Source organism: Eptesicus fuscus, chromosome 2 (genome assembly GCF_027574615.1).
Source record: "Eptesicus fuscus isolate TK198812 chromosome 2, DD_ASM_mEF_20220401, whole genome shotgun sequence".
Lineage (NCBI taxonomy): Eukaryota > Metazoa > Chordata > Mammalia > Chiroptera > Vespertilionidae > Eptesicus > Eptesicus fuscus.
In genome coordinates this window covers 83,794,072-83,896,360 of record NC_072474.1, presented here as the reverse complement: position 1 = coordinate 83,896,360, position 102,289 = coordinate 83,794,072, and the positions used below count along the sequence as shown (strand labels likewise).

Sequence of the window (102,289 nt, the reverse complement as noted above, 5' to 3'; positions counted from 1 at the left end):
CTGAAGGTGTTTTTACTCTTAATGTGGTATACAGGGAGATATTAAAATAAGTTTAATCAATTTGTCAGTCTGTTTTTATTAATGTTTTTATGTCATGTTTTTTGTTTTTACATCATGTTTTTATTTTATATCATGTCTGTTTATTAATTTGTATATTATTTTCATATAAATTTTACTAATTTTCTTTAATCTCTGACACTTCTATTATTGAGAAAGGGTGAATAGCAATATTAAAATATTTCTTCTGATTAATTTACTTTTTTTTTATTTTTTAAAATATTTTTTATTGAGGTATTATATGTGTACATATCTTACCATTACCCCCCCACCCCACACCCACACATGCCCTCCCCCCCCCAGAGTTTTGCGTCCATTGTTTATGCTTATATGCATGCATACAAGTCCTTCGTTTGATTTCATAACTCCCCCACCTCTCCCTAACTTTCCCCCTGTAATTTGAAAGTCTGTTTGATGCTTTACTGTCTCTGTATCTATCTTTTTGTTCATCACTTTATAATGATCTTTACTATCCCTAAATGAGTGAGATCATGTGGTATTTTTCTTTCATTGACTGGCTTATTTCACTTAGCATAATGTTCTCCAATTCCATCCAGGTTGCTGCAAATGATGAGAATTCCTTCTTTTTTATGGCAGCATAGTATTCCATTGTGTAGATGTACCACAGTTTTCCGATCCAGTCATCTGCTGACAGGCACCTAGGCTGTTTCCAAATCTTAGCTATTGTAAATTGTGCTGCTATGAACATAGTGGTGCATATATCCTTTCTGATTGGTGTTTCTAGTTTCTTCGGATATATTCCCAGGAGTGGGATTACTGGGTCAAATGGGAGTTCCATTTTCAGTTTTTTGAGGAAACTCCATACTGTTCTCCACAGTGGCTGCACCAGTCTGCATTCCCACCAGCAGTGCACGAGGGTTCCTTTTTCTCCGCATCCTCGCCAACACTTGTCGTTTGTTGATTTGTTGATGATAGCCATTCTGACAGGTGTGAGATGATACCTCATTGTTGTTTTGATTTGCATCTCTCGGATAATAAGTGACTTTGAACATGTTTTCATGTGTCTCTTGGCCTTCCTTCTGTCTTCTTTTGAAAATATTCTGTTTAGGTCTGTTGCCCATTTTTTTTATTGGATCATTTATCTTCCTCTTATTAAGTTGAATAAGCTGCCTGTAGATGTTGGAGATTAAACCTTTATCAGTGATAGCATTTGCAAATATGTTTTCCCATGCAGTGGGCTTTCTTGTTGTTTTGTTGATGGTTTCTTTTGCTGTAAAAAAGCTTTTTATTTTGATGTAGTCCCATTTGTTAATTTTCTCTTTAGCTTCCATTGCCCTAGGGGCAGTGTCAGTGAAGAAGTTCTTTTGGCATATGTCTGAGATTTTGTTGCCTGTGGATTCCTCTAGTATTTTTATGGTTTCCCGTCTTATGTTTAAGTCCTGTATCCATTTTGAGTTTATTTTTGTGTATGGTGTAAGTTGGTGATCTAGTTTCATTTTTTTGCATGTGTCTGTCCAGTTTTCCCAACACCATTTATTGAAGAGACTGTCTTGACTCCATTGTATGTTCATGCCTCCTTTGTCAAATATTAATTGAGCATAGTGGTTTGGGTCGATATCTGGGGTCTCTATTCTGTTCCATTGATCAATATGTCTGTTCTTGTGCCAGTACCAGGCTGTTTTGAGAACAGTGGCTTTGTAATACAGCTTGAAATCTGGTATTGAGATCCCACCTACTTTATTCTTCTTTCTCAGGATTGCTGTGGCTATTCGGGGTCTTTTTTTATTCCAGATGAATTTTTGGAGAGTTCTTTCTAGGTCTGTGAAATATGCTGTTGGTATTTTGATGGGAAGTGCATTGAATCTGTAGATTGCTTTGGGTAGTATGGACATTTTAATGATGTTGATTCTACCAATCCATGAACATGGTATGTTCTTCCATCTGTTTACGTCTTTCTCTATCTCTTTTTTCAGTGTCCTGTAGTTTTCTGCGTATAGGTCTTTTACCTCCTTAGTTAAGTTTATTCCTAGGTATCTTAATTTTTTTGGTGCGATAGTAAATGGGATTGCTTTTTTAGTCTCTCTTTCTGTAAGTTCATTATTGGTGTATAGAAAAGCCATAGATTTCTTGGCGTTAATTTTGTATCCCGCTACATTGCCGAATTCATTTATTAAGTCTATTAGTTTTTTGATGGAATCTTTTGGGTTTTTTATGTACAATATCATGTCATCTGCAAATAAGGACAGCTTCACTTCTTCTTTTCCAATTTGGATGCCTCTTATTTCTTCTTCTTGCCTAATTGCGATAGCTAATACTTCCAGTACTATGTCAAACAGGAGTGGTGAGAGTGGGCATCCCTGTCTTGTTCCTGTTCTTAGGGGAAATGGTTTTAGTTTTTGCCCATTGAGTATGATGTTTGCTGTGGGTTTATCATATATAGCTTTTATTATGTTGAGGTATGATCCTTCTATTCCCACCTTGTTGAGAGTTTTTATCAAGAAAGGGTGTTGGATTTTGTCAAATGCTTTTTCTGCATCTATTGATATGACTATGTGATTTTTATCTCTCAGTTTGTTTATGTGATGTATCACGTTTATTGATTTGCGGATATTGTACCATCCTTGCATTCCTGGGATAAATCCTACTTGGTCATGGTGTATGATCTTTCTGATGTACTGCTGGAGCCGATTTGCTAGAATTTTGTTGAGGATTTTGGCATCTATGTTCATGAGGGATATTGGCCTGTAATTCTCTTTCATTGAGTTGTCTTTTTCTGGTTTTGGTATTAGGGTGATGCTGGCTTCATAGAAGGAGCCTGGGAGTGTTCCTTCCTCTTGAATTTTTTGGAATAGTCTGAGGAGGATAGGTTTTAGTTCTTCCTTGAAAGTTTGGTAAAACTCTCCTGTGAAGCCATCTGGCCCCAGGCTTTTGTTTGCCGGAAGCTTTTTGATGACTGCTTCAATTTCTTCCATAGTTACTGGCATGTTGAGCTGCTTAGATTCTTCCTGATTGAGTTTTGGAAGGTTGTATTTTTCTAGGAATATGTCGATTTCCTCTAGGTTGTCCAGTTTGTTGGAATAGAGTTGTTCGTAGTATTTTGTAACAATCCTTTGTATTTCATCGGGGTCTGTTGTTATTTCACCTCTTTCATTTCTGATTTTGTTTATTTGGGTCCTCTCTCTTTGCTTCTTGGTGAGCCTGGCTAGAGGTTCATCAATCTTGTTTATCCTTTCAAAGAACCAGCTCTTGGTTTTGTTGATCTTTTGTATTGTTTCTTTGGTCTCTATGTCGTTTATCTCCGCTCTGATCTTTATTATTTCTTTCCTTCTGCTTACACTGGGCTTATCTTGTTGCTCTCTCTCTAACTCTTTGAGTTGTTGGGTTAGGTAATTTATTACCATTGTTTCTTGTTTTTTGCAGTAGGCTTGTAGAGCTAGGAACTTCCCTCTCAGGACTGCTTTCGCTGTGTCCCATAGATTTTGGATTGTTGTGTTTTCATTGTCATTTGTTGCCATGATGTTTTTTATTTCTTCCTTGATGTCTTTGGTAACCCAGTCATGGTTTAATAGCATGCTGTTTAGTCTCCAAGTGTTTGATTTCTTTGGGTTGTTTTTATTGTAGTTGATTTCCAGTTTTATGCCACTGTGATCTGAAAAGATACTTGATATGATTTCTGTCTTCTTGAATTTGGAGAGACTTTGCCTATGTCCTAACATATGGTCTATCTTTGAAAATGACCCATGTGCACTTGAGAAGAATGTATATTCTGTGGCTTTGGGGTGAAATGTTCTGAAGATGTCGATGAATTCCATCTGTTCTAGTGAGTCATTTAGGATTGATGTTTCTTTGCTGATTTTTTGTTTAGAGGATTTGTCCAATGGTGATAGTGGGGTATTGAAGTCTCCTACTATGATTGTATTGCTGTCAATCTCTCCTTTGATATCTTCCAGGAGTTTTTTAATGTATCTTGGTGCTCCTGTATTGGGTGCATATATGTTTACCAGAGTTATTTCTTCTTGTTGGATTTCTCCCTTTAGTATTATGAAGTGGCCTTCATTATCTCTTGTTATGTCCTTCACTTTGAGATCTAATTTGTCAGATATAAGTATTGCTACCCCAGCTTTTTTTTCATTTCCATTCGCCTGGAAAACCTTTTTCCATCCCTTTACTCTCAGTCTGTGTGCATCCTTTTTTTTGAGGTGGGTTTCCTGTAGACAGCAGATATCTGGGTTTTGTTTTCTTATCCAGTCTGTTACCCTGTGTCTTTTGATTGGGGCATTCAATCCATTTACATTTAAAGTTATTATTGATAGGTACTTATTTGACGCCATTTTTATTCTATACCCCTGTGTTCCTTCTTTGCTTCCTATTTCTTTCTCTTTTTTTTTTTTTTTTTTTTTTTTTTTTTTTTTTTTTTACAGCAGACCCTTTAGCATTTCTTTCATTGCTGGTTTGGTGGTGATAAACTCCCTTAGTCCTTTTTTGTCTGTGAAGCTCCTGATTTCACCTTCAATTTTGATTGATAGCCTTGCTGGGTACAGTATTCTTGGATTTAGACCCTTCCTTTGCATGACTTGGTATATTTCATTCCATTCCCTTCTGGCCTGATGAGTTTCTGTTGAGAAATCAGTTGCTAGTCTGATGGGGGTTCCTTTGTATGTAACTGTCTGTCTCTCTCTGGCCGCTTGTAAGATTCTTACTTTGTCGTTGGTGTTTGCCAACTTAACTATAATGTGCCTTGGCGTCGGTCTTTTGGGGTTCATTTTGCTTGGAACTCTGTGAGCTTCTTGGATTTGTGTGGGTTTTTTCTTCCCTATATCAGGGAAGTTTTCTGTTATTATTTCTTCAAACAGGTTTTCTATTCCTTTCTCAGTTTCCTTTCCTTCTGGCACCCCTATTATCCTGATGTTGTTTTGTTTTGTGTTGTCCCGAAGTTCCCTTAGGCTCTCCTCAATCTTTCTAATTTTTGTTTCTAGAAGCTGTTGTAATTGGGTATTTTTTTCCATCTTGTCTTCTAGCTCACTTATGCGGTCCTCTGCTTCGTCTAGTCTACTCTTGATGCTTTCTATTGAGTTCTTTACAGCAGCGATGTCATTTTTCATTTCTTCTTGGTTCTTCTTCATTTCTTCTTGGTTCTTACTCATATTGTCGAATTTGTCTTCCATCCTTTTCAGCCACTTTATGACCATTTCTCTGAATTCTTTCTCTGATAGGTTGTTTGCCTCTAAATCGTTTACTTCCTTTTCTGGTGATGCCTGCTTCTCTTTCCGGGGGCTATTTCTTTGTCTCCTCATGGTCTCTCTTCTCCGGATGTCTGGTTATATAGATTTCTCTCTCTTATTTCAGGCGAAATCTGACCTTTCCGTGGTGCAGTGAAGAGTTTCTTTGAATCCGAATGTTTGCGCTGATAGGGGACCGGTGGTCTGGTGATCGCAGCAGTTCAGTGTTTGCAGTTGTCGCAGAAAGTCAGGTTTCCAATAAAATCCTCCTTTCCTTGCAAGATGGCGAGGCGCCCGGGGAGCCCGCAGCTCCGGGAGGGGACCCAGCCCCTGTGGGTGCTGCGCGGTCAGAGGAACACTGCCCAGCACTCCCCCGCCTTCTCCTGGAGTTTAGCTGTCCCTTGGCTTGCCCACATACACTCCCTCTGCGAGCCTCTGCTGCTCCTACACTCCGCCCCAGGAACAGACTCCAAACCCGACTCTATTCCGTCGCCATTTTTCTGATTAATTTACTTTCAATATGCACAAATCCGTGCACCAGGCCACTAGTTTACTATAAAACACTTAAAAGTATAATAAGAAAAATAAAATCATTTATAATAGCATAAAAATATTTAGTATTTAGGACTAAATCTAACAAAACATGCTGTGGACTAAATTGTGTCCCTCCCTGAGATTCATATATGGAATTCCCCCCATGTGACTGTATTAGAAAGAGCCTTTAAGGAGGTGACTAAGGTTAAATGGGGTCATAGAGTAGAGCCCTGATCCAATAGAAGAGATGCCCTTAGGAGAAGAGACACCAGAATCTCTGACATTTGAGGAGATAGCAAGGAAGCAGCCATCTGCACGCCAGGAAGAGAGTTCCTACCAGAGCCTAGGATGCTGGCACCATAGTCTCAGAATTCCAGCCTCCGAAATGGAGAAAATAAATTCCTGGTTTTTAAGCCACCCAGTCCGTGGTATTTTGTTATGGAAGCCTGAGCTGACTAAAAAAGATGTATAAGATCTTCATGGAGAAAATTATAAAACTATTGAAAGATATTAAAGAAGGCCAAATTTAGAGAGTCAGTACAAATTTCCAGTTTTTAGTCCAGCACCTAAGCTTGGAGTCACCTCTCTATCCTAACAAGTAAAAAGCTAAACTGAAAATCAACTCTTCTTAGATCTGTAAGAGAAGTGAGGTCACAAGGCAAACTACTGCCACAACTGGAGAGACTGACAGGAGAATACAGAGAAAACTTAATGGAGCAGAAACACACAAGCTGAAACACCCACAGGAACCAGTGTTGAGGAAGGTAAAACTGACTAATTGCTGGAGGCTGTGTGTGGATAAGTGTGAAAAATAAAAAATCCAGGGTACCCAGTCATTGGGAGCCCCCCCCCCCCCACCACACACACACATACACACCCCTTTCTTTAGTTTTACCTTCTGTAGTTCTACCAGGTCTCACAGTGAATATCAAAATAAAAAAAACAACTATGCTTCTGGCAGGGGGAGGGGAGAGAAAACATTTTGAAATATACCAGAGCATTCTAGTTTTAACAAATTCTGCCCTCAGAAGAAACTCTTCCAGAGCCTAACTGGGAGAAAGGAAATACCCAACTCCAGCTGTCTCAGGACTTATACATGGGGGATGGGAAATACCCAACTTCAGCCCACTCGAGTTAGCCCTAAAAGAGGAAAAGGAACTGAAAAGCACAGGTGACATTCAGTCCAGAGGTACAGGCTCACTGAAAGGCAGACCTATTTACAGGACTGTAGAACACTGCCCTTCTCGCCACAATTTACATTGTATTACTGTATTACTAAAGGCCTATTTACAGCAGTTCATTTTACCCAGCATCATGTCCGACGACCAAGAAAGAATTCCAAGACATACTTAAAGGCAAAACAACACCGTTTGAAGAGCAAGTGTGGCTCTTATTTAGTAACGAAAAGGTAGTGGCTGACTTTCATCAGCTATAGTTTTCTAAACCTTAAAGATCTATGATATTGTTTGCTAGAAGGGATAGGCAAACAGGAACACAGAACAAACTATTAAACATAATAATTTAGAGAATAACTGTAGATGAAAAAGTGCTGGGAAAGTAGAAATGGCTATGTCAGTAAAGTTTAACATGCAGTATCAGAGTGGTGTCGGAGAAGGTTACTAATTCTCCTGTCTGCTTTGGGATCCTCTACATCTATGCTTCTCAAACCTTAGTGTATATATGAAATAATCAGGGATTTTGTTTTTTGGGGTTTTTTTGAAATGCAAATTCTGACTCAGCAGGTTTTGGTGTGGTCCAAGATACTACATTTCTAACAAGATCCCAACTAATAGCAATGCTGCCATCTATGCTGAGTGGCCAGATTATTATGATCTCTGAACGCATAATAATCTGGCCACTCAGTATATATATATTAGAGGCCCAGTGCATGAATTCATGCATGGGTGGGGTCTGGCCAGCCTGGCCAGGGGGAGGGGACATAGGCGGTTGGCCAGCCTGCTTGCTGGTCAAACTCCTGGTCGAGGGGACAATTTGCATATTAGCCTTTTATTATATAGGATATACACTAAGTGGCCAGATTATTATGTGTTCAGAGATCATAATAATCTGGCCACTCAGTGTATATGTCTATAGCCCATAGTTTGAAATACAAAGCTTTATAATGTAGAGTTATATCACTCATACCCCCAAACAAATCAGGATTGTTTGTTTTTTAATCCCTTAGGACAGTGGTCGGCAAACTCATTAGTCAACAGAGCCAAATATCAACAGTGCAACGATTGAAATTTCTTTTGAGAGCCGAAAACCGACTTCTGCGCATGGGCCACGAAGTTTCAATCACACTGTACGTGCGGGCCCGCACGTGGTATTTTGTGGAAGAGCCACACTCAAGGGGCCAAAGAGCTGCATGTGGCTCGCGAGCTGTGGTTTGCCGACCACTGCCTTAGGACATTGTGACATTAGTGCTTGTGGTTTAAAAAGTTGTCAGGTTGTTAAATTTGGTGGCACTGTGATATAATGCTCACTTACCTAAACTCCTGAGTGAGTATAGTACTAAGTGCATTTAGGAGTGATTCATAGTTTCAAGAGGATGGGGAAGCTTTCAAAAGGTAGTGGGGAAGGTGAGAATTGGGAGAGAAATATATTAAAAAGGTGGGGAAAGCAGGTGCTAAGAAGCAATGGAGAATATAGCAAGACGAAGTAACGTCAATCTGGAGCAATACAAGCAAATTGCTTGCCCAACAATCTTGAGAAAGCAGCTTCCCCGAGATCAAGCCATACTCTCTCCTCAAGCCATTTCAATCACCTATGCAAGATGATGGGTCTTTCTAGAACTTAAATATTTTGCCTCGTTGGCTAGAGGAGAGGGTACTAAAAGTAGAGATTAGGAAATTGAAAGGATGCACTCTAATATGAATTTTATACTTGCCTCCATTTAATTTTAAACAGCCTTTCCTGATCTTTAATTTATAGTACATTTCCCTGTAATCCTATATAATAAAAGCCTAATATGCAAATTGACCAAACAGTGGAACAACCAGTCGCTATGAAGCACACTGACCACCAGGGGACAGACGCCCAACGCAAGAGCTGCCCCCTAGTGGTCAATGCACTGCCACAGGGGGAGCGCCGCTCAGCCAGAAGCCAGGCTCACGGCTGGCGAGTGCAGTGACGGTGGCGGAAGCCTCTCCTGCCTACGCTGCAGGCAGGCAGTAAGAAGCAAGGGGTCCCGGGCTGCAAGAGCCCTGGACTGGGAGAGGGATGTCTGACTTCTGCAGGAGGACATCCCCGAGAGGTCCAGGACTGCGAGAGGGCGCAGGCCAGGCTGAGGGATGCCCCCACCCAGTGCATAAATCTCAAGTTCTCTCATAAGAGCCTGTTCTTTTTCTTCATGGCACTTACCATGATTCTTGCCTCTCCTGCTTCTGATTAGGATCAAGACCATTCTGTTTACCAGGATCTAGCCAGCACAGATACGTACTTAATGAATATTAAACTTAAAAAGTAAAAAGTGAACAGATATAACCTGAGTTGTTAATTAATGGGAGAAGAAAACTGTCACTCATATTTCATTGCAATTCCCTTCCATGTCTAGAACATGAACATACTCTTAAACATAACTTCCACTAGGACAGAGGTCACTGCCTGCTTTGCTCACTGCTTAAGCCCAGTACCTTGCTTTTAAGATGTTAAAGGACTAATACTCCAGGTGCTGAATGGAGGGATTGTTATAAGGAAATTACCCATAAGCTAAAGGAAAATTGTGCTCTGCTCCCAGTTTTAACACTATACACATACTAGAGGCCTGGTGCACAAAATTCGTGCACGGGGGTGTGTGTCCCTTAGCCCAGCCTACACCCTCTCCAATCTGGGACCCCTTGAGGGATGTCCAACTGCCCATTTAGGCTTGATCCCTACTGCCCATTTAGGCCTACTGGGATCAGGCCTAAATGGGCAGTTGGACATCCCTCTCACAATCTGGGACTGCTGGCTCCCTACTGCTCGCCTGCCTGCCTTCCTGATTTCCCCTAACCACTTCTGCCTGCCAGACTGATCACCCCCTAACCACTTCCCTGACAGCCTGATTGATGCCTAACTGCTCCCCTGCCAGCCTGGCCACCCCTAACTGCCCTTCCCTGCCGGCCCAATTGCTCCTAACTGCCCTCCCCTGCCAGCCTGGTCACCCCCAACTGCTCTCCCCTGCAGGCCTGGGTCCGCCCCAACTGCCCTTCCCTACAGGTCCGGTCGCCCCCAACTTCCCTCCTCTACCAGCCTGGTCACCCTTAACTGCCCTCCCCTGCAGGCTTGATCGCCCCCAACAGCCCTACCTTGCAGGCCTGGTTCCTCCCAACTGCCCTCCCCTGCTGGCCATCTTGTGGCGGCCATCTTGTGTCCACATGGGGGCATCCATCTTTGACCACATGGGGGCAGCCATCTTATGTGTTGGAGTGATGGTCAATTTGCATATTACTCTTTTATTAGATAGGATAGAGGCCTAGTGCACAGGTGGGGGCCGGCTGGTTTGCCCTGAAGGGTGCCCCTGATCAGGGGCGTGGGGCAGCCTGGGCGAGGGGCCTGTGGTGGTTTGCAGGCCAGCCACGCCCCCAGCGACCCAAGCGGAGGCCCTGGTATCTGGGATTTATTTATTTATCTTCTATAATTGAAACTTTGTAGCTTTGAGCAGAGGCCAGAGACGGCCAGTGTGGGCGGGAAACTTGGCTTCCTCCATCGCTGGGGGCAACCCAAGCCTCCTGCTTGCTCCAGCTCCATGGCTGGCCGCCATCTTGGTTGGGTTAATTTGCATACTTGCTCCTGATTGGCTGGTGGGCGTGGCTTGTGGGCATGACAGAGGTGCAGTCAATTTGCATGTTTCTTTTTATTAGTGTAGATAGCAAGTCTTGCACATTTAAACAGTATAAATTCTTTTTTTGAAGTATTTATTTTTTTATTGTTTAAAGTAATACATATAGTAGTACATATATCTCCTTTTTTTTCCCCCATTGACCTTCCCCCAGCCTCCTCTACCCCCTGTCGCATGCCCTCATCCCACCCCCGCAGTGTCTTGTGTCCATTGGTTGTGCTTATATGAATGCATACAAGTCCTTTGGTTGATCTCTTTCCCCCTCCTCCCCAACACTCCCCAGCCTTCCCGCTGTAATTTGACAGTCTGTTTGGTGCTTTACTTCCTCTGTATCTATCTTTTTGTTCATCAGGTTATAATGTTCTTTATTAATAAATTCAACAAATTCTTGATTAATTAAATTCATGGAACAATGTCTTCTGCAGACCTCAGATATGCTATGTGTAGTAGCAGCCACTCTATTATAGATTAGAAGATTAATATATTGTTTTGTCAATGGTTTTATAAAGTTCATTTTACTACTCAAGAGAAGTATCAAGTTATTATTTTCAACTAGCTAATGAACTAACAAATTAGTTTTAAAGGCATGTGCCCATTAGTACTTTAGGATTAAGTTGAAAATAGAAGATATTACCTTGTTTAGGAAGGAAAAATGAACTAAAAAATCTTATTGTATTAAAATATGTATGCCCTGGTGAGCATTCTTAAGTGAGAGGGATTAGATTGGTTTCCTTTTGTCCAATATGAGGCAAAAGGTAGGAGGATTATGCTGAGGAATCAAAGAAAAATGTAGATCATAGAGTTATAAGTGTGTGTTAATAGCAAATATGTAAAAAAAAAACATGTAAACAGTAGGTGCAATTATTTAAAATTTTAGGGGTTTGGGTTTAATTTCTTTAATGGTTATCTATATGTTACTATGAATCATTAGAGGTTTACATTTAACTTTCATTGCATAGTAGATTAAATATATGATGAAAAAAAAAATTTGTCCAAACTTTTACACAAATTTACTGGGTAACTTTAAATATGTGATTTAATATTTTGGAGTCTTGAGGAGCACAATCATGATTCTTTTTTTTTTTTTTTGGTAGGTGATTTAAATAAGATGTGCAGAAAGGTTTGAGGGTTATTTGGAATAAATTTTATATTGTTCTATTAGAATGTAACATATCATGCATCTCTATACTTTAAAAAAGAGCTTTTTATCTTTGGATGTTTTTTCTGGTCCAATAACTCTTATTCATTTACTCTCTTGGCTTTGCCAAGCTGTAACTAAGCCAATAACGATTCTCTGCGACTACTCTGAGCTCAGCATTGACCAGTCAATATTATAGCACTTAGAGAAAGAGAGCTTCCTAAAAGGATTTCTGAGTAGTGGAATACAACATTTAACCCAAAAGACCACATGTTTTCATAAGAAAGTTTGTAGGCCCTAAAATTTGAGGGGGGGGAAAAAACCTTGAACTAGGTTTGTATTAAAATTTACTTATTATAACTTTACGTGGGATTTACAAAACTACCTTATCTATAGCTATTAATGTACTACTTCTAACTGGTACTCATAAAAATTCATTTCCATATTTGTTTATTCAAGAAGTGTAACCTGCTGTAGGACTGATCAAACCATAAAATGTGTCATCACAGTGAACAATTCTCTAAATGGAAGAAAGAGTAGAGACATTTAATGAGAGTGTAATAGATCGAATGCTTAGACTTTTACTAATGAAGCCCGAAGTGATGTGCTTCATCCTAAGAATTGTGATTGCTATGTTGATTGTCAGGGTCCCTTGTCTTTTAAATACTTTCCTGCCTCTTAGCCTTTTCTTTGGACCATAGTTTCTTTTTTTTCTGTCTGAAAAATTACATGGTTCATCAGTGGGTATAAAATTTATCAAAATACTCCGGAAAGTAATTGAACTATTGTCCATTCTATATCACAGTAGATTTATTCTGGATCCTGGACTCTCCATCACAGTCTCTGAGCTCTCTAGGATTAGGCAGCTGACTGTACTAGCTGGACCCATTAGACTCTCTGCCTCTGCCAGAAATCTGAATCGAGCAGAGTGGCACTGGGTGGGATGAAGACACTGGACTTAAATTATTCTGATGGTCATACCATGAGCCACTGTCCATAAATTTATTCTATAAAGATCTCCAGACTCATTCTCTCATGTGACTGGTGGTTGATGCTGGCTGGGAGTTTCAGGACCTCTCCACAAGGGACCCTCGGGTCATCTCTCTGTGAAGTCTACTTTGGGCTTTGTCACAACATGGTATCTAGGTTCCGTTGAGAAGTGTTGAGAGAGAGAAACAAGAGAAAGCTGTATTCTTGTGATGATTTGCCTACTAGTCACATTGCTTCCCTTCTGCATACTCTATTTGTCAGAGAAGTGACCAGCCCCAGGCCTAGACTCAAACTGAGCAACCGTAGACCCCATTCTCAATGGTAGAGTTTCAGTCACTTTGTAAGAAGAGCATGGATGGGATAATATTGGTGCACCTATCTTTAGAAAATTCCATCTGCCACATCTTTCAATGGCTCCTTGTTGCTCTTAGAAAAACTCCTTATCATGGCCCATACGGCCCTGTGTAGCCTGGATATCATCACCTACCTCTCTGAACTCACCTCCTACCTCTCACCTTCATTTGCTGTACTCCAGTAACACTTGCCTTTTTAAAAAATATATATATTTTTTTTATTGATTTGAGAGAGGAAGAGGGAGAGAGAGATCGAAACATCAATGATGAGAGAGAATCATTGATTGGTTGCCTCCTGCATGCCCCCTCCTGGGGACCAAGCCCGCAACCCCAGCATGTGCCCTTGACAGGACTGAACCCGGGACCCTTCAGTCCGCAGGCCAATGCTCTATCCACTGAGCCAAACCAGCTAGGGCACACTTGCCTTTTTTTTATCCTAGGAACCTGCTAAATTAAATTCATTTTTTTTCCATGAAATACTCTGACCCCAGGTCTTTATAAGTCTGCTTTCTTGTTATTCAAATCTTAGCTCAGGTGCCACTCCTCAGAGAAGCCTCTCCTGACCACCCAATCTAAAGCAGCTTTCCTCCTCCCATCCTTCTTTCTCACAGTACCCCATCTCATTTCTTCACATCACCTAGCATAATCTCAAGTTATTCTCTTTTCTTTTTACTCATTTATTTTATATCTCCCACCCACACTCCCCACTAGAAGGTAAGCTCTTTGAGAGCAGGCATCTTGCCCCTGAATCACTTCTTTATTTCCAGAGCCTAGAAAAAATGAGGCCTCATAATTGAATCTGTTCTACTTTGATCTGATGTGATCCTATCAAGAAAACTCAAAACTAAGTAAGGTCTTAACAAGTTTATGTAACAATAAATTTTTTTCTTAAAGCTATTTCATTTACTCTGTATTATTTGATTATTCATCATTCAATCATTTATTTGTTCATCAAATATTTATTGATGCCCTGTGGGATTACAGAGACCAGCTCAGAAAGCTCCTAGTGTATTTGGGGAAATGAATAAGTAAAGAGACCCAACCAAAGTGCTTACGGTCATTCTTTAGGGAGAATAGTAGATTGGGGGACAAGCACAGGGAAAATATTAGAAGTTAAATGAGGACTTTCACTTAGTAACCTTTTTTTATGTAAATCTTTATTCACTTAGTAATCATGATAACTGTATTATTTGAATTCCTCTACAAGCATATACTTGTTGATAATTTTGCAGTATGGTAGAATGTAAATGTTAATAAAGTTAATGTCTTGGAAATTATTAACATAATTTTTCTCTTTTGCTTTTCCTAGCACACATGTTTCCTAACGGGCCCAAGACACCAACCAGTTTCAGAGGGAGAATAAGGGGTTTGATACAGAAAGAGAACACTGATTGTTTACTGGGTTGCCAGGCACTGTTCTAAGATATTTACTTGTAATGCAGAGAGAGATAGGATTAGTATTCAGCTTCTGACCTTCAAAATAAGATTGCAGCCAAACAATACTCTCAAAATCCAGGTTATTGAGTTGAGAGAAGATTTTCCAAATTCTTTCATTCACTTTCACCGCCCCCATCCATTAGAAACCAAGCCTGGCCCGACTGGCACGGCTCAGTGGTTGAGCATCGACCTATGAACCAGGAGGTCACAGTCTGATTCCCCATCAGGCCACATGCCTGGGTTGTGGGCTCGATGCCCAGTGTGGGACGTGTAGCCGATCAATGATTCTCTCTCATTATTGATGTTTCTATCTCTCCCTCTCCCTTCCTCTCTGAAATCAATAAAAGTATATTTTTTTAAAAAGAAAAAGAAACCAAGCCTAGATGAGAGTTCTCTCCTGGGGTAGAGAAGACACGCCGTAGAGGGGGGTCTAACTACACTACGGTATAAGGAAGGTGTGTTACCACGGAAGCAGGGAAGGAAGCCATTCTTCTTCAGCTCCAGGATTGTCGGAGGAGAGAGCAAAAAAGGAGCAGAGCAGATATGCTCTGACTGTGTATCAGGTGAGTGGGGGAGACAGAAGAGGGTTCTTCTCCTGACTCCCCTGAGAAGAAGCCTCATTGCAGGCTGCCTCCTATCAACCCTAGAGGGACCAGCATGCCTAGGTGATGGAAGGTCTCGAGGTTTAACTTTAGAGTCACCTGTATTTACCACATGGGGCCCCTGTGACTGATAATGTGTGAGAATCTGGCTGTGGATCCACAGTGCTGGCGAGGTGGGTGAGGGATTACAAGTTGGGGCAGGATGAAATGGAAATCACAGCCAGAAGTCAAAGGAATATGTAATACTGAAGGAGGGCAGGGGAGGCAGAGTGAGTCAGAGAGGGCCATTAGAGAGAAAGAGAGAGAGAGAGAGAGAGATTCATGTATCACACCAGCCACAGGCTTCAGCGGCAATGCCAGCAACACACAGAGCAACCAAGTGGACAAGGGTAGAAGAAGTTCCCGAAGACCGCAGTCTTCCCATTGGTCACACGGTCAGCAACCCCACACCTTCCCATAGGCATACACGCAATTAGCACCTTGAAGCGGAAGGGGTAAGAAATCTGACAGACGGAGCTTTTGTTTTCTTAGAAAACTAACATCACCTAAAGGGGCTGCTTAAATTATTGGATCGGATTAAATTTAAACAAGGAAGGATTTAAATAATCATTCTTCCTCCTTACCAGTAGGTGGGCACTGAGGAAGAAGGCTGGATGAGTTAACAAAGGGACTACGATTTCTCCATACTTCTGAGATGTGGTGTGAGTTAAATTCAGGATCCTGATAAATAAATGTAAAAATCAATTACAATACAGAGCATTAAGTGCCATGAAAAGAAGCCTAGGGTGCTATGGGAGCTCTACACGGCCAAAGTAATTGCTGTATTGGATCGGACCCACGGAGCATCCAGCCCAGCCTCTGGCCTTCCAGTGAAACCTGCGTACATTTGCAGAGGGGTGGCGTGAGGGAGCACGTTTGATTTTGACTTTTCATTTTGTCAACCGGAAAATTAAGGGTACTCATTGAAATATCACCAGTTTCTCATAATATCCCATGACATGTTTGGCATCCATTGATTTGTGCAACTCTCCTTGAACATTTTTATACATCTGCACCATCTTTTGGAGGGTTGACGTCTCTGTGGAGGATATTCCCAAAAGTTCTGTTTGCTATCATCCGATTTGGGTGAGTTAGGAAGAGTGAGATGAGGCAGATCCTGCCTGTTTATCAAAATCTTCCTCTTCACATGGTCCCCTCCCCCGCTTTCAGGGGCAAAAAGGCCAAGGTGTATTTATGTTCCAGGATTAGATGGTATGGTTGGTTTAGAATGGCTCAAAACAAATTTTATTTCCTTACATCCAGTTCTTCTCCTTGCCCTGGATGATAGCTCAGGCAGAACCCATGCCTTTCGGGGTCTCTCTGAAGTAGAATAAGGCCTTGGCCAGTAATTAAAATGTCTAGTTCACTGTCATCACCAAAACTTTAAATGTGGCTTCATGGTCCATGCTCTCAACCTCCCCTAGCTCGGGCCTGCTGCACGCAGAGAGGAAACGAGAAGTGGTCACCGCTTTCCTCTTTCCCGGTTCGCAACTGCAATTCCTCCTCCACCCAAGTTACCAATGGAGGGAGCGGAGGGGAGGGCACAGGAAAGTTCTTGCTTCAAGGGCATTGCAGTGAACCAGCTTCTGCTCTCCAGCCCTGCTAGATGCTGAAACCTGACTCTTCTTTGTTGTGGGTGCTGTGGGGACCCTCCGCCCTCCCTTCCCTGAGGGTCTATCACCAGCAACTCACTTGCCAAGAGTAAATGAGTTTCTATTTCCAGGGATCTCTTACCACTTCCTCCACCCTGCACCTGGCACCGTGTCCAGCTTCTCTCCAGAAGATCCCATCTTCCCGGGAGGCCTTCCTAAATAGGCCCCGTTTCTGTTAGGTGTTAGTTGCAGACCACAGAAAACCCTGAACTGGGCTGTAGGAGGCTTTCAAGTTGTTTAGAAGGGCTAGAAGAACAGGCTCTAGGCAACGCTGTTAAAAACAGCTCCCACGCCCAGGGTCTCCGCTCCTTTGTGGTCAGCAGGAAGCTCTTGATGCTGCCTACCTCTGCCACTCCCCACCCCGGCCGCTCTCTCTCCTTCAACCAGTTCCTACCGCAAGTCTCCTGTGAGGGCCAACGAGAGCGGAACTTCAGCTCAAGGGAACACATGAGTTCAGCTTAGCTCTCCAGCTTCACATACAGGAAAGCACACCGGAGCCTGGAGACCCAACCCACAGAATCTGGTACAGGAACCATAACCTTCCCTCACATGAAGTTCATACCTGGTTGTGCAAAAGAGGCAACAAACTCTGAGAGGGCATTAACTCAGGAATTTCTCCTTCACTCAAAGGGAACATATTAAGTGGTCTTTTCATGATGTTACATGAAGAGAGAAGCTCTCCAAATATGCCTGGATCAATTTAAAATTTTACACTTGTGGAACTCTAATTTGGTCCGGAAATAAATCTTACCTGATTCAAGCCTTCTTTGCCAGTGACTGCTCTAGAGGTGAGCACAGAACCCAGTTCTGGCCACTAAAGGGAACTCTACTAATGAATTCTGGGAGACATTTTTCTCCCGGATGAAAAGGAAGCCTATGAAGCACAACCATTTTTTTTTTTTTTCTTGTCACGAAATTCCTGTCTCCTGCCCTCACTTCTTGTTTTGGGTGCTACTACATACATGTTTCTTAGAGTTGTGACAGCCATTCTGCCATCATGGAGCAAAAGGCCCATGTGGCTCAGTTGGTTAGGCATTGTCCCAGGCAGGCACTGAGGGGTTGCTGGTTAGATTCCTGGGTTGTGGACTCAATCCCAGGTAGGGGCCATGCAGGAGGCAGCTGATCAATGTTTCGCTCTCTCTCCTTCTCCCTTCCTCTCTCTCTAAAAATTTTTTTAAAAAATAAAAAGTCTTTTAAACAATTTATTTTTTTAAAAGTTCTAAGATAAAAGCCTCTCACTGAGGAGAGTGTGAAAGGATGAAAAGTGGTCAGATCCTTGGTGGTGCCATTGAACTGCAAACCAAACGAGGGCCTGCTAATACCAGCTGTTTTGTCAAGTGAGACCACAAAATGCTTTTATTACTTAACCAATTGTTACTCAGGCATTCTGATACTGACAGATACTCAGCCTGAGTCCCTAGAACCTGTTGAGATAGAGACAGAGAGAGAGATTGAGAGATTGGGCCTATGGAAAAGATTTGGATCAAGCCCAAGTCAACAGTGCGTATTTCCCTGTTTCTGCAGTTAGGACTTTCTGAGCAAATTTTATTGGAATCTGGGTTAAAGAACAAGCCTTGGAAGTTAAATTATGACTCTGACTGCATAGACAGTGAGAGAACTGTGGAGAGGTTTACCTCCTTGGATTGTGTTTACATTTCAAAATCGGGGCCAAACCTGGAACCAAGGTGACATCCCAGGAGCTACAAACCAGGACAGGCGTCTCTTGTCCTCCAGCTTACATTCCAAAAGGTAGGAACTCGGGACCTGTCCCTCCTCTTCCCTGAGAAAGTGAGTGTACCCTCATTTCTCTCACTTTCTCAGGAGGAGAAGGGAAAGAGCTGTCCTTTTCATATATAAACTCTCAGATTCTTTTTTAAAATACATTTTTATTGATTTCAGAGAGGGAGATAGAGATAGAAACATGAATGATGAGAGTGAATCATTGATCAGCTTGCTCCTGCATGCCCCACACTGTGGATCGAGCCTGCAACTTAGGTATGTGGCCTGACCAAGAATCTAACCGTGACCTCCTGGTTCATAGGTCGATGCTCAACTACTGAACCATGCCAGCCAGACAGCTCTCAGAGTCTTCATTTGCAGGAAGGGGGCTGGGGGTCAGGAGGCTTCCTCCCTGCAGGACAGAATCCGGTGCACATAGGGTGACATCTGATTAGCGTATTATCCTGGGGTGTTGAAAGGCAACTGATAGTTATTGATGTAGATAATAACTTTGATCTCTGCTCCAGTACCTCATATTTGCATTTAGGATACCATACATAAAAAAGGATATTAAAATGTAGCCAGGACCAAACCAGAGAGGGTCGGACCTGCATTACCACCATTTGTCCACCATCCAGAACTGAAATATCATTGCTGTTATGTACACATAAGGAACTGTTTGACATAGAAATTGGGACTCAAAAGAACTGTTGGCCCAGAAAGAAACTCACTATAGACTGATTCATTTGCCTCTCAGCATAACCATTATTGCTTGTCTCATTTTCGGTTCTTATAAGTATATTTCTAGTATCACATGAGCTCACTCATCTAGGGGAAATGATGAACAACATAGACTGATGAACAAGAACAGCATTGATCAGACTGTCAGACCTCAGAGGGAAGGTAGGGGAGGGTGGGGATAAGGGAGATAGATCAACCAAAGGACTGTGTGCTTGCATATGAGCCTAACCAGTGATAACGGACAACAGGGGGGTGGGGGCATGCGTGGGGAGGGGTTTGGGATGGGAATGGGGGGATGAGGACAAATATGTGATACCTTAATCAATAAAGAAATTTAAAAAAATGTAGCCAAAGAAAGAGGCTGGTGTATGCTTCTTCACCAGAGAATATTCAACTCTGTTGCTAAAATGGCTAATGTGATACTAGACTGTGTTGATACACATTGAGTGGGCTGTGAAGATATATCAAGGGAAATTATATATCTTAGTACTTAGCCCTAATCTGACGCAACCACTTCTGGGTGTAAATTTCAAAAAGAAAACTGAGAAACTGGAGTGTTCTACTCCAGAGGAGGAAACCAGGTAAGTGATGGGCTTGGAGACCATGTCATTTGAGCAAAGGTTGAAGGATCTGGGCATCATCACATGTATGAGGGAACAGATTAACTTTTTTTGGGTTAATCCTTACCTGAAGATATTTTTCAATTGATTTTTAGAGAGAGTGGAAGGGAGGGGGAGAGACACACAGAGAAAAACATCAATGTGAGAGAGACACATAGATTGGTTGCCTCCCCCACACCCCCCGACCTGGGTCAGGGATTGAGCAACTAAGGTGAGTGCCCTTTACCGTAATCAAACCCGGGACTCTTCAGTCCATGGGCATATGCTCTATCCACTGAGCCAAACCAGCTAGGGCAAGATTCACTTTCTTTTAATTGCTCAGAACAAATTGCTCACACTCATGGAGAGGCAGATTTTAGCTTAATATAAAGAAGAATTTGTCTAACAAAGATTTCAACAATGCAATGAGCTGCTTTGAAAAGTGGTAAGTTCTCTCATCATTGGAAATAGCAGGTGGCAGCTAAGATGGCCATCTGTTGGAGAGGTTGCACAGGAAATCTGTGTTTTATGTAAAAAGTTGGTCTAATTGACTTTTTAGGAGCCTGGCTACTCTATGTCTCCACAAAATTTAATTGATCACCATCTGAATATTCTTTTTATTGGCTATTGTCCTACAGAATCCCTTCTTTGGCAGTCTGCCAAATTCCAAATTGTCTTAACTTCCTGAGCAGAAGTGAAGGTTGTATCACTTGTTTTGTAACTTCTGGTAAATTATTTAATCCCATCTGTAAAATGGGATACCAGTACTTCACAGGCTTATCATGGTGATTCACTGAAACAGTGCCTGTAAACCAGGTGATTAACTTGAAACAGAACCTAACAAGCATTCAATACACAATGGCTATTATTACTTTACTAGAGTCCCGGTGCACGACATTCGTGCACTGGGAGTGGGTCCCTCAGCCCGGCCTGCGCCCTCTCGAAGTCTGGGACCCCTCGGGGGATGTCTGCCTGCCAGCAGGGAGCAGGCCTACGCCATCAGGCGGACATCCCCCGAGGGGTCCTTAGCACTGCCATGGAGGCGGGAGAGGATCCCGCCACCACTGCCGCTGCGCTCGCCAGCTGTGCAAGAGTAAGCCTTCCTTCTCCTGGCCACTGGCACCAGCTTCTCTCTGGCACCTGGGACCCAGGCTTCCCTTGCAGTCCTATCTTTGTCCAGAAGGTCATCCAGAAGGATGTCTGGTCTAATTAGCATATTACACTTTTATTATTATAGACTAGAGGCCTGGTGCATGAAATTCGTGCATGGGGGGGAGGGGTCCCTCAGCCTGGCCTGCGACCTCTCATAGTCTGGAAGCCCTCAGGGATGTCCGACTGCTGCGGAGGTGGGAGAGGCTCCCGCCACTGCTGCTGTGCTTGCCAGCCATGAGCCTGGCTTCTGGCTGAGCGGTGCTCCCCCTGTGGGAGTGCACTGACCACCAGGGGCCAGCTCCTGCGTTGAGCACTTGCCTCCTGGTGGTCAGTACACGTCATAGCAACCAGTTGTTCCGCTGTTGGGCCAAAACCAGCTCTCCAACATCCCCTGAGGGGTCCTGGATTATGGGAGGGTACAGGCCAGGCCTAGGGACCCCACCAGTGTACAATCAGGGCCAGGGAGGGATGTGGGAGGTTGGCCAGCCAGGGAGAGACTGTGGGAGGGCTCCAGGGCTCAGTCCTGATCGGCCGGACCCCAGCAGCAAGCTAACCTACTGGTTGGAGCATATGCTCCCTGGTGGTCAGTGCACATCACAGCGACTGGTCTACTGGTCAACTGTCTGCCCCATGGTGGTCAGTGCACGTCATAGTGAGCGGTTGAGTGGCCTTAGCATATCATTAGCACATTACGCTTTGATTGGTTGAACAGCCAACTGGACGACCAGACACTTAGCATATTAGGCTTTTATTATATAGGATATTACTGCTTATTAGTCTTTTCATTCACACAGAGCTCCTGCTCTTTACTCTTACTGACTCCAAAAGGTGATTAAAAGGTGTAATTTCTTGCACTACCACTATGAAATGAAAATTTCTGATGTCTCTAACTAAAGAAATTCACAATTGGGGATGTCAAGGAAAGATATATAAAATAAATTGCTACATCATCAAGATGGCTTAGCATTGTGCTTTTAAAGGGGACCCTTTCTTGAGAATTATTTTCCAGTGTCTCTGCTGCTAAAGAATAGCTTCTCATAACATCTGATCATTTACACAGCTTGAGTGCCTTTTGTAGCCAAGTCACTACGGAGGCTACACTGCAAGGCTCCAGACAGACTGGAACTATCATAACCATTATCCTTATCTGCCAGTAACAATCAGGTTGCTAGCCAAAGCATACACCTGTGGCAATAGGGAAATTGAGTCCCTGGTGCTTAAATAAAAGGATGTAAATTAGCTGGCAGTAATATTGACACTTTATTTATTTTTATTTTATTTTTTCATTTTTTATTGATTTTACAGAGAGGAAGGAAGAGGGATAGAGAGTTAGAAACATCGATGAGAGAGAAATATCGATCAGCTGCCTCCTGCACACCTCCTACTGGGGATGTGCCCGCAACCAAGGTACATGCCCTTGACCGGAACCTTTCAGTCCACAGGCCGACGCTCTATCCACTGAGCCAAACCAGTTAGGGCAATATTGACATTTTAGCCCTGTCTCTGGTTTCCTCGCTAAAGGCAGGCAACCTTGCATTCTAGACTTGGTGTCAGAAGGCCTAGTTCATTCAGTTCAGTTCAGTTGAATTCAACTTGATTCAATTCACACTTTTTGATCTTTTATGAAGCTCCAGACAGAGGAAAACGGACTAGGCACACATTAAAGCAATACATGAATGTTTACAAAATTATTCACAACCTGTAGAGCAGTTACATGATAGGTAAAGAGTAAGCACGTTTTGGGAAAGTAGTAAACAAAAAGGAATTGAGTTCCTCTCTGATCATTTCAGAAGAGAAATAGAATTCTAGGATTTGGCCCTGTGTTTTCTTTATGTGAGCAGGTTCTCTATTTAAATTTAATTTCATTCACAAATGTTTAATGTGGTAGATGCTAAAGAAACATAGATGAGTAAGATATTCTCTAGCTAAAGTAATTCACAATTGGGGATGTCCAGGAGAGATTATATAAACACTTACGTTTTGATGAGATGAAGTCTTGAATACAGAGGTCCTGAATGACATCGTTTGTTTAAAGGTCCTTTTGTTAGGAAGTTGATGAGGAAAAAAAAAATACTGGCTGGGGCCACTGTCTGTGTGTGCAGTGTTTGTCTGTCCTCCCCATGTCTGGGTGAATGTTCTTGGAGATCTCTGGTTTCCTCCCACATCCCAAAGACGTGCAAGTGGGCTAATTGGGGTGTCCACATTGTCCCTGTCTGAGTGTGGTGTGGGTGTGAGTGCACCCTGCATGGAAGGGCGTCCTGTCAGAGTGGGTTTCCACCGTGTGACTTGAGCTGCAGGGATAGGCTCTGGCCACCTGCCACCCTGAAGTGGAATAAGTGGGTTGAAAAATAATTACCTTATTCATTTTATTAATCTTTCTGAAACATGTATATGTATAGATCACAGTTATTTCAGTATTTAATATTAGAAGACTTTTCTTTAAAAGTTTGGTGATTTTTTTGTGACCAGAAATATGTAGTAGGATCTTACCTCGTTTATATCGAGTAGCCTATGGTGAATTGGCTTTGTTATACATCCTTTGCTTAAAGCCGAGGTCGGCAAACTGTGGCTCGCCAGCCACTTGCGGCTCTTGGGCCCCTTGAGTGTGGCTCTTCCACAAAATACCACGGTCTGGGCGAGTCTATTTTGAAGAAGTGGCGTTAGAAGAAGTTTAAGTTTAAAAATTTGGGCTCTCAAAAGAAATTTCCATCGCTGTACTGTTGATATTTGGCTCTGTAGACTAATGAGTTTGCCGACCACTGGCTTAAAGTCACAAGGTTAAGTGAGGACTTGCTGTATAAGGCTCCACACCAGGGGTGGGGAACCTCCTGCCCGCAGGCTGTATAATGCCGGCAAAATCATTTGGTCTGGCCTTGCCAAGGCATTAGGGGCGAGGTAATTACATGCTTAACCAAATAGACAGGCTAACTTTTAAGTTAGTAACTTTGTATGGCCCCCAAAAGATGTTATCAATATCCAAACGGCCCTTCGCTGCGTTCACAGGGGACATGGGTAGGAGGCTGTGGGGAAAAGCTGCAAAGACAATGTGACTTTTTTTTTTTTTAATATCTTTTTATTGATTTCAGAGAGGAAGGGAGAGGGAAAGATAGAAACATCAATGAGAGAATCATTGACCGGCTGCCTCCTGCACGCTCCCCACTGGTGACCGGCTGCCTCCTGCACGCTCCCCACTGGGGATCCAGCCCCCAATCTGGGCATGTGCCCTTGACCGGAATCGAACTCGGGACCCTTAGGTCCGCAGGCCGAACCTCCAAGCTCTGAGAGCCAAGCCGGCTAAAGGCTACAATGTGGCTTTTACACGGCGTTTTCCCGGTGAGGATGCGTCCACCTGGTCGGTGAAGGTTAATTCTCCGCAGGAACCGGGCTGGGCAGCGTTTCACCGCGCGCCCAGACGTGAGCGCACCTGGCCTATAGAGGCCGCCACCGCCGCCCTCCGCGGGGGCCCGGGGTTTGCCGGCCGCCAGGGGGCGCTGTGGCCTCTCGCCGCCCCGGCCCAGTCGCTTCCGGGCACCGGGGCCCGCAGCCGCCATCGCCGCCATCGCCGCCGGCGCGTCCCCGCCGCGCGCCTCTCGGTCCGCCGCTCCCGTTACCGGGGCAACGGCGCGCCTCCTCCTGCGGGCCGGGAGCGCCTCTCCGCGCCATTTTCAAACTGTCCTGGCGCCCGAGCCCGTGTTGGGGCGGAAGGGGCCAACGAGGAAGGCAGGCTCGAGGGCGATGCGACCGCAGACGGAGGGAGCGGCGGCCGGAGCTCGGGTGAGGGCCCCGCGGGGGCTGCCGGACCCGGCGGGGTCGGCGCCGTCGCCTCCCGGGCGTCCCCGTGGCCTGGCCGGGCCGTCCGGGCCGGGCGCTGCCGGGAGGGAGGCCGCGCGGCGCGGGAGGAAGTGGGCCCGGGCGGGGCGGGGTGCGGGGAGGCCCCGCAGGCTTGGCTTCCGACACCCCTGCCCTTCCTCCCGGGCCGGCCGCTGCCCGCGGGTGGGCGGGTGTGAAAGTTAAATGCCCGCTTCGCTTCACAGTCGTACGTGCTCTTGGTGAACAGAAGCGCCCAGAGCGCGGGCGGGAGCCGGCCTCCCTCGGCCCCGCACCTTTGGAGACCCCTCTGCCTCCCGCCTCCGCGGCCTTAAGCCGGAGGGCCGAGGCGACGTCCCTGAGGTGCTGTCGGGTTTGGGTCCGCCCTGGTGCCGGCTCAGCCTGCGCGGGCACCTGCCGGCCTCCCGTTCTGGGCTGTTTTGCTGGACGCGTTCGGCCTGGACACGAGGTTGGAGGATGGAGTGGGGCGGGGGCTGGAGACGGAAGCCCACGGGTGAGGCAAGTCTCATACGTGCTTGTTTGATTTTGTCCTTGGGAAGATTTTGATCTTCTTCATCAGCTTTGTTGATTTTTTAAAAATTCACATTTATTTTCTCTCTCCCTCCCTCCTTTCCTCTCTCGCTTTCTCCCTCTCTTTTTCCCTCCCTCCTTCCCCCTTTCCCTCCCTCCTTCCCTCTCTTTCTCCCTTTTTTTCCCTCCCTCCCTCCTTCTCTCCTTCCCTCTCTCCCTTCCTCATCCCCCCTCTCTCCCTCCTTCCCCTCCCTCCCTCACCCCCCTCTCCCTTCCTCCCTTCCTCCTTCCCTCTCTCACCTTCCCTCCCCCCTCCCCCTTCCTCCCTTCCTTTCCCCGGTAAGGAAGTATTATTTCTAGGTAACCAGAGTTGGTACCAGACAAAGAGGGAATGTGTGCGGTGAAGCCCGCTAGTTCTTGGTTGGACAGGTGTATTTCTGATGTCACCCTGCATCCGTCAGGTCCCTTCTTGTGGAAGGAACTTAGGAAGTCCAGAGGGACACCACTCCGGGAGAGGGGGAGAGGAAGATCTGTAGGATGGAGTCATCACGGAGAGGTCCCTGTGACTGGGAAGTTGGGGTGCCATGGGACGGCAGCCAGTGCTGGGCCAGGACTCCGGGGACCTCACTGCCCACCCGCTTTGGGACCTGTGGTTTGGGAACGTTCCTGTTCCTCCGGGGCACAGCCTGGGCTCATCCCGGAGTAGAGAGGGCCTCTTTGGCCTCCTCTGCCTGATCTCACCGTTTGTGAGTGTGAAGAACAGTAGCGCTGTAAAGCAGTTTTTATTTGGCTTAGAGTAATAGGGCTGTATTTTCCTGGCAAAGGTTAGAAAAGGGCAAAGTTTCTAAAGAAGTGATCTTTTGATAACTACATTTTAGGGCAGACTGATAGAGAATAGGCTCATAAATATTTTTAAAAGACAAGGATAAAAGCGTGTATAGAGACATGCGTGTGTTTTTTAATCATTGAAGTAAAGTTTACATGGTGAAACGCACAGATCTGAAGAGTACTTAATTGAAAAGCTTTGATAAATGTGTACACTTGTGTAACCACTACCCCAATCAATATATTTTCATCACCCCAGAAAGTTCCCTCTTAACCCTTCCAGTCAGTCTCCACCCACCCACATGGCCCCAGGCAACTGCTGTTCTAATTTCTGTCCACATAAGTTTAATTTTACCTGTTTTTGAACTTTATGTAAATGGAATTATATGATATAATATACGTGGGTGGCTTCTATTGCTCAAATAATGTTATTCAAATTCATCTGTGTGGTTGATATGTATCTGTAGCTCCTTCTCTTTTATTTTTGAGTAGTACTACATTGTATAAATATATCACAGTTTATCCTGCTGTTGAAGAATATATAGTTTGTTTCCATTTTGGGGCTATTATGAATGAAGCTGCTATGAATATTCTTGTAGAGTCTCTTTGTAAGTTGCTTATTTTCATTTCCTCAAGTAAATTCCTAGGAATAAGATTACAGAGTTATAGAGTAGAAGTATGTTTAACTTTATAAGAAATTGCCAGATATTTTCCACAGTGATTTTATACTCTAGTGTAAAGATTCTAGTTGCTCCAAATCCTTGACAACCTTTTAATTTAGCCATTCTAGTATGGGTGAAATTGTACCTCATTGTGGTTTTAATTTGTACCAGGTGTACCGGTTAATAATGGGGATTTTGTAATCAAAGAAAACAATCATTTCAAGAGAAACATCAAAAGTGCTTTATTCAAAGTAATGTCCACCGCTAGCTACAATCTTTCAGGTAATCTGTGGATACCGTCCCAATAGACCTTTCCTTGTTTTGAGGCAAACCATTCAGAGACCCAATTTTCCACTTTGTACGTTTTGAAGTGCTGCTCAGAAAGTGCATGTGCCATCGATCAGAACAAGTGGTAATCTGAAGGAGCAAGGTCTGGTGAATACAGCGGGTGGGTTAATACTTCACAGGCAAGATAGTTTAATGTGTTTTTAACTGGTTTTGAAGTGTGTGATGGTGCGTTATTATGAAGCAAAATTACTTTGCCATGTCTCCTGGCACATTCTGGTCGTTTCACGATCAAAGTGTGGTTCAAATGGATTATTTGTTGTCGGTGGCGATCAGTATTAACGGTTTCACCTGGTTTTAGAAGCTCATAATACACCACACCTTCCTGATCCCACCAAACACAGAGCACTGTCTTCTTTCCGAAGCGATTTGGCTTTGCAGTCGATGTTGATGGTTGACCTGGATCAAACCATGATTTTGTGCATTTGGGATTCTCAAAATAAATCCACTTTTCATTGCCAGTCACAATTTGATGCAAAAAAAACTTCCTTTCGTGCCGTTGAAGCAACATTTTACTGATGACTTTTTGGTTTTCCATTTGTCTTTCGTTCATTTGATGTGGCACTCATTTTCCTTCCTTTAAAATCTTTCCCATTGCTTGTAAACAATCGCAAATTGTTTGCTGAGCAACGTTTAATCTTTCTGCAAGTTGTTTTTGAGTTTGACACACATCTTCATCCAATAATGCTTCAAACTTTTTCGGTTGACCTGGATGTTCTTTGTCTTTCACATCGAAATCATCACTTTTAAAGCATTTAAACCAGCGCTCACAAGTATCTTGAGATGGAGCATATTCACCATAAGCTTCCTGAAGTATACCATAACTTTCAGCAGCACTTTTCTTCAAAATAATGAATTAAAACTTCCCTCAAATACTCTTTTTGGCATAAAATTCGACATTTTTAAGTGTAAAAATATCTATGATGTTAACACCTTCAGCAAATTTGACATGAAGTTTTAAAGCTTGCTGTCAATACAATAAAATAGCATACATATCAAATCACATATCAACATATGTGTAACTCCATCTACTGAAAAAAAATCTGCATTATCAACCGGTACACCTGGTATTTCTCTGATAACTAATGGTCTTAAGCACCTTTTCATGTGATTATTTCATTCAGATATCTTCTGCAAGGTGCCTATTAAACTCTAACCCATTCTTTTATAGATTATTTGTCAGCATTAAGAGTTGAATTGCAAGAGTTCTTTATATATTCCTTATAAAAATCGATTTTAGATATTATGAATATTTTCTCCCACTTTGTTTGCCTTTTTGTTTTCTTAATGGAATATTTTAATGAGCAGACATTTTTAATTTGGCGAAGTACAGTTTCTCAAATTTTTCTTTTATATTTATATTTAGTGCTTTTTAAATAGTCTTCTCTAAGGATTTTCTTCCTACCTCTGGCTCAGGAAAATTTTCTTCTTTTTTTTTTCTTCTAGAAGCTTTATTGATTTTTCACTCTTTAGATAGAGGTTTATGAACAGATACTCATTTTTAAAAAATATTTTTATCGATTTGAGAGAGAAGAGAGGGAGAGAGAATCATTGATTGGCTGCATTTTGCATGCCCCACACTGGGGATTGAGCCCACAACCTGAGCATATGCCCTGACTGGAATTGAACCATGACCTGCTGGTTCATAGGTTAATGCTCAACCCTGAGCCACACAGCCTGGGCCAGATAATCATTTCAGTGCAGCAATAAGAATATCATAAGCATTCTACTTAAATCAATCTAAATATTGCAGAAGTTTGTCTAACTAAAGTAGAATTGTTTCCAATTAAAAGGAATATTTCATTCTTATCATGAAACAATAATAGTAACTATAATAATATAATGATGTTTCACTCTTTTAGGACTTTAATTTTTGGAAGTGAATAAAACTAGTTTTGGAAGACAAGATGACTACAGCTGCAGAAAGAAAGTATATTAATATTAGAAAAAGATTGGATCAGTTGGGATACCGCCAGACTCTGACAGTGGAGTGTTTACCCTTGGTAGAAAAACTTTTCAGGTAAAGATGAAAATACAGTTCTAAACCTCTATAATCCTTAATTTCATTTATCTGGTTTGATTGAACTTCATGCTACAGTAAAGAATTGGGTAGATTTTTTAAAAGCCCTTAAATTATCCAAAGCACATCTATTTGTTGCAGATCCTGCTTCTCCATCATGAATTCAGGGTCTCCATATTGTAGAACTCCAGGGGTCACCATTCATACTATATCGTCTAAAGTAAACATTTTTGAGGGTTTTCCCTGTGGATAGAATTACAGTCTTTTTAATGTGGTTTTCTGATATAATTGGGAGTTCTAGGTCAGCCTCACCTACTGGTCTTTAGTTACTATTACATTAATAATGTCATTTCTTTAGCTGTTACATATTACCTTATATGTGGTAATTCTTTAGCTGTTATGTATTACCTTAACTGAAGGAGCCTTTGTGATTTTCTTTACCACATGAACTCTATTACTGTGGTTTGAGCCTGGGGCAGGGAAATTGCTTCGGGAGCTTTTGCATTAGGACAGTGATTTTCGATAGGTGTGCCATGGCATGCACACTGGTGTGCCACAAGAATTTTTAAAACATGCAATACCTATTTAATCAGGGCCACTGATCTCTTTTCCTTTATATTGTCAAATAAAAAATGACAACAGCCAACACAAAAATAGCTATCCAGTGTGAATAAATCAAAATTATACCTTCTCTTTGGTCAGATCGGCAAAAAAATACAATGTTTTTATGGTGTGCCGCAGAATTTTAGTAATTAGTTTATGTGTGCCATGCGATGTCAGGTTGAAAATCGCTGCCGAAGACTATAAGAGATGATAAGAAGAAAGAATAGATGAAAAATATTTTGTGGTCTTTAGAATAGCCTTCAAAATCCTTCTTCATCTAGCCCCTGCAGCTTTATCTCCCATGTATTGAACCAATTGAAGCTCCCTAAACATATGGACACTCTCACCCATTGTCTCTCCATATGCTGTTCTTTCTGCCTGTAAAGTCTCTCTCTCTTCTCTGTCCCCTTGCCCTTGTGCTTAGTTAGCTATACAGTCTGCTGGACTCTATCATGTCTCTTACATGCCACCTTAACTACTTATTATTACTGGAAGCTTCCATTTGACTTCCCTTTAGAATTCAAACTCTATACCTAGGAGACCAGAGACTATACCTAGAACAGGCTGAATACATAATTGGCACTGAAGTATTTGTTGAGTTTATCACATCTATAATAATAAAAGGGTAATATGCTAATTAGACTGATGTCTTCTGGACATCGTTCCAGACGTCCTTCCTGACAAAGCTGGGGCCAGAGGAAAGCCAGCCCAGGTCCTGGGTGCCTGTGGGCGGCCCGAGGGAAGCCAGCCCGGGTCCTGGGTGCCTGCGGGCAGCTGGAGGAGGGAAGCAGTCCGGATCCCAGTTGCCTGCAGGCGGCTGGAGGAGGGAAGCCTGTGCCAGCAGCCAGGGGAAGGAAGGCCTACTATTGCACGAATTTTTGTGCATCGGGTCTCTAGTAGTAGCATAACTTTTTGACAAACTATCAGTAGAATACAAGCTCCATGACAGTGGGTTCTTTATTGCTTTCCCTGCTCAATAAGTATTGTTGGGAGTAAATATTCCACTAGTCTGTGTTCTTTGAGGCAAGGAACTGAATCTTATTTATTGTGTACCTGGCACTTAGCATGTAGAAGGTACTCAATAAATATTTGCTGAAAAAACAAGTAAGTTTCACAGATTCCACAGGATCAGGTGACTAATGGGGGAATGAGCAAGAGGGGAGATTCAAAGATGATTCTAATTATGTGTACACAGGTTCGTGCACCAGTGGGGTCCCTCGGCCTGGCCTGTGGGGATAGGGCTGAAACCAGCTATCCAACATCCCCCGAGGGGTCCCGGATTGTGAGAGGTTGCAGGCCAGGCCAAGGAATCCCACCAGTGCATGATCGAGGCTGGGGAGGGATCGCAGGAGGCTCCAGGGTGTGTCCAGCCCATCTCGCCCAGTCCCGATCGGCCAGACTCCAGCAGCAAGCTAACCCACCGGTTGGAGCGTCTTCTCCCTGGTGGTCAGTGCACGTCATAGCAACTGGTCAAACTGTCGAACGAACAGTCGGACACTTAGCATATTAGGCTTTTATTATATAGGATAATTTATAACTTAATCTTGTTTTGAGAAATTTTTTAATGCTTCGTAGTACCTTGAAAGACTCCTAAGTGTTTGTTTTTATATTTGAATTCACTTGGCATTTAACATATTTAAGCCTTTTATAGTTATATTTTTAGTTATTAGAAAGTTAATAGAATGTTTCCTGGTATTTACATTTTCTATTCTTTCATTCTAGTGACCTGGTTCATACAACAGAAAGTCTTAGGAAATCAAAATTATCTGCTGTGAAAGCCGAAAAAGAAAGTGCCAATTTTGATTTTGTTTTGGAACCTTACAAACTTGAAAATACAAAATTGAGCAGGGAAAATAATGAATTATACCTGGAATTAATGAAACTGAGAGAACAATCGGCCCAACACATTAAAGGTAAAATTTTGTGATTTTTCTTTTAATGCCATATTTTTGCCCCCTTTCATTTTATGTATAGGAAAGGCTAGTCTAATTTTAAAACTATTGATTAGACAATGTGGTAGTCCTCTTGTAACAGCTCTTGAAATTCTGTAGGGTTTGTTGAAGAGTTCCCGAGAAGTAAAATAAATTTTCATTCCATATCTGTATTTGTGTATGCTATAACTGTATTGAATTTTTAGATTTACAATTGCTAGCGAAAAGGTTAACTGCTAGAACTGAGGGAATGTTCTTGAAACAACTTTTGTTTTTCCTATAATGAAATTAAGAGGATTAAAGTAAGTTAAAAGCCATACATCATTCTGATTCTTTAATACTCCATTTTTGAGCTAGAAGGTACAATAAAGTTATTTCAAAAGTACTAGGCAAAGAGTAATTATATGGCTATATTACTGTAAATTCTTACATTCAGTTGAAAGCCCTGTCTAAAACCTGGCATGAATTCATAATTTCTTAGCTTGATATCCAATTTACTGGGTCAAAAGCCATGGTGAATGAATATTACAGCAGAAGAAAAATATGATTCCCTCTTGTGCTTAATGACTTACTTGCAGTTTTGTTAATAGTAGTAGAAAAGGTAGTAGCCTTTCAAACAAAGCATGCGTAAGAATTAGGTAGAGCCTTTCAAATTGGGGACTTTTTGTATTTTATGAAGTGGAAGAACTCCATAGATTTCTTGATCTGTAAAATAGTCTTTGAATCTTTTAAGAGCTGAAAACTACATTGAAGGAGAGTACACGTGAAACAGCTGATCTGAAATTTTTAAATAACCAGTATGTTCATAAACTCAAACTTTTGGAGAAAGAGAGCAAAGCTAAGAATGAAAAAATTCAACAACTTCAAGAAAAGAATTTGCATGCTGTTGTACAAACTCCAGGTACATCAGTTCCTTCTCTAAACAAATTATATATATATCTAATCTTTTAAAGATAGTTAAACTACTAACTGAAATAGGACTTTGGATTTTCATGCCTAGACTTTAGTATTTGAAAAAATATGTTTGGATAGTCACATAAACTTTTTGATTTACTTCTGAATATCCAAGTAGTATTTCTTACATGTGGTGCTTAGAAACTTGTAATAGCTTCTTAGCTGTAAGAAGTCTAACTTTAATGCCCAGAGTTTTATTTCCTTAATCTCTGTTTTAAATTCTCTTTCCTATATTGTTATTATCCTATCTAATAAAGAGGGAATATGCTAATTGACCATTACTCCATCACAAAGATGGCTGCACCCACAGCTGAGGCCAAGTTCCCATAAGGAGCCTTAACGAGCAATCAGCAGGGACCTGAGGAAATGCCCTCCCCCACCCCTGTGGGGCTTGACAGGGGACCTCAGGCCGTGCCCCACACCCGGCAGGGCTTGACAGGGGACCTCAAGGTGCGCTTCCCATCCTGGTGCTGGGCTAGGGGACCTCAGGCTGCTCCTCTCGCCCCAATGCCAGGCTGGGGAACCTCAGGCCGTGCCCACCCCACCAGGTGGGGCTTGACAGGGGACTTCAGGCCACGCCCCTCACCCCGGCACCAGGCTGGGGGACCTCAAGCCACACTCCCTGCCTCAGCACCGGGCCAGGAGACTGAGGCTGCAACCCCCTGTCTGGCGGGGCTTGACAGGGGAGATTAGACCGCCCCCCCCCCCCCCCCCCGCCCAGCAGGGCTTGACGGGGGACCTGAGGCTGCACCCCCCTGCCGATGGGGCTTGACAGGGGACCTGAGGCTGTGCCCCCCCTTCCCGGTGCCAGGCCAGGGGACCTGAGGCTGTGCCCCCCCTCCCGGTGCCAGGCCGGGGGTCCTGAGGCTATGTCCCCTGCCCAACGGGGCTTGACAAAGGTGGGACTGGCCGGATCTGGGTCTCCCACGATTTTGAGGTGCATGTGGATGGGCGGGGACTTGACTCTGGGTCCCGTGGTGCACCCCAGACTCTTGACAGGAGGAAGGTTTTCATATACATTTTACTAATTTTCTTTCATCTCTGACACTTCTATTATAGAGAAAGGGCAAATAGCAATATTAAATTATTTCCTCTAATTAATCCCCTTTTAATGTGCACGAATTTCGTGCACCGCACCACTAGTCCTAGATAATAAAAGCCTAATAGGCTAAGTGTCTGGTCCTTCAGTCATTTGTTCAACCAATCAAAGTGTAATATGCTAATGATATGCTAAGGCTGCTCAACTACTCACTATGACGTACACTGAACACCAGGGTCCAGACAGTTGACCGGTTGACCAGTCACTATGACATGCACTAACCACCAGGGGGAAGACTTTTCAACCAGTGGGTTATCTTGCTGCTGGGGTCCGGCTGATTGGGACTGAGCGAGATGGGCCCGACACGCCCTGGAGCCCTCCCACAGTTCTTCCCTGGCCCCGATCATGCACTGGTGGGGTCCCTCAGCCTGGCCTGTGCCCTCTCGTAATCCGGGATCCCTCAGGGGCTGTCAGAAAACTGGTTTCATCCTGGTCCCTCAGGCCAGGCCAGGGGACCATACTGGTGCACAAATTCGTGCACCAGGCCTCTAGTTTTAGTTATAAAAGTGATCCATACTTAAAGAATTTGGAAAAGATGTAATTTCTTAGTTTATTTTACTATTTTTACCTTTATGTTCAGTTCTTGAACAAGAGAAAAGATGATGGGCCATATCCAAATTGATGGTTGTTCAGGCATGATGTCCAGTACTAATGACAAGGTCTTTGGGATATCTGAGCCATGGGATCAAGATTATGGGAGTAAATGAGGCATAGAAAAGTGCAGGAATATGAGATTAGGTAGAGATTGGGAAATTAAAGAGCACAGATGGACCAATAGTGACTTGGTCAGATGAAGATTATGATTAGAAGGGAGTTGAAGATCAAAAGCTAATATAGTTCTAAGTAGAGACAGAGTCCAAGCACAATCATGTTGTTATGTACTTGAAACTGAGTGAAGAAACTCATGAGAGTTGTCAGATTAGGAATTGAGAGGCTAGGGTGGGGAAGAATCAGTGGAGCTCAAGGTGGCAGGAAATGAGAGGCAGACTGAGCCAATGGCAGAAAAGGTGGGGAAAAGTGGGGAAGATCTCAGAAATAACTGGAAGATTGAGAAAAAAAGAGGATAACCTGGTTTCCTGAGAAAAGAATAGGACAGATTCAAGAAAGATTCAGGGATGTGATCTGTAGAATTTAGTAACTGAATATGGTAGGCTTGGAAGGTAAGGGGAATTCTCAGACTTCTCTGGGTGGATAATGGTATTATTTCTCAAGCTAGGGAATGTGGGAGGTGGGGGCAGAAATCTACCTTTGGATATGTTGAGGGTGTTACATGGGACAATCACATTGAGATTTCCAATATGCAGTGGGGTATGTAGATCTGTTCTTAGAAGTGTGGTCCCAGATGGAGATTCAAGTTGGAAGCCTTTGGAGTATCTTGGAAATTGAAGCTGTGGAATTATATAGTGAGATTGTGTAGTTTGGGAAGAGAGGAGAACCAAAGAGACCTTAGGGAAGTTCGTATTTAAGGGACTTATGGAAGAAGAAGGTCATGAAAGAAATTGAGGAGCAATTAAGATAGGAAATCAGTAGATAAGGGAAGAAGAAAATGGTTTGTCTTGTTTAGGTGTGTAACTACAAGCAGGTCGTTTAAATACTTATTTTTTTCATTGATTAAGGTATTACATGTGTCCATATCCCCCCATTGCCCCCCCCCCCCACCCCACTCCCATACATGCCCTCAACCCCCAGTGTCTTGCATCCATTGGTTATGCTTATATGCATGCATATAAGTCCTTTGGTTGATCTCTTACCTCCCTCCCCCCTCCCCAGCCTTCCTGCTGTAATTTGACAGTGTGTTCGATGCTTCTGTTTAAATACTTTTGACTCGGTTGCTTCATCCTCAGAACGAGAGATGTAAGAATATACCAAATTTGTTAGGATTCTAAGGAATACAAAGTTGTGGGTTATGTTTTTCTTTACGAGGATCAGTGAGTTTTTTAAGAACATGTATAATCTTAGCTAGATGCTGAAAAAGATAAATTATCAATGTGGTTTGCACTAAGATAGGATATATTTATTCATAAAAAGAAATCACTCCTGCTATTTTTAAAGATAATTAGTAAAATACTAGAAGCCCGATGCACGAAATTCGTGCACAGCTGGGGGTTGTCCCTCAGCCCAGCCTGTACCCTCTCCAATCTGGGACTCCTGGAGGGATGTCCGACTGCCCGTTTAGGCCCGATCCCACCGGATCGGGCCTAAACAGGCAGTCGGACATCCCTCTCACAATCCAGGACTGTTGGCTCCCAACTGCTTGCCTGCCTGCCTTCCTGATTGCCCCTAACTGCTACTGCCTGCCAGCCTGGTCACCCCCTAACCACTCCGCTGCCAGCCTGGTTGATGCTTAACTGCTCCCCTGTCAGCCTGTTTGCCCCCAACTTCCCTCCTCTGCCAGCCTGGTCACCCCTAACTGCCCTCTCCTGCAGGGTTGATCACCTCCAACTGCCCTCCTCTGCCGGCCTGGTCACCCCTAACTGCCCTCTCCTGCAGGGTTGATTGCCTCCAACTGCCCTCCCTTGCAAGCCTGGTCCCTCTCAACTGCCCTCCCTTGCAGGCCGGGTGCCTCCCAACTGCCCTCCCCTGCTGGCCATCTTGTAGTGGCCATCTTGTGTCCACATGGGGGCAGGATCTTTGACCACATGGGGGCAGCTATATTGTGTGTTGCAGTGATGATCAATCTGTATATTACTCTTTTATTAGATAAAATAGTACAGGGCTATTATATAGTACAGAGCCTGGTACAGGGGTGGGTGTCAGCTGGTTTGCCCTGAAGGGTGTCCTGGATCAGGGTGGGGTTCCCTTGGGGTGTGGAGTGGCCTGAGCAAGGGGCCTGTGGTGGTTTGCAGGCCGGCCATGCCCCCTGGCAACCCAAGCAGAGGCCCTGGTATCTGGGATTTATTTTCCTTCTACAATTGAAACTTTGTAGCCTTAAGCAGGTGGGCCCGGCCAGGGTGTGCAGAAAGCTTTGCTTCCCCTGTTGCCACCGGCAACCCTGGCCTGCTCTCTCAAGCTCCATTCTGCCACCATTTGTTTGAATTTGTTTACCTTCTATAATTGAAACTTTGTAGTTTGAGTGGAGGCTTAGGCCTGCAACGGCTATGGAAAGCTTGGCTTCCTCTGTTACCTGGGAAACCTTGCTCTCTGTGGCTGCAGCCATCTTGGTTTGGGTTAATTTGCATACTCGCCCTGATTGGCTGGTGGGCGTGGCTTATGTAGCAGAGTGATGGTTAATTTGCATATTACCATTTTATTAGAGAAGGTTCCCTACTAATTCAGGTTACAGCATGATTTTATATTACAGTTGACATTCCATTATATATTAATTTTACTACTTAAAATTTCAGTTATCTGCTCTTTTGGCATTGCTTAATAAGCATGTGTATTAAGGCAGTTCTCACTGTCTTGAGCTCCTTGTTTGACAGTTTTCCATTGGTGGTAACTTCTTGAGCTCACAATAATAAATGCCACAAGGCACACTCAAGTTTTAATCTTGCCAACATCTGGTCCCCATCTACTGGAGGCATAGATTAATTCTGGGCACACATGCCATGCGTGCAGAAAATAAAACTTGTTTTATAACCATATCTGTTGAAGTTTTCAGGAAGGCATCATTTAAAGATCAGGGTGGGTATTTATATATGGGGGAGAAAACATTTTATCCATATATAAGATGATTTAGAGACATACTGTATAACAAAAAGGCCAACCTTCTGGAATATTTAATTCTAAGACAGTGGTTTGTTTGTTTATAATTTTTTTTTTGAAATATACATTTGTTTTCTTTAGGCGGCAAGAAAAGAAGTATTGCTTTTAGGCGCCAGCGAATGCAAATTGACCAACCAGTCCCTCCCTCTGAAGTCAGTTCCTATCCAGTTCCTCAGCCAGATGACCCTTACATTGCAGACCTCCTACAAGTGGCTGATAACAGGTGCATTAAATAATTTCTTGTTGACTTTAGTTAATTAACCAAGTTATTTTTTGACTGTGGAGCTTTTGTCTCATTAACTATTGTATCTCCAGTGCCTAGCTGAGAGCTTTGCAAAAGCACTCAGTAAATACTTTCTGAATGTATTCTGAATATACAATTTTTTAATTTGTTTTGTAACTTTGATTTCAGATAGATCATATGCCTGCTGTTTCTGTCCATATTTGCTTTAAAACTGTTTAGTGCCATTCAGAATCTATTTCAGTAGAGTTGCTTTGACATTTGGTTTCATCAACCAAAGTAAAGTTCTCTTTTACAGGACTCTTATTACTTCAGATTTATGTCAAATGCTGATGGACATGGATAGATTTGCAATTGGCTTTGAAATTCTTGCTTCAAAATTCTTGCTTCATGATTCTTTAGTTCTATATGTTTGCGTTTGCTTAAATTGCAATCAGATACACATTTTGTTTCAACTAAGCTTTCTAGGAAAGGCACGATGTAAGTGTTCTAGGGATGTAAAAATGAGTAAAAAGGGGGTTGCTGCTTTTGAGAAGTTCACAATCTTGCAGTGAAGATGAGACAAGAGAATACACAAAATGCTATTAAGAAAATTATGGGGCCCAGCTGGTGTGTCTCAGTGCTTGAGCATTGACTTACAAACCAGGAGGTCATGCACATGCCTGGGTTGCGGGCTCGGTCCCCAGTGGGGGCATGCAGGAGGCAGCCGATTGATGATTCTCTCTCATCATTAATGTTTCTCCCCCTCTCCTCTCATCCTTCTATCTGAAATCAATAAAAACTTAAAAAAAAAATTATGAGGGGTTCAAAGGAGCAAGAGAGCACTAGTGACAGCTTCTATGGTCATAGCTGGAGAAACATTAAAATATGGAATACACCAATAGAAATAGTGCAGAAAACTTTTATTTATTATTATTATTTTAGCCTTATCTGAGGATATATTTATTGATTTTAAAGAGGGACGAAGGGAGAGAGAAAGACAGAGACATATCAATATGAGAGAGAAACATCAATTGGTTGCCTCCTGTATGTGCCCTGGCCAGGGATTGACCTGCATCCTAGGTATGTGCCCTGACCGGGAATCGAACCCACAACCTTATGGTGTATGGGATGCACTCCAATTAACTGACACCTTGCCAGGGCTAGTGCAGATTACTTTTAATTTTGTGGATTATGCAGAGACTATGGGGCAGTTTTTCCATTTTATTAATCTACATTAATAAAAGAGAACCATGCAAATTGACCGTACCTCCGCTACGCCCACTAGCCAATCAGGAGCGAGTATGCAAATTAACTCAACCAAGATGGCAGCGGCCATGGAGCTGGAGTAAGCAGGAGGCTTGGGTTGCCCCGGCAATGGAGGAAGCCAAGCTTCCCGCCCTGCCCTGGCCAGCCCTGGCCTCTGCTCAAGGCTACAAAGTTTCAATTATAGAAGAAAAATAAGTTCCAGATACTTGCTTCTAGCCGGCCCTGACCTCCACTCAAGGAGGCGCTGAAAAAAAATAAAGACAAAAAGGAGGGGCTGGGAGCTTGGGTCACCGGGGGGGTGATCAGGCCAGGATGGGACAGCAGTTGTGGGTGATCAGGCTGGTGGGAGGCGGGGCCGTTGGGGATAAGCAGACCGTCAGTGGGGGTCAGTTGGAGGTGATCAGGACATCAGGGGAGCAGTTTGGAATGAGCAGGCCAGCAGGGGGGGCAGTTGGAGGCTAGCAGGCCAGTGGGGGGGAGGGAAGGTGGGGGCGAGCAGGCCAGTAGGAGGGGGCAGTTGGGGGGTGATCAGGCTGGTGGGGGGGCATTTGGGGGCAAGTAGGCTGGCGGCGGGGGGCAGTTGGGGGCAAGCAGGCCAGCAGGCAGAGTGGTTAGGGGCAATCAGGCAGGCAGGCAGGCAGGCAGGTGAGCGGCTGGAGCTAGTAGTGCTGGATTGTGAGAGGGATGTCCAACGGCCGATCCCTGTAAACCAGCAGTGGGACATCCTTCGAGGGGTCCCAGATTGGAGAGGGTGCAGGCCGGGCTGAGGAACACCTCCCTCTCCCCGTGCACGAATTTCGTGCACCAGGCCACTAGTATCAATATAAGAACCTAGAAAGGTAACTATGGTTAGGGTACTCAGTAGGATCTCTTAGCTCAGTTATTTTCACACAATGTTAATGTACCTGTATTTATACAGTTATCTAACCTTAATCATGAAATATTTTGTGTGTTTCTGTTACAGTTATTATCTAGGGCTTCTTAAAAAATACGTTAGTATTATTTAAGGAGGGTTTGTTTAGCTGCATATATATCATTTTCTGACTTTACCTTTCTCTTTATCATTTTTTTTTTCTATTAAGCCATCATAGGTGGCATTAGTCTCTTGATTATCTTGTTTTAATTTGCACATGCAAATTGTATTTACATTCAGTCATTTGTGCATTTTTTGAGTGCAGTTGGATACGTACTCTTCTCCTAAGCCTAGATGAGTAGAAAATGTGGTTCCAATAATAGCAGGGATGAGCTGTGTCCAGCCTTACTCACTCCACTCCATGGAAACTGTTTCTTAAAGCAGACCTGATTTCAGGCTTTATCTTTCCGGTAGGAATGTAGTTGTGTCATTTATATATTAACTAGAGGCCTGGTGCATGGAATTCATGCACGGGAGGTGGGGGGACATCCCTCAGCCTGGCTTGTGCCCTCTCGCAGTCCGGGAGCCCCACGATTGATCACCCCAAAGAGGTAGGCCCTGCCCACCCAGCTGGGGCTCTGCCATGAATCACCCCTACAGAGGGAGGCCTCGCCCACCCGCCGCAGCCTGCCCGTCGGTGGCCTACGCTTCCCTCTTTGGGTCGATCACGGAGCCCCTTAGTTGATCGCCCCGCCGTCTGGTGGCCTGGGCCTCCCTCTGCAGGGCGATCATGGGGCAATGATGGGGCCCCCTGACCAATCACGTCGCATCACCTTGGCTGGCCTGGTGCCAATGGGTGTCATTGTGTGGTCGTCTGGAAGGTCGTGCCTCTATTTGGAAAGTCGTTTTGCTATTCGGTCGTTCGGTCAATTTGCATATTACGCTTTTATTATTCTAGATGCTTGGAAAGGCTGGATGTAGTACAAATACATTTGGGCAATTGTAGAATTCAGGTGATTTGGACAAATCTTGATTCTGTTGGAATTAATAGGTTCCAGAAAAGAGTGGCTTTTTTATTTTTTTGCTGTAATTACTTAGGAAATTGTAGTATATATCAATATTTTTCTTCTCTCCAGGATTATAGGATAGTTTTTTAGAAAATACAGGATTAGTTAGGATCAGAAAACCTGTTTAAGGCCCTTATTTCACTTAATATTATGAATTTTGGACTTTACCCTCAATTTCCTGAACCTAAGCATTACCAACAGCATCTCAAAGAGTTGTCCTAAGGATCAAAATGCAATAGTAGGTCTTTTATTGCATAATGTATCTGAATTTCAAATTATTTACCACTCAGTTCTTTATGATTCTTATAAAATTAACTCTGAAAGATTATATACTCCATTTATGTATGGTACAACACTTCATAATTCATTGAGAAACAAAAAGTAGAGAGTTTATAAAAGAACTAGAGGCCCGGTGCACGAAATTCGTGCACTGGGGGGTGGGGGGGGTGGGGGAGGTGTGCCCCTCAGCCCAATCTGCACCCTCTTCAATCTGGGACCCCTCAGGGGATGTCCAACTTCCAGCAGTCGGACATCCCTCTCACAATCCGGAACCGCTGGCTCCTAACCACTCACCTGCCTGCCTGCCTGATTGTCCCTAACCCCACTGTCTGCCTGCCTGCTCACCCCTACCTTGATCTCCTGCCATTCTGATTGCCCCTACCTTGCCCTCCCCTATCAGCCTGATCACCCCAAACTGCCTGTGCCTTGGCCCCCAGTCTGGCCTCCCTCTGGAGGCACCACCCCCATAACCCCAATGCTGCTGCCACTGCAGCTGGTTATGGCTGCCTGAGCCTTGGCCTTTGTAGCCACTGCGGCTTTGTCTGGAAAGATGTCCGGAAGACAACCACTCTAATTAGCATATTACCTTTTTATTAGTATAGATTTGGGGACCATTACAACCACGCAGAACTTGAAGAAAACACATGGCCCTGGTCAGTTTGGCTTAATGGAGAGAGCATCGGCCTGTGGACTGAAGAGTCCAGGTTTGATTCTGATCAGGGGCACACATGGCTGGGTTTCGGGCTCAATCCCCAGTAGGGGGCCTGTGGGCGGCAGCTGATCAGTGATTCTTTTTTTTTTTTTTTTTAATATATTTTATTGGTTTTTCACAGAGAGGAAGGGAGAGGGATAGAGAGCTAGAAACATCGATGAGAGAGAAACATCGACCAGCTGCTTCCTGCACACCCCCCACCGGGGTATGTGCCTGCAACCAATGTACATGCCCTTAACCGGAATCGAACCTGGGACCTTCCAGTCCGCAGACCGACGCTCTATCCACTGAGCCAAACCGGTTTCGGCTGATCAGTGATTCTTATCATTGATGTTTCTATCTCTCTCTCCCTCTCCCTTTCTGAAATTTTAAAAATATATATTTTTTAGAGAAAACACATGATCTTCACTTTGGGCTTTGTCATCTTACAATATCCTTTGTGCAGTGTTTTAACTTGCCTCAACTTTCCTTTACCCACCTTTAAAGTGCAATCTATTTTGGGGAAGATGATCAGGAAAGTGATTCCAGTGGGTAGAAGTTTTTTTTGGAGGGGATGGGTCATGAAGATATTTAAAAATTGAGCATGGTGATGGTTGTACCACTCTGAATTTACTTTAAAAAACCAGTTCATTGTACACTTTAGGTGACATGTACAGTATATGGGTTATATCTCAACAAAGCTGTTCTTTTATTTCTTTTTAAATAAAGACCAGTCTTATATTCAATTGCAGATGTTTTCAGAGGCCCCTCAAGATTTCCTTACCATGTCCCAAATCACGGCTGTGATTCCCAGTTGCCTCCAGTGCAAAGGAGAAAGTGGCAAGAGGCTTATGGAATTTCGGCAACCCCATTCCCCCGGTCTCCTCATAGGGCACCAGGGCCATTCCCACTGTGCCAGCTCTGCTCCCTTTAACCTGTTGGGCAAAAGAATCCTGCGTGCTCTGGCCAGAAAGTGCATTCTTTCTTAGGTGGCCCGAATGCTTTTTTTAAGGTCGTTCTATGGATTCAAAAGAATAAACAGATGTGGAAAGCTTTTGTCAAAATCCTTTTACATGGTTCTTCCAGTCTCATGGGAAATGAGATGTGGCTCTGAATTCATCCCAAAGTGTGTCTTTGGGCAAAAGCACCCAGAAGGGCACAACTCCTGCAGAATGCCCCACACACTTTGCTGTCAGGACTCAGGGGGCCTTGAGGGTGAGCGAGGCGGCGGTGCCAGCACAGGACCTGGGAGAAGGTAGCGCTTTCTACACTGCCCAGGTCACGTGGACTAGAGTAGTACCCGCCCAGGTGGGCAGGGTGTTTCTGCTGTTTTGTTTTGGTCTGGCCTCCACCCCGTCAGCCACGGACCTGTGCCTGCACTGAGACTGAATGGTTTGATGGCCCTACTTTTTGGTGGACAGTGGATGCACTCCCAGAGACTGGCAGTTAGACTCTGGCGGCTTCTGAGTCCCTTGCGGGGAGAACCCGGCCCTAGGTCAAGAACAGACTCAGGCGTCCTCGGCCAGGAGGCCTCCTTGGGCTAGGGGCCGCCACAGTTTGAAGGCTGGCCATGACCCCAATCCTGGCAGGGGTCTCCTCTGGGGTGCTGGCAGGCCTGGGCTAGGGCTGCGGGCGGTTTGGAGGCCGGTCACGCCCCCGATCCTGGCGGGGGTCTCCTCTGGGGTGCTGGCAGGCCTGGGCTAATGGCCGCCCTGGTTTGGAGACTGGTCACGCCCCGATCCTGGTGGGGATCTCCTCTGGGACGTTGGCAGGCCTGGGTTAGGGTCACTGGCGGTTTGGAGGCTGGTCACGCCCCCGATCCTGGTGGGGGTCTCCTCTGGGGTGCTGGCAGGCCTGGGCTAATGGCCGCCCTGGTTTAGAGACTGGTCAAGCCCCCGATCCTGGTGGGGGTCTCCTCTGGGGCGCTGGCAGGCCTGCGCTCTGGCGCCGCAAAGGGAGAGGTTCCTGAACCTGCTTCCCACACACCTAGGCTAGGATACATCTTGTAGGAGGCGGCTTCAATGCCGGAGGTCGGTGACCAGGTCCTCCGGAGCCTCTCTTTCTGGGTTGCAGTCCCACGTCTCCCAGTGCCCCAGCCTCGGATGCGCCCCCGCAGTTGCCCCCACCACCAGCCACCTCAGCGCAGGCCACAGCAGCTGAAGCCAGCCTCTTGGAAGCCAGGCCACCACACCCACCACCGCTAGTAGCTCTCTGCTGCTCGCTCGCTGTGCCCTGTCCGCTGGGGTGGGGGAGTGCTCCCAGCCCAGAGGCCCTCCCTCCTTCCGCAGCCTGGCTTGGGAAGCTGGCCTCATGCAGCATCCCCACTCGGCCACTATGGGTGCAACGCGGACCCCATGGAGGCCAACCTGGAGAACGCGGACCCAAGCTCTGCATCCGGCTGCTGCAGATGCCCTCGGTGGTCAACTACCACCCGCTCCTTCCACCGGCCCCATTGATCCCTCTCAGCACCAGCCATTTAGGCCAGGGTGGCGATCGCCCCCAGGACCCCCGGGGAGCGGCTGGCTGGGCCCGGCCATGCCCCCCCAGGGTGGCGATCGCCCCAGGGACCCCCGGGGAGCGGCTGGCTGGGCCTGGCAACGCCCCCCCAGGGTGGCGATCGCCCCCGGGACCCCCGGGAGCGGCTGGCTCGGCCCGGCCACGCCCCCCCAGGGTGGCATCGCCCCCGGGACCCCCGGGGAGCGCCTGGCTCGGCCCGGCCACGCCCCCCCGGGGTGGCCATCGCCCAGGGAGGGACCCCCGGAACTAAGAGGATTGGGCTCCGCCATCTTGGTCTTCTCAACGGTGGATAGGCCACCCGGAGTCCCGCCCCCAGCCTCTCGCAGGCCCAATCATGGGCATAGCGGAGGTGCGGTCAATTTGCATGTTTCTCTATTATAAGGTAGGATGTGTCTAGTTCCATTTCTTGTTATTTTGTATTACTGAACAAAAGTATATTAGCATTGGTTATGAATGTGTTTCAGAATTCAAGAACTTCAACAGGAAGTCCATCAGTTACAAGAAAAATTAGCCATGATGGAAAGTGGTCTGAGAGATTACAACAAGCAGGTAGGATTTTTATTTATTTGTATAGTAGGGATTGAGAGCATATACATTTATTATAAGTATATTTGGGTTGTATTTGATATTACTGATACTGAGTTTTTATATGGTTTTTATATTTTTAATCAATTTGTTAATAGAGTTAATAGCTGGAGTGGGTTAGATGGTTTTAGAGCAGTTCTAGTCCATTTCACTTCATTATGCATTTAGGTGAATAGTAGTTTTTTGTTTTTCTTTTAGGTGAATCATCAACTTCCCCAAATATAATTTTATGACCATGTTACTTTTTTCATCTCAGGAGATAGTTTATTAAAGTATGCTATGCATTTTAATTATCTTTTAATTTGTTGTTTTACTCTAAACATACAGATTTTGTCATTTTGAACATGTCTCTTTGAAAGTTATTCTTTTATTACCATATATTTTGTGTGAGTTTTCTACAAGTAATAGTATCTCATAAAATAGTTTTCTGAAGAAGTAGGGGAATTAATATGGAGTTAGATCACGACCATACAACTTTCGTTCTTTCATACTTCCTGTTGGTGTCTTGACTAAATTCTGATTTAGGTAATTACAGATTTTCTTCCTTAATATGCTTACTGAAGTTTAAATTGGGTAACACTTTTTTAATTTTCTGCATTTTTTTGGAGTGATGTGATCTGTACATGCAAATATAGATTTGTGTTGTTATAACTCTTTCATGAAGTACTTTGAATATTATTTGGATTAAAATTGAGTTTAAAGCAAAGGGATTATAGTAATGTCAGATAAAAAACTTTATGGAGAGATGTTGAAAAATATCAAATATGTAGATGAGTTGAATATTACCGGTATTTTTCAACCTATAATCACATTTTCATTATATTTTTTCAAAGTACTTTATGAACATAAACCTACCAGTCTTCATCATCTCTGTGAGGTGCCTGAGGTATTTGGAGAAAATAGCCTAACCATGCTGATGGAAACCACCAAGTCATTGTGGTTATCAATCTTAGCTTGCTTTATTATTATTATTTTGCTTGAGTTTTGTTTTTCTCAGCATATATTCTGAATTTTGCTGTTCTCTCAAACTCTTTCCACAACCTATAATCCTCCTCACTATATCACCTTGTTTCAACTTCCTATATCTACTTGTAATTTTAAAATTAGCAGTATTCATACTCAGGCTCTCAAGACTTCATGCGTAGAATAATGTTCTTCCAGTTTAAGGTTTAGTCTTTCTCCCTCTGTTTTGGTCCCATTTCCTTTCTTTTCCTTAAGACCTTGCTTTAACTGATTATTCTTTCTTTACCAAACACTTACCTGACCATTTTATAATTATTAATTTTTTAATCATCTTAACAGTCATATGAGAAGGTGCTATGATAGTCATCACTACCATCCCTTAAAAAAATCTTTTAACTACTCTCCATCTTGCTAATGCCTTATTCTTCTCCCTCATGTAAGCTTCTCGAAAGCATCTTACTCTTCTATGTCCACTTCTTTACTTCCTGCTCACTCCTTAACCTGTTGCAGTCTGGCTTCTGCCCCACAACGTATACATTGGTCTGGTTAATGACACCAGTGACATTAATTGCTAGATCCAAAAGGACACTTTCACTCTTTATTTTCTTGACCCACTCTGTAGTATTTGCATTATTGATAATTTCTCGTTGAAACTTTTCTATGACTTCATTTTGTTTTTTAACCTCTTACAATTTCTTCTTTGCTTTTTTCCTCTGCCCATTCCCTGAAATATTACTGTTTTCCAGGATTCTGACTTTGACCCCTTCTCCTGTTCCTGTATGTTTTCTCAGGTGGTCTCATGTTGATTTAAAATATTGTCTGTATGTTGATGATGCCCCCAAATTCTTTCATGCTTGAACCTGTCTTCTGAGCTCCAGACCCATATACCCAACTTAACACTGGGCATTTCCAGTCGGATAAAGGCTCTTCATACTCATATGCCTAGTCCAGAACTTATCATTGGCCTCAAATCTCTTTTTTTTTTCCTATGTTTCCTGCTTTGGTTGGTAGTCTCACCTTCTGCCCAAGTCAACATTCTGCAGTCTTTCTAGATCCTGCTCTCTTCCTTCTACTCACCAAGTTTTATCAGTTCTCCTGCCTAGAAGTACTCCTTAAACTTATTTGTTCTGCTCTACCCTGTTCCACTTTTTTATTTTAGGCCTTAATCATCTCTCATCCATTCTTATAGTAGGTTTCCCTGCCTCTGGCTTTATTCTTATCAAATCCATCCTTTAGTCCAGAGTAATCTTTCTCCTTGGTTAAGTATTCAATATTTATCATAATTAGTTTCTGCCTAATTCTTTGCACTCATCTCCAGTCATTGGTTTTCTTGTATATTACAGTCCAGTCATACTGAGCCATTTCTACTCCCTCCAACATACCATGTTGTTTTATACTTCTGTGTCACTGCCTGGAACATATACTCCTCCTCCTCTTCACAGCATCATTTATTATTACCATTTGAGCATATTTATTTCATAAGACCTTCACTAATTTCTATAGGTATGTGCATATCATAAAGAATAAATAGATTTATTCCCTTAACTACTCTGGTGCCATATACCTATTTCCTTTATTTTATCATTAAACAGCAAATTCCACAGCAACTATTAGTTCACTTGCTAGTGTTCCTTGTAAAGCGGTGTTCCTGAAAGTCAGGGACCATGTTTTATTTATCTTTCTATACCTAGAACTGTGCTCAATAATGGGTGAATAGAATGCTTAGTTTTTAATTTTTTTTAAACCAAAGCTTGAAAGAGTGTGGGTTTTTCTAAATTCTTGCATGTAAGTGTGAATTCATAATTAATAGTGATTTTTTTATTATACATTTGTTTTCTAAATGATAGATAATTAAATTCACACAAGGTTCCTATCCTTTTCGATACGTTTCAGTAGCAATTCATTTTTATTTGTGTTTTATATTGTTTATTCTACATTTATTCCACCAGGCACTGAAGTAGTTCAGACTCAGTTTCAATGCTCAACAATTTCCTTTTATATAAACACTTCCTAATTTTGGAGAAGAGTAAACACCAAAAACTCAATTAGGAAGAATTTATTCATAGAAATAGTTACGAAAGCTATGTTGACAATTCTTATGTTGACATTATGTTTTTTATTTTTGCTCTACATATATTTATTTCATATCTCATAAAGAGTGGGTACATATATGTTATTCTCTTTTACACACTGTTCAACATAAGAAAAATGGAAATATAGCCAAATAAATGTTTATTCAGTGTTAATCATTTTAGTTCAAAACAAGATTTTTTAAAATGATGTCATGACTTTATGTCTTCAGATTGAATTAAGAGAACGAGAGATAGAACGACTGTCCATTGCATTGGACGGTGGCCGCTCCTCTGATATCCTCTCTCTGGAGTCTAAAAATAAAACCAATGAAAAGATTATTGCTCATTTAAATATTCAGGTAATGACTTTTATTATTATTTTACTGAGTGTATAAACTCTTGTTTATAATGGTCCACGGGTTTGTAAAAGTGACAGTATTGTTCACTGAAGTATTATTTATAGTGGGAAATTTTTGATAGAGCCAGAGTATTCAGATATAGGGGGAAGCTATTGAAAAATCTTATTTGTAAAGAATATTTAATGAGGCAGGAATATATATACACCATAATGTTAAGTATTTAGAAGAAGAGAATAAACTGTAGATACAATGTGATCTTTAATTTGCTTTTAAAAAATGTATATATGAACTCAGAGAGGGAAAACACTGGAAGAAAAGAAACCAAAATATACTAACAGTTTATCTTTGTGTGATGGGATAGTCTTCTTTATGATACTCTTTATTTAAAAAAATTTTATGACTGTATATTTCTTTTATGATGTAAAAAAGGATTTAAAAAAATAAGTACCAAAATTAAACTTGGGTTTTTAACTGCCTATGTAATGGATTCACTGTTATGCATTTGACCTGAAAGTGAAAAAACAAGTCCATAAAGCATGACACATGACCTTTAGAAATTTAGACATATCAATGCTGCCCGGGATGAACCAGAATAGAGGAAGGCACCAATATCAGCAGTAGCTCTCGAGTAATGCTGTTCAGTACACATATTTTATGAGCCATGTATGTAACATAAAATTTTCTAGTAGCCAGATTAAAGAAGTAAAAAGTAACAGGTGAGATTGATTTTAATAATGTATTAATCTCAATGTATCTAAAATATTTTTTCAATCTCTAATTCATGTTGTAAAATGTATTTGAGGTATTGTACATTCTCTTTATATTTTTGTGCTGTCTTTGAAATCTTGTGTATATTTTATATTCATAGCACATCTCAGTTTGGACTAGCCACATTAAAAGTGCCCAGTAGCCACATGTGGATGCTGGTGGCCACTACATTGGATAGCACAGTCTAGAATAGTGATGGCGAATCTATGACACGCGTGTCAGCACCTACACGCGTAGCCATTTCTGATGACACGCGGCCGCTGAGGCGGCCGCATGCCGAGGATGAAACATTTGCGAAATAATGTTTTTTCCTCAAAGTGACACACTACCTGAGTTATGCTCAGTTTTTTGGCGAAGTTTGACAAACCAAGCTCAAAAGGTTGCCCATCACTGGTCTAGAATAATATTATCATCTTAGTGATATTCTCGTCATAGTTTTAGAACTAGATGTTGGAAAATGGTCACACAAATTTTTTACTTGTCCTTTTCTTCCATGCTGGAAAATCTAAAGCCAATGACCATATATATTTTTATTAAGCCACATGTTATCAGTTTCGCAAATCAAAACAAAATGTTTGTGAATGTAAAATAGTTGTGGTTTTAAATTTTGTATTTTAAAAATATAGTATTTTTTGAAATATAATTTTGAAAGTTTAGTATTTAGGATAATTTTTCATTTCATATTTCTTACAAATTACAAATTTAATGTAGGTTGACTTTCTTCAGCAAGCTAATAAAGACCTGGAGAAGCATATACAAGACCTTATGGAAACCAAGGAAACAGTGACTACTGAAGTTGTTAATTTAAGTAACAAAAATGAAAAACTTTGCCAAGAATTAACTGAAATAGACCATTTAGCACAGCAGTTGGAAAGACATAAAGAAGAAGTGCTTGAGACTGCGGATAAAGAACTTGGGGAAGCAAAGGTATGTCTACACTGTGGGAATGTTCCTTAATTCTCCTAGAATATATGAGCTGATGCCCTTTTGATATCCGATTCAGTTCTTTTGGTTGGTTTGTTTTGTAAGTCATGTTTGTCTAAAGGGTTTATACTCTCTAAAAGCTTGCATTTGTTCTAGTTGTTTGTGTTTCTGAAGCACACCTGTATCTAAGATAGTTCTCTAGACTCCTATTTTTCTTCAAGATTTCTATCTGTCCTTTTATCTCTGCTTTGTGAATGAACATCAAAAGTTTGTCATCTTTGTCATTTTGTGCTCGTAAACCCTTTAAAGGTTTAAAAAAAAACACTGTTTTTGTCCTTGCACATTTTTAAGTTGGTAGGTAATATTTTTCATCTTTAAATTTAAATAGATGCAAAGGATGTAATTTCATCTATTGTAAATATTGATCTCTTAAAATAAAACTGTCACGTCATTCTTTTAAAGTAGCTGATAGAATCCAAATAAACCTTTCTTGAAATCCTCACAGAATTTTATCCTATGCTTGAATATCTTTTTATGATCACTCTATCAAAAGTCTCTGCAATAAAAAAATACATAATGTGAAATAATTTATTTTTTAAAATGTCCTGTAACTATGGTTCACAGTGTTAACTGTGATGCATATATGTATATAAGTTCATTTTCCTCTGAATGGTGTTATCATTCCACTTACTAGTAATCAGTAGATCAGTGTGACATGTCACAAATTTTGATAATACTTATTAAATATTAAGTAAAATTACTAAAATTTTATTGGAAATACATCTCTTAATAAGATATAATGGGAGAAAATAGTGCCTAAGGTTTTGACCAGCCCCAACCAATGGTGAAAGACTGAAAGCTTTTTCTCTAAGATCAGAAACAAGGTAAGGATGTCTATTCTTACCACTTCTGTGCAACGTAGTACTGAAATCCTAGCCAGAGCACTTAGGCAAGAAAAAGAAATAAAAGGTAGTACATGGGAAAGAAAGAAGTAAAATTATGTTTCCAGATGACATAATCATATATTTAAAAAACCCTAATGATTTCACACACACAAACAAAAATTACAGAACTAATAAGCAAATCCAGCAAAGTTGCAGGGTACAAAAGCAGTACACAAAAATCAGGTGAGTTTTGATACACGAATAATTAAAATTCAAAAAGGGAAATGAATAATCCCAATTACAATCGCATAAGAAAGAATAAAATACTTAGGAATAATCTTAACTAACAAAGTGAAAGACATATACACTAAAAACTATAAAATATTGTTGAAAGGAATTAAAACAGTTGTAGTACCAAGGTTCCAGGTTGGTAGTACCAGGTGGGGAGAAAGCAAATAGGATAAGAATATCAGGAAATGAGAATCCCATAAGTTTTTAGAAAACTAAAACTAGGGTTCAAGGAAAGCCCTACAAATATATAGGCGAAAAAAGATTTTCAAGTGACCCTCTTGTTTAAGCTGTTACAAATAGGTCCCTGTATTCAAGATGCCAAGAAATTAAAGAGAAGCCTCAACTATGCCTCCTCTTCATTGAAATTGAGGCTGAGGGCTAAAGCCTCAGATCACACTGGTGAGAGTGAGCATGGCCTACTTGAAAAATGGCCTTATTTGTAATGTGACTTAGTGCTAAGTATTCTTGATTTTTAAGTATTTACCTAATAGGCTTTTTATTCCTAGAAAGAGATTAAAAGAAATATTTCTGAAATGAGGAATCTTGAAGAAACAATGGCAAAACTTCAGCTGGTAAGTACTTGTCATATTGAATTGTCAGAATTTTTGGTAAGAATATTTTTATGCTTTATTTTACATATATTTTAACTTAGATATAATTTACACATTATAATATTCACTCTTTTAAGTGTATATTTTAGTGGTTTTAGTATAGTCACTAAGTAATGCAGACATCACTACTGTCTAATAACAGGGCATTTTCCTCTATTCAGCCCCTGAAATTAATAATCTACTTTTCTGTTTCTATCGATTTGCCTATCCTGGACAGTTTATATAAATGGTACCATATAATATGTGGCCTTTTGTGCCTGGCTCCTTTTATTTAGCACAATATTTTCAAGATTCATGCTTATAGCATGCATCCAGTGCTTCCTTTTTATGGCTTAGTAATATTCCACTTGTATGGATATATTTAGTTTGATTTATATTTTACAATTCCTTACTTTCATATGTGGTAGTTGGCAAATTAAATTCAAATAGTGAAATCTGTTAGGAATTTTATATTCTTTTAAATATTTCTTTACTTGTCAGTTTATAAATACTAAAACTAGAAATTGATAATTACTTGATAACATTGTTGACTTTTTAAAAAAATCATCATTGTTGAGAGTATTACAAACGTCTCCCTTTTCTCCCCCATTGCCCTCCTCCCCCCCACCCCCCGTTCCTGCCCTGCCCCGCCCCAGGCCTTCACCACCCTATTATCTGTGTCCCTAGGTAATGCATATATGTATATAAGTTCTTTTTTTTTTTTTTATAAATGTATTTTTATTGATTTCAGAGAGGAAGGGAGAGGAACAGAGAGATAAAAACATCAAAGAGAATCATTGATCGTCTGCCTCCTGCACGCCCCCCATTGCCTGCCTGATTAAGACTGCAACCCCGGGCATGTGTCCTTGACTGGAATTGAACCCTGGACCCTTTGGTCTGCAGGACAATGCTCTATCCACTGAGCCAAACCAGCCAGGACTACATATAAGTTCTTTGGTTAATCTCTTCCCGCACTCCCCCACCCCCACCTTCCTTCTGACATTCATCAGTTTGTTCCATATTTCTATGCCTTTGGTTCTATTTTATTCAGTTTATTTTGTTCATTAGATTCTTTGTTCATTTATTTTGATTTTTAGATTCAGTTGTTGATAGATAGGTATTTATTATCATTCCATTGTTCATATCTTTTATTTATTTTTTTTTCTTTTTCCTCTTCAAGAATACCCTTCAACATTTCATGTAATACTGGTTTGGTGGTGATGAACTCCTTTAGGTTTTTCTTGTCTGTGAAGCTCTTTATCTGACCTTCAATTCTAAATGAGAGCTTTGCTGGGTAGAATAATCTTGGTTGTAGGTCCTTGTTATTCATCACTTTGAATATTTCTTGCCATTCCCTTCTGGCCTGCAAAGTTTTTATTGAAAAATTAGCTGATAGTCATATGGGTGCTGTTGACTTTTATTAAAAGCACTCAGTCCTCTTAATAGTTTGCCTAGCTATACTATTTGTTCTGGTAGTCTTCAAATCAGAATAACAGTAATCATTCCAGCATAAGTCTAGACATAGAATATTATTCTATACTAGAGGACTGGTGCATGAAATTCATACATGGGGGAGGGAGGGAAGGAGGGTCCATCAGCCCGGCCTGCACACTTGCATTCCGGGACCCCTCAGGGGATGTCCGACTGCCTGTCGATTGCCCCTAACTATCTGCCTGCCTGATTGCCCCTAACCACTTGCCTGCCTGATCACCCCTAACTGCTTGCCTGATCACCTCTAACCACCTCTGCCTGCCTGCCTGATCGCCCTTAACTGCTCGCCTGCCTGATCACCCCTAACTGCTTGCCTGCCTGTCTAATCACCTCTAACCATGCCTGCCTGCCTGCCTGATCGCCCCTAACCACCTCTATCTTGGCCCCTTTCTTCATAGCTTCATTTGGAAGGATGTCTGGAAGGTCGTTCAGCTGTTCGGTCTAATTAGCATATTACGCTTTTATTATTATAGATAGTCTAGAACTGACAGAACTTGCTAACAGGCAGAAATTCCTGAGTGGTCATCCAAAAGGTTATTGAGGATTTTCTTATTAGCCTGTTAAATTGAATGAGTATCTATTGGAAAAAACGACTAATACTAATTTCCAGATTTTCTTGTTATGTAAACTCTTTACATAGTCTAATGCAGTGGTCGCCATCCTTTAGGACCTCATGGACCACCGGTTGGTGATCGCTGGTCTAGAGTGCAGTGTTCTGGTGGTGTAAGGCACATTTGAAAATGAAGCCATTGTGACACGCTGGCACATAATAGGTGCTCAAATACTTGTGATTTTTATATGCTCACTATGGACAACATATCACAATGGCTTCCTTTTTATTCAACTGTAGGTTTTCAATTCAGTTCAATATTGAATAATTGAATTAGCTAAACCTGTTAACTGTTGTTCACTCTTGAGTCTTAGAGATATTGTAAATTTCTCCCATGAGCTCAATAAACAGAAAGTAGACAAACATCTGTAATATTTGATGATGTCTTTACATCGTAAAACCCGATGTTAGCTCTGTGATGGCAGGTACTTTTGCTGTTTGTATGCTGCTGTTTGTATGCACCCTATAAAAAGTTGAATGTGATTCAGAGTGCTTGTCTCAGAACTATGGCCATTTTTAGCCAGTGTTGGCTGACAGTAAGATGTTGCTATAATTACTCTCTGACCTGTCTTATCTTTTCTATTAGTGCCATATTTTATGTATTTTTAAAATAAGTGTTAATATCTATAGCTAACATTTATTAAGCAATTGCCATGTGCTAGACACTGTGCAGAGTGCTTCACATCCATAGACAGTTCTCACCAGTGAATCCGCAGTGTCTTGTTACTGGTCCTATCCCCATTGTGCAGGTGAGGCTGAGAGAATAAGCAAGCTAGTTGCAGATACCTATGGTAGTCTTGAACTCTAGGTCTTTCTCCTGCCCTCCTTTAAAAATAAAAAACATTAAAAATTTTTATTGCACAGTACATATTTATTTTTTAAGATATGGGACAGAGCACTATTAGCATTTAGGTTTTATGTTGTTTTTAGCCACAATTGATAATTACTAGTAACTTTTAGTTGAAACCATATATTTGACTAAAAGTGTTTATGTATGTATGTATGTATGTATGTATGAATGTGAGTTACTCTTAAATAAACATGCTTTTAAATATATATATTTTAGTCCTTGCCTAAGGACTAAGTTAGTTGGAGCATTGTCCTGTATACCCAAAGGTTGTGGGTTCAATCCCTAGTTGGTGCTATAATATTTTCTAAAGTTGTTTGAAATCTTAATTATAGTATTAAAATTTGCAGGAATTAAACTTATGCCATAAAGAAAAAGAGAGACTGAGTGATGAGCTCCTTATAAGATCAGACTTGGAAACTGTTGTTCATCAGCTTGAACAAGAAAAGCAAAGACTTAGCAAAAAAATTGAAAGTTTTGGAGTTACAGGTAAAATATAAAATATTGGTAACTTAAAAAGTGATTGTGATTTCCTCTTGATGTATTATTTTTCTTTGGAGATGATCTTTCATTCATTCAATAGATACTTTTAAAGAGTGCTTGCTGTATAACAGAATCCATGCTCGATACTGTAGGTACAATAGAATATCACTCTCCCTCAAGGACCTTGCAGAATTCTTTTTATTTTGACTAGTTTAGTATAGGAAACCCTGCTTGAATAGTTTCCAGTAGAATTCTATTCTTCTTTGAGGCAGAACAATCATAGAATTTACTAAGACTAAGGGGAAGATTATTCTAAAAGTTAAAAATTAAAGAACAGAATCTTTGTAAGGAAATGCAGTTGTATCTCCTGAAGTACACACACACACACACACACACACACACACACACTTGAAATAGGCTACCTTTCTGCCAGGTACCAGCCTTAAATGCGGTTTTTTTAAGGAACGTGTAAGAATTCATATATTCATTTATTCATTCATTAGACAAATGTTTATGAGCCTGCTATGTGCCAGGTTCTGTTTTGGGTACTGGCATATACGATGGTAAACAAGATACACGAGGTCCCTGATCTTGTGGAGTCTTTGTTCTAGTTAGTGAGACAGACTAGTATTTGTTTCTCTAACTAATAGCACATAAATAATGAGGTTAATTTTTCTCCTTTCCTCTCAATATTTACTTCTTTGATATCTAGCAGTTATAGGTGATATACAAAACAGTTAATAATTTTTAGTAGCTTGCATTTCAAACATTATTGATATATTTATTTGGCTAGTTACACATTTTAAATGCAACTTTTAATATTTAATTATGTTCTTTTTTCAGAAAGAGAACTCACTTTGGAAGTTGAGAGAATGAGGCTAGAGCATGGAATAAAACGTCGAGACAAGTCACCTTCTCGTTTAGATACATTTCTGAAAGGTATAGAAGAAGAACGAGATTTTTATAAGAAAGAGCTAGAAAGACTCCAGCATATAATACAGAGAAGATCTTGCTCTACAAATTATTCTGCACATGAAAAACCTTCAACATTTAAAATGCTAGAAAAGGTAATATCTCTTTATCAGAGTAATTGATAAGGCAAGAGAGTATCTTTTTGAACAAACTTCTGGTTTATTACTGTATTAAGTATAACATTATTATTAAATATTAAATTATCATTTAATTTAAAACTGCTTTTAAAAATTTTTAATTTTGATTTTTGTTTTCTTCCATCACCTATACTGTAGAAACACTGCATTAATTAGGGAAGCTACTTATGAACAAAGCGTGATATGCTGATTCCTGGAAAAACTGGAAATACAATATGAATAGCTCATTACATATATGGGAAAAGTGTAAGGGCATCAGGGCTTCCAGAAACTGGAACCAGGAACTCATGCCACTGGACATTTCTTCTCTTTCTAACCTTTACTTTCAGTATTAGCTGCATTTTCTCTCAGAGCAGAGTGGCTTTGTCCACATGGCGGGCAACATGGCTTCATGCCGTTCCCTGCCTTGGACTAGTCAGAAAGGTGGATCACACTGTACAGACCAGGCATCTTCCACGTTAATCACACAACAGGAGAAAGTAGTAAGTCCAAGTGGGTGCCAGGCAGGTCATCCTATTAACACTACAACTACATTCATACGGTGGTAGTCTAAAGATGTATATTAGGTAAAGCTAATCATGAGTTATGAGAGCTTAAACCACAGTGTCTGTTTTAGATCTTAATTATTTTCAACGTTTTATGAGTATGTGAATTCTTTTTTTTTTTTTTAATATATTTTATTGATTTTTTACAGAGAGAGGAAGGGAGAGGGATAGAGAGTTAGAAACATTGATGAGAGAGAAACATCGAAGAGCTGCCTCCTGCACACTCACTACTGGGGATGTGCCCGCAACCAAAGTACATGCCCTTGACCGGAATCGAACCTGGGACCGTTGAGTCCGCAGGCCGACACTCTATGCACTGAGCCAAACCGGTTAGGGAAAGTATGTGAATTCTTTAGATTTTTCTTTCTTTTTTAGGCTTTGGAGCTATAGGAGTCCCATAGGCTTGTATTACCCTAAAATTACTACACTCTAGATAAATTAGGAAAAGTTAGGAGTGAAGTCATTCAAACTCAAAACATTTGATTTCAGACTTGGCTGAATTGGCCAGGTCTATCATCTTTTTCCTAAAGATCCTGTCAATTGTCAATTGGTTTTGAGATTAGACTTTAGCTTTGACCTCATTGGCTAATGACTGAATTTGATTTACAGGTGTTAGTATACGCACTATTTTATGTTATCTATTATAAGCAGAATGAATTAGTGGAAAAATACAATTTGAATTAATTTATGTCATTGAGTCCTTTTTAAATCCCCATTTGTACGTAAGGCTCCTGAAAAATAAACTACTGAATTGACCCCCTTCATTGTGTTTGAGAATCTTCCACAAAAATTGGTTGATTGAGTTAAGTATTTATTAAATAGAACTGAGTAGATAATGATTTTAAAGCTTTTAACCTAAATATTCCATTCAGTTGCTTAGTGTGATTCACAACTGAAAGACAGATGAGAGATTATGGTAAGGTACTGGTAAAATCAGGTGAGACTTTTATTCCCTTCAACTTATTTACTCTCTTGAAATATTCTAATGTTACCCGACATGGATAAATAATTTACTTTCCAAAGTTTAGGAGTTGAGGTGTTCAGAGCATTTTAGAGTCGCAGTAATAAGTTGGAGGCATGATAGGGAAGTGGGTATGTACACTATTGAAACGGGTGCAGTGTAAGACAGTTGTGAGTGCTGGGAACTTCAGAGTGCAGCCCCACTCTAGTTCCCAGGAGTCTCAACTGTAAGTTTTCAATCCCTGCTTTATTGGGAAATTTAGGCACTGTTTCTTTGGATTACAGTAAATCAGAAAAAATACTGACATTTTAAAAATCAGTGATCTTTGTCAACAGTACCCTTGTTGATTCTCTGTTGTCTGTATACAGGGGGGACACTGTTCCCTTTCACCATGGTTCCAAATGCAAGTTTTGAGTATAGTGTAGTGGACAGTGCTTTGAAGTTAGAGACCTGACAAAGTTCTAACTCCACAAAATGGCTTTATGAACTTGGACGAGTTGCCTGACTTCATGGAACTCCGGTTTTGTCATTTGCAAAGTTAGGACAGTAACTAAAATCTCTTGTAAGATTATATGAGGTAATTTGCATAAGGGTCTAGCATAAAATATAGTTCCTAATAAATGTTTCATTTCCTCACTATTTGCTGGTTCAAAGCAAATCGGGTATAGGTCGAAAGTCATGTTCAGTTCAACAGATATATACTGAGGCTCTAGAGATACAAGGTAAAGACATAGTTCTTATCCTCATAACCTTGAGCACTCTGCACGTGCATGTGTATGTGTGTGTGCGTGTGTGTGTGTTGAAAACAATGGAGTGATAAAAGGGAATTATTAACAATTATATATTAACACAAATATAAATGTGTGTTGATGAAGAAAGAATACAGGAAAGATTCAGAAGGCTGTGAGAGTATATAGAGGAGATCTAAATTAGATTGGAGAATTTGAAAGGACTCCTTAGAGAAAGTGACATTTAAGCTGAGATGTAGACAATAATGAAAATACACTGTCAAATCCTTTTTCACTGAATGCTTCTTTTCTGATCTTTGAGATATTTTTATTTAGGTTACAGATTTTCTTTTATAGTTATTTAAGCCTTGAGTCCTCAAATCCTAATCTGCTTTTGTCCTGTAAGACATTTTATCCTTTAAGGTGTACAAATAGCTGACCTCATCCATCATGCTTTGATTTTGCTTATTTAAGTAAGAGGATAACTCATTTCCGAGTTGCAGGTGAGGGGTACCTCACAGATATCTGCTATTTACCAGCTCCACATTGGACATGGTATGTGCACAGTAGATACTCAGTAACATAGATCAGGATGCTTTTCAGTGTATCAAATGATCAGATTATCCCTATTTAGGGCTTCTGATGTAGTCCCAAGTCTATGTTTACTATCTTTGTTTTCCATGATTTCTGTAAAGATAGTGGATCTTTTGAATTGTACTGGAATAATGGGTATAATTTTTTTTTAAATGTTGGAAGTAGTTGCTTAATGTACATATACACCTTGGTAGAAATATTTATATTTATCTGATTGCAAAGATAGACCTAACATTGGTTTACAGCTGGGACAATTGGGAGTTAGTGTGTCTGAGACATTGATCTTAGATTTTCACAGAAAACACTGAGGAATTTTCTAGCCTCTTTTAGTTCCTTGCACTGGGTGAGCAGGCACACAGTGCTTCCTGGTCCTTGCCCTGGAGAGGTCCCCCACAATTAGCATGTACCAGAGTCAACTGGAAGGCTTAGTAAACTAGTTCCTGGGCCTTGTGTCCTGCGTTTCTGATTAAGTAGGTCTGGGTTGGGCCCCAAAACATGCATGTCTAACAAGTTCCTAGATGTTGCTGATACTTCTGGTCTGAGGATTATACTTTAGTTACCACCACTATAAATAACTCCAGGAGAATGACAGTTGAAGCATTGGATAAGATCTGATCAAATAGTATCATTGGCAACTGGGTCTCTTCCTGGGAACTTGAAGGCCATGAAATTTGCCCAGATACTGCCAACACTTCTATCTCCTATCCTTAAAGATTAAAAATCATGTTCCTTAATTACATTAAAGGAACTTGTGGTTTTTTTTGTCTGTTAGCATCTTTCAGTCAATCTTACCACCAGCACCCTTGTGACAACTTTGTGATAATTATAACACATGATAACTTCTGTTTTTAAATTAATGTTTCAGGGTGATTACAATTCTGAAATTCATCTGATCACAAGAGAAAGAGATGAACTTCAACATATGCTGGAAAGATTTGAGAAACATATGGAGGATATACAGGCCAATGTTAAATTATTGACAGCAGAAAGAGATAAACTAAGTGTTTTATATCATGAAGTAAGAACTTTTTATAATTAAGCCAACAGATTACACAGAAATAGTTAACTATAGTAGAACCACCAGTGTATGTTCTTTAAATTATTATAATATATGAACCTTGTGGTATTTCTTCATAATTAGAATTGTAAGTAGTAGTTTCTACTGTGTTTCTGTTCCTAAAGCAAAGATTTCTATTATTTTTTCATATTTACTCTTCCTCTTTTCTCGCCTCTCTGTCAGGTCAGTTAGAGATAATCTACTTCTAGACTGACTCTGAGTCAAGTTAATCCTTGAGATGCAGACATATTGGGATATGTTTGTCAAACAGTGGGTAGCAGCCATTATTGGGACTAATTAGATATTAAGGACTTAGGCCCTAATGAGGAAACTTTAGGGAAGAGGGAATCTAAACAGCTTGGCCCAGTTACAAAGCCTCAGTTGTCAGAGGCCAAAGTGAGTCTGAGCAAAGCATGGTGTCTATTACCTAAATTTATTCCCATATCAATCTCCCATGAAATCCTGCTACTTCAAGATGGGGAGAAGGACATGCAAGTTAAAAGGTCAATTTGTAAAGTTGTTTTCTCTTTTGGAACTTTCTTAGGATTCTGCAGTACAAATTGATCCATTGGCTTAGATTTCCACTTTCTTGGGTCTGCTTAATTAATTACTAGTTATCCGTCTGCTAACTGGTTTCTAAAATTTTGTGCCTGGCACTTCCCTCCATCTCCTTTTCTTATTATTATTTCTTTAATCCTTTTACTCTCATTTTCTAGGGATTTGGAAAGAGAGCAAAGGTAGCATGTGTTTAGTTTGCCCCCCCCCCCTTTTTTTTTTTAACTGGGAGCATATCCAGAGTGTTTTTTTATTTATATCTTTTAATTCTTTAAGGCTCAGGAAGAATTATCTTCACTAAGACAAGAATCCACCCAAAGCACAGTCTCCCATAATGTTGTTAGTCTGATGGAAAAGGAAAAAGAAGTTGCAATATCTGATTTAAGAAGGCTTATAGCAGAAAAGGAAGCTTTAAAGGACAAGTTAAAAGTAAGTAATATGATTGACTTATTTTTGAAAGGCAATTTATTGAGAAAAAAGGAGGTCTTTCTATATGTTTTTCTGTGAAGTGACTATTTAGAATGTACAACTAGATCAGGGGATGTACAACTAGAATGTACAACTAATCCAAACAGTGTTTTTGTATGGCCTTAGAGCTAAGAATGGTGTTTACATTTTTAAATCATTGGAAAGTTATCAAAAGAAGAAAATTTTATGACAACTGAAATTTTTGAAATTCAAATTTCATTATTGGTAAATGTTGTTAGAATACGGTGCTCATTCATTTGCATGTTCTATGTGGCCTTTTTTTCTGCAATGGCAGAATTTAGTAATTACAACAGAAACTATGTTTCTGGTTCATAAGGCTGAAAATACTTATCTGGTTCTTTATAGAAGATTAGAGACCCAGTGCACGAAATTCGTGCATGGGTAGGGTCCCTAGGCTTGGCCCGAGATCAGGGCCGATCAGGTTCCCTGCCTCCCTGCCTCCTCCTTCCCTCACCTCCCACTTCCCTCACCTCCCACGCACCGGCCTCCCTGCTTCCTTCTTCCCTCACTCCCTAGGTGCCTCGCCACCTCCCCTGGTTACCTGCCATGTTCTGCGCCACCCCCTGGTGGTCAGTGCACATCATAACGAGTGATCGAACTTCCGAGGAGGCACTTTGCATATTAGCCTTTTTATATATATATAGACTTTAATATATATATATAGATAATTAATTTCTGACTTGACTAGGCGGTTTCTTACATGGAAGTATATTATCTTCTTTTAGTAACACAATTTTATTGAGATAGTCACATACCATACAATTCACCCATTTCAAGTGTTTTTTTAGTGTATTCACACATTTGTTAAACCATCACCTCAATCAGTTTTAGAGCATTTTCATTATCTCAAAAGAAACCATGTATCCATTATCAGCTGCTCTCCATTTCCCCCATCCTCCTCAGTCAGAGGCAACCACTAATCTAATTTCTGTCTCAAATAGATTTGCCTACACTAGGCATTTCATATAAATTGAATCATTCAGTATGCGGTATTTATGTCTGGCTTCTCTCATTTAGCATAATGTTTTCAAGATTCATTCATGTTGTAGTATGTATCTCAGTACTTTATTCTTTTTTATTCCATCATATAGATGAACAACATTTTGTTTTATCATTTGCATGGTTTTTGGCTATAAAGAATAATGGTGCCATGAATATTCCTGTACAACTTTTTGTGTGGATGTATGTTTTCACTTTTCTTGGGTATATACACCTAGGTTCATTTGATGACTACATTTAACCATATTAATAATTGCCAGGCTGTTTTCCAAAGCAGCTGTACCATTTATATTCCCACCAACAGTGTATACACATCCTCACCAACACTGTTACTGTCTGCCTTTTTTTATTATTGTTATGCTGCTGGTTAGTATTATCTATTGTGGTTTTATTTTGCATTTTCCTGATGGCTAATGATATTGATCATCTTTTCATGTGCTTACTTGGCCATTTGTATATATTTTTTTTGGAGAAATGTCAACTTAGATCATCCTTTGCACTTTTTTAGATTGGGTTATTTGTCTCATTAAGTTGTAAGAGTACTTTATATATTATCAATAAAATCCCCTTTATCAGATATGATTTACAAATACTTTCACCCATTCTGTGTGTTATCTTTTAATTTTCCTAATGGTATTCATTGAAGCACAAAAATTTTTTAATTTTGAGTAAGTCCAATTTATTTTTGTTGTTGTTTATGTTTTTTGATATCATATCTAGGGGCAGTCTTATAATTCCTTATATAATACGTTAATATATATAAAGCAAGTACTCAGCACATAATAACAACTCAGTATTAACTGTTAATGTTACTATTATGGTTTACTTCCAAAAATATGTTATTGAATTAATGTTTAGAAATTAGCTAAAATTAGGGAATAAGAACATTTAAGCATTATTAGGGTAGTCTCTATATCAGAAAATTGCAGTTAAAGATTTAACCTGAAAGAATATTTTCAATTTGCATCTTTTGGAATACTGCCTTCCCCAAGTAATCCTGTATAATAAAAGCCTAATATGCTAAGTGTCCAGTCATCTATTCAACTAATCAAAGCATAATATGCTAGTGATATGCTAAGGCCACTCAACCGCTTGCTATGACGTGCACTGACCACCAGAGGGCAGACAGTTGACTGGCCAACCAGTTGCTATGATGTGCACTGACCACCAGGGGGTAGATGCTTCAACTGGTAGGTTAGCTTGCTGCTGGGGTTTGGTTGATCGGGACTGAGCAAGATGGGCTGGACACGCCCTAGAGCCCTCCTGCAGTCCCTCCCCAGCCCCAATCGTTCACTGGTGGGGTCCCTAGGCCTGGCCTGCACCCTCTCACAATCCAGAACCCCTCAGGGGATGTCAGAGAGCTGGTTTCGTCTCGATCCCACAGGCCAGGCCGAGGGATCCCCACTGGTGCACGAATTTGTGCACCAGGCCTCTAGTTCCTTATAAGAATAAGTATTAAAATGACCAAATGGGAAACTTATATGCAACATGACAGTTTTTAGTAAAAGCTACTGATTTATCCTTTTCCAAATCTGTTGAAGTGACCAAGGAATATAAAAATAGGATTTAAAAACTGCAATAGTGCCCTTTGCCGGTTTGGCTCAGTTGATAGAGTGTCGGCCTGCGAACTGAAGGGTCCTAGGTTCGATTCCAGCCAAGGGCATATGCCCAGGTTGCGTGCTTGATCCCCAGTAGGGGGCATGCAGGAGGCAGCTGATGAATGATTCTTTCTCATCATTGATGTTTCTCTCTCTTCCTCTCTGAAATCAATAAAGAAATATATATATTAAAAAAGAACTACAATAGTACTGAAAACTCGGGAAAAGTGACATTCATATTACCAGAATCTTTCTGGATAGTAGGAGCCAGGATTTGTGAGTTTACAACAGATCTTTTACTTAAAAACTGAATCATCTCAATCCTTAAGCCTCCTCTAATAGTTTTCTGTTATGCCACTATCCACCCAATTATCAAACCCAGGCATTCACTGACTCCTCCCTCCCTGAAAGCTCATCTCTCTCAATCACCAAGTCTTATCAATGCTACCTCTTAAATAATATTTAACATTTATTTAGTCCTTTTCATGTGTGGAGGCTCTGTGCTCAGTGCTTTTACATGGACTTTTTCAGTAAATCTTGACAGTTGCCTTTTCAGATAGGTAATCCTTACAGATGTGGTCTATGATGTGCACTGACCACCAGGGGGTAGATGCTTACAGTGAGTTTTATAATACGCTTACAGTGAGTTTTATAAAATTACAGTGAGTTTTATAATTTGCCCGAGATCACCTACCTATGAAGTCACAAGGAGTCTGAGGTCACATGAGTTTCTCTTGAATCTGTCTAGTTCTTTCCATTCCCTTGCTACCATCCTGTTTTGGCCATTCTCTCTCAAGTGCATTAGGGTATTTATTGGATGGCTCACAAATCTATGTTTCAAACTAAAGTCAGAGTCATCTTTCAAAGATGTGTATATCCAATCACGTCACTTCCCATTTAAAATCCATGAACTGTTTTCAAGGATTTCAGTAATTGACCTTTGCCTACTTCAGGATCTAGCTTTTTCCCCCCAAATTCATGCCCCTCTTTTCCCCGTCGCTCATTTTCTCCACTCCAGGCTTAATGGACCTTTCTTGCCCCAACTTTCTACATAGGCTATTGAAAAATGCCTTTCAATTCCCTTACCTGGCTAATTTCTATGTATTCATTCTTTAGAGCCAGGTTAAATATCACTTCCTCACACAGGAAATGAACCCTAGACTCTAGATTCCCTTTCAGTATGTTGCCATTAAGTTCCCTTTTTAGAAGAATGGATATGGTTTTTATTCTAGTATCTTTTAAAGGTTTGTCTTTTCTACTAGCCTATAGTATCTATGACATCAAGACTTCATATCTTGTACTCACTACTGTATTTTTAATATCTTACTCAGTGCTTGTATATAGTATGTACTCAATAGTGGTTGAATGATTTAATAAATGAAGAAATGCATACAGCACAGTGACTTTTTAATCCTCACCTGAGGATATTTTTTCCATTGCTTTTTAGAGACAGTGGGAGGGAGAGAAGAAGAGAGGGATAGGGAATAGGAGAGAGAGAGAGAAACATGGATGTTGAAGAGACACATCGATTGGTTGCCTCCTGTAGGCATCTGAGCAGTGCTGGGGATCAAACCTGCAACCTGAGTATATACCCTTGACCAGGAATCGAACTCGCGAACCTTTGGTTCTAGGGCTGACACTCCCACCACTGAGCAACACCAGCCAGGGCCACAGTGACTTTTTCAACAAATATGTAATCAAACATCAGATGTCTATTTATTTTTAATGAATAGCATGGATAGAAGTATGAATCACACTAGAAAAATTCTCAGAAAACACCAACTTATATTACTTGTCCTAGATTTAGCATCAGCAAGAATTGGATAAGGTAATGTAACTCCCAAAATAGCACTTGTTTTTACTGTTGACCAGCCCATTCTGGAAACTCTAGTGGCTTGCATAGTCCTGTAGTATTCTGTTTCCTGTCTCTCTCTGATCTCATTTTTATTTCCCTTATACTCTGTTCTCAGGACATAGTCCTGAATATACTTAACCTGCTGTTTTTTTCCCTTTATGGTTATGCTAATGAATCAATCTATATAAATTTTTAGAAATGAATTTATGCCAATCTGTGTCTTCTGTTACAATCACACATGGAGGTAGAGTGTTACTGTTTTTTTTCAACCAAAAGCATCGTGTTTTTTTCATGTCTAATGATTTCCTTTCTAAAACATTTTATTATTTAAAAAAACACAAGTAGAATAGTACTGGAGACTTGCATTACTTATTTTCATAATTTTGTTGTATTATCTAATGTGCACAAACATCTTTTATAAAATTCTCTTTCAGAGTTTCCAGGAAATGAGTCTTTTCGGAAAATCAGAATTAGAGAAAACTATTGAACATTTAACATATGTTAATCACCAGGTAATTTATCAAATTGGATTTGGGGTATATTGTGTTGCATGAATGACTATGTTAATTATAGTTTTAATATACTGTATATTTTTGATATTACAAAGTAGTATGATGCTAGAGCAGCTGTATAAAAATGATAGACTCTGTACTCCGAAGACTGACTACTTGGGTCCAAATCCCTCTCTATCACCTATTACCTGTAAGCAGTACTTAAACTTTCCATACCTCAATTTTTTATTTGTGAAATAGGAATAGTGCTAGTACTTAATTTGTTTTCAAATGAGTGATATGAACAGGAACTATTGCAGGCCCTGCATGAGTATTGTTACTTCTAATTCTTTGATGGTTCTTCCCCTGACCTTGAGTAGCATCCTCTATACTGAGCTCTGCTCAGCTGAAGACTCAAGGTCCACCCTTTGCAGAACTCCAGAGCTCTCACTCTATGCAGCTCTCCTCCAGTATCTGCCCTGCAATCTCTAATCGTCTTGTCCTCCCTTGACTCGCAGTCCTGTCTTTTGAACTTAGGGGAACCACTAGACTCCACCTGAGTTCCTTTCCCTGTGCCACAGTCTGGAAATTCTTCAGGCAGCAATCAGAGGGCTCATCTCATTTGTTTCTTGTCTCTTGGTCACTGTCCATTGTTGCCTGATGCTCAGTGTCTTGAAAACCATTGTTTTATATATTTTGTCTTTTTTTTTTTTTAATTATTCAGATAGAAGGGTTCCTGTGACTCCAGCTTGTGTAGAAACTGAAAGTGAGAGTTAATGAACTGAAAAACATAAATACTAGAGTCTCTGGAAAGAGATTAAAAGAAAATATAAAATAAGTCTTAAGAGAATGAAGTAAGAAGGTATAACATATGTTTAGTCAGAATTCTAGGAGAATATAATAGAATGTGGGAGAGGCAGTAGTTGAAGAGATAATGGCTGATAATTTTCTAGGAATTATAAAACATAGTAATCCTCGGATTCAGAATGTGCAATGAATTCCAGTGGCATGATAAATAATACAATATACTTGTGTATAAATTTCCAGGCTCTTTATAGAAAACATTATGCAACCTTATTGAAAGACATTCAAGAAGAAACACAAGTGGAGATATATATCAGGTTTATACAAAAAGGTGACAGATATTCATGTTTATAAAAAGAATGTACGTTCTCTCCAAATTGATCTTTAAAGTAATGTATTTCTGTCTGAAATCTCAATCTAACGCTGACAATAGATTTTAAAATTTGCATGGAAACAAAAAGCCAAGAATCACAAAGAATTTTAAAGAAGAACATTATGTAGAAATTGTTCCGTCAAATATGAAGGCTTCAGAGCCAGTAGATTTCCTTTACTTTATCTTCTAACCCCTTCTATTGATTTTTTTAAAAAAATATTTTGTTACTTTCTTTATTTGCAAGAGAACTTTTTAGAAAGAGGTGGGAGATATCTGGGTGTGAGAGTCCCAGTATATAGTCTCCTTGTTTAATTCTTCTCCTGACCCCATCCTAATGCTTGGTGCTTTAACGAGCGGAGCTTCTTCTGGATACATCATCAGGCTGCATATTGGTTTTCCTGTTGTGGTCCCTTTAGATCAGTGGTGCTCCTAAGAGGCAAATATCTGGGGAATTTTGGGTTGTCATAATTAGGGGAGAAGGTGCTTCTTGTATCTAGTAGGTATTGGCCAGGGAGGCTACTAAGCATCCTACAATACAGAGGACATCCTTCCCATCCCCCACAACCGTGGTCGGCAAACTGCGGCTCGCGAGCCACATGCGGCTCTTTGGCCCTTGAGTTTTTAGCAAAGGCCAGCTTAGGAGTACCCTAATTAAGTTAATAACAATGTGCCTACCTATATAGTTTAAGTTTAAAAAATTTGGCTCTCAAAAGAAATTTCAATTGTTGTACTGTTGATATTTGGCTCTGTTGACTAATGAGTTTGCCGACCACTGCCCCACAACAAAGAATCATCTGGCCCCCAAATCAGTAGTTTTTAGGTTCAGAAACTGCTTTAGATTGTATCTTTCATTTTGAGTCATTATTCAATCTACTCTTGTCTTCCACAAGTTATTGAAGTCACTGTCCACTCTTGTTCTCTTTCTTGTTCTTTATGTCCTTACTAGAGGCCCGGTATATGAAAATTTGTGCACTCGGGAAGATACCTCAGCCCAGAGGAGCAGGCCTACGCTGGCAGTCAGCCATCCCTCTGGCAGCCCAGGAGCCCTCGAGGGATGTCCACCTGCCAGCTTAGGCCCGCTCCCCGGGAAAGCGGGCCCAAGCCACAGTCGGACATCCTTAGTGCTGCCGAGGAGGTGGGAGAAGCTCCCTCCACCCTGCTTTGCACATAGCCTTCAGCCTGGCTTATAGCTGAGTAGAGCTGTGGAAGCACACTGACCACCAGTGGGCAGCTCCTGTGTTGAGCGTCTGCCCCCTGGTGGTCAGTGCGCATCATAGCAACCCGTTGTTCCTGGTAGTTCCACCATTAGGGTCAATTTGCATATTGCCCTATTATTATATAGGATGAGCATATAGTATAGCTTTCTTAGTCCTTTATTGCCATCTTAGCACTGTTTCCAGAGGGAGGGGAGATAAAATGTGTGTGGTTAGTTTACAGTTTTAACTGGAAGACATATTTATTACTAATATTTCTTGGTTTTGAAATTTATATATACATTATTCTATTTTGTATTTATTTTTGTACAGTATATAAAATAAAATAGAAATCTACCTATTTTTTTCTCCAATGAGTGGCTGTTCCAACTCTATTTTTAAAGTTTTTATTATTTTCCCCCTTCCCTAATTTACATCTGTGTACGTGTATTTCCTTGTCAATTTCTACGTGAAATCCACACTGTTTTAATTACAGTAATTTTCTAATTTATTTTGACATCTCATAAGGCAAGTCTACTTGCATTCTTCCCTAACCCCAATTTTTCCTGGTTTGTTTTTTTACTGTCTGAATTTATTTATCTGTTCCTCATAGAAAATCTCACTGTTGAATGAACTCAGACTTGGAGGTAGAAGCTCTCAGAGAAGACAACCTACATCTCTTGACAATCTGTTCTGGCGTTTTTCTTTGGCCTCCTTCATTCTCTTAGCCTAAAGTGTAGCATATTCTGTGATATCTTCCTTGTTTTTCTTAGTACAGTATGCTATTTCTTCAGAGCAATTTGCCAACTTGTTTCAGTACACATGGAATAAAAGGACACTGAATCTTGGTTACTGTGGTCCTAGGTTTTGTACCTTCTTTGTTTAGGGATTTTCTCACAACGTATTGATGGACATCTTCTTTAGAGAGATTGTAAAGTTTGTGGATTCTGCTGGCTCTTTTGGACCCCAGGCAACAAGGCACAGTAGTATCAGTGAGACCAGGAATGACCAGGAATGTCTCTCCCCCACCCCCTTTTTTTTTTTAATCCTCACCCAAGGATATTTTTCCATTGATTTTTAGGAAGAGTGGGAGAAAGAGGGAAAAACAGAAACATCAATGTGAGAGAAATACATTGATTGGTTGCCTCCTGCACGAACCCCAACCTGGGTCTGGGCTGGGGAGGAGCTTGCAACCAAGGTACATGCCCTTGACCAGAATCGAACCCGGGACCCCTAGGTCCACAGGCTGATGCTTTATCCACTGAGACAAACTGGCTAGTTTTTAACAATGACCCAAGTTTAGAATACTGAGATTGGCATCCACAATGCAACCCGAGCAGAATTGCACTGTCTCCAGTCCTCCTTAGTCTATAACAGGAATTCCCCCTTAATAGCAGATGCACTTGGCCGTGGATCAAGGCACACTGGTTCATGGGGAAACCTTGTCTGTCATTGCCACCACAGATTGGAACCACATAACCCTTCCATCTTCACCCAGAGCATCAGCAGCAACTTCTATGGCCATACGCTTCTCGTAAAAGGCACGAAGTTTGTGTTCATCATCTACTTCGATGAGTTTCTGGCAGCCAGTGGCTGGGAAAGAGATGTTCAGCTTCATTCTGAAGTAGCCGACTGCCTTCAAGGCGCCATGAGAAAGAGCTGTTTTTTCTTAAATTTCTTTTTTCCTAAATGAATTTTAGAGTGAAATTTAAGCCATACCCCCTTATTTTAAAAACAGTTCTGTTAGGATTCTTGTTAAAATTTCATTGAATTTTTAGTTATTTCTGGAAATTGTATTACATTTCCAGTATTGTATTCCCATTCAGAAACATGCTATGTCTTTACATTAAATCAGCTTATGTTTTATGCCCTTCAGGAAAATTTTTCAGTTTTTTCATATGTCTTGCCCATTTGCATTTGGGTTACAGTATTTTCTGATATGATTTTTTTTTTTCAAATCAGGCCTACCTACGTACTGGTTTTGTTTTTAGAAGTTTCTTAAAATTTTTGCTTTGCTAATTATTTCCCTTTCTGTTTTTATTGTTATCATAGATATTTTATTTTATTCCTTTCTTGCTTTTTTTGGTATACATTTTTTTCATTTCAGTGATACTGAAAAGGAGAGATAAATGTATATGCCTATTACATGTAGAATCTAAAGTGTACACATGATTTTTAAAGGACTTTTAAATAAATCTATTTTTCCCTTAGTTTTCTTCCAGAAGTGTTATTAAAATATGCTTAAGAAAAATAAAATTAAGACATGTATTAATTTTTAAAATTTAAATTATAGCTTGAAAATGAAAACTGTGAATTAAAGTCTAAAATGTTAATAATGAAAGAATCAATGGAATCACTAGAGAACAAGGCAAAATTCCAAGCTCAAAAACTTAGCCATGTGGCTGGTGACTCATCTCTTCATAAAACAGAGATGAATTCACTTAGGTAAGTTTATTGAATGCTTTGTTATTTCAGCTCTGGGAACAAGTTGGTGGCTGTGTGAGGCTTGTTGTGGTGGCATTTTTGGACTAGGTCTTTGAGCAGTAGTACCCAAAGTTGGCCTTGCAGCAGAATCACCTGCGGAACTTTTAAAAAGTCTGGAGGTTCTTAATCACCAAGTAAATCTGAGTAGATTTTGAGTATCTGTATTTTTAAAGACTTTCTTAGATTGATATGATTGCAGGCAATTTTTTGTACCTACATGTTTCAAAAATTCCCCTAGCAGATACTTGAGATCATTTGTACTCTATAGCATAGGATTGCTGAAAATTACATAATTTTTTGCTACCTATGTCACTGTCCTTATCTATCCTCTTTTAAAGAAATGTAAAATCAGAGTATTTATATACAGTTTAAAATGGTGATATGTCTGAAAAATGATATAGTCAGTATGAAAAAAAAAATAGGCTGAATCTATAGGTTGGATTCAGGTTATGAAAATGGTATGATAACCAAGTATGTCTGGAATTTATCTTATAATCATAGAGAACAAAAAGAAATTTTTAACCCAGGGGGTGACATGAGTAGCATGCCTTAAAAAAACAAAAACAAATTCTGGCAGAAATAGGAAAGATGGGTTTGGAGTCTTAAGAAACTGATGGCAAATAAGAGACCATGTGTCTGAACTGAAATAGTGGCAGTGAACTTAGAGAACAGAGGCCAGGTTTAGGAAACATTTCTTACATAAAATCAAAAGGATTGGATGACTTGTATGGAAATGAGAAAAAGATACAGTAATGCAGAATGTTTACCTTAGGATATTGGGTTGGTTAGCCATTGGTCCATTTAGAATGCAAATGGCTGAAGGAAATAAACAGTCAACAAAGATAGGTTTTCTCTAGACTGGGATTTGCAATAAGTAAACAATACCAAGTCAGAAGAAGGGCATCACTCTGAAGTATCAGAGGAAATAATTTCTCTAAATACATTTGCAATAAGAAGCAGGAAAGGATTTTCAAACGTCAACATGACATTGCATATATGAAAGGAAATCAGTCATGAAGTAGTAACAACTTGAGATCCAACAGGATTGTAGTAATGACGATTAGAGAAGAAGATTGATAAATAAAAACTGAAAGTGTTAGTGAACAGAATGGAAATAACCAGAAAACTGAGTGGTGGAATAGAAAACACTCAAGAAATTCACATAGACTTCAGAACTCAGAAGGATAAAAAGAAATGATGAGCAAAAAAGACATGGATCTAATATACAAACACTGAGAATTGGAAAAATTTATAGTAAAATAAACAGCAGAATTTTGAAAATCAAAGGGATAAGGCCTGAGATTATATTCCTAAGGAATTCCTGATTATCAAACAAAACTTAATGAAATAAGACCAAGAGCTGGATGTGTCCATTTAATTAAGGAAATCACAGGGCATCTTAAATTTTTGTTCTTTTGCTATTTTGACTACAAGTCTTGATAAGTTAGACATTAGATAAAGAACTAAAATAGAAGCTGCTTTTTTCCTCACACACACCCCCACCCCCTTTTTGCAAGCACTACATCCTATGAAGGAGAGCTACTTGAATGGACCACCCCCCACTTCTTCTGGTTCATGTCTATATTCAACTCCAAAGTACAGGTACCATGATACATTTTTGTCACGCAGAACTACTAGGCTACACTTTTCCCTTTTTGTCCAGCAGCTGACTGGATCTGGCATTTACTCCATTTTGCTTTGTGCTTCAGACTATAGGCACAATCTCCTTTTCTTTCCTCACAGGAGGCCCTTCACAGTCTTAGGCACTTAAGCAGAGCTTTCAGTGCCTTCTCTTGCTTACCCTAGCCTACAGCTCCTTTGGTGTTTTCTTTTTATACTAATCCCCTTTTCTCTTGTGAGCTCAATCTGCTACTTTCCTCACCTAGAGGTATTCCATAACTTTGTTTTGCTCTGACAGAAAAATCGCACTTATCTTGCTTCTGAGGAAAGTATGTCAATCCCGTTCTCCATATCAGTAAACATTGACAGAACCATGAGTTCAAGCCATCAGGTCCAAATCCAAAGCTGAACTCAATACAAACCGTAATACCAAGCACTCTACGGAAACAAAGCCACACTAGTCAAACCTGATGCCACTTTTAATGTGGTTAATAGAGATCTTGCTACCCCTTTAATCACATCAAGTTCTCTTGACGTGAAGACATTTAAGAAGCTGATGCTCAGAGGAATCACAGGTTCCTTTCCATCCATTTGGTGGACCCATCTTTTCTTTTCAATCCTAAGTAAGGCATTTCTCACCAAGTTTCAGTGCCACCAGTTTCTTTTCACCAAACAGACTATATCAAGCATAGTTTTTAATTGTCCAAATAGAGAATCTTTGGTTTGATTTCTTGGTACAGCACCAGAGGACATAATACAAAATCCCATTTTATAACCAAATGACTGTTTTCTCCCTTGAATTTTAGCAGGTGCTGGCAAGCTATGGCCTGCTACCAATTTTTGTAAAGCCCAAGCACCAGGAATGGTTTGTACATGTTAACATGGTTGGAAAAAATCTCAATAGAAGATTAATATTTTGTGACATAAAAATTATATGAAGTTCAAATTTCAGTTCCCATAAGTTGTATTGAACCACCACACTCCTTCATTTACATATCATCTATCGCTGTTTTTGCACTACAAAGGTAGGATTGAGTACATGCAACAGAGACTACCTGGCTCACATTGTTTAAAATATTTACTCTGTCCCTTTACAGAAAAAGTTTACTGACCCCAGCTCCAGAGGATGGCTAGCATCCCCTGAGGGGCTAAGACCATCTTTCCTGGGTAGAGAAAATTGCTTTATAGCAAAAATGTTAAGTGGTGGGTTATAACCATAGACCATTAGTCGGCAAACTGCGGCTCGCGAGCCACATGCGGCTCTTTGGCCCTTGAGTTTTAGCAAAGGCCAGCTTAGGAGTACCCTAATTAACTTAATAACAATGTACCTACCTATATAGTTTAAGTTTAAAAAATTTGGCTCTCAAAAGAAATTTCAGTTGTTGTACTGTTGATATTTGGCTCTGTTGACTGAGTTTGCCGACCACTGCTATAGACTATTAGAGACATCTAAAATAAAACGGGTTGGATGTGGAGAGAGCAGAGTGCCTGAAGAATGGCTCCTCTATGATTGACGCATCCAACAGCAACTTGGGCTTACTCCTCACAGGTGGCAGGATACTATGACCTTCCTGTGACATTACGCCCTATACATGAAAAAAATAAAATTTAATAAAACAGGGAAACCATATCAGTCTCTGTTTCCTCTAATAGATCATTACAATTCCAGCCTACCCTTCCTAGATGGAGCTTCAGCTCCATATTAGAACTTGAACACTTTTTATGAATAAAGGACCTTTTAAGATGCTGTTCATTATGAAGGGAAGTAATCACTTGGCCCTCTAAAATGAAAGCATGAATACCTCCATGTAATCCTATATAATAAAAGGCTAATATGCATGTCGACTGAACGGCAGACTGAACAGCAGAATAACCCAGTCACTATGATGTGCCTTGACTACCAGGGGGCAGACGCTCAATGCAGCAGCTGCCCCCTGGTGGTCACTGTGCTCCCACAGGGGGAGTGCCACTCAGCCGGAAGCCGAGGTCACGGCTGGCAAGCGCAGTGGCGGTGGTGGGAGCCTCTCCTGCCTCCGCAGCAGTCGGACATCCCCCGAGGGCTCCCGGACTGTGAGAGGGTGCAGGCCAGGCTGAGGGACCCCACTCCCCAAGTGTACGAATTTCATGCACTGGGCCTCTAGTATAATCCTATATAATAAAAGCCTAGTATGCAAATTGACTGAATGGTGGAACGACAGGTCCCTATGACGTTCACTGACCACCAGGGGGCAGACACTTAATGTAGGAGCTGCCCCCAGCCCACAGGCCCTGACCAGGAGGGTGGCGGGTGGTGGGGCTGGCAAGCAGGCAGCACCAGGCCAACCAAGGGTGGTGCCAGTGGGCCCCCCCCCATTGTCCTGCTGGTCATCTCACAGAGGGAGGTTACCTGTGGCAGGGGGGCAGGGTCAGCGAGTGGGTGGCGCCAGGCCAGCCAAGACGAGTGCTAGTGGGAGCCCTCCCAATTGCCCAACCAGTTGCCCCACACATCAGCCCCGGGACCCTACCTGTGCACTAATTTTGTGCACTGGGCCTCTAGTATAATATAACTGAGGAAGTTGAGACTCAGAGAGATGGTCCTACACAGCCACATGGGTAGTAGAGAGCTAGAACTTAGATTCTAAGTGAAGTTTTATTGATTTACTTTCTGGTGGGAAGTCATAACTTCCCTTTGCTGTGTTTATAGCACTTTCAAAGCTAAGAAATTGGTTGTTTTACTAATAACTTAGTTCTCAAAATTTCCTTTCCAGACACCATGATGAACAAATAATATGATAGTCATTCAGCTGTTCTTCACAATGAACTTTATACTATACCTCAGTTCTTTCATTAAGAAGACCTTTTAAAATTTTATTTTTTTAATCCTCACCTGAGGATATTTTTCCATTGATTTTTAGAGAGATTGGAAGAGAGAGGGAAAGACAGAAATATCGATGTGAGAGAAACACATTGATTGGTTGCCTCCTGCATGCACCCCAACCAGGGCCTGGGCCTCGGCCGGGGAGGAGCCTGCAACCGAGGTACGTGCCCTTGACTGGAATCGAACCCTTCGGTCCTCAGGCTGACTCTCTAGCCACTTCGGCTAGGGCATGAAGACTTTTATCTTAGCGGCAATACTTTTAGAAAAGTTACGTCCAAGATCTGGTATAGAATTTCTGTTGTCCCCTTCCCTGTCTACACTAGAATATGAAAGATAAAGCTATATTTAGGACTTATCAAGGACCTCCTGTATAACCAATCAAGATGTTACTTTATTAACCTGACTTTCATTAGGAATTAACTCTGCTAATAAACTAAGATGTAAAGAGGTCTTTATGTTTATAGTTAGAATTTTAAGCACAGCCAACTACTTGGGATGCTGTGGGCCATTCTGTTTTTAAAAGGACTGTATAGCTTACTGGTAGACATTTTCCCTTCCACATATAGGATGTTGATCTCCCTGTATTCTTAAAGAAAGCAATGAGATGTAGTAGAAAGACCACTGATATCAAGTTAGACTAGCCTGGATTTACATCTTTTCTTTGTCACCTTGGACAAGTTATTATTTGTTTCTATAAAACGGGGACAGTAGCTTTAATTTTGGAACTGCTCTAGGAATAAGTGAGGTATTATATAAAAGTATCAATACAATGAATACGTCCTGTGGTTATATCCCTCAGAGCAATAGCTGTAGCTTTTAAGAACAGTTTGAATATAGTGTAGTCACCTGGACTCAGATAATTTTATGAAATAAAGTTTCTTGACCATAGAATCTTTCTGACTGGGTTCTGTTTGGCTGTACAGTTCTAAAGAAGTCATCCTCAGCTTGACTTTTCTCCCTTCCTCGGGGTCATCATTCACTTGCCATTAGAAAAATGTGTCATGTCTTTCATCTTTCAGAAAACCTCAGTATGGTCAGTAAAACTTCATTTTCAAGGAGCTGTTCCATCTTACTAGTGGTTTCAGAATCCAAGCCTCCTCCGAATTAGGCAGTTCTAAGCTAAGCTACCCTTTGTATCTTCTTCCCTGTCATATCCTCAGGCAAACCCTAAAAGGAACCTGTGGGAATTCCCAATAAATAGCCTGAGGTGGGAGCTTTAGGGTTAAGAACTCCTAAGCCAGAGCTAAAAGCATTCCAAAGTCTCTAAATCACATGAGAGCAAGTTCTTGTTACTTCTGAAAAATAATCTTACTAATCAGTACGAGAATACTCTGCAATTGTCTTTATTTCCTCTGTACATCCTTTCTTTTGCTCCCTGAAACCAATCTTTAGTCTTAAATCCTTATTGCACTACAATAAATGCCTATTTTCCCAGTTTACTATGACCTCCAGTTGATTACCTGCCAAAAAAGTCAGAAAAGGAAGCAAAATTAAAAGCTCACTGGACTAGGTGGTCAGGATTTACGTGGGTAATCCTTTGAAGTACCAGGCCATATTGTAAAAACAGGACTTACTTTTTGCCTCCACTATTGGAAATAGATTTTAAGAGAAGGAGGGTTGATACTAGGAAACTGAGAAGAGTTAAAACTACCAGAAGCCTCTAGAAAAGAGTACACAATTAATTTGATTTTTATACTATGTTATTTTTAGGAAGATGAACCATTTTGAAGAAGAATGGTGGACGGCAAGAAATAATATATTATATAATGCCATTGATTATACTGGAAGAGCTTTAAGAAATAAAAGAAATTTTTAAAAATAAAAATATTTTTTGAGATCTCTCACTTTTTAAAAATTATTTCTACCAGAGATAAAGAATACCATTTGTTTTTGTCCACTGATTCTTTAGGATAGTAAATGAGCAGCTACAGCGGTCACTTGATGATTATCAGCACCGACTTTCCATCCAAAGAGGTGAACTTGAATCAGCCGAAGCACAAATTAAAATGCTGGAGGAAAATATAGGTAATTGTTTTTAAATTCTGTTTTTGCTAATCCTAATTTACTTTGGCTAATAAACATTTCATTTATAGGTAAACTGCACCTTAAGATGACTTCACAGGATCAAGAAGCTCATGTCATGAAAAAAACCATTGGTGTTATTGATAAAGAAAAAGACTTCCTTCAGGAGGCTGTAGATGAGAAGACAGAACAGATTGCAAACTTGCAAGAAAACCTTGCTAATAAAGTATGTGCCTGTTAAATATTATTATCTGGCATCTGAATGGAAAAGACTGTTTCATTCTCTGTTTCAAGTATGCAGTTCTTATCACCCATGTATAAGTTAAGACCCAGGCCATATCTTCTAATATGTTTAAATTTCATTTTATCTCAATAAGTTGAATCTTCAGAATTTCTATTTCTAGAATGTAATTTTATCAGATGTGACTTCAGCAAACTCAAGGAAACAATTTAAGTTCTTAGTGTGAGTAGAAGCATGCCAATACTTGAAATACAGTTGGGACATAGAGCTTTCATTTATAGCATCCTATATAATAAAAGGCTAAATGCAAATTGTCCCCTCAACCGGGAGTTTGACCAGGGGCAGGGCCGCCCGGCCAACCGCCTGCGGCCCCTCCCCCTGACTGGCCCCGCCTCCGATCTCCCGTCACCCATGCACAAATTCGTGCACCAGGCCTCTAATAAGTTATATTATTGGATTTGAACTAAGTAAATGTGATAAATTGTATAAATTCAACTAAAGACATTCCTATATGAATTGTTTAGAATCTCATATATTTTTGTAATTTCTCTAGGAAAAAGCTATTGCTCAGATGCAGATAACGTTCTCAGAATATGAATCTTCTTTGAAGTAAGTAATCAGTGTTATGGCATCCAGCTTCTTTAGAAATGTTTGGTGAATGCAGCTCTATTTAAGTAGCATCTGTCAGTAGTTACATTTCTATTTTTCTATTTTTGCCAATGGCAGCAGCATTATTTTCTCAGTCTTTTGCATGAAAATGTTATATTATCTTTAACTTGCTGCCATCTTTTATCATCCACATCTAAACACTATGTTTTACTATTTTTTTACATGCTACTTGCTCTTTGTTTTTACTGTAACTACCCTATACAGACCCTAATTATTAAAATATAGATTACTTTAGTAGTAGCCAGTCTTGAATTTATTCTACATCTAAACCTATCTTGAATAAAATTTTATATTTTATGTGTAGTCTCTTTACTTCAAGACAGAAGTCTCTAATCGTGTTTATTCTGTGTACCCTTTTATATTATACTAGAGGCCTAATGCACAAAATTGGGTCAAGGGGCTCGGCCCTCACAGCTGCAGTAGCTTGCCTACACCCTCTCAGCCCCAACTTTATCTGGAAGGTTGTCCGGCTGTCTGGTCTAATTAGCATATTATGCTTTTATTATTATAGATAATAGTGGGAACTTAACCATTAAATAAATATTTGCCAATAGAATCTGTTACTATTTTATTATTTGCCAAATGAATCTCCTAATAATTGAAAGTCTTTTGTTTTTACTTGACTTTTGGAATAATAATTTATTTTGTGACTTCATTTGCTCATAATGATTGGTAGAGAGCTAAAATGTCTCATTTACCTAATTAATCAGTGTCTTGATGCAGTATTTATAATTTCTTGTATTCTTAACATACTTAATTCAGAGTAAAACAGTTTTCTTTTAAATGAACTAAATTATTCAAAAAGCTTAGTTTTTACTTATACATCACTCGTGTAACAGCCAACTAAAGGAGACACTGACGAATCGAGACCGTGAGATAAACAGCCTCCTGCGCCAGCTTGATGCAACTAATAAAGAACTCGATGAAGTAGGAAGATCTAAAGAAATATCTTGTAAGGAAAATAGAAGATTACAAGATGATCTGGCTACAATGGCAAGAGAAAACCAAGTATGAATACAATGCATAAACTTCAATAGTTTTACAGTATACAGTTCTTTTGTTGTTGTTATTTTTTATTGATTTTTTTATAGAGAGGGATAGAGAGTTAGAAACATCGATGAGAGAGAAACAGATCAGCTGCCTCCTGCACACCCCCTACTGGGGATGCCCGCAACCAAGGTCATGCCCTTGACTGGAATTGAACCTGGCACCCTTCAGTCCGCAGGCCACTCTATCCACTGAGCCAAACCGGTTAGGGCACAGTATACAGTTTTATAGAATATTCTTTGTTTGCTATATTTTAAAGCTTTTTTTTTTTTTAATATATTTACAGAGAGGAAAGGAGAGGGATAGAGAGTTAGAAACATCAATGAGAGAGAAACATAGATCAGCTGCTTCCTGCACACCCCCTGGGGATGTGCCCGCAACCGAGGTACATGCCCTGACCGGAATCGAACCTGGGACCTTTCAGTCCACAGGCCGACGCTCTATCCACTGAGCCAAACCGGTTTCGGCTATTTTAAAGCTTTTAATATGCTTTTTAAATTTTAATAATATAAATATCAACAACATTAATAATTCTTTAAGGATAAAGATGTTTATAAGACTTTTTTAAAGTGTGGTTTAGAATGCTGCTATATATTACAGGGTGTCTAATGGGTACACCTGTGGTCTCCTCACCATTTTGGTCTTTATTATAAGAACTTCTATAGGTGGTAGCATGGTATTCATTCTATATGGCAGAAATTGTCACCCTATTGGGTGAGGACCTCAGTATCACTTCCAGGGCACAGTTACTGTGATTTAAAGACCCATCATACATTTTAATTATTCTTTCTTCTAGTGAGCTTAGTTTATTTACAGCAGGGGTGGAGAACGTCCAGCCCGGGGGCCATATAAGGCCCACAGAATAATTTGGTCTGGCCCTGCCTAGCAATAGGGGTGAGTTAATTAAGTGTTTGACCTAATATAGCAGGCTAATTTTTAAGTTGATAATTTTGTATGGCCTGTGAATGATGATACAAATATCCAGATGACCCTTGGCAGAAAAAAGGTTCCCTACTCCTGATTTACAGGTATAAGTAAATTAATGATAAGTAAATTATTTTAGAATGTCAAATACTTAAAGGTGTTAGTTTTGTTTGTGCTGGTTTATTGAAGGATTATACCCAGAAGACCAATAATTTCCTATTGGAAATATTTTGGGGTTTTTTAAATTTTTTTTCAACATTATTCCATATAAAGCATATTGCTGTTATACGAATTTTTTTCAATGCCAACATTTGAGCCAGATACATGATTAGGACTGTTGTGGGAGATATGTGGTAATATTTGGTTAAAAAGTTAAAATCAGCCTTGCTAGTGTGGCTCAGTGATTGAATGCTGCCCTATGAACCAGAAAGTCACGGTTCGATTCCCAGTCAGGGCACATGCCCCGGTTGTGGGCTTGATCCCCAATGTGGGGCATGCAGGAGGCAGCCAATCAGTGATTCTCTCTCATCATTGATGTTTCTGTCTCTCCTTCTCCCTTCCTCTCTGAAATCAATAAAAAAAAAATTTTTTTTAAAAAGGTCAAGATGGGCCCTGGCCAGAGGGGTTTAGTGGTTAGAGTGTTGGGCTGCACACCAAAGGGTTTTTGGTTTGATTCCTGGTTAAGGGCATATACTTGGGTTGCAGGTTCGATCCCAGCCCTGGTCTGGGCTTGTGCGGGAGGCAACCAATCTATTAGATTATTAACATTTCATGCACCGGGCCTCTATTAGATAGAGGCCCGGTGCATGAAATGGAGAAGGAGGTGTGTCCCTCAGCCCAGCCTGCACCCTCTCCAGTCTGGGACCCCTCTCACAATCCAGGACTGCTGGCTCCCAACTGCTCGCCTGCCTGATTACCCCTAACCGCTTCTGCCTGCCAGCCTGATCACCCCCTAACCCAGTGATGGCGAACCTATGACATGCGTGTCAGCACTGACACGCGTAGCCATTTCTGATGACACGCGGCCGCATGCCGAGGATGAAACATTTGCTGCTCCTGAGGATGAAACATTTGCAACTAGAGTCTTGGAGTTAGTTTTTTCCTCAAAGTGACACACTACCCGAGTTATGCTCAGTTTATTGGCGAAGTTTGATACACCAAGCTCAAAAGGTTGCCCATCACTGCCCTAACCACTCCCTTGCCAGCCTGATTGCCCCTAACTGCCCTCCCCTGCTGGTCTAATCACCCCTGTCTTCCCCTGCAGGCCTGGTCCCCCCCCAACAGCCCTCCCCTGCAGGCCTGGTTCCCCCCAACTGCTTTCCCCTGCAGGCTTGGTCCCCCTCCCAACTGCCCTCCCCTGCTGGCCTGATTGCCCACAACTGCACTCCCCTGCTGGCCATCTTGTGGTGGCCATCTTGTGTTCACATGGGGGCGGCCATCTTGTGTGTTGAAGTTATGGTCAATTTGCATATTACCTCTTTATATAGGATGAGATTGGACATCTCACATCAATGTTTCTCTCCCTCTTCTTCCCTCTATCATCCACTCTGTTTAAAAATCAATGGAAAAAATACCCTCAGGTGAGGATTAACAACAAAAAAAAGTCAAGATAAATCAAGAAAAATAAGTGCAAGCAACACTTAGGAACAGTTTTCCTTTTTTTCCTACTCGCTCTTATTCCCCAAATTCAAAAGTAGCCATTTGAATAAAAATAGAACTCAATAGATGCTATGTTCACTTTAGATTTGCTTTCAATTTTCTGATTTATAGGAAATCTCACTGGAATTGGAAGCAGCGGTGCAAGAAAAAGAAGAAATGAAGAGTAGAGTTCATAATTACATAACAGAGGTGTCACGATGGGAGAGCTTAATGGCTGCTAAGGTAAAAAGGCACTGTCTAGGTTTGATTTAAGACTGATTTTTTTTTTACTTTTTTATGCCTCTTCTATTAGATTATTAACAATATGAGATTGGAATTCTTGCCTACTGTCTCTTTATATTTCCCCCCAGATCTTATTTAGTACTAGAGGCCCGGTGCACGAAATTCGTGCACGGGAGGCAGGGGTAGTCCCTCAGCCTGGCCTGCACCTTTTCACAATCCGGGACCCATCGGGGTATGTCCAACTGCTGGTTCAAATTATTTTGTGGGCCTTAAATGGCCCACGGGTTGGATGTTCTCCACCCCTGCTATAAATAAATTAAGCCGACTAGAAGTTAGAATAATTAAAATGTATCATGGGTCTTTAAAACACAGTAACTTTGCCCTACACCGGCACTTAGACATCCCTCTCGCAATCCATGACTGCTGGCTCCTAACTGCTTGTCTACCTGCCTGCCTGATCGCCCCTAACCCCTCTGCCTGCCTGCCTGATTGCCCCTAATAGTTCTCCTGCCTGCCTGATCACCCCTAACCGCCTCTGCCTGCCTGCCTGCCTGATCACCCCTAACTGCTTTCCTGCCTGTCTGGTCACCCCTAACCACTCTGCCTGCCTGCCTCCCTCATCGCCCCTAACTACTTGCCTGCCTGATAGCCCCTAACTGCTTCTGCCTGCCTGCCAGCCTGATTACCCCTAACCACTCACCTGCCTGCCTGATCTCCGGCTTGCCTGATCGCCCCTAACCGTTACCTTTGCTTTGCCCCCACCATGGCAGCTTTGTCCAAAAGGTCATCCAGAAGGATGGCTGGAAGGACATCCAGAAGGTTGTTCAGCTGTCCTATCTAATTAGCATATTACACTCTTATTATTATAGATAGTATCTGCACAGGTAGCTTCTGTTTCCTAAATTAAAACAAAAATTCCAATATGTGTATATGTTTCCGACATGAATATTCCAGTAAGTGACAATTACTAACTTAGAAACATTTTAATTATGCTCAAACTAGGAAAAAGAAAATCAAGATTTGTTAGATAGATTTCAAATGCTTCATAACCGTGCTGAAGACTGGGAGGTCAAAGCCCATCAAGCTGAGGGAGAAAGCAGCTCAGTTCGACTGGAACTTCTTTCTATTGACACAGAGAGGAGGCACCTTCGTGAAAGAGTGGAGCTATTAGAAAAAGAAATTCAGGAGGTAATATATATTTGTTTGTCTTGTGAAGTCTTTACTTAATTAGAAAGCATTCAAAGGTAAGGTACTTTATTTGAAGTGAGAGTTAAGCATTGGTGAAATCAAGTTCAATGGTAAACTTTTGTCATTAATTCTGATAATTTGCTAAGAGCCCCGTACTTTATTTTTTATTGTAGTAAAATATACCTAAAATCAAATTTACCATTTTATCCATTTTTAAATGTACAGTTCTGTGGCAGTTACTACATTCACATGATTGTGCAATTAAAACCTCCATCTATCTGCAGAACTTCATCATCTTCCCCAGCTGAAGCTCCATCCACTAAACACTAACTCTCCATTCTCCACACTCCCAACTTCTGGCAACCACCATTCTACTTTCTCTCTCTATGAATGTGACTACTCTATGTACCTCCTATAAGTAGAATCATACAATATTTGTCTTTTTGTGGCTGGCTTATTTTAATCAGCCTTAAGATTAACTTAACCTCAAGGTTATCCATGTTAGATAGATTTGTCAGAATTTCATTTCTTTTTAAGGCTGAATAATACTTCATTGTATGTAAAAACCATATTTTGTTTATCCATTCATTTGTCAGTAGACATTTGGTTGTTTCCATTGAAAGTAATGCTGCTATGAATATGGGTGTACAATATCTATTTGAGTCCTTGATTTCAGTTCTTTAGGATATACCCAGAAGCGGAATTGCTGAATTATGTGGTAATTTTATGTTTAACTTCTTAAGGAACTGCCATGCAGTTTTCTACAAGGGCCTACCACATTTTACTGTGGGCTAAATTTCACCAGCAATGTAATGATTTCAATTTCTCTACATCCTTGCCAACTTGTTATTTTCTGGGGGTTTTAAATAATAGCCATCCCAATAGGTGTGAAGTATCACATTTTAAATTTGAATCACAATTTCTTAATGATTAGTGATGTCGAGCATCTTTTCATGTGTTTATTGACCATTTGTGTATGTACTTTGGAGAAATGTCTATTCACATCCTTTGCCCTATTTTTTTTTTTTAAATCCTTACTCGAGGATATTTTTCCATTGATTTTAAGAGAGAGGGAGAGACAGAAATATCGATGTGAGAGAAACACATGGATTGGTTGCCTCCTGCACTTGCTCTGACCACGGCCTGGCCTGGGGGACCCTGCAACCAAGGTACATGCCCTTGACGGGAATGGAACCCAGGACTCTCTGGTCCTCAGGCCAACACTCTATCCACTGAGCCACACTAGCTAGGGCATCATTTTTCAATCAGGTTGTTTTTGTTATTGAGTTGTAGGAATTGTTTGTATAATCTGGATATTAATCCCTTATTAGATAGGTGTTTTGTAAGTTTTCTCCCATACATGGCTTGCCTTTCCACTCAGTTTTATCCTTTGATGCCTAAAAGTTTTAATTTTTATAAAGTCCAATTATTTCTAATACTCTTATTACATAACTTTTGGTATCATATTTAAGAAATAATTGCTGAGTCCAGTATAATGAAACTTTTCCCTATGTTCTTCAACAACGTTTGTAAGTTTTAGCTCTTATGTTAAGGTCTTTGATCCGCTTTGAATTGACTTTTGTATATGATATAACATAAGGGTCCAAATTTATTCTTTTGTATGCAGTTTAAATAAGCTCTTAACATAAAGACAGTCTAATAAAATTTTCTTAAGTAAATCTTGAATTCAATTAAAATATGGAGACCCTAGTTAGATTTATTTAGAATAGATGGCTATTAGGGTTTTTTGGTGTTTTTGGTATAGTGTTGTCTTCATTTTTTAGGAGAAAGTATTAATTATCTATAGTGGGTAGAATTATAGCCCCCCCCCCCAAAAAAAATATATATATATATATTTAGGTTCTAATACCTAGTACCTGTGAATATGACCTTTTTTTGAAAGTATTGTCTTTGCAGTTCTATAACCAGGTTAAAATGAGGTTATACTAAACCAGACAGGTCATAACCCATTGACTTGTGTCCTTATTACAGTGATTTTCAACCAATGTGCTAAAAGAATTTTAAAAACATGCAGTACCTGACTATTTAGTCAGGGGCACTGACCTCTTTTCCCTTAGTCAAATAAAAAAAAAAATGACAGTCAACACAATAGCAATCCCATGTGAATGAATTAAAATTATACCTATTTTTTTTGTTATATCAGCAAAAAAACATATTTTGTGTGTGCTGCAGAAATTTAGTAATTACTTTATGTGTGGATTAGATGAAAGAAGTTGAAAATTGCTGCCTTATAAGATAGGAGAAATACGGATACAGAAGACACAAGGGAGAGTGGCAGGTGAAGATGGAGGCTGTGATTGGAGGGATATGTCTACAAGGCAAGGAACTACAAGGATTGCCAGCAACCACCAGAAGATGGGGGAGAGGCATAGAACAAATTCCTCAGAATCTCCCGAAAAGGCCAACTCTGTTGACATATAAATTTCAGACTTGTAACCTCCAGAACTGTGAAGGAATAAATTTCCATGGTTTTAGGACACCCAGTAATTTGCATTTATTTGTTATAGCAGTCCTAGGAAACTAATACACTACCTCTATAAACTTTCTATTGAGTATAATAATTAAAGGCATGCTTTTCAACCTTCAAAAGAGTTCTCAGGAAAAACTGTTCTTTAGGTTCTTTATAATTGTTCATGTTATATGGTATATGAAATTGATTTACATATTTATATTCATTTGTTTGAAGGAAACTTTGATTTTATTAATTCATTTATATTTGGAAAATCCAAATGTTTACTTTTCTGAAACTGTTGACATTTATTAAATCTTTATACACAGCATCCTATTTTTTATGTTGACTCATTTCAGAAGAGCCTGTTCGAATTAATTTTCAAGTGCGGACTTCTTCCTAAATTCTAGAAGTAGAGTTTAAGTCACTTTGTATTTATTACTCATAATCTAAATTATGAGACATTTAAATGGTGGATTTTTCTAAGACAAGTATCTTATCAGTATTTCAAACTTTGCTCATTATTTCAGTTAATATTATCTTATAAAGTAGTGTATTATTAAATTAAATTTAAATATGACTTCAGGTATTTGGTTTTAAAGCAAACTCCATTTTGAAATTCAGAATTTAAAGACAATTGATGAGTGATAAGTATAGGCTGTGGCAAAAGTAGGTTTACAGTTGTGAGTACACAAAACAGTTTATTCTGGTACTATTATTTACTAATTATTGTATTATTTTCCATACAAACAACTGTAAACTTTGCCTCACCCTATATATATGTTACTTTTCTTGAAAAGGCATTATAATAACAAACAATTTATAAAGGAAAATTTACTGTAGCTTTAAAGAACTCTCATATTCACAATAACCTAGAACAATAATTTTCATCATTTTATCTTCTAAATATATACATGAAGTACTTATTTACCATGATTAATAATTATATGCAACTCATTTAATAAGCATTAAATATGCCATCTTTAAATATAGCAGGCAACTTCTTGAGAGTATCTAAAAATATGCAAATATTGGCTCTTCTATTTTTATAAACTGAGGTTGTAGCTGCACAAATTCAAGCCTTTAAAATTATTGGGTTACTCTAACTTTTTACCTGTTTCTTTTTTATTTTCAGCACATAAATGCACATCATGCCTATGAATCTCAGATCTCATCAATGGCAAAAGCCATATCTAGATTAGAAGAAGAGCTGAGACATCAAGAAGATGAGAAAGCAACAGTATTCAATGATTTGTCATCTCTTAGAGAACTCTGTATTAAGCTTGACTCAGGCAAAGATATTATGACCCAACAATTGAATGCTAAAAACCTTGAATATGAGAGGGTAAGAACTTATAAGATATTGTTGTAACACATTGTTTTACTGAGCCCTACTCTAATTGTTTTAATTTATCATTCACTACCTAATATATTTGTTCTCCTTTGGAGTAGTTACTTTTGACTGCAGGATTTTGAGAACTAACTTTGACTACTAGATTCTCTGCCAGGATTTCTCTGGCAAACGTGGTGATGAAATTAGGAGCTGTCTGTTTTAGAATAGATGGGTGTTTAGAAGATATTAGTCTTCTCATTATAGAATAGCAGCATATCCCAATACATTCTTTATTTGTTTAAAGATAAGACTTAAATGGAGTGGTGAGCATTTCACTGCTTCCTAAGTAGAATATTTTTCCTGATAAAAATCTCAAGGCAGCCTGGCCAGTGTTGCTCAGTGGTTGCTATGAGCCAGGAGGTCAGGGTTTGATTCCTGGTCAGGGCACATGTCCGGGTTGTGGGCTTGGTCCACAGTAGGGGGCGTGCAGGAGGCAGCTGATCCATGATTCTCTCTCATAATTGATGTTTCTATCTCTCCCTCTCTGAAGTCAATAAAAAATATAATATATATTTTTTTAAATCTCAAAGCATTTAAATCTTTAAAAGTCTAGTTAGCTGGAACTTCCCATTCCCAAACTGAAGCATTACTTTAAATGTGTTTTTTCAAACATTGGTGTTTTCAATTTTCACTCATTTAGTATCTTTGTTTACTGGTACTGAGAAGCTCAAATAATGGCTTAATCATATAGTCAGAGGACACAGATTTAATAGATCAGAAGGGCCTCCTTGCTGATAGGGTGGCCATATTTTAAGAGTTTATGATAATGACCCTCTCCTGATAAGGTAGTACTAGAAAACTATTTGAAGGTTTGAGTAGATCTCATAGCCAAATAAGCCCTTACTGAAAATAGCAAAGCTTGTTTTGAAAATAAGATTTTTTTTTTATACTTAAAGGAGTGGTTCAGGATTTTTTAACTGATGCCCAAAATGATGTGTGCCGAAGTCATGTAACATTATTATATTTAAAATCATTTTTCTTGAAATATTAAAAAAAAATGTGCTGAAGTAATCTTCCCTTGTTTTTCCTGTAGGTTGTGATGGAATTAGAAAATGTAAAATCAGAATCAGAGCTGTTAAAAACACAATTGTCAAGTGAGAGACATACGATTAAAAATCTTGAATCATTGTTGGCTACGAATAGAGATAAAGAATTTCATTCTCATTTAACTTCCCAAGAGAAGGATACAGAAATTCAGTTACTTAAAGAGAAGTTAACCCTTTCAGAAAGCAAATTGTAAGTGTCTTAAATCAATCTATGTGAGGAAAATAGGTTCTTAAAAAATAATTTTAATATGAGTAAATTGTAGATTTGTAGCATAAAACAAATGATTAAAAACATTGGAGGAACAAAAAAAATGTCTCAACTTTCAGTGGGAGAGGGGGAAGGGAGTGTGAAGGGCAGTTTAAACCAAAATACTTTATGTGGATGCTGCTTTTGGAAGTTTAGGGACTTAGTTCAGAAGAGGTATCGTGTTTGGAGGTACAGATTTGTGTATCTTCACTAGAGATGGTTCCCATGGAAGTGAATGAGTGAACTTTGTAAAAATGACTAAATTTGAGCAAAGGGGAGAGCATTTCAGGATGGGGATATCAGCAGCATTTCATGCTGTGGATTAGGAAAAATACTTCAAGAAAGCTGGGCAATTTGACCCTCATGTGTATTGGTTACCTTTAAGGAGGTTGATGATGGTGTCTTTTTAGGCTGGAGAGGGTTAGGTATATTTGTGGGAAGAAGAGCGGAAACCCAGAGTAGATGGTGCATACAAGTGGAATAAGTAACTTTTGAAAAGAGAAACATTTCTCTTTCTGAGGCAAGAGTCAAGAAAGCCAGTGAAGATACTTTACAACTAGACATTACAATCCCATAGTTACTCAAATTTGTATCTGCAGCACTGCAGCAGTGCCTTGCACATGCTAATTGTTTATTAAATAAGATGCATGAAAAAGGAAACTGATAGAAGCTCCAGAAGTTTTGAGAATTATTGTTGTAAGTCTTGATCTTCCCTTTTTTCATTCTTAAGAATCATTTCCTTTGTATTTATTAATCACACAAAAAATCTATGACACTAAACTCTACAAAACAGAACATTTGTTACTTATTTCTTTGAATTTTAAAATTTGTTTTTAAGAACTAGTCAAAGCCGGGAGAACACCATGCTTCGGGCTAAAGTGGCACAATTACAAACAGATCATGATGCCATGAAAAGGCAGATTTCAACTGAAAGATATGAACGGTAAGAAAAACTTGTAGCATTAGATAGTGTTTTTATTTATGTCCTGTTCTATTTCAAAAAGTGTTTAATGTGGCTTACAAATAGCAAACTGTTTTTTAGCATTAATGCTCAAAATAAATTTCTTCAGTAATTCTTCCTAAAAAGGCAACAAGTGTTGTGGAAGATAATATCAGTACAGTAAATAAAGTAGCAGGTATTGTGTGAATGTTTTCCATAGCAAAATTAGGTCATTATTTCAGAGGATATAGCTAGGGAATAAACAAGCTAGTAAGGATTCCACAGGAGTCCAAAACAATATGATCCTATTGGAAACTAAATACAAGTCATCAAATAAGTGATGATGCTGATGATTATAAGGGCTTTAACAAATATATACCAGATACTATGTATATATTTGATAATCCTAACAACCTATTATTATGCCTACATTATAGGAAACGGGAGTCATACAGGAGTAAATAGCAGAGTCACTAATGAAATTCAGGCAAGTCTGGTCTACTTTTACAGCCTGTGCTCCCACCTCTGTATAGACTCTAGGCTTAGCAATTTTCACACTCACTCGGGTTTCAGTTCGTTTGCTTCATTATGTTAAAGATTTAATCCCCGAGTGCTACAGACAGGAATGAGACCTGCTTTAAAGTTAAAGTCAGTATCTGATTTTTAAATCAGTTGTCAAGTTTTTTCAGTTACTCTTTCCTACTATATTAATACCATAGATAACAACATTTCTGAGATGATATTCTCAAATAGTGGAAAAAAATTGCTCATTAGGTCAATTTTTTAGTTCTCTTATTCTTATCCATTGACATTAAAATATTTATTGATGTGCTGTTTGACGTATAGACAGAATTTGCTAGAAATTCAATATTTATTATCTTGGTAAGATATGAAGCCTGAGATTGTCAGTGTTGTGAAAGCTACTTTTAATCTTGTAATTTAGAAGACCTAGTTTCTTAATATGCTAACCTGTGTGTTTATATATATATATATTTATAATTATTTCCATTTCTTAATGATAACTTAAATTCTTTCAATTCACAGGTCCTAAGTCAAAACTCTCGATTGCGTAAGGTTATAGACCCCCCCTTAATTTCTCTCCTTTTTTCCTACCCCAGTTCCCAAAAAAACCTTGACCCACATGACCATGTCTTTTCTTCTTAACATCCAACTAGATTATGCAGTCTTAAAGGGGCAATATTGCCTCCCATGGGACAAAATTGGTTCTTGGGGGAAGAGGGAGTGGCAAAACCCCCTAGGTATTACCATAACTTACGGCCCTCCAAAGGGCTACAGTATGTAAACAATGTACCTGTGTATTAAAATTTCATGCAGTGTGGGGATAATTTGTGGGGAAAACATCTAGAAAAGTTTCTTTAGGGGAATAATAGTGAAAAAGCGTTTGTGAAACACCCAAGTATGTAGAAATCCTGGATACTGACGAACTCGAGCCATAAAAAGTCCAGGCCAGAGACTGGATTGCTCACAAGGAGGTGGTAGTGCAGTCCATATGCTTTGTGGGGCAGACAGACACAGGGAAGGAAAGCATAACAAAGAGAATGGATTACTTTACTCTGACATTTGGGAGTTTTGAGCCAGAAAGAGGCAGAGGGCTAGATTTATGTACAAGAAGAGGTGGGAAAGGAAGGAGCAGAGGGAGGAACCATCCAACTTTGGAAATCTGTACTCAGAGGGCCTTTGGACAATCTCTTATAATACAATTCCTTTCATTGAAATCTTTTATCTACTATTTAAAAATCATATAAGGACATGGGATTTAACTTTAGTAGAAATAGAAATTGAGTAGAAATTATTCCATTAACAACAATAGCAGCACCTCATATTTGTATAGCCCTTTTTGGTATTATCTCTTATTTGATCTTACTTGACAGAGAACGAGCAATCCAGGAGATGCGTCGGCATGGTCTTCCCACACCACCCCTTAGTTCTACTCTGAAATCTCCTTTACATTCTCCTGAACATATAAACTGATAATTTTTAGAAAGGTATGTATATAACACCATGGACAAGTAAAACTAATCTATGATTATGAAAATTCAGGAAGTAGTTTTCTGGGGAGGCAGGGAGATTGCCTGCAAAGTGATCAGGGGAACTTTCTGACCACCTTTGGTGGGAATAACGGAATGTTCTATTTGGTGGTGGAGGATATGAGGGTATATACGATTATAAAAACTCATTGAACTGAACATTTCTGGTCCATGACGATATGAGACCTCACAGAGAAATATTTTATGAAGTGCTAAATTCAAGGAACAAGTACTAGATGATACAAGTGTGGACAAAGACAGACAGGAATGCATGTGGCTCAATAGACTGAATCTGATTGGAAGTACAGGTTGTTGGGGAATAATGAGGGAGAAAGGCGTGGAAAGTAGAGTAGGATACTTAGAATTATTTAATGTGAGACTAAATGAGAGATTGTAGCCTTTATTCTGCAAGTCAGGGGGAGCCATTGAAGGTCCTCCTGTGTACAGGATACATACAAGGGAGGAGTTAAAATGAAAAAACAGTTCCTAGCCCAGCTGGCGTGGCTCAGTGGTTGCGCATTGACCTATGAACCAGGAGGTCACAGTTTAATTCCCAGTCAGAGCATATGCCTGGGTTGCGGGCTTGATCCCCAGTGGGGGGCCTGCAGGAGGCAGCCAATCAGTGATTCTCTCACATTATTGAAGCTTCTCTCTCTCCCCTTCCTCTCTGAAATCAATAAAAATATATTTAAAAGAAAAAGAAAAAACTGTTCCTGGCAGATTAACTCAAAATTGTATTTGGGCTTTATTGGGCAGGGTAGACACCAGAGGCAGGGAGACCAGAAAGAGATATGAAAGGAACAGTATCATCAGTTCAGGATCAGTAAAATATTATTGAAAGCTAAGATGACAGATTTTTAAAAATAAATTCTATGTACAGAAAGTGTTATAGAATACAGCTTAGTGAATGTTCACAAACTGAGTGCACACAACTATGCAACCTGCACCCAGACCAAGAAACAAAGCATTACCTCACTTGAGCTCCCTTTTGGTCATAAGCCCTGCTCTAATAGTAACCACCCTGACTATAAAAAGCATAGATTTTTTTTTTTGCCTGTTTTTGGACATTTTAAAAATGATATACATTTCTGGCCTGTTTTCCTCAATAGTACATTTGTGAGATTCATCCATACTATTGTGTGTCCTTGTAGAATGCTCATTCTTGTTGCTGTGTAGTATTCCATTATGTGAACTTGACCACAGTCCACTTACTCATTCTATTGTTGACAGGAACTGGTAATTTCCAGTTCAGGCTATTACAAAGGGTTATGAACATTCTAGTACCTGTATGTTGGTGAACAGACGTGTGCATTTCTTTGGGTGTATACTGAATAGTGAAATTGTCAGGTCACAGGACATGCAAATGTTTGAGCTTGAGTAGATATGGCAAAGCAGTTTTCCAGAGCACTAGGACTGAGGAAGTGTCAGTGACTGTGCTGACTCACTGGAAATGGGAATGAATGGGAAGGAGCATGGCAGACCCAGGGTTTGAGAGGTAGGTGACTGTGAAAAATGCAGGCTCATTGACAGAAATCGTAAAGTCAGTTCTTTTAAAAAATTATGCATTTCCTTGCCTCTTTTAATAGAAGTACATAGGAGATGAGTAAGCATTTCCTCAATGACTCAGAATTTATGTGCTATTCTTTAACATACAGAAGCCTCCAGGGTTGCTGATATTTGAAGGGCCTAGGTTTTGTAAATTAAGCTTTATTGGAGCATGGCCACACCCATTTGTTTGCATATTGTGTAAGATTGCTTTTCTACAGTGGCAGAATTAGGGAGCTGTGACAGACCTGTGCCCACAAATCTAAAATAGTATACTACCTGGTCTTTCACATCATGTAGCCTATGGGAAACGCAGCAGTACACCTGTAGGATAATGAGTGAAAAAGCACATACCAGTAATTCCTTAGTCTTATAAAAAAAGGCATGACCTTTGAGGTCCCCTGAAAGGGTCCTGGGGACTCCCAGGGATCCCCAGACTACACTTCAGAAACCACTGATACAGAATATTGTGGATTCCAGCAATGTCTAAAGATGTGATGAATTAGAAAACATTTTTTAATTGTGATAAAATACATATGGTATGAACTTTGCCATCTTAACTATTTTTAAGTGAAAACCCAGTGCATTAAATTCTCAGTGTTGTGCAACCATCACCACTATTTCCACCCTAAACAGAAAGTCTGTATCCATCTATAATAATAAAAGGGTAATATGCTAATTATGCCGGACATCATCCGGACAAAGCCACGGTTTCGGGGGCTGAGGCAGAGGTGGTTAGGGGCGATTAAGCTGGCAGGGGAGAGCAGTTAGGGGTGACCAGGCTGGCAGGGGAGGGCAGTTAGGGGCTACCAGGCTGGCAGGGTGGGCTATCAGGCAAGCAGGCAGAGTGGTTAGGGGCGATCAGGCAGGCAGGCATGTGAGCAGTTAGGAGCCAGAGGTCCTAGTTTGCAAGTGATTGGGCCTAAACTGGCAGTCAGACATCCCACAAGTGGTCCTGGATTAGAGAGGGTGCAGACCTGGCTGAGGGGACACCAGCCTCCTCCCTCCCCGTCCCTCCCCCCGTGCATGAATTTCTTGCACCGGGCCTCTAGTTAAACAATAATTCTTCAGTCCCTGACCTCATTTCCTCAGTCCCTGTCAACCTCTAATCTGCTTTTCAGTCTCTATGAATTTGCCTACTTATATTTTCATCTAAGTGAAATCATACAGTATTTGTCCTTTAGGGTCTGTCTTCTTTCACTTCAGATAACGCTGTCAAGGTTCATCTGTGTTATAGAATATCTCAGAACTTACTTTCTTTTTATGCCTGAATAATATTTGTTTGTATGTTCATACCACGTTTTGTTTATCCATTCATCAGTTTATGGACACCTGGGTTGTTTTCATCTCTTAGCTATTGTGTACAAGGATTTGTTTTAGTCCCTGTTTTCAAATCTCTTGGGAGTACCTAGAAGTAGAGTTGCTGAGTCATATGGAAATTCTTTGTTTAACTTCTTGTGTACTTGCCAAACGTTTTCCACGCAGCTGTACCATTTTACATTTCCACCATCATTGTAAGCGTTCTAATTTTTCAAGTCCTTTTCAGTGCTTGTTATTTTCCATGTTTTTATTATAGCCATTATAGTAGATATAGATTAGAAAACTTGGACAACCATTAGCAAAGTCCCAAATAAACTAATGATGTTGTTCATTGGTAACACATTTCCATCCATATTTTCTAAATATTATCACCAAAACTAATTTTTTTTTCACCAAAACTAATTTTAAGGGCTTTCCCCATAAGTACTCAGAAATAAGTAAGAAATGGTCATATCAACCCACATTTTACAGTGTCTCTAATAGTTAAAATATATAACCCAATTTAGATTTACTTTTTTTTATTGTATGTAATGCATGCTCACTGAAAAAGACATAAAATAACAAGTATAAAGAAGAAAATAAAAATCATTTAAAATTTTTTTATGAAAAATATATATAACATTAAATTTATCATTTTAACCATTTTTGGGTATACATTTCTCTGGCAGTAAGTATATTTACATTGTTGTGAACAAATTAGTTCCACCATCCAACTTCAGAACTCTTTTAATCTTCTCCAACTGAAACTTTGTGCCCATTAAATACTTACTCCTCATTCTCTCAGCCCTCCACCCCCTGAAAGTCACCATTACAGTTTGTCTCTATGAATTTGACTATTTTATGTACCGCAATATAAATGGAATCATACTATGTTTGTCCTTTTTGTGAATGGCTTATTTCACTTAGCATAATGTTTTCATGGTTCATCCATGTTGGAGCTTGTCTCAGAACTTTCTTCCTTTTTAAGGCTAAATATGCCATTGTATGTATAGACCAAATTTTGTTATCCATTCATGAGTTGTTGAACACTTTGGTTGCTATTATGAAAATGCTGCTACTAAATGGATGTAAAATCAAAATTACTTTTAATCCTACAACCCAGAGAAAATAGCAATTAGCATTTTGGTATACTTACATCTTGTATTTAATTTGTAATTAACATACATACACATGCATAGACATACATGTAATTCTAATAGAGATCATATTCAAGGTAGTTTTTATCCTGTTTCTGTTTTGTCTTATTGTTTGTGGTTTCCCCCCTAATATTGTTATGAGCATTTATTGATACCATTAACAATATTTTCAAAAATGCCATTTTAAAATAGTGATCTAATGGTTTTTCACATGGATATTCTGGGATTTATTTATCATTCTCCTCTTATGGGACATATAGCTTGTTTTTTTTTTTTTCCTCTTATCAAAAATGTTATTTTACATCAAATTAGAAAGCATGTCTGATAATATCTTGTTAAGTACGTCTTCCTAAGTATAGAAAAATATAATTACTTTCTCAGTGCTTCCATTATGGGATTTTTCATATTTTAATGTGTGCATTTTGATTGGGAGGATGATTAGATAACACATGAAAATATTTTGAAAAATATTTGACTATCCATAACATTTTAAAACTCAGACAACATAATTTTCAGTACTTGTATACACACTTGTATTTTATTAAACCTAGACATAATAACCCTTGTTTTGAGTGATTTTTCTCAGTTAGCATGCTATATTATTCCAGTCTCTGAAGTAGAAAACAGTACTACTTAACCACTAAATAGGCAAGGATTGTAGTAGAGAATATAATTTCAATTAAAACATTAGTGAATTTAAGTTTTCATCATGTTCTGAGTAATTTTGTTTAACATTTTTCTCTTAACCCACCTTTCCCCTCCCCTCTTTTTCAGAATGTTGACTTTCAATGAGTTGGCTGTATGGACTTGTTAAAGACAGAACAGTAATAATATATTCGAAGTACTTGTTCCTGAAAATCATGAACATTGACACAAATTCTACCTCTTTCAACTTTTATTTAAATCAGTGAATATTTATGTAAAAAATGGTTTAAAAGAGCTATATCTATGTGTATATTTTCATGCATATGACAGAAAAAATATGTATTAATAGTGCTAACTGATATTATATCTGTATTTTTATTCCTGACTTAAATTACTCCTCAATGTGTGTTTATACTGTGAATTAATATAATGTATTAATCACATTATGTTTTAATAATCTTTTTCTTAATGAGCCATATTTGTATATAAATATTCTTACAGTACTTATTTTTAAAGTGTTTTTAGTTTTCATGCCTGTGCTGATAACCCATATCTTTAACACATTCACAAAAGATTATCAACTCAGATGTTACACTTAACTTTTTTCTTCTAAATATAAAATTACCAATTTGCTGTCTGTCATTGAAGTGAATATATTTAGGTCTATTCTTATAATAGTAGAGTCTTGATAAAATAATGATTACCATTTATAATTTGTTATTGTCAATTAGAAAAACTGTGATGTGGAAGATACATGTTGTATATACTTTATTTTCGCTATCACATGGTCTCTTCACATGATACAAATTTATCAAAATCAAACTAAAAGTGGTATTTAAAATTTTGTCAAACCATAGAACAGAAATTTGGGACTTTTTTCCAGTTAATAAAATTCCTCACTGTATCAATATAAAAGTTCAGAATATAATAGTATATGGGGTAAATAGAGTAAAACATTTTGCTAAAATTATCCAATATACATACATTCGATAATATCAGATTTTGTTTCTAAACCTGTATGTTGTCATTTAATCAGTCTTCCAGAATAGTATGTAAACATTTAACTATGGCATAATAAGTAGAAAACAGCGTTTTACAATTTTCAAAATTTTAATTTCAAAGAATATAAATATATGCACATATTAATAAAAGAACAGTAGTACAAAATAGAGTATTGGATACAAAAACTAATCGTGTTTGAACCATACACATTTGAAGAAAATCCTGTTCTCTAGTAGATTTTCATTATGACTGAAAGCTTAAAAACATAGGAAAGTGAAAGGCTATTTACTTATAATCCATTTTGTTTCCTCCTTTAATAAAGTGGAGTTTGTGTGTGTGCATTTGTGTGTACCTGGAGGTGGGCATTGCTCTTTTTCTAAAACTAATATGCCTTATATGTGTGAGTTATGCCCTTTGCAATAATTCAGTGTGTAATTTGGGTGTGATGTGCCTTACTTTACCATCATCTTTGTAATTTTATGTATTCTATCTCCTTGTGTAAGTTCAGGTGTTACATTAAAAGACAAGAGAAATGGGACTATTTGCAATGTCAAATGGAAAATCTTTTAATAAATATATGTAAATAAAATAAAAATATTTGTTACCACCTTCCCCCCCCCCCAAAGTTAACAGCAAGACATATTTTGTTAGATTTATTATATTTTTACTGTTTTCTATAATTAAAAATGTATACCTTGTTATAATTGTTTTTATAACCATGATACAATTTTCTAAAGTTAGTTTTAGCTTAAAATACTGAATGTTCTGACCTTTTATAGATGTTTTTAATTTGTTTTAAATAATTTTAAATTATGGAGCTTGACATAGATTTTCCAATAAATATTCCAGTCAATTTATTTTCTCTTTCTTATAGTTTTTTTCAAGAATTTTAGCAGTATTCATTAATTCTAAAATTAAGAACAGTTTATTCAAATTAAACTTTATCCTGGTGAGATATAGGGAATCCCCTGAGTTTAGGTGCCAGGCACTTTTTTTTTTTTTTAACTCCCTTTTATTTTCAACTAGTTTAAAATGTAAGAAGTGAAGTTACAGTTTCTGTTTGAAATTCATCTATAAAATGTTTAAACAGGCTTTTGTGTTCGTGTACACATTTTTCTCTCTTGCAAATTTCTAATGTGTAGCAAGGATTTAAAATACTAATTGAGAAACAGACCCACCAAATTGATTTCATGACCCAGCAAAGGAACTCGGCCTATAGTTGAAAACATTATATCATGAACCATCTTTCCCTTTCCCACTGTTACATCTACCCTTCTGAGTCAGTTTAGCTCTTTTGGCTTGTCCCCACTTGCATACACCTCCCCTTTTTAATCTCACATTTTAAAACCCTCCCAGACCCCTACCATTTTATTTTTGCTTCCTCTGGCAAAAATTTACTGAAAACAGTTACCTACACTCATTTCATCCCCTCTCCCCCTTTACACCCACTATTCCTTCTTAAACTACTCCAATCATGCTTTATTACTATTTTTTACTCAAACCATTGCCAAGGCACCAACAACCCCATCATGTGCCCTTTCTTTCCAGTATTACCTTTTTCACAGCTAGTATTTCTTTCCACTTAGTGGTTTTTTTCATGTTTGTCCCTATTTAATGTTGCTCCTATCTTCCTTCAAGATAGGATTGGGCAATTGGCTATAGATACCCAATTAAAATAAATTAGTGACTTAAAGGTAAGACTGAGGACTTCCAGAAGGCATCAGAAAAGGAGATTGAAAGTATAAAAGAGAAAATACTCATGGAGGGTAAGTGTAGTGAGGACATCCAGATAATAATGAGTCTTAAAGAGACAAATTAGGAGTACAGAAAACATTTTAAGAAGCAATAGAGATCAATGTCCCCACATCAAAAGAAAAGGCCAAGTTCTTAGAGAAGAAAACCCCCCACAGTTAAACAATATTAAAAACAGGTCACCTAAAAAGGAACAAAGATCAGATTTCCAACTGTTGTGGATTGAATGTGCTCCCAACAACTTTTCTTTGTGGAACTGCACTTCCTAATGTAATTATGTCAGGAGGTGGGGCCTTTGAGTGTAATTACATCATGAGGTGGGAGCCCTCCTGAATAGAATTAGTGCCCTTGTAATAGGCATCCCAGAAAGCTCTCGGGCCCTCTCTGCCCTGTGAAGATACAATGAGAAGTTAGTCTGCAACCCCCGAGGACTCTCACTTGAACCCAGCCATGCTGGCACCATCCTCTCAGACTCCAGCCTCCAGGACTGTGAGAAACTTATTATTTATAAGCTACCCAATCTGTGGTAAATGGTATAGCAGTATCTCCGGCCTTCACCCACTAGGTGCCAGTAGTAGCACCTGCCAAACAATTGTAACAACCAAAAATGTCTGCACATTGCCGAACATCTTTTAGAGGACCAAATTACCCATAATTGAGAGTGGTTTAACTATATAACTTCTCACATTCTTTCTAAAAAACCCCAAAACAATTAAATGGTTAAATACATATTTTAAAACATTTTTATTGACTTTTAGAGAGATGAAGGGAGAGGTAGGAACATCCGCATGAGAGCAGAACATCAATCGGCTGCCTCCTGCATGCTCCCTGTGGGGAAATGAACGGGCAACCTTTCAGTGCACAGGATGACACCCAACCAGTGCACTGAGCCACACCAGCCAGGGCAATGGATACATATTTTTAAAATCCCTAATGTTCTGCATTTTTCTTTTGTATATGATACGGCCTCTGAAAATCTGTCTTAACTGAAAGGCAGTTGTTTCCAAAGTGGAAATGTAGATTGAGACCTGGTTGGATGTGCCACATTTGTTATAGCCCCACGTGTAGTAAAAATGAACCACTGTGTTTGAAAAGGGAGGGGAAACGGGAGCTGTCTAAAGAGCGCTGATTTCTGAGGCCCGTGAGACAAAGATTAGCTAGAAAGCTCTAGTATGAGCGTAAGTTCTCTAGAACTCTCAGTATTTTAAGGTTGTATCATTTGGGATGATAACCTTGCCCTGCAAAATTAAAGGAGAGTAGACCCACACTTGATTTATGTACATTAGAAATTTAAAACTTTTTAAATTTATTGATTATTTTGAGAGAAAGAGAGGAAGTGGGGGGTGTTCGTTTCACTTATTTATGCATTCATAGGTTGCTTCTTGTATGTGCCCTGAATAGAGAGATCAAACCTACATCCTCGGTGTATTGGCACGATGCTCTAACCAACTGAGCTACCTGGCCAGGGCCAAAATTTAAATTTTTATATAGAGTATATTTTCATGTAGTTGGCAAGACTATAATGTAACAAGAAAAAACTCCAGTGATACGTTCTACAGGGATTTGATTTTGGGCTTTGGGGAACTTCTAGTGACTCTATTAACTCAAAAGAGACTTGCTCAACTCTTTATACAATTCTTCATTATTCTTATTTGGAATAAAGCAGTCATATTTTAGGATATGTGAGCACTGAACAACTGACTGATATCTATATTCACAAAATACACAACCCTATTTTATGCTGGTATTAATTTAAATGTTTATCTAGAAGAACACAGTTGGTTAATGTGACATGCTCTAGATCTTTGGCATATCAAAGTTGCTCCAAGGCATGCATCTGCATTAAAACTATTAGTTCTGTTTTTGTCATTGAGACATCTGGCTCAAGACTGAGGACCTTGTGGGTTACCTTTCATCTTTTGTATCTGTGTCATTGAAATTCTTTTTGCTTTGTTTTAAATCTCCTGCCCAATAATGATAAATTATTTTTAGCATCTTTGCATTAATAATGAAGGGGAAGATAATCAGATACTGATTTCCAAGAGTTCCCATATATTAGATAGGACTAGGGTCTCCAAGTCTGGGGAGTTTTTCCTACATGCTATTTTTTTAAGCCTTTATTTTTTAAAGAATATGTTTTTATTGATCTTTAGAAAGAACAAGGGAGAGGGATAGAGAGAGAAACATCCATGAGGAACATCATCAATTGGCTGCCTCCTGTCTCCTCCTACTGGGGATGAAGCCTGGAAACCGGGCATGTGCCCTGACCAGAGGTCAAACTAGGTAGGAAGGGCAGTGATCAATCCTACCTCCGCCCGGTGACCTCTTGGTTCATGGGTCAACGCTGGACCACTGAACCATGCCTGCCGGGCCTAAATGTGATTCTTGCTACATGTTAAAATGTTGCACAAAGAAACTGTAACAGGATAAGCTTGACCTGAACCCAAGAATCCAACCTGATAAGCATAGCCAACTGCAAAGAAGAAATCAACATGTAATTAACCATGTACCGTGTAACCAGTAGCTAAGCCTCCCAAGAGACAGCTTTGGATGGGAAAGCTGTTTCCATTACTTGCTGCAAACATATAAAACTACCGAAGGACGACATCTGGTTCTCAAATAGAGTCCCCCAAGCCCAAACCCCTTGAGTTTGGTAACACATTGAAGCAGTCATAGTAAAAAGTATGGGTAAAAAATCTCAGTATTTCCAGTGAGGATGTGTGTGTGTGTGTGTGTGTGTGTGTATGTATATGTGTGTGTGTGTGTGTGTGTGTGTGTGTCTGTATGTGTGTGTGTGTGTGTGTGTGTGTATATCTTACCTAATAAAAGAGAAACATGCAAATTAACCATCACTCCGCTATGTCCACAGCCAATCAGAATGAGTATGCAAATTAACCCAACAAAGATGGAGGTTAATTTGCATATATGGCACAGAGTGGAGTGAAGCCTGCTATGAGGGGAAGGGGGGGCGTGGCAAAGGGAGCTACTGGAGTGGTGATCCAGACAGAAGCAAGGACTTATTGGCTCCAGGCAGCCAGGGAGCGAGGAGGTGCTGGCTCCCCGGTGGCTGGGAGTGAAACCAGGGGAAGGAAGGCCTATTCTTGCATGAATATCATGCAACGGGCCTCTAGTATATATATATACACACACACACACACACACACACACATATATTCTTTTTCTTTAAGACATCAAAGTCGG

At 40.0% G+C, this 102,289-nt stretch overlaps 1 protein-coding gene, 1 long non-coding RNA gene, 1 other non-coding gene and 1 pseudogene across 3 annotated transcripts; 2 read left to right on the top strand and 2 right to left on the bottom strand.

Moving 5' to 3' along the window:
• The first annotated feature begins 24,664 nt into the window (after nucleotides 1–24,664).
• Nucleotides 24,665–98,427, top strand: CEP135 (centrosomal protein 135). Its single transcript, XM_054728919.1, has 26 exons — nucleotides 24,665–24,789; nucleotides 29,048–29,205; nucleotides 31,531–31,721; nucleotides 32,473–32,640; nucleotides 37,579–37,720; nucleotides 44,858–44,942; nucleotides 48,244–48,372; nucleotides 49,852–50,067; nucleotides 51,746–51,811; nucleotides 55,128–55,266; nucleotides 56,104–56,327; nucleotides 60,063–60,215; nucleotides 61,086–61,238; nucleotides 66,185–66,262; nucleotides 70,905–71,056; nucleotides 77,482–77,597; nucleotides 77,666–77,820; nucleotides 78,389–78,444; nucleotides 79,344–79,512; nucleotides 82,246–82,356; nucleotides 83,359–83,544; nucleotides 87,150–87,359; nucleotides 88,441–88,643; nucleotides 89,539–89,643; nucleotides 91,533–91,646; nucleotides 96,464–98,427. Exons 2-25 carry the CDS (start codon nucleotides 29,093–29,095, stop codon nucleotides 91,630–91,632), a joined length of 3,420 nt encoding a protein of 1,139 aa, XP_054584894.1. The 5' UTR covers nucleotides 24,665–24,789; nucleotides 29,048–29,092; the 3' UTR covers nucleotides 91,633–91,646; nucleotides 96,464–98,427.
• Nucleotides 54,645–77,524, bottom strand: LOC129152013 (uncharacterized). The gene is made up of 3 exons (XR_008558722.1): nucleotides 77,454–77,524; nucleotides 56,117–56,192; nucleotides 54,645–54,755 (listed from the first exon to the last, which is right to left on the bottom strand). It is a non-coding gene; the product is annotated as an uncharacterized LOC129152013 (long non-coding RNA).
• LOC103284999 (40S ribosomal protein S6-like) lies at nucleotides 69,231–70,229 on the bottom strand (annotated as a pseudogene).
• Nucleotides 74,181–74,309, top strand: LOC114231092 (small nucleolar RNA SNORA11). The gene has a single exon (XR_003617071.2). It is a non-coding gene; the product is annotated as a small nucleolar RNA SNORA11 (small nucleolar RNA).
• Nucleotides 98,428–102,289: the final 3,862 nt, after the last annotated feature.

Coding starts and splice junctions, on each gene's coding strand:
- CEP135 (XM_054728919.1), top strand. CDS start 29,093: ATGACTACAGCTGCAGAAAGAAAGTATATTAATATTAGAAAAAGATTG. Junction 37,721..44,857: donor CTACAAGTGGCTGATAACAG/GTGCATTAAATA, acceptor AATGTGTTTCAG/AATTCAAGAACTTCAACAGG. Junction 77,598..77,665: donor AATGCTGGAGGAAAATATAG/GTAATTGTTTTT, acceptor TTTCATTTATAG/GTAAACTGCACCTTAAGATG.